General features: G+C 37.6%; 28 protein-coding genes across 28 annotated transcripts; 21 read left to right on the top strand and 7 right to left on the bottom strand.

Moving 5' to 3' along the window:
• Window positions 1–5,248: 5,248 nt before the first annotated feature.
• On the top strand, window positions 5,249–7,312 carry PCOAH_00011930 (KIR protein; the record flags this gene model as incomplete). The annotated part of the gene is made up of 4 exons (XM_020058002.1): window positions 5,249–5,884; window positions 6,033–6,788; window positions 6,976–7,146; window positions 7,187–7,312. 4 exons carry the CDS (start codon window positions 5,249–5,251, stop codon window positions 7,310–7,312), a joined length of 1,689 nt encoding a protein of 562 aa, XP_019913574.1.
• Window positions 7,313–9,877: 2,565 nt separating this feature from the next.
• On the top strand, window positions 9,878–10,576 carry PCOAH_00011920 (hypothetical protein; the record flags this gene model as incomplete). The annotated part of the gene is made up of 2 exons (XM_020058001.1): window positions 9,878–9,919; window positions 10,283–10,576. The coding sequence occupies 2 exons, from the start codon at window positions 9,878–9,880 to the stop codon at window positions 10,574–10,576; spliced, it is 336 nt and encodes a 111-aa protein (XP_019913453.1).
• Window positions 10,577–37,736: 27,160 nt separating this feature from the next.
• On the top strand, window positions 37,737–38,687 carry PCOAH_00011910 (Uncharacterized protein; the record flags this gene model as incomplete). The annotated part of the gene is made up of 2 exons (XM_020058000.1): window positions 37,737–37,826; window positions 38,073–38,687. 2 exons carry the CDS (start codon window positions 37,737–37,739, stop codon window positions 38,685–38,687), a joined length of 705 nt encoding a protein of 234 aa, XP_019913509.1.
• A 3,206-nt stretch (window positions 38,688–41,893) lies between these two features.
• PCOAH_00011900 (Uncharacterized protein) lies at window positions 41,894–42,808 on the top strand (the record flags this gene model as incomplete). Its single annotated transcript, XM_020057999.1, has 2 exons — window positions 41,894–41,980; window positions 42,173–42,808. 2 exons carry the CDS (start codon window positions 41,894–41,896, stop codon window positions 42,806–42,808), a joined length of 723 nt encoding a protein of 240 aa, XP_019913546.1.
• Window positions 42,809–44,281: 1,473 nt separating this feature from the next.
• On the top strand, window positions 44,282–45,468 carry PCOAH_00011890 (Uncharacterized protein; the record flags this gene model as incomplete). Its single annotated transcript, XM_020057998.1, has 2 exons — window positions 44,282–44,341; window positions 44,500–45,468. 2 exons carry the CDS (start codon window positions 44,282–44,284, stop codon window positions 45,466–45,468), a joined length of 1,029 nt encoding a protein of 342 aa, XP_019913607.1.
• A 7,489-nt stretch (window positions 45,469–52,957) lies between these two features.
• On the top strand, window positions 52,958–61,720 carry PCOAH_00011880 (SICA antigen; the record flags this gene model as incomplete). The annotated part of the gene is made up of 11 exons (XM_020057997.1): window positions 52,958–53,032; window positions 53,171–53,924; window positions 54,278–55,016; window positions 56,153–56,316; window positions 56,502–56,605; window positions 56,782–57,364; window positions 57,536–57,639; window positions 57,848–58,531; window positions 58,711–59,683; window positions 60,611–60,900; window positions 61,271–61,720. 11 exons carry the CDS (start codon window positions 52,958–52,960, stop codon window positions 61,718–61,720), a joined length of 4,920 nt encoding a protein of 1,639 aa, XP_019913431.1.
• Window positions 61,721–62,967: 1,247 nt separating this feature from the next.
• Window positions 62,968–65,049, top strand: PCOAH_00011870 (Uncharacterized protein; the record flags this gene model as incomplete). Its single annotated transcript, XM_020057996.1, has 1 exon — window positions 62,968–65,049. One exon carries the CDS (start codon window positions 62,968–62,970, stop codon window positions 65,047–65,049), a length of 2,082 nt encoding a protein of 693 aa, XP_019913466.1.
• Window positions 65,050–66,806: 1,757 nt separating this feature from the next.
• PCOAH_00011860 (Uncharacterized protein) lies at window positions 66,807–69,135 on the top strand (the record flags this gene model as incomplete). The annotated part of the gene is made up of 7 exons (XM_020057995.1): window positions 66,807–67,722; window positions 67,860–67,985; window positions 68,136–68,222; window positions 68,390–68,496; window positions 68,611–68,700; window positions 68,824–68,887; window positions 69,080–69,135. The coding sequence occupies 7 exons, from the start codon at window positions 66,807–66,809 to the stop codon at window positions 69,133–69,135; spliced, it is 1,446 nt and encodes a 481-aa protein (XP_019913427.1).
• Window positions 69,136–72,857: 3,722 nt separating this feature from the next.
• PCOAH_00011850 (Ribosomal protein L15) lies at window positions 72,858–74,161 on the top strand (the record flags this gene model as incomplete). The annotated part of the gene is made up of 2 exons (XM_020057994.1): window positions 72,858–73,257; window positions 73,498–74,161. The coding sequence occupies 2 exons, from the start codon at window positions 73,166–73,168 to the stop codon at window positions 74,021–74,023; spliced, it is 618 nt and encodes a 205-aa protein (XP_019913605.1).
• Window positions 74,162–75,126: 965 nt separating this feature from the next.
• Window positions 75,127–77,277, bottom strand: PCOAH_00011840 (RING finger protein; the record flags this gene model as incomplete). Its single annotated transcript, XM_020057993.1, has 1 exon — window positions 75,127–77,277. One exon carries the CDS (start codon window positions 77,275–77,277, stop codon window positions 75,127–75,129), a length of 2,151 nt encoding a protein of 716 aa, XP_019913499.1.
• Window positions 77,278–78,123: 846 nt separating this feature from the next.
• PCOAH_00011830 (Uncharacterized protein) lies at window positions 78,124–79,536 on the top strand (the record flags this gene model as incomplete). Its single annotated transcript, XM_020057992.1, has 1 exon — window positions 78,124–79,536. The coding sequence occupies one exon, from the start codon at window positions 78,124–78,126 to the stop codon at window positions 79,534–79,536; it is 1,413 nt and encodes a 470-aa protein (XP_019913404.1).
• A 1,043-nt stretch (window positions 79,537–80,579) lies between these two features.
• On the top strand, window positions 80,580–81,278 carry PCOAH_00011820 (Adenylate kinase 1; the record flags this gene model as incomplete). The annotated part of the gene is made up of 1 exon (XM_020057991.1): window positions 80,580–81,278. One exon carries the CDS (start codon window positions 80,580–80,582, stop codon window positions 81,276–81,278), a length of 699 nt encoding a protein of 232 aa, XP_019913391.1.
• Window positions 81,279–81,572: 294 nt separating this feature from the next.
• PCOAH_00011810 (Nuclear cap-binding protein) lies at window positions 81,573–82,387 on the bottom strand (the record flags this gene model as incomplete). Its single annotated transcript, XM_020057990.1, has 2 exons — window positions 81,573–82,127; window positions 82,232–82,387. 2 exons carry the CDS (start codon window positions 82,385–82,387, stop codon window positions 81,573–81,575), a joined length of 711 nt encoding a protein of 236 aa, XP_019913457.1.
• Window positions 82,388–83,751: 1,364 nt separating this feature from the next.
• Window positions 83,752–84,381, top strand: PCOAH_00011800 (Uncharacterized protein; the record flags this gene model as incomplete). The annotated part of the gene is made up of 1 exon (XM_020057989.1): window positions 83,752–84,381. One exon carries the CDS (start codon window positions 83,752–83,754, stop codon window positions 84,379–84,381), a length of 630 nt encoding a protein of 209 aa, XP_019913418.1.
• A 578-nt stretch (window positions 84,382–84,959) lies between these two features.
• On the bottom strand, window positions 84,960–89,182 carry PCOAH_00011790 (Protein kinase domain containing protein; the record flags this gene model as incomplete). The annotated part of the gene is made up of 3 exons (XM_020057988.1): window positions 84,960–86,155; window positions 86,346–88,891; window positions 88,980–89,182. 3 exons carry the CDS (start codon window positions 89,180–89,182, stop codon window positions 84,960–84,962), a joined length of 3,945 nt encoding a protein of 1,314 aa, XP_019913569.1.
• A 2,811-nt stretch (window positions 89,183–91,993) lies between these two features.
• PCOAH_00011780 (Uncharacterized protein) lies at window positions 91,994–97,003 on the top strand (the record flags this gene model as incomplete). The annotated part of the gene is made up of 1 exon (XM_020057987.1): window positions 91,994–97,003. The coding sequence occupies one exon, from the start codon at window positions 91,994–91,996 to the stop codon at window positions 97,001–97,003; it is 5,010 nt and encodes a 1,669-aa protein (XP_019913522.1).
• A 48-nt stretch (window positions 97,004–97,051) lies between these two features.
• PCOAH_00011770 (Uncharacterized protein) lies at window positions 97,052–98,200 on the bottom strand (the record flags this gene model as incomplete). Its single annotated transcript, XM_020057986.1, has 1 exon — window positions 97,052–98,200. The coding sequence occupies one exon, from the start codon at window positions 98,198–98,200 to the stop codon at window positions 97,052–97,054; it is 1,149 nt and encodes a 382-aa protein (XP_019913514.1).
• A 960-nt stretch (window positions 98,201–99,160) lies between these two features.
• PCOAH_00011760 (ATPase ASNA1-like protein) lies at window positions 99,161–100,297 on the top strand (the record flags this gene model as incomplete). Its single annotated transcript, XM_020057985.1, has 1 exon — window positions 99,161–100,297. The coding sequence occupies one exon, from the start codon at window positions 99,161–99,163 to the stop codon at window positions 100,295–100,297; it is 1,137 nt and encodes a 378-aa protein (XP_019913549.1).
• Window positions 100,298–100,851: 554 nt separating this feature from the next.
• PCOAH_00011750 (Uncharacterized protein) lies at window positions 100,852–103,270 on the bottom strand (the record flags this gene model as incomplete). Its single annotated transcript, XM_020057984.1, has 11 exons — window positions 100,852–100,911; window positions 101,060–101,140; window positions 101,326–101,401; window positions 101,539–101,605; window positions 101,764–101,889; window positions 102,085–102,139; window positions 102,244–102,317; window positions 102,528–102,627; window positions 102,735–102,817; window positions 102,960–103,035; window positions 103,241–103,270. 11 exons carry the CDS (start codon window positions 103,268–103,270, stop codon window positions 100,852–100,854), a joined length of 828 nt encoding a protein of 275 aa, XP_019913580.1.
• Window positions 103,271–105,638: 2,368 nt separating this feature from the next.
• On the top strand, window positions 105,639–106,199 carry PCOAH_00011740 (Uncharacterized protein; the record flags this gene model as incomplete). The annotated part of the gene is made up of 1 exon (XM_020057983.1): window positions 105,639–106,199. The coding sequence occupies one exon, from the start codon at window positions 105,639–105,641 to the stop codon at window positions 106,197–106,199; it is 561 nt and encodes a 186-aa protein (XP_019913615.1).
• Window positions 106,200–106,854: 655 nt separating this feature from the next.
• On the bottom strand, window positions 106,855–108,696 carry PCOAH_00011730 (Uncharacterized protein; the record flags this gene model as incomplete). Its single annotated transcript, XM_020057982.1, has 1 exon — window positions 106,855–108,696. One exon carries the CDS (start codon window positions 108,694–108,696, stop codon window positions 106,855–106,857), a length of 1,842 nt encoding a protein of 613 aa, XP_019913359.1.
• A 1,295-nt stretch (window positions 108,697–109,991) lies between these two features.
• On the top strand, window positions 109,992–110,890 carry PCOAH_00011720 (Uncharacterized protein; the record flags this gene model as incomplete). The annotated part of the gene is made up of 2 exons (XM_020057981.1): window positions 109,992–110,078; window positions 110,189–110,890. 2 exons carry the CDS (start codon window positions 109,992–109,994, stop codon window positions 110,888–110,890), a joined length of 789 nt encoding a protein of 262 aa, XP_019913396.1.
• Window positions 110,891–111,780: 890 nt separating this feature from the next.
• Window positions 111,781–114,646, top strand: PCOAH_00011710 (Uncharacterized protein; the record flags this gene model as incomplete). The annotated part of the gene is made up of 8 exons (XM_020057980.1): window positions 111,781–112,307; window positions 112,573–112,683; window positions 112,815–112,912; window positions 113,082–113,216; window positions 113,387–113,514; window positions 113,698–113,839; window positions 113,967–114,040; window positions 114,187–114,646. The coding sequence occupies 8 exons, from the start codon at window positions 112,121–112,123 to the stop codon at window positions 114,395–114,397; spliced, it is 1,086 nt and encodes a 361-aa protein (XP_019913517.1).
• A 194-nt stretch (window positions 114,647–114,840) lies between these two features.
• On the bottom strand, window positions 114,841–116,657 carry PCOAH_00011700 (Uncharacterized protein; the record flags this gene model as incomplete). Its single annotated transcript, XM_020057979.1, has 3 exons — window positions 114,841–115,883; window positions 116,200–116,268; window positions 116,558–116,657. 3 exons carry the CDS (start codon window positions 116,655–116,657, stop codon window positions 114,841–114,843), a joined length of 1,212 nt encoding a protein of 403 aa, XP_019913436.1.
• Window positions 116,658–118,189: 1,532 nt separating this feature from the next.
• PCOAH_00011690 (Uncharacterized protein) lies at window positions 118,190–119,351 on the top strand (the record flags this gene model as incomplete). Its single annotated transcript, XM_020057978.1, has 5 exons — window positions 118,190–118,393; window positions 118,591–118,633; window positions 118,765–118,949; window positions 119,147–119,270; window positions 119,291–119,351. 4 exons carry the CDS (start codon window positions 118,325–118,327, stop codon window positions 119,180–119,182), a joined length of 333 nt encoding a protein of 110 aa, XP_019913610.1.
• Window positions 119,352–120,967: 1,616 nt separating this feature from the next.
• Window positions 120,968–121,802, top strand: PCOAH_00011680 (Uncharacterized protein; the record flags this gene model as incomplete). Its single annotated transcript, XM_020057977.1, has 4 exons — window positions 120,968–120,997; window positions 121,122–121,254; window positions 121,391–121,561; window positions 121,696–121,802. 4 exons carry the CDS (start codon window positions 120,968–120,970, stop codon window positions 121,800–121,802), a joined length of 441 nt encoding a protein of 146 aa, XP_019913554.1.
• A 7,815-nt stretch (window positions 121,803–129,617) lies between these two features.
• PCOAH_00011670 (Uncharacterized protein) lies at window positions 129,618–134,463 on the top strand (the record flags this gene model as incomplete). The annotated part of the gene is made up of 4 exons (XM_020057976.1): window positions 129,618–133,616; window positions 133,783–133,848; window positions 133,949–134,048; window positions 134,204–134,463. The coding sequence occupies 4 exons, from the start codon at window positions 129,618–129,620 to the stop codon at window positions 134,461–134,463; spliced, it is 4,425 nt and encodes a 1,474-aa protein (XP_019913408.1).
• A 677-nt stretch (window positions 134,464–135,140) lies between these two features.
• Window positions 135,141–141,885, top strand: PCOAH_00011660 (Structural maintenance of chromosomes protein; the record flags this gene model as incomplete). Its single annotated transcript, XM_020057975.1, has 21 exons — window positions 135,141–135,555; window positions 135,724–136,721; window positions 136,827–136,943; window positions 137,065–137,187; window positions 137,316–137,418; window positions 137,554–137,675; window positions 137,820–138,206; window positions 138,335–138,853; window positions 138,989–139,081; window positions 139,256–139,303; window positions 139,415–139,539; window positions 139,667–139,787; window positions 139,921–139,981; window positions 140,194–140,267; window positions 140,385–140,492; window positions 140,618–140,708; window positions 140,801–140,887; window positions 141,016–141,145; window positions 141,273–141,323; window positions 141,485–141,593; window positions 141,859–141,885. 21 exons carry the CDS (start codon window positions 135,468–135,470, stop codon window positions 141,883–141,885), a joined length of 3,582 nt encoding a protein of 1,193 aa, XP_019913454.1.
• Window positions 141,886–142,277: the final 392 nt, after the last annotated feature.

Here is a 142,277-nt window from a genome sequence, read left to right as displayed (position 1 = left end):
GAGGTCTGAGGAGAAGGAAAGGAAGGGGTCTGAGGAGAAGGAAGGGAATGAAGGTGGTCTAAGGAAGGAAAGAAACGAAGGGGTCTAAGAAGGAAAGGAAGGAACGTGGTCTAAGAAGGGGGCCTAAGGAAGGAAGGATTGTTAGGTGGTAGGTGGGTTGTTAGATGGTAGGGTGGTGATTGGTGGAAGAGAGTTATATTTTTAATATTTTAATTCTAACTATAATTGTAATTATAAGGAGCAATTATTACCTTATATAAAACGTAAGGGGCGCCTATTGTTGCTAAGGTGCCGATTATGGAAGAGATGGAAGAAGTGGTAGTAGCACCACGTACTGCTTGACTTACGGCTTCGTCTAATTTGGAGAGTGCTGTTTTTGCTTCAGACTCTATTCTTCCCTTTGCAGATGTTAATGCAGATTCCAATTCCTTCAGTGCCATCTCAATGGTGGTCCCATTTCCAAACCGAAAATTTTTACAGTAATTATCATTATTAGAATTGGCGATGCCATTGGTGCTGCCATTACAATGTGCTTTCACTTTGTCATATGCTGCATTTACGTCCTGGTAATAATTGTCACATTTATCAATACCCTCAGACCCAGTATATTTTAACAGAGTTATTATGGCACCATAGTCATATAAGAAATCAAACACTGATTTCATATTGGTGAACGTGGTTTGGTCAACTTTAGTGCATATACATTTACAACCATTTTTTCCAAATGTACTAGTCATTAGTGTTGAGCAAATCTGTTGTAGGTTATTTTTGAAGTCGCCACTTGAAGAGTCTTTAGATAATTGTTGCCCAATCCAAAAGTAGAGAAAATAGCAGGCTCCCTCTTGGAACAATTTTTCATTTGCATATTCGGTGTAAACGTAACATGCGGCGTTCAAAATGTCATCATAATGATTGCCCATCTTATTTTTTAAACCCTCGAGACCATTTAATTTTTCATTGCAGTCCCTCTCATGATTCATGTCGGCCTCCTTGAACATTTTGTAGAAATTTTGATGAGAAGGTAAGGTTTTTTCGAAAGTTTGTTCCTGTAGAAGGTGTAGTGAAACAAGTATATATACATATATATATACGTATATATATACATATATGTATATATATATATGTGTATATATATAGTTATATATATATATATGTTCATTTTTGAATAGGAAGGAAAATGGAATGTGTGGGGGCCATACCTCATCATCCACCCCGAAACCATCCAGTTCCGTCACCATTGTTTTTGCGTATATGTTTTTCTGTTGTGTATGTATGTATAATTTGGAACGTTTTATGATTGTAAGTTTGATATTTTTTTCTTTTTTTCAATAATGTATGTGTATATAAATTTTTCAAGTGGCAACAATGATAACACATTGTATACATATGTATCAGGAGCGTGTATGTTATTTATTATTATTTATATCACGTTCTTCCTTTTATTACGTATATAGGGAAGGGAGTGTGTAATTTTGCTCTTTGTGCAGAATAATTTCAATATGAATTCAATAGGTATGAATTGATTTAAAAGTTTTTTTTATATTAATATACCCCCCCCCAAAAAAAAAAAAAAAAAATTACTCCTAATTTTTTTTAATGCATATATATTGTATAGAGTTTATATATATGCAGAATACTTTTTTCACCTTTCCTGAATGTGTATATTCATTTATATGCTCAGCGAAAAAGGTATGTGTACTTCTCAATACAAGTATAGAGAGAAGAAGGGAATACATAAATGCACAAAGATATATGTGAACTATTAGGAAAAAAAAAAAAAAAGGAACACACATATATCTTCCCAATAAAGTTTTGTAGCACATAACCTCTCCCCATTTTTTTGTTTTATATTTATAATTGTTCAGTAATAATAATTTGTTGTTTCCCCCTTCCCTATTCCTTTTTTTTTTTTTTTAGTTCATTGGAATGTACTGTTTCATATGTAGAGTTTACACTTTATATACCATTTGAGCTATGTCCCTCCTTAAGTGCATATTAGATTCTGTATACTCATGTGCTCGTTTCCTCCTCTTCCTTTTTCCTTCATTTATATGATGCGGGAAGGTTCAGAGTGTTCAAGGGGTTCATGAATTCCCCCCCCTTTTCCCCGTATAAGGGGTACTATGTTATATGTATATATATAAAAGTGCTTTCATATTTATAATTTTTCTTTCCATTTGTGCATTTATATTTGTTATAGAACGTAATGTTGATAAATTATAATTAGATGGGGAAGGGATGTATGCAATGTACACAGAGTTCACAGTTTATTAGTGTTATATACATGCATATTCTTTTCTCTTTTTGACGAAGTGTGCTTTTTTGACCCAATTGAAATGTGTACAAAGGAATAAAGCAAAATAAAAAGGGGGTAAATGGAAGTACTCTTTACTGTCGTCATTTCCCCCTATATAGCATGTTACAAATGAAACCAGTTTAAATTATTTTTAGTTAATTGTATAATAATTATAATGTATTGCATAATATTATGCATCATCGCATAAAGAAAAATTCATTATATTGTATTTGGAAAAGGGGAACAATTAAATATACTGACTCCTATTAAAGTGTTCAAGGATGAGTTCCTCCCCTATATGTTGTGCTGTTTTATATATTTTAATACTTGTTCCCCTGAAAACAGCTTCCATTGTACACACTACGACTGATTCTACTGAATCCTGCACATTTACAGTACTTTCCACATGCACCACTGTATACATAAACCCTGTCCCCTTAGCATCACCAGAAAATTTTACCTTAGACGATCTCTGCAAGGTGAACCTTGAACACACCAAACGTACCAGTAGGAGCACTACTGTACATTTGAAACAGTTTTCATTAGCATTTTGGATTTAGCAGTTATGTGGTTAGCAGTTTGGATTAGGTAGCTGGTGCAGTGTTTATAACTATTAACAGTACGAATATGTATAGAATACTATGCTACTCCAGAGGGGGGAATTTTGTTCAAATGCACATAAGCACGGTGAGCGTCTAGGCCATTCCAGACTTCCCCCTCCTGTGCCATACGCATTCTTACCTTCATGGAAGAATGAGGCACAGAGCGTCCCCATTATTTAATATATAGTACCCCCCCCCCCCCCCTTAATACCCACTTTCTCCATATATGATGGCTTTTCCCCCCCTATATATATACATATACCCTATGTATATATATATGTCTACATATATATATACTTATATATATTAATGTTGACCACATAAAAAAAAAAAAAAGAGCGAGGGAAGGGAAAGGAACGACTACGACGACGACTACAGGGGGGAAGGAGCACTTACCGAAACGAATATAGATGTAGCAATAATGTACTATGTGGTGCTCCACGCATAATCTACATGAAGATTAAAAGTAAGTTGTTGAATTCCGTGACAAACACAGGGTTGTAATTCATATTTAAAGGAGAGGGGAATGGGGGTGAGAAGCACTCTATACATACCAACAAAGAATGGGCATTAAATTATGGATAGAGTACTTATATATATATATATATAGGAAAATAGAACTAATAAGTGGTTAGAAATTTGTATAACGGAGCGGGAAAATTGGGAGGAGGGCGTTCATTTCAAACCATTTACATAAAGTTCATATACGTGTGTACGCTCCGTTCTTATGGAACATTCTATAAGAGACTCCTTTCTCTGTGTATATAGTCCTACATATAACATTGCATGGTATTTGTATTTATTTGTATAAGTAGGTATGTACATATAAGCACTTTGCAATAATTTAAAAATATAGCGCATGGAAAGGAAAGTCGTCATATATAGAATAATTTTGTTCATTTTTTTCGCTCCTATATTTTTCACTATGTCCTCACCATATTACATATATATCATAGGGGAAAAACAAGGGTGTGCAGGTGTATGCGCTCAGTTACATACGTTCTGCACATTTTATTTCACGATTCATTACTATGCATTACAGTAAATAACTTCCTATAAAGGGGCAATGACGATAAGTATAAATGCGCAATCGTTCACTCACATATATAATCGTTCACATATATGTATGTGTGCATGTACGTGGAGGGGGTACGGCCGTGCTTAACGCTATTGAACCATATCGGAAGGGGAAGTGGCATCCACTTCTTTTCTATATATATATATGTTGGAAAGGATGATGATTATAATGATTCTCATATGGATGATTATATAATGATTCCCATATGGGGGATGATTACAATGAATTCTCCTATGGAATGGAATGTGAAAAGTGAATATATAAATACGTCTACATAAAAAATAATTAATGAGTAGAATATTGTACAATATTGTACAGTATTACAGAATGGGGGACCCCCATATGGTAGTTCTTTCTCCTCCTTCATTGAAAACTTCTTCTAAGGAACTTCCTCCTCATCTTATGACCATGAATAGCATTGTGTGTGGAAGGCGAAATGCGATAATTATTCATATAAAATAAAAGTAGAAATAAAAATGGAAAATAATAATTTAAAGGGTAAAAAAGTAAAAAAAATAAAGAGTAAAAAATTAAAAAAAAAAAAAAAGAAAGAAAGGGAATCATTATTTTTGAATGATCATAAACAATGGAAGGAGAAGCAAGGGGGAGGGAAGGAAAAGGGTGTATAGTGCAGGGAATGCTACATGTTATTATAGGAATGTATATGTGTACACATATTTCTTTTTTTTTTTTTTTTTTTTTTTGTATATAATGAATATATAATTCTTTGTATTGTATTATTTTTCATTTATTTCTTAAATGTGCACTCTCCTTCTACTAAATATGGTTTTATGTGCACATGTATGAAAGGAGGAAGAAAAGAAAAGAACACCTCCTATATATAAGTTGTGCACGTAGGAGCAATTTTTAACAATATTTTAACATGCTCCTTTAAATAACCATAAAACATGAATTAAGAGTGTATACTAAAATTTCAGCTTAAAGGAAGATGTTATGATCCCCTGTAACACAATAAATAAGGGAAGGTGCGAATAATAATATAATAGCTCAAAACAATGATGTACACACTTCAATAATGAAGTCATCCATGAACTTTACTATACATTATACACATTATACATCACACATATAGAAAAATAACAATAATAAAAGAAACCAATAAATGGCTCCTTTTTACTCAGGGAGGATACAAATATATTTTATTCATAATATTCTATCTACGCAAGAGTAAAAGTAGGAATGCACATATGTGCATTCATCGAATTAAATTTATAAGAATCAATTTTGGATTAATTATTAATTTCAGGAAATATGGGACAAGAATGTAAGGATAAGGGACTTTGTTGCGGTAGGCCGCGGAGAGCATTTGAAAGTTATAGGTCTCAGCTGAGGGAGAAGTTACCACAGACACATCAGGATGATGATAATTTCATGGATGATATTTCACGGGCCGCCTGTTGTGTGTCCGAAATGCAGGGTTCAGAACTTGATGAGCGCGAACTTTGCGATCTCCCATATTACCTACTGGGGAGCATGATATATGAAAAAATCAAGGACAAGAGTAAATTTAGAACAACTATGAATGGAGTAACGGGAGCATTAAAAGAGTACTTCGGTAAGCTGGAGTGTACAATAGAACAGAGTAAAAGTGGAATAAAATTATTCGCCAAAATGAAGGACCTGGGAATGGATCCCTTGCAGCCTGAGAATATACGGGAAGAGCAGGAGGAGCAGGAAGATTCATCTACGGTTAGTTTTGATAGGTATAAGAAGTATTTGTATGAAATTGCCGATAAATATGCAACTGTAGAAGGTTTATGTACCGCACAGACGAAAACTGATGACTGTGAAGGAGTTTCGGAGGAGTATAAGGAAAAAACTCCTCAGAAACTGTACGAGGCAATGTATGGGAAGGTGCAGCTCCAAAGACCTGAAGTATTGTCCACAGTACGGGCGAGGGCAGCAGCATTGCAGGTTATTTCCTTCATTCGGAGTAAATAATTACGTATTCTCTATGAATTCCTTCATCTTTAGCACGTCGAGCAGGTAAGGACATATATAAGTGACCTCCCCCCCTTTTCTTTACACTTTATAGGATGATTGCCAAGAGGAGGAAAAGCTACCCTCGGAAAAAGTATATTGTGAACTCAATCAGGCCAATGATAAGTGTAATGGTGCAGGTGGAACTGATGCAGGAGAAGTGAGTAAAGAGCTTAAGACCATAGTAAAGAAGTACGTGATGTCCATGGAGTATGAGGATCGAGTTGTGCAAGCTTATTGCTATGCACCTACAATGAAAGCGGACATTGTGCCTAAGGAGGAGGATCGCTGTAAATTCCTATACTACTGGATAGGGCATACGCTCTTTTTTACTTCTAACAAGAAGGACCAATTTTCTACTGCTATGAAAAGCGTCTACGACGAATTGGGGAAATTGAAAGGAGGAGGAATTAATCACCCATGCAATATTTTATATGATGGGAATGACAACATCAACTTGGACATTTTCACCAAAATGAAAACAATATTCGACTATTATCATGATTATACTACTATAAAAAAATGCGTAGATGATCCCCAGGCTCCCGACCCTAAGTGCACTACAGAGTATGCCAGTTATCTGGGAAGAGTTGTCTCAGCTTATAAGGATATGAATGCAGAATGTAAAGGGGAAAATAAGAATGGATGGTGTACAGATTTTAAGAGCATGACTGATGAACGTACTTATGAAGAATTATTACATTTAAAATGTTCTTTAAAATATACATCAGAATGTACAAATATTACCGCTGCTATATTGGGCACACTAACCTCGATAAGCCTACCCGCGGCTGCTTTGTTATTATATAAGGTATACAATTATAATTTTAGGGCATAGTAGATTATCATAGTGTATACATATATAGCATACATATATAAATATATATGTCTACATATATATATATATATATATACACACATATATATGTATATATAATATATATATATTATACATATTTTCACCCCTTCCTTTCACCTTCCCTTTTTCTTCTTCGTAGTACACTTCTTTATTCAATGGGATAAGTAACACCCTCTTTGGAGGAGGAGGAGGAAGCAGCAACAGAAGGAAGGCAAGATCTATTATCCACCACAAATTAAACACGTCCTTATCAGAGGACGACCGCTCGACATTAGACGATTCAACGTATGATTCTACCGACGTCTCCACAGTAGCTTCCACCACAATATCAGCTTTGTCCACAGCAACAGATGGAGTATCTACCATCTATAATGGTGGTAGATCACCAAGACGACCATCACCACCCAAACGACAAAGTCATAATAGCCAACAAAGACAACAAAAACAACAGCAACTTAGACAACGACAAAAAATAAACAACATACGTTATCATGTCATGTAAAACATCACATCATTAACTGTATAGAACACACATCATTAAATGCACATGGTGCTCCCCACGGAAGGAACAATAAATAAATGATCACCGCACACAGAGTTAACACAGTTCACACACAGAATTCATAGAGTGTGTATGGGAATGAAAGGATATAATTTTTTCTTTCCTATTTTGCACTATTTCGCCTTATTTTTTTTTTTTCGTTTGTTCCTTTTTTTTTTTTTTTTCTCTTTTTTCGCTTTTCCTCATATTTCCTTACTTTTTTACTTCTTACTACCTTCTTCCATTTGTGTGTGTTTTTGAATAACTCTCTGCATAAAAGGGAAGAGTACTTTCAACGAAGGGGGTGCGAAAGAAGAGAAAAAAAAGGAAAGTGTTTACCTCCTTTGAAAAAGTGTTTTTATATTTCAAGGAAAAAAGAGAAAAAAAAATAATAAAGGTAACATTCATATATGTAGAAAATGTAATTTGTACACTGGAAAGAAGGGGAGGGAATAAAAAATTATTATTATTCGTGAGCAATTATAAACAGGAGAAGGAAGGGTGCATCACAAAAATGTTACTATTATACAGATGCGTACACTTCCTTTTTACATTTACAATTAATGTAATTTCTTGCACCATATTATTTCCTCCTATCATTAATTTTATAAATATATATATGCTCTTCATTTATTACATATTAAGCAAATATATACAACTGAATGAAGAAAAGTACTCTGTGTATACATGAACTGTATACAATACATCTATATGTGTGCACGTTAACAAATATTTTTTTAATAACCACCACTTTCCACATAACAATGGAACATAAATTATTAATACATATTGGAATTTTCATCTGGAAAAACTTATGCTCACATGCACATAATAATTTGGAAAAGGAGAGGGGGTAAAGGTGAACAATTCCATATAATATTCCAAAAAAAAAAAAAAAAAAAAGAAGAGGGGAGTCCACTACAAAATGCCCCCCCAAAAAAAAAATATAATAGGGTAAATTAATGAGAGGAATGTACACGAATGAAAAAGGAAGAGAAGTAACACCACCACAACGAAGAAGAAAATTTTGGATTGCATACTCTCCTCCTCTTCCTTATTCTGCTACTTTTTGCTCCTGCGCTCATATTTTTATACTTCAATTATATACGGCACGATTTTGTTAAAAATGTGCATATAGGGTATGTTATTATTATGTAAAAAAAAAGATTGAATAATATATACTTATTAAGCGAAAAGAAGGAGTTAAAATGTTTCGTATTCACACATTCACATTCATAGAAAAACAAGCACAAAAAAATGATGTCACATATATATGTGCATTCATACTCTGTATATATATATCAACATTCCATTTTGTGAACAACACCCCATTTCCTTCTTAAAAAAGTAGATTGTGGGCAGAAGAAGAAAAGGGGAACAACACGTCCATAAACCATAACAAACAATAACAAACAATGAGAAACCACAACAAACAATGACATCAACATCGACAGGAATAATATTAGGGGTTAAATGTACTCCTTTAACATGAAAATATATACATACATTATATGTGTATATATGTATATGTACAGTATGGTACACGTACCATATGATGTATATGTGTACCATAGGATGTGTGTACACATTTTAACAATTTTTTTTACCATTTTACCCATTTAACTATTTGTAGGAGGAGCATTTAAGGAAGTTACCTTCGTATCTATTATACTATAGTCAATTCGAGCCAGACGATGGTGATGACGATTGGATGGAAGTTGACGGTGTAGAAGATTTATTGAGGGGAAAAATAGAAAATGAACAGGTTACTAAGCAAATTGCACGAGCACCATGTATTGTGGAGAGGATGAGAATATTGAATCAGGGGAAGGATAATGTACCCTGCTATTTTTTCTATTATTGGATAGGAGATAAACTGTGGAGAATTAAGGATAAGACCACATTCTGGGAGTTTATGGACAGAATCTACGGGAAATGGCATGCCAGGGCCTATGAGCAGGGTAAGTGTACAATTATATACGACAATATTGACCATGCCACTTTCAATAATAGAAAACTAGCATATGAATATTACTTTAACTATGGGGGTATGAAGGAACAAATAGAACAACAGGGGCCCAAGTGCGATAAGACCTATCACACCTACCTTACAGCAACTTCCGACGCCTGGGAGAATGTACGTGCAGAGTGCAATGGAAGCAACATTACTAGTGAAAATCAAGCATATTGTTCCAACTTTAATAAGAACTATAAGCAGCACCTAGGGGAACAGCTACAAAAGTTGGAATGTACTCTAGAACCTGGTATAGACAATGCGGAAAGGAAGGCACAAGTTCAGGTGGAATCTTCTACGGCAGCTGCTAGCAGCATCGTACCTGCTGTATCTGCTGCTGGTGGACTTGCTACCATAGGAATACCAACAGTTCTTTTTTTTTTATATAAGGTACAAACACAATTGTAATTATTACTTTAATTATAATTACAGTAACAATTATCATTACAATTATAATTGCCATTACAATTTTAATCATAATTACAAATGTGCACACATAAAAGTATAAATAATAGTATATTCATTACTGTATTTTTTTTTTTTTTGCTTGTTTCTGGGTTCTATATTATAAAAAAGTGTATGTATACATACAATACATACACACACAACCTTTCCTTCCACCCTACCACCCCCAACAACCTTCCTTCCAACACACCCCACCACCCTAACAACCTTTCCTTCCACCTACAAACAACCACCTAACAAAACCTCCCTTGAACCTACCACCAATCACATAACAACCCACCTACCACACAACCATCTCACACAAGCACCACGCGTACATACACATACATTAATTGAACTATGCTGTGCTGTATATATATATGTATGCATAATACATATTTTTATACCCCTTCCTTTGCCCCCTAACTTTTTCCTTTTTTTCTTCAGTACACTTCTTTATTCTCTGGGATAAAAAGCTCCTTTGGAGGAGGCAGAAACACCAACAGTAGGAGCAGAACGAAAAGGAGGTCCACTAGACATCACTTTGACGAGGACAATTACACAGAAGACACCTTAACAACATATTCCACAGAAGGTTCAAAAACAGTAGCTTCTACAATAGCAGATTCGACGGATATTTCTACTGTATATAAAAGACCACCACCACCACAATCACCATCTGCTCGAAGAGGAACAAATAATAGAGGACGGCAAAGAACCAATATACGTTACCATCCCTAGGTGAAAAAAAAAGGTTTCCCACCTCCCTTCCACCCTCGTTTAGGAAGCATAAATGGCCCTTCAGTTCATGGAGTGTGTAAAAGGGAAAGAAGCAAAATGACCTTTCCTTCTTTCCTACTTTGCTTTTTTTTTTTTTTTTTTTTTTCATTTGTTTCTTTTATTTCATTGTTTGTTTTATTTTCATTCCTTTCTTTCTTTTTTTCCTCTTTTCCTTTTTTCTTTTTTCTTTTTCCCCTTCCTTTTATATTCTTTATGAAAAAAGTAAGAGGAAAGAAAAATTAGAAATATTAAAAAAATAATAAAAAAAAAAAAAAATGAAGAAAATAAAGTAGAGAATAAGAACAAAAATAAAGGGAATACATTAATATACAAGTATGAAATATACTCTGTATTTCACCTAATGGAAGAGAGAAATTAACTCAAATGGTACATATGTACAATGCACATATATTCCACATGTAAGTGATTTATGTATATAATGTACTCATCGAAATGAAAAAGAAAAGAGGAGGGAAAAAAAAATTAATTAATAATGCGTGTGCTCAAAATTTCTGCTAGCAGAGAAAAATTACTTTCCTTTCCATTTTGAACAATAATTTGAGGAAGGATTGAATAATAATGTAATATTAGGAATGAACAGTTACAATTCAATAATATAATATAATAAATAAGGAATGTATATATGCAAGGAATTTGAATTATCGTCCCGTTATCCTCCCCCTTTCCATTGTTCTGTTATTTCTGCATTTAATATATATACATAATAATAATGTGATTCATGCATGCGATGAATTATCACCTTTTTGAATATTAAGAAATGTGTAATATTAAAAAATGCACAATGTGCAAAAAAGGAAAGGAAGAAGAAAGGAATAAAAGCTTAATATGTGCTTGTTTTTTCTATAATCATTATAAGGAAGGTGCATGAAAAATGTTCACCGGCATAAAAATGTTCCCACATGCATATATGTATATATTCCTTATAAATGAACAGGAAGCACGTTCCAAAGTAAAGTTCATTATATATAAAGGAGCAAATGTACACATATAAACAATGACAACCACACCACTAAAGGTTCGCTTCCTTATATACAATATATGCAGTTAACTTTAAGTGTGTGGGGGGGGGCATATATAGTATTTTATATATAATACAATGTACAGAAATGAGGAATACATAGGAATATATATACCTTATATATTTACTATATATATGTATGCTGTTCACATATATACATATACTACTTATATATATGGAAATATATATATGTCTACATATTCCATTCTTCCTTCTTTACCAATTATATATAGTTGAAGGATCTGAATGAGAGCAATTTACCTTCATGGACCAATTTCTATGAACAATTCGAGAATGCTTCTAGTGGTAGTTGTACCAAAGATAATGGCTGGGAAGACAAAATAAAAAGTGAATTAGACCCTAAATTAAATGATTACCCAAAAATTTCTTATATGACGACGACGATGAAAAAGGCTTACTGTGAAGTATGTAAGATAAAACAATCGGAGCCGCAGGATGATACACTTCGCCATTTCTCATATTACTGGTTAGGGGATATACTACCTCATGATGGCACTGCACAGTATCATTTCGGGAGCACGCTAAGTTTCCTTTGTAATTTAATAAATGAAGCAAATTGGACAAATGAGTGTAAAATTCTATTCACGGATAGTATTAACTATGACACCTTCAATCATAGAAAAACAATCCATGATTATTCCTACAATTTTAATGCCATAGAAAAAGATTTATTAAAAAATGGCCCTATTTGTGAAAACCAGTGGTTAACTCACCGGAGTGGTGTTCTTACAGCCTGTAAGGCTGTAAGTGCGAACTGCCCAGAGGAAGGTAGTAAAACTACTCCTGATTCATATTGTAAACATTTCAAAGACAAGTACAAGTTTTATTGTGGTACAGCACAAGCGTTAGACTCGTACTGCACAAAAAAAAAGACTTAGAATCACTACAATCAGACAAACTGCAAGCAGATCAAACAGAAAAATGCACACAACTCAAACTAGACGATGCACTACACCAAGCAGATAAAGCTTCTTCTCTTTCATCCGCATTCGGCACATTAGCAGCATTAGAATTACCTGCACTCCTTTTGCTTTTATATAGGGTAAAATTAAAATATTAAATTGCGAAAAATAAATAATAGTACCTAACCCTTCCTTTCCTTTCCTTCCTTCCTTAAACCCTCCTTTCCTTCCCTTCATAGACCCTATTTCCTTCCCTCCTTAGATCATCCTTTCTTTCCTTTCTCATTCTTAGAAGCTCCCTTCCTTCACTCCTTTTCTTCCATCATACCTTCATTCCTTCTTTCCTTCTTGTTCCTTCTTTCCTTTTCATTCCTTTTTTCCTTTCTTTCCTCCTCCTTAGACCAACTCCTTCCTTCCTCCTCCTTAGACCAACTCCTTCCTTCCTCCTCCTTAGAAGCTCCCTTCCTTCCTTGAATTCATTCCTTACTTCCTCCTCCTTAGACCTTCTCTTTCCTTCTTTAGACTCTCCTTCCTTCGAAGGAAGGTTACTTCCTACCATCTTCCACCTACCACCCTACCACCTAACAACCCCTAACACCACCTTCCTTCCACCAACCACCTAACACCACCTTCCTTCCACCAACCACCTAACACCACCTTCCTTCCACCAACCACCTAACACCACCTTCCTTCCACCCTACCACCTAACAACCCACCTACCACCCTACCACCTAGCAACCCACCAACCATCTAACAACCCACCAACCACCTAACAACCCACCAACCACCTAACAACTCACCAAGCACACTACCACCACCACAATAACACACTAGCATCTCTGCTTCTTTTTTTTTTTTCTTATAAATCACACGTCTTCTTTCAGAAGCATAACCATTCTGGAAGTGGAAGAAGTGGCAGAAAAAAAAGGTCCCTTAGGAGAGAATATTATGGGTTTGATGATGACGACGACGACTCTTCTACGGAATATTCAAGAACAAATTTAACAGCAACATTAACTAATTCGTCCGAATATTCTATTCCATATACATTATCCTCAAGATCATCATCATCTAGATGAAAGAACATCTAGATGATAAACATCTACGTGAACATCCACCTAAATGATCACCATCCATGTAGATGTTCATTCATTCAGATGAATCAACAGAACAACATCTTGCATGAACGAACACAACAACATCTTCTTCTCAGATGGTAACGAACAAACAGAAACAACAACAACAGAACATCTTGTTCAGATGATAACGAACAACAACAAACAACATCTTCTTCTTCTTCAGATGAATGAAGAACAACAACATCTTCTTAGATGAACAAACATCTACATAAACATCTGTAGATGAATGAAAAACAACATCATCTTCTCAGATGAACGAACATACAACAACATCTTCTTCTCAGATGAACGAACACACAACAACATCTTCTTCTCAGATGAATGAACGCACAAACAACAACAACAACACCATCTTCTTACTTAGACGATGAATGAACAACAATAACAACAGAGGCCACAAAGGCAAAGGAACGAAGGAAGGAGGAATATACGTTATCAAGGTATTTGATGTCCACCCCCCTTCCTCTTCCTCCTTCATTTCCTCTTCACACCTCACATGCAAAGAAACTATAATAACGTATGCAATGTATTCCTCCCACATATTAAAAAGGGAGGAAAAAAGGGGAGTTTTTTTTTTTTTTTTTTTTTGCGCAGAATATTATTTTTCTATGTGTGATGCATATATAATTTATGTTGTGATTTGGGGTAAGAGAGTACAAGTCCCCTTTCTACTTTATGTATTTTTTCCTTCTGCATTCTTTTTATAAATGTGCACTCTTCTTCCCTCACTAAATATAGATTAAATGTGCATATGAATGTGCACATGCATAGAAAATGAACAAAAAAAAAGAGAGCTCTTTCTATTTTTGAACTATATATGAGAACTGTGCACTACATATATATATATATATATATATATATATATATATATATATATGCAATAACTGAAGCGAACACATGTGAATAATATATAATAATAATAATATATAATAATATTAATAAATAATAATAATAATAACATACATGCTCGAATGTATACAATGTACATGTGTAATGATTCTGCTGTACATATATATGTATACAATATATATACATGTATATAGTTATAGTAGGTTATCATTACATGAAAGAATTAAACGAAATATATATTATTATTATTATTGAAAAAACAAGAAGTGAAAATTTCATTCATTCCACATATATAAGAAAATATATACAACACATCTTCTCTTTTAAAAGGAGAAGTTATATTATACATATATATAAAGGAATATACATCTGTGTACATAAACAATGTCAGAAACGGTAAGGAAAAAAAAAAAATAGGCAGAAAAAACACTAGGAAGTGGAAATATAGGTGGAAGGAAGGAATGTATGTGTGAGAGGAAGGAATGTGTATGAAGAATGTGTGTGAGAGGGGTATATACACATACCTATATATATATAACATATATGTACATATTTATATGTATACACACATATAGTTATATATACGTATATATACATATTCATACATTCCACTCTCCCTTCCCCCTCCTTCTTCCCTTCTTTGCTGAGTATATAGTTGAAGGACCTGAAGGAGAGCAATTTACCTTCATATAAAAATTTCTATAAGAAGTTTGATGATGCTGTTAGTGGCAATTGTATCTCAAAGAGTAACTGGGAGGACACAGTGAATGATACTTTAGAATCTGCGTTAAGTGAATACCTACAAATTAAACATATGAGGAAGACGATTGCATACGCATATTGTACCGCGTGCCAACTGAAGAAACAGTTAAATTCTGAGACCGATGTTGATGATACACCTTGCCGTTTTTTCTATCACTGGGTGAGAAAGGAGTTCCCCGTGGGCACATATAATTATGAGTGGTCTGACATCCTGCCTAAGGTGGACGATGCTCTAGGAGATATTACCGGCGAAAATAAATGTAACACTCCATATGACGATGCTAAAGACGACATTGCCAAGTATAGAAGAAAAGTATACGAATTTTACCACGATCATGAAAGTATAGAAAAGTACTTGGAGGGGGACAATCCCAAATGTGTAGAAGAATGGACACACTACGAGGGAGACGCTGAGGAGGCATGTGATGCTATAAAACAATATTGTGAAGGAGGGGATCGTGTAACGAAGGATGCGCAATATTGTGTGGAATTCACCAGTGCATATAAACAACTCTGTGAGAAACTTAAAACTTTAAAATGTGAAAAGAAGTTAGAAATAAAAGTTGAGGCAGATGTGCAGGCTGCACACCATGCTTTAGTTGGTTCTACATCTAGCACAGCAGATCCAACAATTCCTGTCGCCGCTATGTCTGGTGGACTTGCCGCAATAGGAATACCAACAGTTCTTTTTTTTTTATATAAAGTAAGTAATAATTATTACCACTATATATATATAATATATATATATATTTATATACAGATATATATATGTACTTACATATATACACATGTCTACGTATATATATACATATATATGTATGTATATATATAAGTACATATGGGCACATACATTTGTACACTTCCACTTCCCTTTTCACTCCTTTTCTTTTTTATTTTAGTATGATCTTCTACCTTCCTGGTTTGGTAACCATTTTAAAGGAAAAAGAAGGAACAGCATAAACAGAAGAGAAAAAAGAAGTTTTGTTAAGCGTGACTTTGACGATGACGACACATTAACAGATACCTCCACGGAGGTTTCAACAACTGTAGCTTTCGCAGCTGATCCATCAGATGAGTCTAGCACATTATATTCTTCTGCTCCATACATTACTAAATCTGTTAGGAGAGGGACTAATACTGCACCAAGTCATCATCACCGGAAGAATGTAGCTTATCAACGTATGTAATGATGTGCCAACCTTGTCCAGAACTACAATAATATGTATGTATTCCACATATATATAACAGATTCCACACATATATATATAAAAAAAAAAAAAATTGAACAAATGTGTTTTTCCAATTATGCATAAATTTTGTTCGTTCACATATGTTGTTCACTAATTTATGAATAGACATCATTCTTTACATATACATAAATGTATTTAATTTGAGGGGCAAGTTAAAAAAAAAAAAAAAAAGAAGGTAAAGTTTAAAAAAATGAAAAAAATTCACACATATTTCTACTATATGTGCATTATTTTTTTTATTTAATTCCTACAATAACATAAATTATTATTTAAAGTGCAAGAAAAAAGTTGGGCCAAAAATATATAATAGAAAAATGTATGGGGAAAAGACAACAAAAAGGGAAAAAGAGTTCATTACGAAATATTATTCACACATTATTCAAAAACATATATATCATATATATAGAACAGCACAGAAACACTTTCATTCTCTTTCCCAAAAGAAAGGAGAAACATTCACCCCCTTTCCCATCATATTTATGGATAATTAATATTTCAAATGAAAAGCTAAGTGTATTGACAAATAATGCTTCCTTCAGGAGGAAATAACTGATGTCATTAGTGAAAGTAAAATTTCAGTGTACACACTTCAATTATATGAATAAGCCTTATTATAACTATAGAACAGAACATTATGATAGTGTTTTGAAGAAATATGTGCAGAATTATGATTTAATATGACAATTGTGCACCAAAGTAGAATAAATATACTACGCTCCAATTATTGCATCCCTCATTCCTATGACTTCCTGTTACTTCTTTTCTAAGTTCTTTTCAATACAACGAATCCACGCTTTTGAATGATAGAATCGGAACAGTACTCCTAAGTAGATTAATCCTATAATTATGGAAAGTACTGCCATGACTGGAAGAGTCCATACTGGGGACAATCCATGAATTGCTGAACTGAAAGATAAGTAGGAAAAAAGGGGGAACATCCAAGACAAAGTTAATGCATACAGAACAGGAAGGACTAATACAAGGGGTATCCAGTCTTCATTACTCATCTTACAACATGTGAACTTACTGAAGGGTGCTTTAAATGCGCACCCTGCTTTTTCGTTCTGTGTTTTTTTCTTTGCGCATTGTGACGGTCCTGAATTAAACGTAGAATGTAATTTTTTACACATTCCACCTAACGGCAAGTTCTTAAGGGAACACCCATTACTGTTACTTGAGAATTTATTCCTTTGTCTTGTTCCCACACCCGATGCGCCTCCTACTGACTCTACTGATCCATCACTGCTTGTACTGCTTGAATCTGATGAGTCATATGGGCTGGTTGTTCCACCATACCGTGATGATGTTGTGCTTATTGCACGCACCTAAAAAAAAAAAGGTGATAGAGCGAAGGAACAAGTGTGTTCATAATTTGTGGAGTATGTAAGTATTATTATACAAAATGAAAGGAGGAAGGGGCGTGGGGGAAGGGAAGTTTTCTTTCCTTCCCCCACCCCCCTTGACTGAGCAAAAAAAAAAGGGAAAAAAGTTTTTCTTCCCTTTTTCTATTTTTATTATAGAAGTGCAAAAAAAAATATTCATTCATAATCATAATGAATGTATGTATATGTGTGTGTGTCAAATATATATATATATTTTTTTTTTTCTTTTTTTTTATTTAGATGTGTGTAAGAGTTGTTGTTCTTATCTTACGTAGTGATTGGGATATGGCCCCACTGGAAGTAGAGTATAAAACTAAAAATTAGGACTTTCGCAGAGAGTGCCATTTTTTTTTTCTCCTCTTTTCTTTTTTTCCTTTTATTTTTTATATATATTAGTAGACTATATGATTATTTTTTCTTTTTATATTATTAGTAAACATTAATAAAATAGTTTGCGTTCGCGGGATTCAACGTTATTTGCTTTTTTTAGTGTATATATATATTTTTTTAAAAGAAAAGGAACTTATTACAACATACAAAAAAGAAAATATATGTGGATGTGTTATAATAATTTAGAATAATGAAAAACTATTTCATTTTAGCGCATAATTCTACTATTTCAGAAGTAGCTGAAGTAGTTAGTATTTTCTGTAGAAAAAATAATGAGCACTTTTTCTCTCAATTGTATGTGTCCCACATCTAACGGTGCAATGAAAGAAGAGAGAATTACCCACATTTTGAGCACTTAAAAAAATTATAAATGCAGTTGTATATGTGTACAGCGTTGTTCATGTTTATGCTCAAAAAAAAAAAATTTTTTTTCTTTTTTTGGTTCTTGTATTGTTGTTTCTTCAAATTTTGAATGGGAAGGTGAATATAAAACTGTTCAAAAAAAGAGGAAGGAAATAGTTCAAAAGAAGAAAAAGGAACTTATCTAATATAGGGGACAGAATATAACGTAGAATGTTCTGTAGAATCATCATCATCCTCGTTCTCCTTCGTTAAGTCAGATTCTGAATCTACTGTTGTTGAGTTGTATGCTAAGGAAGAATCATATTCATTCTCCTTATTTAACTTGCGTACTAATGATCTTTTTTTTCTACTACTTTTATTGTTGCTCCTTCCTCCACCTCCAAAAGTATTACGTAAGTCGGAAAATATAGACGTATACTGAAAAAAAAAGAAAAGAAAACACAAGGATGGGAATGCGTTCGCAGAATATATATATGTAAACATTACAGCTCGTTCTATACTTTCATTTTTTTACATTCCATTTTTTTTTTCTACATTCATTTTAACGTTCATTTTTTTACACATTCCATTTTTTTTGTACATTTATTCTATGCACTCTTTTTTAAATAGACAGCAAATATTAATAAGTGTTATTATACATATTTCCTGTGTTACGTGTACTTACCTTATATAGATAGAAAGCAAGTGCTGGTAATCCTATTGTTGCTGCCCCAGCAGCAGCACCACCAATAGTGGTGGTGGTACTGTCCATTCCTTCAGGTGAGGAAGGAGCAGATGCAAGTATTCCCTGGGATAGTGCTGACATCTGGGAGTGGTTACCACCGTGTTGTGGTGGTGGACCTTGCGGTTTCCCTGGGGGAGGTGGACCTTGGGGTTTGTTACCACCCTGTTGTGGTGGTCCTTGTGGTTTCCCTGGTGGTGGTGGTCCCTGTGGTGCTGCAGCGCCGTGTCCAGAAGAACCTGGGTTAAAGGTTCCCGTAGAACCTGGTCTTGGACTACCGGTGTTTTGATTACCAGTGGAACCGGTACCAGAAGAACCTGGGTTCCAAGTTCCCGTGGAACCGGAACCGGAAGAACCTAAGAAGAAAGTAAGAAAAAAGGGGTGGTTTAAATAATATCGGGGGTCGCAGAAACTGAAATGTTGTGGGTGCACTTTCCCTTTTCTGTATATTTTTTTTTCTCTCTGTAATAACACTTTCGAATTATGCATATTTGTTATATGCCCTACCTCCCTTTTCTCCTTTATTTGTCTTACCTAATTCAGATCTTGAACCTGATGATTCATCTGCAGGGCAGTCTAATTTCTTCGGTGGCGCGAATTCCCCCCTCTCCCCAACCTTCCGAGAGTTCTCTTTAAATATTTTACAATATGGTTCTCCTTCAGTGGTTTTGCACTTTGAACTTAAGTCTGAATGTATTGATTGGGCTCTTTCCCAGGACCGCTGGTATTCTGCACTACCACAATGTGTAGTAAGTTCCGCACTGTCCTGCATTTTATTATAGTTATAGTAATAATCGAATAGTATTTTAGCCTGTGGGAACCTGTCTTTGCTAATATTAGGGTATATATTATTACACGTGCAACCGGACATGGAACCTTCGAGCTTAGGGTAAATTATGTTCATAACCATCGAGACAGAGGCATCTCCCTTATTTTTTTCATTATTTATTCTATCACCTAACCAATAATAGAAGAAATGGCAGGGTTTATAGTACTCTGGAATGCCCCCGTCCTGCTTCTCGGTACAAGCGTAACAGTAAGCTTCTACAATTTCCCTAGGTAAGTTCTCATCCTTAATATTGAGTGTTGTTAATGCACTTTTAACTTTCTCTATTAACTTTGCGATACACTGTGACCCACTCCCTCCCACGAAACACGCATTGGAATTCTCAAGTGCAGCGTATATTTGCTGTGAGGGTAATGTTATTGTGGCTCCTTTCCGCTAAACAAAATATAGAATTGAACAGGGGAGTAGGAAAATATATATATAAGTAAGTGCTTACCATACATGTGTACATTCCTTACATTTTTTTATTATTACATTGCGCATATAATATTGTATGCATAATATTCATACAATTTATAATATTTATAATATGCATAATATTCATAATATTGTGTATGCATCATATTTATTTTAAATGGAAAAATAATTTGTACTACCTGTGGTGATGATGATGCTGATCGTGCTGGTTGGGGAGGGGGTGTAGAGCACTTTAGTTCTGAGGGTTCCTTAAATTCGTCCTCCTTAGTGTTCACATTATATTTGTCACAATATGATTCTCCGGCAGTGGTATAGCAAGTTCCACTTAATGTTGTATATGTTGATTTAGCTGTGTTGTAGGCCTCGCCACATTTGTCCTTAGCGCAATATTTATTACAGTCCGGGTCACTTTGGACCTTCCTATAGTTATAATAGTAGTCGAATAATATTTTAGCGTTTTCGAAACGTATCTCCCTAATACCTTGGTACAGTTTTTCACGTTCACCTGCAGACCCGAAGCTCATCAGGTTATCGTAAATTGCCTTCATAATCATTGAGAACTGGTTTCCTGCGGTAAATTTATGCTTTATTTTTTTACCTAACCAAAAATAAAAGAAGCCATAGCGATCAGTATCTGACAGAGAACCGAACCCTTCATCCCCAGTTCCGTTATATGCTACACAGTAGTTCTTTACAATTGTACTGATCAGCTCCCAATCATTCCCATTGTACGGAGATAATGATGTTTTCAGTTTATTTTCCAGGTCACTGGGGTTCTTATGTCTTCCCCCTCGGAATGTACAACTTCTTCCTAGTCCTCCGTCCAACTCAGCATATATTTTTTGTGAGGGTAATTTACTTGTATCTGTGCCCTACAAAATATAGGATGTAAAATTAACCAAGGAAGTGAAGTACGTATAGATGTATGTTACCATGCATTCCTGCATATTACTATTATTATTTCAATGTGTGTGTGTACATATACAATATTGTATGCATAATATTTATCCATACCCTATGTAAGGGAATAACTAACCTGTAGTTTGCACGCCATTGTTTATGTGTACATATTCTTCATATATAATAAAGTCATTTCAGAATATTCCCTTCATATATATTCGTACAAAACACACGTTTGAGGATTATGCTTACTTTATAAGAATTGTAACTAATGAATTGGTATCAAATTTTTACTACTCCTCCCTCCTTTCTTAATAAAGATGCGTAATCCTTTAATTTCTTCAAAGTACGATAATATACACTATATATACACACATACACATCAAAGTCATTACATAATATGTGCACGTATATATAATTTAAGGTAAGAATATAAAGGAGCGTACGAATGAACGAACAAGCAAACAATAAGAAAATAATGGATCGAAGGAGTCAAACCCTTCATGTTCAATTTGCATCAATGTATTATATTTCTTTGTGCATTGTGCATGTTTGTTCATTTGGAGCATTCCATTATTATGTACACTTCTCTCTTGTTATGTATATAAGCACACCTTTTTTCTATTTGAAGAAAAATTTTTAACATGTACTACATACTTTTATGTTTTATTGCTATGTTTAAAGGGGAGAGTTAATTGAAAATTGTTAATACATGCACGTATTGCATAATTCAAACAAAAAAAAGGAGCACCCTCTCTCCCTCCCCTTCTTCCTTTTCGGAATGTGCACATTCGTCTATATGCTCAGGGAAGAGTGCACATTTACAGAATAAATAAGAGGAGTTCAGCATAAATATATATACTCATATTTCCTGTTCAAAAGAGAGAGAGTGAAAATTCGGTTTCTGTTTGTGTGTACGCACATCCCATGTAGTGATAGTGGTAGTTTATTGTGGGGAGGTGAAGCAGCTGCCCTTCTCTTCACCCTCCCTCCTATGTTAATGATCGGTTTGTTATGATAATTTTTACCAACCTTCCCCCCTCTTTTGTTCCTTATATCTTTTTCTAATAATTACACTATAAACAATTTAAACAGAATATATATTATACTATCTGAATTCCTCTTTATTCCCCTTAAGCTATACTACATTCCAGATTTCATTTCACATCTTCTATTCCCTTACATATGCAGTATAAATGTTACAATTAAAATGTAGAATACATAATAAGAAGGAGAATCGTTGTTATGGGTGGAAGGAATGTTGTTAGTGGTGGTAGTGTGGAAGGAAGCTTGTTTGGGGTGGAATAATGGAAGGGAAGATTGTTAGGGTGGTGGTAGGTGGTTATTGTTAGGTGGGTTCTTAGGATGGTGGTTGGTGGAAGCAAAGGCTGTTAGGGGTGGTAGGTGGAAGGAAGGGTTGTTTAGGGGTGATTAGTGGAAGGAAGATTGTTAGGGTTAGTTGGTGGAAGGAAGGTTGTTAGGGTTAGTTGGTGAAAGGAAGGTTGTTAGGGTTAGTTGGTGGAAGGAAGGTTGTTAGGGGTGGTAGGTGGCAGGTGGGTTGTTAGGGTGTAGTAGGTGGAAGGAAGGTTGTTAGGTGGGTGGTAGAATGGAAAGAAGGGTTGTTAGGGGTGATGCTTGGTGGAAGGAAGGAGTGTTAGGTGGTTGGTGAAAGGAAAGTTGTTAAGGGTGGTAGATGGAACGAAGGGTATATGGGGTGCAAATTTGTGTGTTAGGGGTGAGGTGAAGGTTGTTAACGGTGGTGATAGGTGGGTTGTTAGGGTGGTGCTAGGTGGGTTGTTAGGGTGGTGCTAGGTGGGTTGTTAGGGTGGTGGTAGGAAGGGGGTGTTAGGGGTGGAAGGAAACGTTGTTTGGGATGGTACGGTGGAAGGAAGGTTGTTAGGGTGATGGTTGGTGGTAGGTGGGTTGTGTTAGGGGTACTAGAATGAAGGTCGTTAGGGTTGTCAGAATGAAGGTTCAGGTTGTAGGAGTGGGGTTCAGGTTCAGGGTTTAGGGAGAAAGACTTTATTCCTAAGGAAAGTATTCCTCAGGAAGATATTCCTACGGAAGTTGTTCCTAAGGAGCAGGTTCCGAGTTCAGGTTCCATGCTCAGATTCCGGGTTTAGGGAGGAAGAGTGTGTTCCTATGGAAAAAGTTCCTAAGGAGGATGTTCTTAAGGCAGACATTGTTCCTAAGGAACAGGTTCCAAAGTTCAGATTGCAGTTTTAGGGTGTAGTAAATATTTTTCTTTTTTTCTTCTTCCTTCACTTCTGTGTGCGAGTGCGTGTGTAGTGCTGTTTGTGTTAGTTTTTTCCTTTTTTTTTTTTTTTTTTGTTTTTTTTTTTTTATAATCCTGATTTGCTTTCGCCCTTGCTTCGACCGCTTCGAGGGTGAGCGAGAAATATAGGGGGCTTCCATGGTCGCCAAGGTAGCTTAAAAAGTAGGAAATTTTTGTTCCCAGTGGGGTTGGCTTCCCTCCCTTTTTTGAGCTGGACGGTTACTTGTGAAGAGGCTCTGCGCGCTCTCAGGGACGGATCTTTCTATCTTTTCTTAACTTTTTTTTTTCACCTCTTCTTTTTTTTCCTCAATTTTGTCCTCTTTCTTTTATTTATTCTCAAACCACTTTTGAGGCATCGCAAACACGTTTCACTCATTATACACACAAAAAAAAGAAGAATTAAAAGAAAAAAAGGAAAAAAAAAAAAAAATTAATTATTTTCCCATCATATATGAGCGATCAATAAGTACGTGATAGAATTTTTTTCCGAAACTATCAAATAGGGTAGTGAACGTAATTTCTATTCATTCATATGTTTAATTTAGGCTATTTGCATAACGGTGCAAAATTTAATATTTAAATATGGTGGCCACTTATACAGACACAGATACTTCGTAGTTTCTTTACAAGTTATGCACACATTTCCTTCTTCATCACCAAGGACACAGTGGTAATATTTTATTCCACGCTCCCGTTCCCGTAACACTGACAAGGAAGCAGCGAATGTGTGCATCCACACATATGTACATGTACTCAAGGGTATGCGAAACTTGTCCCTTACGCTACATTCGTTTTAGCTAAATTGCTGTGGAGTTGTCTAGTAATTTAACATGTACTACAAGGGCGCTGAAATATCGTCCTTATAACTGTTCGTTCTTACAATACTATTAGGTATCAAGCTTTATACGTTTCTTTGTGATATGTAGATAATTCTGTACTTCAACTTCACATGTACCCACGAAACGGCTACAACATCGCATTTTCCATGTGCCACAGGGAAGGGAAACATATTTAAGGGGTGAAAGGAAAAAAAAAAGTGGCAAGATAATTTATGTATACACAAGGACATGTATGTATATAAACATATGTGCAGATATATTTAGGGAGATAACCCCCTCCCTTGGCATGTATACACTTCCTTCCAGCGCTAATTATCTGCCTACACTTTGATGGTAGCAAATTTCATACTAGGTTTACACAAGCAGGGGTGCGCAGGTGTCAGAGCCAATCGAAAATTTTTTCCTTCCTTTTTTCATTACATCATACGGAAAGTAATATGAATAAAAGAATGAATTTCATCCTTCCATACACATAAAATTTTGTTCCATATTACTTGGCCAAAGGGGAAGAAGAAGTATCCTGTGCAAAAATGCAAAGAGGGAAAATGCGATAATGCGCTGACTTAGTTTTGTCAATCCGCATGACCTCAAATGAGACAGTAGCCTATCGAAAGGGAACATAGTGTGTTCATTCAATGACCTATGCAACCTTTCTAAAATTAAAAGCAAAATTACAAAAGAGAAAAGAAAAAAAAAAGGAAAAAGTAAATATTTAATCATATCAATAAAAAAGGAATAATAAAAAAAGAAGGAAGCATTTTACCCTCTCTTTTTTTTATTCCTTTTTTATTGATATGATTAAATATTTTCTTTTTCCTTTTTTTTTTCTTTGTTCTTTTTTTTTTGTTTTCCTTCCATTTGTATGTATGAATAACTCTGTATTGAAAGGGAAAGAAATACTCTCCCGAACGGGAAGCGGAAAAAAAGAACGAAGTACTAACCTTTTCGGAAAATTATTTAGAAGAGAAAAAATACAAAGACAAAATTTTGTAAAAAAATAAATAATAAACACTTTGGATCTTAAGTAAGGAAGTTACGAACAGATAAGGATAAAGTCAAAAAAAAAAATTTTCCTTTTGAACTTATATTCATTACACATGAGCGTAGAAGCTGTCATACAATACAAAAAGGAAAAAATTAAAAAGGAAAAAAGTTAAAAAAGAAAAGAAAGAAAATATCAACCTATTTCTGGATTGTATGAACTGTGCGCAGTTTTTCATTGTTCCTTCCGTGGGGAGGACATCACATTCCAATCAATGTGTGTATGTTGTGTTACATTCTAATGTGTGTTCTACATACTACCGTAACCTATAGTGTTCGGACGACCTGTAATACTATTATTCGCTCCTGCTCTTCTTTCCCTTTCTCTGGTAGACGGCCTTGTTCTCCTTCCCCCGGTAGACGGTCTTGTATATGTGGCAGCAGAGGAACGTAGTGTGGTGGAATCTTCTGCTGTTAAGTCACCTATTGTGGAACCTTCATTTGCTGTGTATTCTGTGAAGGTGTCTTCTGTGGACGCATCAAAGTGATGTCCAATTGTTCTTTTTTTTCTTGTGTTTTTTCTTCCTCCATTTCCAGAAGTGTTGTTACCAAACCAAGAAGACCATGGTTTATACTAAAGGGAAGGAATGTGTTAAAAAGGAAAGGGTTAGAAGGAGGGTCTAAGGATGGAAAGTTGTTGGGTGGTAGGGTGGAAGGAAGGTTGTGTTAGGGTTCTTCTAGGTGGAAGGAAGTTTGTGTTAGGGGTGGTGGTAAGTGGGTTGTTAGGTGGTTGGGGTGGTAGGTGGAAGGTAAACTGTTAAATGATTCAATTTTTAATTTTAAAATTTTAAAATTTTTTTTATGCTTACTTTGTATAATAACAAAGGGGCACCAATTGTTGCTAAGGTGCCAAAAATAGAAGAGACGGAAGAGGTAGTGGTAGCAGAACGAACGGCTTGGTCTTTTTCTTTGGTGGCTGCTAATTTTACTTCCTGTGCTATTTTGTCTTTTGCAGTTGTTAATTGAGATTGCAATTCACATTTTTCTTTTGACAATGTAGCTGTATTACAATGCACATCGTATTTATTGTTAAATTCTTTACAATAATCACCACTTTTAATTTGGTTTTGTTTGCAGTAGTCACTTACTGCCTTGCATGCTGAGGAAACTTTATCTAAGTAAGTGGACCACTTCCCTTCACATCCGTCCTTGATCTTCAGTATGTTATCCTTTACGTCCTTATAGTCATGGTAGTAGTCGAATACTTCTTTCATTTGTGGGAGGAGGTTTTTATTAACATCAGGGTAATCAATTCTACATTTTTTGTCAGGATTAGTTCCCTTTAGCGTTTCGTGAATTGCACGGAGCAGGTGTGAAAATTTTTTATCACCTAATTCGTTCCAGTATGTGTCCCCCAACCAAAAATAAAAAAATTCACAGGGTGTGTTATGATCATCATCATCGGACTGCGATGTCCTGCCCTGTTTTATCTTGCATGCTTTACAGTAAGCATAGGCCATTTTCGTGGCGTTATTAGTAATTTTTGTACACCCTGAAAAGTCACTCTTTAATTTAGGCTCTAACTGTTCAGATTGGATATCAGTGCTAGTACAGTCGTTCTCATTAGCCGAATTGAATTTATCATAGTATTCCTCATGTGAAGCTAATTTGTTCCAATCAACTTCCTATAAATGTAATTAATATACATATATATATATATAGTGCACCCCTTGTATGTACTTCTGTTCATGTTGTAAAGAAAGAAAAGAAGGAGGAAGGAGGGGAAGAGGAAGGGAAGTTCTCTTCTCTTCCGCCCCTAATAACCTTCCTTCCTCCTTCTTTTCTTTCTTTGTTATTTCCTTATTGCTCCTTCCCAATGTAGTCCTTCCAATATTTGCCTTCCCTCTGGGCAATATTGTACCTTCTTTGCAATATTCTTTCTCTTACCGCTGGTGCTGTTTCTGACATGGTTTATGTGTGCAGATGTGTATATTTTCTTCATATGTGTATAATATAACTTCCTTCTTCCCTTCCTTTCTTTTTAAGAGAATAGTTGTGTTGTTGTTCATATATCTATGTATTTAGTATGTGGGGAAGTGTTGTATGTGCAAAAAATTTTGGGTTCCTTCTTATGATTGATGAATATTGAAAATTTTACTTATTTCAACAGTACACATTTGTTAATTCTTCCAAAAGTAACAGAAAACGGATTGTGCATGTACATATATATATATATCAAAGTCACTATATTCATATATATTTAATGGGGAACGGATAGGCGGAATTTTCTTTTCTTCCGTTCTCTTTTGAGCAGAAACAATTTCAATATGTACTACTATACTTATATTTCACTATGGCTTAAAAGGAATTCTTAAGAATTATTAACAAATGTTGTGTGCACAGTTCCTATATGCAGTATTTCATCTCCCCCTTCTTTAGAATGTGCACATATATTATGTATACTATGTAAGCTACCTTTTCCTTTTTTTTTTTTTTCTTCTTTCCTTTCTTCCTAACCTTCTCTTAAGAGCATATTATACGTTAAGCGTTAGCTTATCCTTCCCCCTCCTCCTTTTTTTTTTTTTTTTATTTTTTCCTTTTTTTTTAACTTCTTTCGTCTTAAAAAAAGAAACTTATTATAAATAAATCACCACCTACATATAATATGCATATTATATTATATGTATATATACCATTATTTTGAGCTAATCTGCGCATTCCTTCTTCCCTTATTCCAACACAGATTATATTTTATACATATATTAATGTTACGTTATTTTATTTTATTTTTTTTTTTTTAAAATTTTCTTTTATTATTTTTTTATTCCCTCTAGTATTGTACGGACGGTATTGACCTGTTCATGTGTGTATAGTCAATATATAAGTTCAGAAAGAACAAAAAAAAAAAAAAAGTGCTCCTACCCCCCTTTAAAAAGTGTGTGTGCAAACTCCACTTTATATTCTTCTTCTTCTTCATTTAAAATAACATATATTATTTGAAGTAAAAGTTCTTCTTATTAAGGAAAAAAAAGGAAGGAAAGGAAAAAGTGCCACATTTTACAACTTGTAACTTCGATTTATAACTTATAAGTTGGATTTACAACAAACAAACAACAACAACTACTACTACAACAGTCCTTGTACACAACTACAATACACAACAATCCCTGTACAACAAGAACAATATACATAACTTGTACACAATTACACACAACAATCCTTGTATAACAAAAAACAACAACAATTACACACAACAATCCTTGTAACAAACACAATTACACACAACAATCCTTGTAAACAACAACAAACAACTACTACAACAAGAACCTTGTACACAACAACAACAACAATACAACTACTAGAACAATGGAACGTAACCACTTTAACGACGACAACGATACATTCACAGAAGACGACACCTTAATAGTATTTGACTCTACCGCATATTCCACAGAAACAAATTCCACACTTGGTTCAGCAACAGACCATTCTACCATATATAATGATGAACGACGATCACGACCACCACCACGTCCACCAGCATCCAACAGAAGAGATGGAAGGGCAGCATATAATAATAATAGACCAAGGGGTCAAAGAACCAATATAGGTTACCAACGTATGTAACACATGGATTGAAGAAGGAAAGTGGGAATGTTTCCTTCCCTACTCCTTACGCATCCTACTATTATTGTGTGGTCCCAATTTTTCCATATGCGTACATTCATTATTATTCAAGTTTCTATGTAAATATGCCCACATACATATAAGTATCCTTATATTATCATTCACATATATTCATAATATTTTTATCATGCAATAGAAACCTGAGTTTGCGTGCACATTGTTCATTTTTTTATAAAATATATTATTTAATACTACATTAAACTTCTTCCCTTCCCAAATTAACCTTAACTTTTAACATTCCACAACTATGATCTGCTGAATATAATAAAAGGTGTGTTAAGAATTGAATTATAAGTACTTGATCTGCCCCTTATTTTCTTCCTTGTTGATGTTATTTCTTAATATTTTTATGCAAAAAACTTAAAAAGTCAGAATTCCATGATGAACTCTTTTTTTCTTGTTAACAAAAGCAACACACAAGCATCATACTGTTCCACTTTTCAATTCAAAGAGGTTCTCTATATCTACTTTACATTAATTGTACGCTCGACTTTTTTACCTAAATGGTATATTATTTCGAATGAGCATTTCTTTCATGAAAAATAGAAAAGGAAAGGAAAAAAAAAAAAAAAAAAAAAAAAAAAAGGAAGAAAGTATGTGCATGTACCCTTCCCCCTTTATAATAATAATGCTCCTTTCTGCGTTACACCCTATTTTCCCCATTTATGTTTTCATTTTTATATTTATGGTTGTTTCAGTAATAGTAACTTCTTTTTCCTTTTCATCCCTTTCCTTCTTATTCCTTCTTTCCTTCTTATTCCTTCTTTCCTTCTTATTCCTTCTTTTTTTCCTTCCTTATTTCTTATTCTTTTCTTTTTCTTCACCTTCCTTCTTTCCTTCCACCTAACAACCCACCTACCACCAGCTTCCTTCTAACACCCAGCGAAAAAAAGCAAAAAAGAAACTCTTCAATCTTAGTAAATGTGCGTCAAATTTCTAAAAAAAAAAATGTAACAACAGCAGCTACAGCTATTTCTATGTACATCTTACATGGTGGTGGTGGTTAGGGTATTTCCACAAGAACAAGAACAGGAGTACTAAGGTGAGTGTTAAATATTTTGTGAGAGGTGCCATTTTTTTTTTTGCTTCCTCCTTTGCTTGTTTTTTTTTTTTTTTTTTTTTTCTCTCTTTAATGTGGAAAATTTTTTAATTTAAGTCGTTTGTGAAGTTGTTCGTGAAGTTATTTGCGTGCGCGGCATTTGATTAACTGCTTTCTCTTATTAAGAATGTGTGTAAGTGTATTTTTCATTCTAAAATAAAAAAAAAAAATTAAATTTACAATAATATGCATACATATAAAAAAATATACACTAATTCAGTATAATCTTAATTAAAAAAAAAGAAGAGTAGTTCATTTTTTTTTAGTTGCACATATATAATTATAATATTCAAATGCAGTGGGAGTGGGAATTGTTCGTATTTTTTTCTTTTTTCTACAAAGAGAGAGAAAAAAAAAAAAAAAAAAAGGGGTTAAAAAATAAAAAGAAAAAAAGAGAACAAGAATAGAATTAATATAAAAAAAAAAAAAAGAAGGAACAAAAGGGATAGGTGCATAATTCCATTCGTTCCCTCCTTCCTCTTCTTTTTCAGAAGAAGAAACGTAGTGTATGTAAGGAAAGGAAGGGGTGAAAGGAAGATTGTATTTTCCCTCACGTTTTTTTTTTAAAGAAAATATATTAAAGAAAGAACTAAAAGAAAAGAAGGGAAAATTCAGAAAAGAAGGAAGATAAGAGAAGAAGGAGGTAGATAAATCTCCTTTTTTTTTTTTTTTTTTTTTTTTAAATGAATGCACTGTATAAGATGGGAAGGGGAAGTTTGCTTTCTCACTTCTCCCTTCTCTTTTTTTTTAAATAAAATTATGTAGAAAGGTACATAGGTGAGAAGCTGTATATAAAGGAAAGAAGGAAGGAAGTTTCTTTTGAGGGGAAAGGAAAAGAAAATTTAAGAAAAAAAAAAGGAGGTGGGTAATTCCTTCTCAGTTTTTGTTTTTTTTTGGAAGAAAAAAAAATAAAAGAAAGAAAGGAATAAAAGTATTAAGTATAAACAGAAGAGAATAAATGAATACAGAGTAAGGAATATGAGGAACGTCTTCGAAATATCCGCAGATAAGGGCGCACGATTTAAGTAAATATGCCGTATAAGGAGTTTTCGCGAATATTAAAACAGTGGTACGAAAGGAGACACATCAACAGTCAGGATGGATATGTAATATTTTCAGTTTAGAGTGAATCAATAAATTTTGAATAGACGAAAATCTCCATATGTGGCAGGAATTAGGGGAAGTCTAAATATAGGTAGACTGTATATATAAGTAATGTGTACTTTACCTTTTACCTTTATAGAATAAAATATGGACAGATTTAAGGAAGGTATGGGACGGGTTAATGGATAAACTGAAGTATGATAATGACCAAGTAATAAAGAGCCTGTGTGCACAAACCTTGTGGAATGATGCGGGAATCTATAGGGATCCAATAGAGGGAGGGTTGTGTAAAGCTATAATGAAAATATATTATTACATGAATGGAATGGAAACAACAAATAGGAAAGAAGTGAAGAGTACTGAAGAGGAGGAGGAAGAGTCTTTTTTTAGATGTATCGTTGGAACAGTAACCTTATTTGAAATATTCGGGCAGCATAAATGTTTTAATAAACATATGAAATATATGAATGTGGCAATGCAGCAGTTAAGGACAATGTATAATGTTCCGGATAGTAGCATAAAATGTAAAGGTATAAACTTCGATACAGGCAAAGTGGGGGGTCAATTTATTGGAGGAACAATAAAACAGTGGATAGAGGAAAAAAGGAAAGAGAAGGAAGAAGGGTGGAAGGGTAAAGTTGCTGACTGGGATAACATTGAGAGGGCAAAGCCTTACTGTAGACCAAAGAAAGTAAATGATAAGCCGGACGGTCAACAGACAGAAGGGGGAAAAAATGGACAGGGTTGGTTGAATGAGAAGGAAATAGAAGAACTAGGGGGAATAATAACAAAGCAGCAATACATACCAAAGGGGGACGTAGACAAAGTATTACACAAAGTGAAAGAAAAAATGGATGAACGAGAAAAAAAAATAGAAGGTGCTCAATACAAATGTCCCAAAAGTAAGAGCGAGGCAGGATTCAATGATGATGAAGAACGTAAGCAGAAATTATATTGAACATAATATGGACAACGTATGGACATGTCCTATACTCCTTAAGCATTTTTCTTATGGATATGAAATATGGGAAGCATATAGGAGTCTTATATTTAAATGGTACATCCAAGCTTCCTTCCACCAACCACCCGTAACAATCTTCCTTCCACCAACCACCCCTAACAACATTTCCTTCCACCAACCACCCCTAACAACATTTCCTTCCACCGTACCACCCCTAACACCACCTTACTTCCACCGTACTACCCCTAACAACCCTTCCTTCCACCAACCACCTAACAACCTTCCTTCCGCCAAACCACCCTAACAACAACCTTCCTTCCACCTACCAGCACCCTAACAACCTTTCATTCTACCACCCCGAACAACCTTCCTTCCACCAACCAACACTTAACAACTTTTCTTCCACCTCTAACAACCTTCCTTCCACCAAACCTTCCTAACAACTTTTGTTCCACCCTAATACGCTCTTTTCCAAAATGCTTCCCTTTCTTACAGTGACTATTGGGGAATGGTTCACACAGCTCTCGAACAATGTTTCTGTGGAGGACAAAGTTAATTATAAGGAACTTGGCGGCATGCTGTCACTGTGTGAAAATTTGGATGACCATTTGGGACATGACATGAACAAGTATAAAACTTTCTGTGAAATTATGATAAGGAATATATTATTAGTTACAGCTCCTGGAAATCAGTACCAAAACGAGAAAGGAAAGGGACCATGCGACAGGAAAGTGAAGGAGATTCCCCTGTGTGACCTGTTGAAAGTGTGGATGTCCTATATGCGAGTGTATTGTGCTCCATGGGAGGTAATAGAACACGCCTTTAACGCAATAGAAAATGTACGGGGAAGCATAGTATCCAATGGGGACTACGTTGAGTGTAATTATAAGGAACATACTAACATTTACAGGGGAGAAACAGACATGTTACCCAAATTATGGGACTTATTGCACAGGAGTATCATTTGGGGTAAGATGAATATGGTGACAAACAGAGACTGGTGTAAGGACAATCAGAAGGGAAATCGCATTAGGGCACCCACACGTCTGGGCCAGGCGCGCGCGGATACAGCAGTGCAGAATGGGACACCTAGCAGTGATGAGCAGTTGCAGAAATTAGGGGAACTATTAGAAAAAATTGATCCACCGTTGAAAGAAGAAAGGGAAAAGGAACTTCAGCAATTGCAACAAATCATTGAGGAATTTGTACCCAAACCTCCTCCGCCACCACCACCACCACCACCACCACCACCACCTCCCAAGGTAGTCCAACTTGCCAAATCCAGTTCATCATTACCCTCTTCTCCAGAAAACGATAAGACCACGCAAGAGGAAGAGAAAAGTAAGGTTAATCAGACGGAAGAAAGAAAAACTGAAGTTAAGGAAGAGGCAAAGAAGCCAGAAACAAAGCCGGAGAGGGAAGCATCACCCCAACCCGATGATAGTCAAAGAAAAGAAGGAACATCCTCCTCCACTGGTGAAGTTCTTTCAGAACCATCACCAGAACTACAACCAGCACCTCCAGCAGCAGTACCACAAGCACCCCCTTCCACACCAGGAACAACAATAACAACACCTACAACAGCGACATCGACACCGATAACATCCTTAACAGGAATAACAACAACATCGTCATCTGGAACAGGTGCTACAAATGCAAAGGAAGGTGAACAGGGGAAAGGTGGTGGAGCCATTCCCCTTCCTTCTCCTTCCCCAGTTGTTAGCAAGATTGACAACCTTCCTGATCTCCTTACCCCATACCTTCCTACAATTCCTTTTCTAATTGGTTTTTCTGCTATGAGCTACCTCCTTTGGAAGGTAAATGAAAAAGAAAGAAAAAGAAAAAAAAAAAAAAAGAAGAAGAAAAAACGAGTGAATAAGGAAAAGAATGAATAAATACATGAGTGCGTAAGGATGTAGGATTTCGCATTTTAGGGGTGTGTGTATAGGATTTTGCAATTGAGGGTTTGAAGTAGTAATTACTGTTGCGTGTGAACAGCATTCCATACTCCTATTAAGGAAACATTTTCTTCCTTTTTTTTTTTTTTTTTTTCAGTATTTTTTCCTCGGTAAGCGAAGAAAAAGTTACAGAAGAGCTCATCAAGTACGTGGTCCTCCAACTTTGGAAGAACAACCTCTTGATCATGTGGAACAGCAGGATGGTCCACATGAATATACCTTAGTAAAGGAACGTACACAACCAAGATCTGTTCCAGCGAGGAGGAAACAAGTTGGTCAACGTGCTGTTGGTCGCCGTGGTGGTGTACGTCGCCGCATGATTATTGATATTCATTTAGAAGTCTTAGACGAATATCAAAAAGTGGACCTGCATTCGACGAAGGAGGATTATTTCACCATTCTTGTTCAAGAGTTTTTGGGTTCCAATTTTATGAAAGAAGAAAATGTTCCAAAGTAATGTGTTCCTAAGGAAAAGTTTCAAAGTTCAGATTTCGGGTTTAGGGAGGAAGACTTTGTTCCTGAGGGAAGTCTTCCTAAGGTTGATGTTCCAAAGGAAGACTTTGTTCCTAAGGAAAGTGTTCCAAAGGAAGGCGTTCTTAAGGAACCTCTTCCTTATTAAGAAACAATTTGTAGCCAAATTGTTGTGGATGTTAATGTTTGGCATTGTTGTTGTTTGAGGAATGTTAAAGGGAAGAGAAAATATGTGCGTGTGTGATATAGGAGTTTTATTTAGATCATTTATTATGAAATGTTTGACATAAGTGTTATAATCATGTAAGTGAAAATAACATATGAAAATAATATTTCACCTTTTTTGTATTAAGCGATATTCTTAATATGCTACAATATTTGTACTACTTCCTATTTTTTTCTTTTATTTTTTTTTGTATTGTACTAAAGTGTTTACGTTCATGTGTGGTCAATATAAGTGGGAGAAAAAAATTTTCCCGACTTTGATTTTTTTGGTAAAATTTTTTTTATTGAGGAATTAAATTGCTTATTCATTTTGTTACAAAAATTTTGACTTCACAAGTTTTTTTTTTTTTTTTAAAATACATAAATATTTCTTTAAAGAATTCAGCACATTCTTTTTTTTTTTTTCTTTTCGCGCCTCGCTTGAAGTATTCTTTCCTTCATGCAGGTATTCATGCAAATGAAGGGAAAAAAAAAAAAAGAATTTGTCCAAAAAAGAAATGCCCTAATATAAATTTTGTCACAGAGAAAAAATTGCAAAACAAAAGTTGTCCAAAAAATTGTCCAAAAAAAAAGAAGAATGCCCTAATATAAATTTGTCACACAGAAAAAATTTCACAAAAAAAAAAAAAAAAATCGTCCAAAAAAGAAAAAAATGCCCTAACATAAAATTGGTAACACAGAAAAAATTAGCGAAAAAAAAAAAAAAAAATTACCCCAAAAAGAAAAAAAATTGCCCTAATATAAATTTGTCGCAGAGAGAATTAGCGAAAAAAAAAAATGAAAAAAGAAAAGAAAAGTCTACCCTCCTAAAAATTAAAAAAAAAAAAGAATGGCAAGCACAAATATGGGAAGAGTACACACAATAAAAAAGGGGCGGAGGCACAACAACAACCACCAAACAAGGAACAACCCAAATAAGGAGTAACCACCAAAAAAAAAAAAAAAGGAGGGGCTTGGCTTGCACTGGTTTTTTTTTTTTTGCGCGAAAATTGTCCATTTCTCTAGCCCCAACCAGCATCACATCACTCATGCGCTGCTTCTCCTCCTCCGCAAAAAAAAAAGAAGTGTCTTAAAAAAAAATGAGTGTTTCTTACAAAAAAAAAAAAAAAAAAAGAAAGAACTGTGTACACAATTACACAAATAATTTACCATGTCACACGTGTGTGTGTATACGAAAAAGAATCAAAATTTTAACGACAAACACTGGCACATTAAACAAAAAAAGAGAAAAAAATTTTAATTGAATGAATTCATAATATTGAAAAAAAAAAAAAGAAAAAAAAAAAAATAGAAAAGGTCGAACAAATAGTATGCGTGGGTATGCACAACGTTGCGCAGGGACACACATGTGGTTGCTCTCATAGGAGCAAACAAAGTCGTGCTGTTCCAAGTTTTTTTTGTTTTTTTTTTTTCTTTCTTTATTATACACTTTTTAAAGTCCTACATATTTAAAGATAACTTTAAACACAGTGTGTAGTTTTTACGAACTCAAAATATGAGAAATTTTAAAGGTGTACACACATTTTCTTCTTATGCAATTTTTTATTTGTTCTCAGAAGTGTAACTATTAGTCTATAGGCACAGGTTGCATAAATGCAGGGTTTTCCTTTAAAAGTTCCCGTATTAATTTCTCTAACAGATTTTTTTTTATGACGCAGACTTATTATTTATAATACTGTTAAAAATTATATGCGATCTTCTCGCTTCTTTTCTTTTTTTTTCATCTTTTTTCCTTTTTTTACATTGTGTAATGTGTTTGGACTTTTGTTGCCATAATTAGGGTAGTACATTTTGGGTCTAACATAAATGTATATTTCTTTGCCTTATTTGTAAACAATTTTTTGCCTTTTATTTGTAAAAAATTTTTTACCTCATTTGTAAAAAATTTTTTGTCTTGTAAAAAAAATTTCGGATTATTTTATATATAATTTTTTTGCCCCTCTTTTTGCGTATTTGTTCTTTGCACAACTATTGCGCCTATTTGTTCTTCGCGCGGCTATTTGCCTATTTATTCTTTGCGTGTTTATTCGCATATTTTTTTTTTTCTGCCTATTTTATATTTTCTTTTTGCACACTTTTTATGTTTTTTTTTTTTTTTGCACATTTCATTACCTTTATCTTCTTATTTTTTTTCAGTCTCCTTTAGATTTTTTATTCCGCGAGAAAATAAACTTATACACTTATTATACCAGCAATAACCAGCACTCAGATATATTTCCCTCAGCCCTTTTGCAGAGGGGGATATAAAAACTACAATAAGAAAAAAGAAAAAAATACCAATAACCAGTAGCAGTAGCAGAAGTAGCACATGTGTCAATCATCATACCTTCCAGTTTTCTTCTGTTCCTTTTACTTTCTCCTTATTTATTTAAAAGGCGAACTATGTATTTTTTCCCCGAATATATGGAACCCAAACATAACTTCTTAACCCATTTTTTTACATTTTGCTTTAAGCTATCTTTAATTTTAATCCACCATACTTTTACAAAATATATACATATTTTTCACATTTTACGATACCTTATTCGTTAAAAAAAAAATGAGAAAAAATGCAAATTCGAAAAGCCAATGTCCGGTAAGATACGTCATCCTGCTGTCCCTTATTTTCGTAATAACCTTCTTATCATTAGTAAGTGCGATTGATAAAAAATATAAAAAGAAATGTAATAAGTGTTTCCTCTTGAAAAACACAAAATAAAGTTACCTCCCGTAGATCATCATACGGTTTCACTCGTAACATGAGACCCACACGCACCAGAGTGTATTATAGTGTGCTCCCGTCTACAATTACCCATTACGTATACATATGTTAATATATAATTTGCACATGTTGTCCCATGTGGTGGTCCACTTTTTCTAATTACTTCCTTTTCAGAACCCTGTCTGCTTCACCAAATTATGCATACAATCAGAATTGCAATTACAAACGTGTCCAAGAAAGCTGGTCGAATTATCCCTTCACGTAAATGGAGATTTATCCAGAAGAATCAAAAATGATATTTTTTTTAATGAGCCAAATTTAAGGAGGAGAGTTTTGCCATTCGGATGTGAGGAGGAGGATATTTCAAAAAAGCTATCAAGGAGGAATATAGAAAAGATGTCCTACAATACTGGGTTTCTTTTTGCCGATAGGAAGAAGGCATATGTTGTTTACTACTACTTGAATGATTACTATAAGAGTAAATATCACAAGATGATAAATCGCTTATGGATATATTTTACCCAATTAGCAGGAAAAATTGGAATGCCTGATGGAGAACGTTTGAAATTTTTAATGAACTGTCATTCAGCTCTTACGAAAGATTTAGACACTTTAGACAAATCGTATGAAAATCGTTTTTTCTCCATGGCCAATAATAAATTAATGCTACAACTAAGTTTCCGAATTTTCCTTTCAAGATTTATATGGTCGTGTGACAAATTAACAAGAGCAAATAAGAGGAAGTGGAGGAAGGCTTTTTTGAATATTATTGAAAAGTACAAAGCGTAGTGAGAAATGGCTCCACGGATGGGTTCAGTAATGAGATCACAAGTGGGGTGACAAGTTGATTGACCTATGCGAGCGCAGAAAGGTCACGTTCATCTATAGGTTATCCCAACAGAGGAGTACACCCATGCGAGTATCAACCACCACTACAACGAACCCACCATCTAAAGCATAAATAGGTGTAACAAAAAAAATAGACACAAATGGAAGAGCGAATTGATGAGAAGTTCCCCAAAAAATGGGTGGTATATAATTTATTAAGCCTAACAAATAAAATAGCTAGGAATTTACTCAGTTATAGAGTATGGGGAGAAAAGACCAAAAAAAAAAAAAAAAAAAAAAAAATCCTAAGGTAAGCACAAAATATATTGTACATAATGATGCACTATTATGAGCATCAGTTACAGATATATGTGCTATCCTACCGCCTCCCCCAAGTTACCTGTCAAATAATTTAAACAAGAAAATACATTTGTAATACTACGTTTGAGAATAATTTAATACAACAATTTGTTTTGTCTACTAAGCACAAGAATATTATTTTTAAAGTTTGTTTGCTTACATTGAATTACAAAAATGAAAAAAAACAAAACATTGCATTTTTGTAAATTCTTGTTTGAATTATTTTATTTTATTTGTTAAATTTTGTGCCCTCTGCACAAGTAATAATTTGTATAACTGCGTACTTCTTGTCATATTTGCTCCTATAATATTTTTTTTGTTGTTATTTTTCCATCAAAGTATGGAAAAGCGTAAAAGCGCCTATTCGTGCTCTCCTTGCACCTTCAGTACAGTGCAAGTTTTATGAAATTCAGCTTGATGAAAATAGGAATTTTTCATCATGAAAATAAGCGAATTTCGATTTATACAGAATAGTAGGGTAAGTGATACCTACAAATTAGTTCATACGTGTGCGTGCACAATGGAGGGGCGCTTAAAATGCGTTCATGTTGTGTGCACGTAATATATACATGCATGTACGTATATGTGTATATATGTACCTGTACAGGCGTATGTACAAAAGTAGGGGATAGATACATCCTTGCCTTAACTTTTGGAGTTACTTAAAACTATCGACCTGTGTAACTGCAGAGACCACTATTCTAAAGTGAAACATTTTACTGTCAAAATTAATATTAGCTGATAATTGTTTTATTGTTAGTGTTTCCTTAATTTTTTAAGGTAACATTTAAAAAGTGAGACCATTAAGGAAAATGGTTTTTCACATTTACTAGTTACATATGCTCTATACACATGTAACGAGTTGCAATATAGACAGAATGGTAGCATCTGCAAATGCATACACATCACCTCATTTATAGTGACGCTAACGAATTGGGACTAAATAATACCCTTCTATATTTACCCAGGAATTATTATACAATAACCGTTTCGGTTTCCCGTCGAGGTGGAAAAAAAAATATATATATATAAATATAATATCGTGTTTGTGGACCCCTTTCTTGGGCTCCACACATTATATACGTTCTGTTTGTGTAAGAAGACTCAATTGGTGTCCGCTGAGGGGAATTAAATGAGTGACGGAAGTTAAAGCACACTTTGCACTTACTTCAAAGGTATAACAGAAAGCGAACCGCAAAAATGGCTAGCCGTACTCATAAACCTGCGCAGATTTACATACCCCCACGGGAGTAACGCAAAGTACATAGTATCATTCGAAAAAATTATGAAGTCATAAAAGTGCGGCATTAATATAAGTCAATACGCGTATATGTGTTGACCTTATTTTGAAGCCACAAACAATTCACATAAGAAAAAAAGGAACAGATATAAGACACCTCGAAATATTACACCATGGCATAAAGAAAAATTAGCTGGTTTTATTCTCAGTGAGAGGGGGGATAAGTTTCATATTTTATTAACACATATGCACAGAATAAATCACATATATATGCTTACATAGGTATATATTTTCTTCTTCCCCCATTTTTCTGCACCCCCTCAACTTAGCAGCAGTCACATTTTCTTTCCTGCTTGGTGCATTTGGCAATTTTATCCTCTTACCACTACACGTTGTAAAGTTCCCCGAATATATATTTCTATTGTGCAAAATTAAAGGAGGCAAGATGAAACTTATGTCTTTGGGAAAAGTTGACTCCAATATTTGCTCAGCTTTTTTTCATTTTTCAAAACGAAAATAAACATTATATATTTTATAACATGTACATAAATGAATACATGAAAATATTTAACCCTTTTTTCGTCGAGATAAGTAAAGGCGGGGTGGGGCGGATCCTCTAATTTAGGAGTCTAAGGGCAGGATAACGAACCAGGAAAAACCACAACATCGTAATGGAGGTAAAACCGACGAGTGACGAAACGGTTTAAGAAGTAAAAATGTAACTCGCTGCTGCTGAATAATTCATTCCATCCTTCTGATAAATGTCGTAAATGTTAGGTGGTCATTAGGCAGAAAATGGTAAGAAGTCACTGCAGGGTCAAATAAGCCGATAAATATAGGTATCTATAAACCTATATATATATTGGCGGGTACAGACTGATGACGCATTTTAAAAACAAATGAAGAACAGAACCTGCCTTGATAATAACAGTGAAAGGGGAAGAAATGTAACTGTACCAAAGTAAGAACGAATCAGGTGGGTTAGATCATCTATAGAGCGCTAGCATAATCTGATCGGTCCATACAAACTGTAATACATGTTCAAATGGTTAAGGAGGATGGCTTTTTTTTTTTTTTTTTTTTTTTTTTTTTCTTTTGGCACCATTCCTAATTTTTGAATATATTTGATTTTTTCTTTTTCTTTTCTTTTTTTTTTTTTGCTATCATATATTATGACTCAATTTAAGATTCTTTACAAAATAATTCTGTGGTTGCATAAAATTAGCTGCCTGCAGTTAGAAGCAGCTATTTTATTTTTGCGCCCGTACAGCAGATGTTAGAAGCCATTGTTTTTCGTTCTTTTTTTCGTAGATTATATTTTTTTTTTTTTTGTTCACTTTCTTTTGCATACTTTGTTTTGTTATAGATTTATACATATTTTACCTTTTCTTAAATATTACCGTTTTTTTTTATGCGCATTGCGTGTTAGGCATATTCTTCATTTATGAGTTTTTTTTTTTTTTTGAAAACAAATAAATTGTCCTGGAATGTACAACTTTACAGCACCGTGGTTGTAAAAGGTGTTCATTAAAAATTTTGAACACACTTCTTTACGCATCAAGTTAGCATGGCGAGGATGTACACTTGGAAAAAATTTCCCATGTTGTTGGGTTTGACCACTCTACTGTTTATTGTGTGGATCGGAATTTTATCGGTAAGGGAATATGATTATTTAAGAATTATGTAAAAAGGTTTCTTTTTTACCAGCCCAAGGGTGTGCTCGTCTGTCTGACTGTAGTAATTGTAATGAAATGCAAACAAATGGTGGCAATTTCCTAACTTCATTAAAAGGGTGCACGCACATATACGAACATATGTGCACATACCCATTTTACCATTTTTATAGATTCATAAAGGCAAATATGAGGACAACAGGTTGGACAAGTTACTAATGGGTTGCTACCCCAGAAGCCTTGCTTCTTCGTCTTCGTACAATTATGGTGAACCCCCCGAACAAGTACATGCAAGTTACTACGAAAATAATAATCATCTTTTTTATACACAGAAATATAACGATTTTTATTCCACGTTGAGTGATATAGACTTAGGTGACAGAGTATTAACGGGGCAAGAAATAAATAGCTTAATGGAATCCCTTGGTTTAATTTTAAGTAAAAAAAAGGCAAAGTTGGTGTTTTTTCATTACAATAATTATATGAAGAAATTGTTTAATGATATGATGGACAGACTGTGGGTAGAATTTGCCACAGCAGCAATGCGAAAAGGAATCCCACAAGAGTTTCAATTATTTGTTTGGAAAAAATGTGATGATGAAATACTGGATTATTTTATAGAAAGGGACGAACTTTTTCTAGATAAATTTCAAGCATTTTTCCCTAAAGGAAATGTAAAAATAACCGCAAAATTTTTTACATTTTTGGGTAATTACAACAAGTCGTGGATAGAGGATTTAAAACGTTATGAATTGAAGTGGTCAAAAATTCTAATGGACGGTGTAAATAAGTACTCTCCAAGGTGGTAAAGTAAGGGGAATTTAATTAAAAAATATGGTTTTTCGTAGTTCCTGCTTTGGGGGAAAACCAGGAATGAAGAATATTTTGACAATTTCTTTTTTGTTTTTTTTGTCCTGATTCAATAATGTATGTAATGGATTAGGGGGGCACACCACAGCCGTTACGCGCGCTACATTTTGTGCTCCCCAACAGCGTTATTTGCGTTGTAGCTAATTTTTTTTTTTTTTTGTAAAACAAAAGAATCTCACATTTGAATAATAATTATAATCCCGAAAGGGGGGGTCACTCCTTATTCGGATTAAACACGTATTGCAACACTCTCCCAATGTAGGGGAGTATGCAAGCTTTTAAAAGTTCAGCGCCCATGGGATATGAATCGTATCAACTTCGAATGAACAACGTAATTTTAATAATACACCGGAACAATTTTATGTTAGCGTGTAAGGCCCTTCACAAAGAGCGGTTGTATGCATCAAAGCTGCATCTTCCGCGCAATACACGTATCCGCATGGGAAGCAACAAAAATCCAATTTTGATTGAACCTTTTTCCCTTTAAACATCTTTATGTACGACGATGATACGACTTCGATGATAGGGTGGCGTTACTACGGAAAGGATCGAATACAATATTTATGTGTACTAATATATTTGTGCATATGTTTTTTTCTTTCCTTGCCGCGCGTTCGCCACCTTCCTATGATGAAAGAATCGTATACTACCCCTTCCACATGCTTGCGGGGTGGAACTCATTAAAAAAACAAACCCTTTAGGAGAAAACTGCCAAGTGCACCTTCACTTTGGAATTAATGGCCCTCCGTGCAGTTACTACTAAATTGGATATCTTCCTAATTTTTTCTAAAACTATTCCGCTCCAGCGGGACTCTGTTTATGTATAGAGAGGACTCTAACTTTGCGATACGGTATGAATAACTTGTATAAGCACAATTAGCAGTTGTAGTTAGCGCACATTTCCAATACCTAGTGATTTGTATGTAGTAGTATATATATTACCTTTGATTAGCTGTGTACTGGCAAGCTCTTCTTATCCTGTGTGGATGTATTTTATTCCTACCATGGGGAGTGAGGAGAAAGAAACCTTGCGCTGTTTTCGTTCGTTGCTATAAATTGCCTAAGAAAAAAAAAGCATTTCTTGTATGTTCTTTATATCTGCTCTTTTTGGTATTTTAACTATTTATAATTTTTTTTTTTTTTTTTCCTATTTTAAAATAAAAATGTAATTCTTAAATACTTCTTTTTTTCTACCTTTTGTTTACTTGAATTAGCAACTTGGCTTTAAATAATTTCCCTTTACCTGTTATATAGCGCACAAACTTATAGTATTTTTTTTTTATCTCTCATAAATAACACCAAGTTGATACTTTTTTCTTTTTAAGAACATATAAAAAAGCATAAGTTGTGTTAGCTTAGTACATTTGCCCCCCACGGCTGTTACACTTCCAACGCAACTGAGCTTGGCGAAGATGTTGAGCGCGCCTAGGGTAGTCTTCTCTGTGTTCACTCTGATGAACGTCGTGCTGCTGGTGAGGAGGAAAAAAAAATGAAAAAAGAAAAAGTCACTTTAATGTGACACATAAAGAAGGGACAAACCCCCCTCTTTTCTTCGCCACACATTGTACGGAGACTAAATCTCCTAACACATCACTCCTTTTTTTTACCACTTTGGTGATTATCTTCGCAGAATGGTGACCTCCCAAGCGAAAGTGCATTATCCCTAGGAGGTGCAGTACTGAAGGCGTCGAGACAGTTGTCCCAGGTTACGTCAGACTCAGATGCACGTGGCGGCCCAAATGATGTAAGCAACGAATGTGATGGCAATGATTGCAGTGAAGGGAAAGAGAGTGAAGCCCCCAGTGAAACTACTTGCAGTTCAATAAAAAAAGAACAACAGGAAAAGGCGCAACAGGAAGAGGAAGAAGAAGTGAAGGAAGTAAAGGAAGTTGAAGAAAAGGAGGAAGAAGAAGTAGAAAAAGAAGAAAAGGATGAAATAGAGAAGGAAGGCGAAAAAAAAGACGAAATAGGAGAAGACGATGATGAGAAAGATGGTGATGAGTTCATTGATGATAGTGATGATGACTATGACTATGATGATGATGAAGATGGAGGAATAGATATATCAGGCATATTAAAAGAGCATGTGTTTATTATACCAAAGGAGAAGGTAGAACTTTTATTAGACGAATGCAATCGGATACAGAATTTGGATTATGAAAGAGCACTAGATAATTTATTTGGGGAACTACACGACTTGTCCCTAAAATATGGATTACCCAAGGAAGAGAAAATGGCCTTGTGGTATGAATTCCTAAATGATATAACAGATGATTTAAAAGATGTAGATGACTATTTTAATAATATCTATGACTTCAACATGAATTCATCTACCGTCTTGACCGTTTCTTTTGTTTACTCTTTAATGAACTTTCTGAACACGTGGACAACTACCATAGAAGGAATCGAGAAGAAATGGTTTACCATTTTTGCAGAGAGGACTTTGGCTTATAAGAATGGCGTTCGAAAAGGTAAGTTGGACAAAGCAGAAACGGAGTCTACGGAGAAAGCAAAAGTGGGTAGTACCACCACCAGTGAAGTGGGAAAGACGGATGCAAAGAAGGAAGAAACGGATGCCAAAGAGTCGGGAGCACAATGAACAGGTAAACAGGTGAACAGGCAAATAGGTGGACAGAATTTTTTCAAGATGGCCCAACTCCATGTAGACCAATTGATTAACATTTTTTTCACACATGCGCACAGTGAAGTGCATTCACTGGTACGCTCAATTCCCTCTCACCCAGGGGGGGGGCCAATTTTTTTTTCATTTTTTTGCAAACAATGATAAGATGTTAAAAGTGGAACATAAAAAGTGATCCATATTTTTTTTTCTTCTGTGCGTAGGAACGAACTTTACTACCCCACAATTTTGAAAAAAAAAAAAAAAAATCCAATTAGTCTTTCCTTCGATTAGGAAATGTATGCTTGTTTTTCCGCACCACAACACATCCGCATCATGCGAGCGTGCTAGCCAGCACACCACAAGGGCCCTTGGAAACGACGTCACGCACCACATGGGGCCCTTTCGGAAGGGCGTCACACTACATGGGCTCTTCGAAACGGCGTCAATCTGCGCATCTAAACACGTAGACACATGCGTGGTGATGCATACTGCTCTGATGATCACGTGGTGTTGGAAATCGCGCATGTGTCTACGTGCTTAGATGCGCAGATGGACGACGCACTGATTTTTTTTTCTTCCTCCCTATGGGGAGGGACAACCTTTAACAACCCCATATTGCGACAACCACAAATTGAAGGAAATGATAAAATAAAATAACAAATAAAAATGAGAATAAGGAAAATTTTGAACCTCTCCCCCCGATAGGAACACCTATCATAGGAGCACTCCCCATCCTTATTCATAAGAACAATGCACCCACCACGCATCCTTCTCTCAGGTTCATCATTCGTCTGTCTCTAATTTCCTTCATCTATGTAACAGATAGCTAAGAACTGCGTCTTAATATATGGCTAAAAATGTATAAATGGAATGCGTAGGAAAGGGAGAGGTTATTCTTGTTCTTTACTTTTTCTCTTTCTTCTCCTTTCTTTCTTTTCTTTTTTTTAGTGGAAAGAAAAGGAAATTAAAAGAGGGGAAAAATTCCCCCCCCAAAAAAAGGTAAGGTTGATAATTCCTCCCTCTTTTTTTTTCAAAAAAAAGGGCGGGAAAAAATTTGAGAGAAAAAAGGGAAAGAAGGGTAAGCTTTTCTTTACTCTTTCTTTTTTAGGAAGAATACAGTGTATAAGGAAGGAGCAAGGAAGGGATCTAAGGAGGAGGGAAGGAAGAGGTCTAAGGAAAGTGGGAAGGAAGGGTCTGAGGAGGAGGAAGTTAGGGTGAAGGAAAGGAATGGGAAGGGAAGGACAAGGGGGAAGGAACCAAAGGGGGAAAAGTTTCGGGAGTGTATAGTGTGGGGGGGAGGGTCTAAAGGAAGGAAATGGGGTCTACGGAAGGAAATGGGATCTACGGAAGTAAGGGGTCTGAGGAAGGAAGGGAAAGGGTCTAAGGAAGGAGGATCTAAGGAAGGAGAGTCTAAGGAATGAGGGGTCTAAGGAGGGAAGGAAGGAAAGGAGGGTCTAAGGAAGGAAGTGTCTAAGGAGGAGAAAGGAAAGGGGGTCTAAGGAGAAGGGAGGAAGGATGGTCTAATGAAGGGGTCTATGGAAGGAAAGGAAAGGAAGGGTCTAAGGAAGGAGGAAGAAGGGAAGGAAGGGGTGTTAGGGGTGGTAGGTTGGAAGGAAGGTTGTTAGGTGGGTGGTTGGTGGAAGGAAGGTTGTTAGGGGTGGTAGAAAGGAAGGTTTTTAGGGTGGTGATAGGTGGAAGGGAAGGATGGTGGTGCTAGGGGTGGAGGGAAGGAAGGTTGTTATGGGTGTTAGAATGAAGATTATTAGGGGTAGATGGAAGGTTGTTAGGGGTGTTAGAATGAAGGGTTTAGGGGTGTAAGAATATGGGTTCGGGGTGTAAGAATATGGGTTCGTGGTGTAAGAATGAAAGGTTCAGAGTGTGTGACCTAAGGGTTTTTTTAGGTTATGGAACAACAATATGACCTGCTACTTTAACCGCCCCAAGGGGTGGAGTATGACCAGAGGGTGTATTAAAAAAAAAAAAAAAAAAAAAAAGGTTAGTGGAAGAAAAGGAAAGAGTCTAAGGAGGAGCAGCCAGAGCAAGGGGAGGGAGGTGGAAAAATGTAATTACACTCTCACTAATCAACCATAAGCGGAAAAAAGGAGTATGCACACCCGCCCCTACCATGTATTGAGAAAGCGTGACGGAAGCAAAGCACTACTATATAAAAAGGGGGGGTGCGCAATGCATGAGCAACTTTGTTCATATGTAATATTTAGTGCAGTTCCTTCCCTTTATGTCACACGGAGGGAGTTTATGTACACTATAAATTAAGCTTATTCCGATGAGTATGAATAATATGTGCACATTGCCCCGTATGGAGGAAGGAAGGAAAGGGATGATCTAAGGAGATAAGGAAGGAAGGTCTAAGGATGGAGGAAGGTAATAGGTCTAAGGAGGAAGGAAATGAGGGTCTAAGGAAAGGAATGAAAGAAGGGAGGTCTAAGGAGGAAAGGAAGGCGTCTAAGGAAGGAAGGACAGGAGGTCTAAGGAGGAAATGATGGGTCTAACGAAGGGAAGGAAAGTAAAGCGGTCTAAGGAAAGAAGGAAGGAAAGTGAAGGAAGGAACATTACCTTCCTTATGCACTTTTTGCATTTCTTCTAAAGGGAAGGAAAGGAAAAAAGAGAGGGAACCATATTATAGGGGACAATGAACAGTTCATAAGGTAAAAGGCATAAACCTAAGGTCTCTTGCATGTAGAATTAAGTATCTTTCCTGCATATGAAAAGGGGTAGGGGGAGCATGCTCTCCTCATCGTGCTACACACCTGACCCTTACCATCATCTTACTTCGCCCTCTATATGTGCGCACAAAAAATTAATACTTTACCTAGGAATAATATGAATAACACACGTTTACCGTGAATTATATTCTATGTAGGAAGGGAAAAAGTGGTAAATATTTTACATGTGTAAATAAGAATTTAGTGTATATATATAGTACTGAAGAGGAAGGAGGCAAAAAAAAAGGGGGGTGGGGTTTATAATAAACATTGCTGTTTAAATCACGTTCAGGAATAATAATAAAATATGGGCACTACTTATATATACAAGTACATAAATACTAAGGCGATGTGCATATGAAAAAAAGAATGAAAAAGTTATGTAATATATCTCGGGTGTGAGAGAGGGTGGGGGGGGGAATATATATATATTCTGTACCACTTCATATTTTTCCATCATGCGACTCCTGAATTTTTTTTTGGCGGGGAGGGGGTGGGCGGATTATTGCACCTAGGTAGTATTTATCGAAAGATAAATAAAGTATGTACATTTTAGAATAATTAAAAAATACGAAGTAACTGTTACAGATAGAATGAAAATTTTATTGTACAGTTATAATTAAATATTAATGCACAGAGAGGACGAATAGTGTGAAAAATATAAGCTTCCACGGGGAAAAACATGTATACACTGAAAAGTGTACACATATTAAAATGAAGTTCCCTTATAGAGCAGAAATATTACAACAGAATATTGCAAGGATAAAATATGTGAACAATGGCACCAGGGGTAGGTTCCTTTTATTTAGAATAAATACATTTTGTGCACATAATATTCTATGTATACACACACACTGAAATAATAATATGCATGTAAGGAAGGAAATGTACACATATATGTATGTGGGAAAGCACCCACATCCACATTTACACGCATACACATATTCCACTTCATTCTACCAATAACAATTTTAGGGTTCAAGTTCTGTTACATTACCTTCCGAAGAAGTGTATGGAGGCTTCAGTAACAATGCAGATAGTTATAACTGTAGAACCAGTGGAGAAGCAGGAATCGATTGGGGGTCATACACATTTTTTAACGAACATAAGAATAGAATTAAGAATGTCTTTTGTTACGCACGCGAAAAGGGAAAGAGCACTCTATTCGACATTGGACAATGTGGTTTCCTGTATTACTGGATTGGTGGTATTATGCAGCAGGATAATCTCTGGAGCAATTCCGCCGGGAGTATCACGGAGTCTATTTATAAATTACTGAAGGAACTTGGGTACAACTGTGACTGTAATGATATATACTATGGTGGCAATAGTACCCTTTTCGAAAGTAGAAAAGTGTTCGACTTTGCTTATAACTTTGAAACCTTACAACAGAGAGGGCCGGCAAGTAGTGCACCGCCCTGTTGGCCACAGTACGATGCATACTGGAGAATTGCTAAATCGGAATATGATAGTATGCGTACTATTTGTGGTTATTCTGGTAGTAAGGATACATGTTGTACACAATTTACGCAAAAATATGAAAAATATTTTAAAGACAATGGACCACCAGAATTGCCATGTAAAGAAGTGACTAAAGAGAAACCTCCACCACCAGTGACAGCACCACCAGCACAGGTAATACGGAATTTTTTTCCTTGGATAAAATAAATACATTACTATGCACATAATATATGCATACAATACTCCTTGTACATATATATGCACACATATATATATATATGTAGACATATATTCCACACTCCTACTCCTCCATTTCCTGCCAACATTTATTCACATTTATAGAAAGTGAATTTAAAGGAATTACCTTCCAAGACCGAGTACTATAATATGTTCAATAGTGTTGGGTATGATTATTGTCCTAGTGGAGTCGAACCCAAAGCGGAGGTGGGACTGTTGAAGAGTGAATTAAATGGTTATACCGGACTTAAGGATCGAGAAGGGTTTATCACGAAGGCTTATTGTTACGCATGTAAGATGAAACAGGACTATGTGTCCAACACGGGGAAACCACCGTCCTTGAAGGATGCACCTTGTCGTTTTTTCTATTATTGGATGGGAAATACATATCCTAGCCCTCTGGAGGAGGAAGTGTTCTCGGATCTCATGTATTACATATACAATATATTAAGAGGTTTATTCCGTAATAAAGATTGTGGCTTCAACTACGGAATAATTAAAAAAAACTTTTTCGAACATATGAAAAAAATATATGAACATTACTACGATTGCGATTACGTAAAGCAATATTTAGAGCAAAATAACCCCGAATATGACCCTACAAATGACCAACACTGGCTATCGTACCGAAGGGAAGTTGAGGAAGCATGTTCTGCTATGCTCATATACTGCACAACGGGGGAAGGTGCAACTAATAAGGATCTATATTGTGACGAATATAAAACCACGTACAAAAAATTCTGTGATGGAGTGAGCCAAACATCATTAACATGTTCTGAACCCCCTGCGGAAACTGTATCAGATGCTGCACACCCCACTGGAGATGTTGCGCAAGTTGCGTTGCCTGGGCGGCTCCATGAAGGTGATTTAAGTGATCAATCATCTAAGGAAGGTCTAGGGGCTACGCAGCCTACTGAGGGGCAGGAAGTGGTGCAACAAAATGTCGAAGGCCCTATGGTGACGACAGTAGTTACGGAAGATCCGGAGTCCTCAGTTGAGCAGCATTCTCTGGGGGGTGTTAAACCGCAGGATGGTGTCACTGATTTAAAGGCCACGCAACAACTTCTTGTACCCAGTACAGACAATACAGGAAATACACTTCCCGCTGCTACTATTTCCTCTGCACTAGGGACCGTAGGAGTAGCATTACCAACACTTACCTACTTTCTTTATAAAGTAAGTATACATAATTATTATTATAATTACAACAAATATAATGGGCAATTACAACTACCATTATAATTTACCATTATAAGGGGGGGTGTAAGGAAACCTAAGGGAGGGGGGTGGTCATGACTAGTACTCTACATTGAACAATCATAAATGAGAAAAAAAGGCAGGAAGGAAAGAAAGAAAAAGAAGCGTAAGCTGTACACGCTCTCTCTCTATATATATATACGGTACACGCGCGCGAACACCACTTCTACCCCTACACCTTTCTTTCCACCCTGCTTCCTACTTCAGTACACTTCATTCTTTTCTAACATTCGTAACACTTTTGGAGGAGGAAGCAATAGAAACAGTAGAAGCAACAGAAGAAAAAGATCCACTCTCAGGAATGAATTGAACACGTTCTCAAACCACGACGACGACGAATCTTCTACAGAAACATATTCCACAGGAACAATTTCCACCACGGGCGATTCTACTACGTTATATTCTGTTCCTTATATTAGATAAGTTCCTTTCCTCAGTTCCTTCTTCTTCCTTTCCTTTGCTCAGTTCCTTCTCTCTCACTTTTTTTAAAAGAAGAAACAAATAATAAAAAAAAGGAAAATTAAAAAAGAAGAAAAAAAAAAGGGAGAGGTGCTTAATTCCTCTATCTTCTTCTTTCTTTCTTCTTTAAGGAAAAATGCATTGTATAGAGGAAGGAGGAGTGGAAGATTGTTCTTCACTTTGAGAAAGAAGGAGAGGGCTTATAAAAAAAAAAAAAAGAAATAGTTTTAAAAAGGAAAAAAAATGGATTTTGTAGGGAAAAAAAGGTTTAAAAGAAAAAAGGGGTTAGGGGGAAAAAAGGTTTAAAACACAAAGAGGGTTAGGGGAAAAAAAAGAAGTAAGAAAAGGTAAAAAGAAAAGGGGCAGGTAGGTAATTCCTCCTCTTCCTCTTCTTTTTTTTTTTTCGAAGAATGTATTATATATAGAAAGGAGAGGAAGGTGAAAATTGTTTCTTTTGGGACAAAAAAAAAAAAAAGAAATAGAAAAAAAATTTCCTTAGATGAAAAAAAAAAAAGAAAAAAAAAAGAGGAGTGTAGGATGGTTATTTCTTTTAAGGAAAGGTAAGAAAAAAATTATAAAAAGGAAAGAAAGAAAAGAAAGTTTAAGGAAAAAAGTAGAATGAATGGAGTATAGGAGGGAGAAAGTAGAATGGTGCAGTAAAATGCATGCTGCCTATATGTTCAACTAGTAAAGAATAATGCTAGTGGGGGATCTACTCTTCTTTTTTTTTTTTTTAGTTCCATAGAAATTCCAGTAAAAGGAGAAAGGATGTAATAGTACAAAAGTGCGTGCTTACTCCTTTCTTACTTTTTTTTTTTCTTTTTTTTTGGGGGGGGGGAGGAGATTAGTTTTTATTTATAATTGCTGGGGGAAATACAAATTCGGGGGAAAAATAAAAAAGCAGGAAGTGGAAGAAAGTGCATGTGAAAGATTTTTCCCCCCTTTTTTCTTGGAAAAAGTGAGAGAAATGTACAGGGAAGGTTCCCTTTCTTTCTTTTTAAAAATCACGGACAAATTATGAAGAAGAGAAAGGGAAGAAGAAGAAGAAGAAGAAAAGGAAGTGAAAAAAAAAAAATTTACTTCTTTCTTCTTCTCCTTAAGAATATAGGAAAAATCTGCAGAATAGGAAAAAGAAGAAAAGATAGGGTTGAGGGGTAATGTATAAGGAATATGTGTATATACATAGTAGAAAAAAGGAAGTATGGTACCACTGTTCATTCATTAGTAGTAAGAGGGGACATACGGAAACGATAAGCAGGGGTACAACTTCTGCTGTGCCCACAGTTCTATAATATACGGGGGAATTTTATAATCAGAAGCATAGCACGATGACAGATATAGTAGGAAGATTATTAAATAAATGGTTAGGGGAAAGGAGGAAGCACAAGAGCGTCAATGTGGATGTAAGCAGTTATATTTAAAAGAAAGAACCATGAATGTGTCCAGTTACATATATACATGGGGAGGAATGAACTGCAGGAAGATGCAGATTAGGGTATGTGTACATATGTATGTGCTTCATTTTTACACACACCCTGTAGCAAAGAATATCGGATAACATACAGAGAATAGTAAAGGAGTTAATGAAGAAGTTGAATGATGGTACGGATGAAATATCAAAAAGATACTGTGAGAGTGATATTGAAGGAATAATTACAATTATTCCATATCACAAACCACTATGCAAGGCTCTAATGAGGACATTTCTCTATATGAACGGACTGAAAGTAGGGAAAAGAAGAAAAATAGAAGTTGAAGATGACACGGAGGAACAGTCTTTCCTGAAGTGTATAGTTGGAACAACAGTTATGCTAAAAATGTTAAAGAAGTATTGCTGGTTCGAGGATTACATGCAATATGCATTAAGAATAACAAAGGGGCGAGTAGAAGCTCAGGGAAGGGAAAGTAATTATGGTATATGTGGAGGGATGGACTTTGATCAATTAAAAATAGGGAGTACATTAATTGGGGAAAACGTGGCAAAGTTGATTAAGGGTAAGGATTCTGAAATTGCTGATTATGGGAATTTGCAGAATATGATAGGACCTTGGTGCGAACAGGAAGGTTGGAAGGTAAAAGAAATACCAGGAAAAGGGAAGGGAGGACATAAGAAGAAAGAGTGGATGGAAAAAGGAAAAATGGAAGAACTGGAAAAAATAGTAGAGGATAAAGGGAAGAAAGAAGAAGGGAAATTAGATAAAGTATTGGAAGAAATGGAAAAGAAGAGGAAAAGTCTAAGAGAGAAGGACCCATGTTATCAGAACACAACGGGAGCACTCGATGACGAAGAAGAACGTAAGCAGAAATTATATTGAACCTAATGTGGATAGCACATTCCTATGTCCTATACTGCTTAAGCATTTTTTCTTTTGGATATGAAATATGCGAAGCATATAGGACACTTATATTTACGTACTACATACAACCTTCCACCTTACCACCTAACAACCCACCTACCACCCACCTAACAACCCACCTACCACCCACCTAACAACCCACCTACCACCCACCTAACAACCCACCTACCACCCACCTAACAACCCACCTACCACCCACCTAACAACCCACCTACCACCCACCTAACAACCCACCTACCACCCACCTAACAACCCACCTACCACCCACCTAACAACGGTCCTTCCTTACAGTTACTATTACTGAATGGTTCACAAGATTTTTTAATAATCCCTCGGAAGATGATGATAAGGAAGATAATTTGTATGAGTGGAAGGTGTTTGAAGCAAATAGTGCTGTATGCGATCAGGATAGTGATGATGGTAAATATGACGCAAGTACATATAAGGACTTTTGCAAAATTATGTTAAAAAATGTAATGATGGTAGAAAACGGGAATAACCAGTATAAACTACCAGAGAATAGTAGTCTTAAATGTCAGAAGAAGCATATTCCTATATGTGATCTTCTAAAAATATGGATGATGGACATGGGTGCATTCTGTGTTCCGACAGATGTAATGAAGTATGTGTTCAAAGCACTCGAAGGAATAAGAACAGGGTGGAAGACGGAGAAGGATTATGTGGAATGTGAGTATGGTAAAATTTCAGATCTTTACAGAGGAAATGAGGATATGTTGCCCAAAGTACAGGAGTTATTACGCAGTAGTACTGTAAGTGAGAAATTAGGTGAACTAAATAAGAAGACTTGGTGTGATGCAAGTAAAGTGCAAGATAGAACACCTAACTCGAGAGCAGGCATAGAGCCACGTGCTGATGAGTCCGCACAGGGAGTACCAGACCCTAATAATGGAACACTGCAGGAATTAACAAATCTTGTTAAGGAGGTCCAAGAAAAAGTAAATGAGGAGGAAACTGAACTATCGGAAATTGTGGGCGAAGCCATTAAGGAAGTCCTATCACCACAAGGCAAGTAGAACATAACTTTAAAAGGACAAAAAAAAAAAAAAAAAAGAAAAAAAAAAAAAGGAAAAGAAATAAATAGATAAGAACAATTTTAGTATAAAGAGGGTGGATGTTCGATTTCGCATTTAGTGTTAGAAGAAAGGGTCGAAGTTAGGAGGCCTCAGGAAGGAAGGATGTCTGAGAAGGGAAGGGGTTTTAGGAAATGAAGTTTGTTAGGGTCTTATAATGATGTTGTAAGGGTGTAGGAATCATATTTCGGGTTTAATGTATAAGAAGTCGGATTTAGAGTTTAGGTTTAGGGTTTAGGTTATTTGAATTTGGTATTTCGGATTTTGGTTGTAGGTGTGGGATTTTGGGTTTTGGGCATAGGAATAGGATTTCGGGTTTAGGGTCTAAGGGTATAAGAATTGGATTTCGATTTTAGGTTTAGGGTTTAGGATTCCGAATTTAAGGTTTAATGTTTAGGTTATAGGTATCGGATTTCGGGGTTAGTTTTAGGGGTTAGTGTATAGGAATCGGTTTTCGCGTTTAGGATATAGAAATTGGATTTCGTTTTTAGGTTTAGGGTATAGGAATTGGATTTCGGGTTTAGGTTTTAGGGGGTATGAATATAGTGAATGTGGATTTGGTGTTTACTGTTGAGGCTTCAGTGTATAGTGAATGTGGATTTGGTGTTTAGTGTTGAGGCTTCAGTGTATAGTGAATGTGGATTTGGTGTTTAGTGTTGAGGCTTCAGTGTATAGTGAATGTGGATTTCGGTTTAAAGGTGAAAGTGGGTCCCGGATTAAGGTAATGTGGTATCCCGGTTAAGGATAACGTGGAAAATTGGAGAATAAGATTTCGGGTTTAGGATTTTAGGACTTAGGGTTAAGGGCTCCAGGGTTTAGGGTTTTGGGTTCATGGTGTAAGAGTAGGGTTAAGGATGTAGGAATAGGATTTAGGGTGCAGGAATGAAATTTAGGGTGTAGGAGTAGGATTTCGGGTTTAGGGTTCAGCAATATGACCAGGTGTTTTAGGAAAAAGATGGTTTGCGTGGTTAAGACTACTCGCAGACAAAGCAAGCTTGAACTAGTTAAAAGAGGCCCCTGCCTGTTAGGAAAATATCCTCGCAGACAGGACGTTACGTCCGATTGATTGTGGAAGGGCCTCTAGCGCCGCTTTAGGGAAGAAAAATCTACTCGCGGACAGGCGAACCCGAAACTGGGTGAACCGAACAAGGGGGAAAGAATCCGACAAGGGGGGCAAGCGGACAAAAGGGGGAAGGAAACCGGACAAGGGGGAACTGGACAAGGGGGAGAACGCTCGATGTTTACCCTGGAAAGGGTGCATCAAAAAAAGAAAAGAAAAAGAAAAAAGAAAAAAAAGAGAAAGAAAGAAGGAGAAAGGAAAGGAAAGAAAGGATGAAAGGAGGAAGGGTAGAAGGAAGGAATCTATCTTACTACTAATTATTCATACATACACTTTTCCGCTCTTTGCTTTTTTCCTTTCGCAGTTAAAGACTGCAGCGTTGAGAATGACTTATGTAAACGTGTAGACTGCGTAGGACATAATTGGTTTAAGGACAGAATAGGTAAAAGCGGGAGCAAGCAAAACTGGGTAAGGGAACAATATTTTGTTCACTGTATTCATCGTCACTTCAGTGAACCACGTATTTCCTACATATGACAAAAAAAGGTGGGGGAGAGACAACAATAAATCATGCACGTACTTAAAGTATATATATGTAGGTATATATATATATGTCCGGTTCTTTCTGCCTTCCATTTGCACAGTGTCAATTTTGGGACCCTGACGTCCAGAAGGAATTGGAGAAACTTTCTAAGGCTATGACCAATACAGAGACAGGAGAGGGCGGTGTATGCAAAGGCATTGTGGAAGAGAATGCGGGTACATCAAATAAAGAAGCAAATAGGAAGGCCTGTGAGTACATTGTTAAGGGTTTGGAACACATATATAAGATTAGACCAAATGGAGATTGGACGGAGGATGATGGTGACAAACAAAAGAAGATGGAACGTAACAAAATATTTGGTCAAACTATGTCGTGTGTCTTACTGAATATATACGCAGATCAACTGATTCAAAAATCGTCAGCTCAGGGATGCTCTGTTGATGAGAAAATAATAGGAGAAGCCTTTAGTAAAGGGAATTCGCACAAAGATAGTTCGTGTAAAGGAGGTAATAATAATTGTTTTGTATGTACCAGGCAGAAGAATATAGATTGCACATTAAACGTGACGAAATACCTATGGGAAGAAAAAAATAATTGCCAAACGGACTATAATAAAGTAAAAACCAAAGTGGAAGGGCTACTTAGTAAGGATGACAGAGTAAAACGAACTCTGAAAAGCATATGTAAGCGAAATCTTTTTTTTTTTTCTCGAACCTACCACCCTTCCACCTAACAACGACAACCCACCTACCATACCACTGAACCGGACCGGACATACAATAATTGACGAACGTATGTCTATACCATTATCATGCGCAAGACAATTCATTTCCTCCTTTCCTTCCTTCCCATAGGCAGGGATTGCACCAAGGAGACTGCTTTATGTGGACGTTTGAATTGCATAGCACATAATTGGTTCGAGGACAGAATAGATAACAAAGGGGCGAAGCGGAACTGGGTAAGTAAAAAATTCTATTCACGGTGGTCAACTTTTTATTTCAATTAATCATGTGTCTTATACGTAAAACAGCAGAAAGGGACAACTATAAATGTTATATATATATATATATGTATAGGTATATATGTATATATATATGTATGTAATCCGTCATTCATTATATGTTTTTTTCTCCTTTTTTCCTTCCTGCTGCCTTTTCTTTGTGCAGTGTACATTTTGGAATACTGATGCCAAAAGTAGACTGAACGAAATATCTGAAAAAATGATGACAGTGAGCGAAGACATTAATTCACTGTGCCAGAATACTGTTGGAAAGAACGTTACACTGAATGCAGCAGGGAAGAAAGCATGTCAATACATTTTTGCAGGTTTAAAGGGCATTTATAGCCCTGAAGAGAATACGGAAGTTCCAAACAAGAAGAAAGCAAGGAATAATAGACTAACAGATCAAACCATGTATTGCCTATTCCTGAATGCATATGCAGATCTTCTCATAGAGAAAACGAAGGGACAAGTCTGTCTTATTACAGAAGAAGAAATACAAAAAATGTTTGAAAAAGGGAATGAAAACAAGGATACTTGGTGTAAGGATAAGATTAATGGTAATGATTGTGTTAAATGCACAAGGGACCCAAACTATAAAAATTGCACACTAAACGTGAATGATGACCTATGGAAGAGTAATGGTGGATGCGACACTAACAAAGAGAATGTAAAGATTAAAGAGGAGGAGGTGTTCGACAAGGGGAAGAATGACCCGCAGAAGCCAGAAATAAAGAAAGCTTTGGATGCTCTAACTGCTATAAATAAGAACAATACCTTCTGTGATCGTGTGAAATGTATATACTATAGGTGGGGAGAAAACAGGAAAATAGGGGACTATGTAAACTGGGTAAGGGAACACTCTTTCGCACTGTATCTGAGGGAAAAGACCAATGTGTGGATAGTGTGCATATATTATATGCCCTTATATTGGGGAAGTACAACCATATGTTGTGACTATATATATATGTAATGTATATATATATATATGCATATATGTTCATCCTTTATTCTTGTGTGTATTTGTAGAACCAATTCTGGGAGCCCGACGTCAGGAAGAGATTGGAAGAACTGTCTGAAAAAATAACGAAGGGGGATTCAACCATCGATCCTCTTTGCAATAACGCTGATGGAGGAAGTACTACACTGAGTGGAGAACAGAAGAAGGCATGTACTTACATTGTTCGGGGTTTAGAACATATATATAAAATAGAAAGGGGGACTGACGGGACGGAACAGAAGAAAGATGATAACCTCATATTCCATCGAACTTTCTCTTGTATCCTACTCAATGCATACGCAGATAAATTGCTGGAAGCGGGTAACCCCCATTGTATCACAGAAGATACTATACAAAAGGCCTTTGTTGCTGGAAATACACAGAAAGACACTTGGTGTAAGGAGAAGGATAAGAATAATGAATGTGAAGTTTGTAAAAGGGAAGAATATAAAGATTGTAAAATTGGCGATAAAAAAGAAACAATAGGGCATAAAGTGGAGGAACTGTTCAGGAATGACAAAAAAAAAAAGGAAATAGACGATCTGAAGAAAACTCTCGAAACTATATGCCCCACAGTGTCAGTCAAACCAGCCACATCGGAAATAACACCTCAACCAGCCCAAAAAGTTACTGACCAAAGTGGAGGAGCATCCTCCTCCAATGAGGGTGCAGCCCGATCACTGGAACCACTGTCACCATCGCAGCCACCTCCTGCTGCACCATCAGGGGATCCAGGAAGATCTGCACTACAACCATTACCAGGTAAGACTCCACAAATAAAGGCTGATAAGGTTACTGATTGGATGATTGAATCTAAGGGTAAAGGTAGTGTTCAGGTCACTGATGCAACCGTTTCAGACCCAAATCATGGTATGGACAATACGCCTGACCCCTATGGAAATGGCCCTTTCATTTTAGGAACCAATGATGATCCTGCTTCAGGAGTATCCAAGGATAGTCCTACCCTTACGGATCCTACAGACTCCCAAACTCCAAGTACTGGTACGGACACTCAAACACCTGCAGGAGATTCTGTCGCCCCTGCTGCAGGATCCGCAGCTCATTCTCCACGTAATAATAATAATTAAAAAAAAAAGAACACATTCAAAGGAAATGTGCGCACCTATAAGATGCATCTAAAAATTAAAAAGTGAGAGAAGTAAAAAAAAAAGAAAAAAAAAAAAAAATAGAATAGAATAAAATAAAATAAAGGTGAATGAATAAATGGGAAGGATGTGTGGCATTTCGCATCTTAGGGGTTTGTGTGTAGGGTTTCGCATTTTAGGGGTGTGTGTGTAGGGTTTCGCATTTTAGGGGTGTGTGTGTAGGATTTCGCACTTAAGGTTAAGGTTTCAAGGTATAAGAACAACAATATGGCCTCGTGTTTAGCTGTTTATGGAAGGATATGCATTTAATGTGTGAATACATAAAAAGGAAAGAAAGGAAGTAAAAAAGAAAAAAGGAAGAAAAAGAGAAAAAAGAAAAAAAAGAAAAAAAAAAAAAAAAGAGAAAAAAAAAAGGTTTAGGGTTCCGGGTTTCAGGGTATAAGAACAAGAATGTGGCCTGATGCTTTAGCTTTTTTAGGGTTTAAGAACAAGAATGTGGCCTGTTGTTCAGCTGTTTTCGGGTGTATCACAACAGTGTGGCCTGGTGTTTAGCACCTTAGGGGTGTACTATGGTTTCAGGGTCTTAAGAACGAAAAAAAAGAAAAAAAAGTGCTAAAAAATTAAAAAGTACAGGAAGTGTAAAAGAAGTAAAACTATTGGGACGTAAATAATTAGAAAGTGAATGAAGTGTAAAAAAGTAAAAAAAATAAGAAATAAAATAAGGAAGTGTAGACACCAAGGTGCGCAGTGTAGGGGAAGGTCATATGTACCACAACTTTTAATCATGTAATAATCTATTCTTCCTTTCTTATTTACTTTTCAGGCGAGAATCCTCATTCCTCTGGTTCCGGTTCCACAGGAACCTGGAATCCAGGTTCTTCCGGCTCCGGTTCTACGAGAACGTGGAACCCAGGTTCTTCTGGTCATGGTAGTACTGGTAATCAAAACACTGGTAGTCCAAGATCAACACCACCACAAGCAGCAGGCGGAATTAAACCTCAGAAAGTAGTGAATGTAACGAAGGACGGAATTGACCTTTCCGATTTTATTCCATACCTTCCTACCATTCCTGTTCTAATTGGTATTTTTGCTATGAATTATTTCCTTTGGAAGGTAAAAGAAATAAAAAAAAAGAAGCAAGTAAAAAAAAAAAAAAAAAGGAAGCAAAAAAAAAAAAAAAAATAGAATAAAATAAAATAAAATAAAGGTGAATGAATTAATGGGGGTTGTGTAGGATTTCGCATTTTGGGGTGTGTGTAGGATTTCGCATTTTAGGGTGTAAGATGTAGGATTTCACACTTAGGGTGTATCATTTAATATTTATGATGTGGGGTTGCGCACTTCGGGGTGTTGTATTTGGCATTTTAGGGCGTGTGTAGGATTTAGCACTTAGATTAAGAGTAGTACTTATTGTTCTTAGAAACAACACTCACCTTTTAAAAAATCATTTTTTTTTTTTTTTCTTCCTCCCTTTTTTTTTTAGTATTTTACCATGGGTAAGCGAAGACGACGTCACAAAAGAGCTCATCGAGTACGTGGTCCTCCTTCCTTAGAAGAACAACCTCTTGATCATGTGGACGACGAGGCAGATGGTTCACATGAATACACTTTAGTTAAGGAACGACAACCTAGACGTTGGCCAAGAAGATCACCCGGAAAAAAACCAGTTAGCCGCCGCACTATTATTGATATTCATTTAGAAGTCTTAGATGAATGTCAAAGGGAAGATTTGCATTCGACGAAGGAAGACTTTTTTGAAATTTTGGTTCAGGCGTTTATGGGAAGCAATTTTATAAAGGAAGAAAAGGTCCCTAAGGAATATGTTCTTAAGGAACAGGTTCCAAGTTCAGTTTCCGAGTTTAGGGAGGAAGATTTTGTTCCTAAGGAAGATGTTCCTATGGAAGAAGTTCGAAGTTCAGAGTTCCGGGTTTAGGGAAGAAGACTTTGTTCCTAAGGAAGGATATTCCTAACGAACAGGTTCCAAGTTCAGATTCCGGGCTTAGGGAGGAAAGACTTTGTTCCTGAGGAAGGTGTTGCTAGGGAAGATGTTCCTAAGGAAGATGTTCCTAAGGAGGGTGTTCCAAAGGAAGGCGTTCTTAAGGAACCTCGTCCTTAGTAAGAAACAATTTGTAGCCAAATTGTGGATGCTAATTCCTTAGCATTGTTGTTGTTTGAGGAGTGTGAAATGGAAGAAAATGTGCATGGAAAAGAAATTTAATTGGATCAATTATTACAAAATGTTTGTGTAAGCAAAACGGTGTGGTATTATACTTCACATTTTACATTATGCTCAAAATTAATAATAGATAGGCATCCTTAGGAGTGTCCGCATTTTTGAACATTCCTGTATTTGTCAAATTTAATAAATCTCTTTTTTTGTAAACGTGTAACCAGGAGGTTTGTTTTTTTATTTTATTTATTTATTTATTTTTTTTTTTAGTGTAAGTTAACCAGCTTTTAATTTGTTTAATTAAAAAAAATTTGAGAAGTTCCTTTTTCAATTTTGTGGATGATGAGGAAATTATGCACGTGGGGGGGGTGCTTCCTCCTCCCCTTGGCGACCTCCCGCCCTTTTTTTTTTTTTTGTCCGCCTGTGCGCACATGATAGTACAATTGATAGAGGGAAAATTGTATCCACGAAATATTGCTAAGTGGTAGGTCGAAGTGACGATTTTAAAGGAAAAGAAAAGAAAAGGTAGCAGACAGAATCGCTCTGCCATGAGGATAAAATAAATGGGGAAAATTAAAAGTTTGTTCAGGCGCGCGCGCTGTGAGAGGCAAAAACACAAATTCGACATTTCGGTAAATTTTATCGAATTAAAAAATGACAGCAACAACATTCTCCAAATGGCATATGACTTGCTGGGAAACTCGAGAATCATAACTTCGAGTGAACAGACACATCTACGGAAAGGGTCGAGCGGATTTTCACAACCCACTGATTGTGGACCTTACCCTATATTGTAAAAAAAAAACAAACAAGAATTTGGGAAAAAAAAATTTTTTTTTTCATTTTTTACAAAATTTGTGGAAATAAAAAATTCGTCATAGGAAAGACTAAAACTGATTTCAGTCCATTTGTGTCTACTTCGAGTCAGCTTGTATAATGTCTCCTTTGTCATTTCAAAAAATATGCTCAACTGCGGAAGTGCTCACTTGAAGGTACGTTGTGGCAGCACCATGGGGGGAGGGGCACACGACATCACCGCAACGTCGGTAGACAGTGGGGCGATCATATTCCCCACCTTTGCCACTCACAGTTGTTCGCACCCGCCAGGTAGGGAAACCTCCAGTAGGGATACGAACGAGGCTAGTAAAAATGATAGTGATGATGGAGGCGGCAATGGAAACATGCATGGGAGCAGCTTCTCCAGCGAAGAAATGAATGTGGCGGCTTACATGTCGGATGACAGCACAACCAACTCAGAGAAGGCAAACAACTGGACTGGCAACGGTCAGGAATATGATCGTTCCATTTGCTCGCGCGATAACTCCATTGCTGCGTTAGAAAGGTCCATAAATAGTTCGCTACAAAAGTTGACGCAAATGAACGGCCCGCGTTGGCGCCATCGACCCAGTGGGGCCAATGTAAACGGTGTTCCTATGCAAGGGAAACCACCCAGGGGGGTCCCAATGGTACACACAAATGGGGAGAAAAAAACCACCGAGTGTGAAAACCCCCCCTGCTGCAGTAAGAAAAACACACAAACGTACCATCTGCAAAGAAAAATAAACAGAAGGAAAAACAAAAAAGAAGATAACCACCCAGCATTGGAAGTACAGTCAGTTATCCGAAATATGGAGAAGGCAATAAAAAACGCAGAAATGATACAACGTATGAATAGATCCGTTTTGCAACAAAACGGTGATGAAGAAGCAACTGAGGGAGGGAACACAACAAGGCATACACAAGTGCAGACGGCAACGCGGCGATATGACGCGGTTAACAAACTGAAGGAACGTCCAAACCGTAAGGGAATCAACTCTACGGAAGGGCAAGCGGAATGCCATCCACGAGAAGAACAAAATGATCAAAGCAGCCATCCCAGTAATTACAACATGCACGTCACCATGGAAAAAAAAAACTGTAAAATTGGGACGTCATCAATGGAAAATAATTTTAACGCTACATGTGGGACGTTAAACAACACGAACTGGACACTTGCACACAATCAAGTGCAACGCCTCGTTGAACGAGGTGAACTTTTCGAACCGTCCATGATGGCACTTCGACAGTTATTCCTCACCAGTGCACAATCGGCACACGAATGGGACGACTACCACCGCGTGGGAAGTTACCCCACGCCGTTGCGTCATGCACACGATGGTTGTACCGTTTCGCGAAGAAGGGAAGAGGTGTATACAAAGGGGCTCCTCCCCTCCTGGGGGGGCAGAAACTACAATCACATGGTACAAAAAAACGGGGTAGACCGAACTGACCAAATGAGCACACATTTGGAAAGAATGGAGTTTCCTATCGGAGGTCCCACCAATGTTGCATGTCCCCACTCGTACGCCATGCAAGAAGAGGAAAATATTTTGTTTCGCTTAGTAAATGGGAGAAGCCCCAAAGGAGGTGAAGTGGAAAACCTTCTATATCCAGTTGGTGCGAGCTCCTCCCATGGGTTAGATCGCAACTGGAGAGAAGACATACACACACGGGGCACCAACTTTCGCAGCGACTTCTCACCGAATGGACTACCCAATCGATTACAGCAGGAGCAATTCTCATCGCAACATGGCTGCCTTTTAAAAAAAACGTTAAATGGAGAAGGGGTAACAACACCACATGATGGTCACGCAGATGTGGACAACAAGGAAAGGACAAGTGTTCATTCGAAAATGAAAAAAATTTCAAGTAAGGAAAACAAAACAACGAATGAATTAGGCACCATGAATGGGTTAGGTACCATGAACGGGTTAGGCACGATTCACAAGTTGGTGGAGGACATGCAAAATGTACAGCTCGTTATTAAAGAATTAACCGGTAAAATGGTCAGTGGTTTCCACAAAAAGGTGAGCAACCGTGGGGATGCAAACACAACTGAACAGCCCCACTCCCAGGGGAAACCAAACAAAGAGCGCGCAACGCATGAGGTAAATGACTCAAATGACAATTTGTCCTCTGGCGACGTGGAAAAGTACGAAGAAAAAATTGCCAACCTTGTGCAGGAACTAATGAACACTAAACTGCTCTTGGCACAGAGTGAAACAAAACGGGAGGAGGACATTAACGAGATGAATCGTCGGTGTGGCAGTTAACCACACACGTTCGCAAATACAGAAATGACGTATCGCTTGGTGAAGCAGCACACATGTTCGTGGACGCGTTTTTGGGTGATGCTACCCTGACCTGCGGGCATAATAACAACTGAACAAAGTATGCCCATCCACCCCCTTAAGCACTTCCCCATCTATACGTAACATAAGGGAGTTCGCGCAATGTGGAACACCACTTTGTGAACTTGGGAAGCGACAAATGGGTAAAGACAAAGAGGGGGAGGAAAAGGGAAAAAAAAGAAAAAGTTCTTATAAGTACAACTCCCAGTACATATGTATCACGTGAACGGCGCGGAACGGTATGCATCGTGGCAGTTTGCTGCTCTCCTTGAAAAGTGTTGCTCCCGCCAAGCGGTCAACGAAGGAGCAAACAAGGATATATTTCTCCTCAATACTACACGAATGGTACAACTATATATGCATTTTTGCAAATGGTCCTACGTTGGCCATTTCCTGTAATGAGTCTCCTTCCTCCCTCCCGATGGTTTACCTTTGTTCCCCACACGCCTAAAGCGGTATGTGTGCCCAATGGGCATTTGGTGTACATGTACGCATTCTGCAAATCATTTTAAGTGTTCTTTTTTTTTTTTTTTTTTTTTTTTTTTTTTCGCATACAATAGAGGCCTCAACTTTGAACGTAGCGTGGGTTGAGAAACACACATATGTATTCAAATACGTATTCACATATGTTTTCACATATGCATGTGCAAGCAGGTGAAATTTTATATGTAACTCAGGTGAAGGCTACAATGGCCCCCCTCGCCTGTTTACACCCCATGGGTTATAATTTTCCAAGTGTTGACACTTCTTGTGCCAACTTTCTGCGCAAAAAAAAATTCTTTAAATAAAACCACGTGCAGAGGTAATGCTGGACGGATGATGTGAAAAAATTTTACATTTATATCGTTCCTTATTTTTGTTACATTCTTTATATATTTTTTTTTTCTTGGGGAATACCTGCATGCGCGCGCGTTTATGTGCCCTTGGGGCACCGCTGAGAATGGCACTTTGAAGAAGCAGCAAAAAAAAAAAAAAAAAATAAAGTACGGCCAAAATTTACCCCCACTCTGTACATATATATATTTTTCCTTTTGGATATTTGCGCCCTATCCTTCGGACGGAAAAATATATGCGCACAAGGATGAGAGGATTTAAATTGGAAAAAAAAAAAAAAACATGCAGAAAAGGAAGCAGTGACGAACCCACACTAAATTAACATGCATATTCTCCAGGCGTACATTTCGTGATTATCGGAATAGCAGACGTATGTGAGATGATATATGTATGTGCTTGTTGACCACAGCTCCTTCTCTGCACAAAAAAAGGACTAATTTTTACCAACCCATTTATACGCGAATGCTCATGAGAGAATGTACAAGGCAGCAAAAAAGATCGTTGACGAAGTATATGCATACCAATGCACATATACCAATTGAACCATACGTGCGTGAAGTTTAACATTTTTTTTTTTCCCCCCCACCGGCGTAGTAGTGTTACTTTGCCATCTTTTTGTTTCTTTAAAACACCTTTGCGCTGTGTAGCTCTCTTCCTGTAGCTTCACTTTTTTTAGCAGAAATTTATGGCGTCAGTTAATTTATCTTCCCACATTGAACGCTAAACCACCCACGCCTGGTTCACGGTTGACGCGTCCGCACTGCCAAGCGTATAATACATATATTTATACTTATAAATTTATCCTCACGAACGAACGGACGTACTTATGCGCGACCCCAGACAAAATGGATTCGCCGAAAGATGAGGCCCCCGAGAAAGTGGAGGCGGAAGCGGAAGCCACGAACAAGGAACAAAATGGGGGAACAGAAAATGAGAAAAAAAAGGGAAATGCAAAGAAAAACAGGAGGAAAAATTCTATGAGGAAATCCAAAAAAAAGGCATCCATATCTTCAAAAAATGGCCAAAAGAATTACAAAAAAATGCAAAAGAGCAATCCTGCTAGTACCCCCAATTCATTGCCCATTTGTCCTCCACCCCCCCCTCCTCCTCCACCACCTCCCCCTATAACGGGAGATGGAGGGGACAGCTATAAATTCAGAAACAGTTCCAACATGGGCTTATTCAATCAATGCCCAATTCCTGGAGGTTCTGCTGGTGGGATGCCCAACTCCATCCCCCCACCAAATCATCAAATGATGAACCCACCACCCAGTTACCATCACAATATGAACATGGGTCCCCCTACCACTGGACCCTTACCTCCCATGAACCCCAGAAATGTTCCACACAATCCGAACATAAAAACGGCAAACGTTAATATGAGCTGCATATCTAATTGCAATATGCAAATGAATCCTGCCAACCTTCAGTCAAACATGTACTATAACAATACGTCCAAAAAAAATTATAAAGGGAATAACGTAATGGAAAGTGAAACTTATGTGTCAACTCCTACGTTGAGACCAGCTCCTCATCTACAAAGCAACAATGCCATGAGCATGAATGTAGAAAAAAGGAACATGTTGGTGTCCAATAGTTATATGCACCAAAGTGGTGAATATACCTATATGGACATGCAACAACAGCAGAGTGGCAGCGCCAAAAAAGTCCTCCCCCCTCCGAGCATGAAGCAGAATTATGCGAATATGCCTCCCTCTGCCAATCCAAATTATTATGTGTACAAACCCCCGGGAGAACCGGGTACGAGGAGCGGCTTTCCTGTCGCAGCGTCAACTTGGCGTGCTTCTACACAGGCATATGTTTGCATACCCGTGTTGCCATGCTAAGTTAGCCAACTTCTACTAACTCTTGCTTGTTTTCCATGCCCCGTTTTGCAGCTCTATCCAAGCTTTCCACAAACGAATATGGGGACGATAAACAAATGTACGGGACTTATCCCAACTCCATTGAAGATAGCAGTATTCCCAAATATTATCAACCCAGGGCGTTTGGAAGTGATCCGAGTAAGGCAGCGATTGGATAACCCACCAGTTATTCGAACGAGACCCCCTTTTTTTTTTTTTATTCCTGTAGCAACAAATATGGGCAATGTTTGAAAGTAGTGTACCATCATTACAATGTTCATTTTTTTTTTTTTTTTCCCCCTCACGTAGACGTCAATATGTGGGGAGGCTCCATGGGCACGTCCATCCCCAATGCCCCATATGATAGCAGCTTAGCGAATATGAAGTACCCCATGTGTAATACATTTTTCTTTCCGCAGCGTGCATTAAAGTTGTGCCATTATAAGTGCGCCTGCGTAGGGTTTAACCCAGCGATTAGTAGATGATCGAGTAGTCATGTTTATACGTGCCGTTTACACTTTCTTTACCATTACATTACCCTTGTTCCTGTTTCCCCCTTTTAGATGACCAAGGTTCAGACAAAATGAAGTTCAACAAGTACAAGGACAAAATGGGGAGAATGCCCAACCAGCCCTTTGACAGCAAGCCGCACAACATAATCATCACGAATGTGAGTTTTTTGCGTTGTTTGCATTTAGTCCTCCATACCTCCTGTGGGTGCATATTTGTGTATACCCATGTAGTTTACGTGTTAACGCATGCCCATATTTTACCCACACCGCAGATCCCGAAAAACCTTAGTTCCAGGGAAATTATGGAAACCTTCAGGTTCATGGGGAACATTCTTCGAGCAGACATTATGTTAACCAGCAAGGTAGGAATATTTTGAGCCTTCACCAAATGGCTACAACATTTTTTTTTTTTTTTTTTTTTTTTGTGAAAGTGAAAAATTGGCTAGCTAGCTTTGCACACATGTTTTTTTTTTTTTTCCCTGCAGGGCGAGCACTCAGGCCGCGCATGCTTAACCTTTCCCGACTACGAATCGGCCGCCTTCGCAGCTAGTAAGAAATTAAGAACGAACGACTGTGTAGAAAAAAACCATTTGAGGGGAGCGATAATACGAAGGAAGTTGCATTTCTCCTTCGTGAGAGTGTATGAGTGTCTACCAGTTGCACACAAAGCATGTGTGCGGCTCGTACAATGTTTATGTGGAGTTCACCCGTTGAAATTGCCCCCTTTTTTTCCCCCTTAAGGCCGTTATGATGGTGGCATGTTGAACAACCAGAAAATAAAAATGTTTGTAGAGTAAGGTGTGACTTGCGGAAGTTTGCGTGTGCATGTGTGTGAATATGTGTATGTTCTTGTGTGCATGTGCATATACCTTCATGTGTCTGTGCAAGCGGCATGGGCACTGGAAAAAGCGCCGGCGGTGCATGTGATTGAAGCTGACTATCAATAAGGCGAAGTGCTCTTCCCCACAGCCCCGTGGAGGTAGTTTTTAGTTCTTCCCCTCTTGCGTGTGACTCGATACATTAGTGACGATGGTGTGCATGTGCGAATGTGGGTGCGTGTTCCCGAATATGTAGACATGTGCTCCCGTATAGGGGTAGACGCGTATGCCTTCATATTTACACGCCTATCGTTACGTATGCATGTTTGTGTATCCCCCCACGGGTGCGTGAGGAATGTGTACCTTCGCTCTGAGTCGCCGACCACAGTTAGTCCCTCAGCCGTGTCATGTCGAGTTCGTATTTTCTTCCTCATGTGTCTCCACGCATGAACATCTGCATGAACATCCGCATGTGCACACGTGAACTCGCCAGAACCAACGTGGAGAAGCATCTCCCTGGGTATAGGCCAGCCACATTTCGATTCACTTACACGTGTATGTAGCATGGTGCATATGTTTATGCGTTTATATACATAACTGTACCAAGGACAGAATTGTGCATGTCCTTATATTTTTGTTTTTTTTCGTACCTTTGAAGAATTAAAGAATTATCCATTTATAAGCCATGGAGTCCCTACCCATCCATTCACCCAAATTACACTCATGTCTTTAAAAGATGTCTTTGTTAATTGCGAATCGAATTAATACATATTCCTTTCCTTGGGCCTTTTTGAATTTTGCCACTTTAAATTATTTGATGCTTTTTAATTTTCCCCCTTTTTTTTTTGTGCATGCATTGGTGGGAAGTGATGGTGGTAGTGGTAGTCGAGCTTTGTCGACGTTTGTTGCGGTTAGCCGATTTGGCGAATAGTCCTGGTGAGAAATGCACCTACAACTGATGGTGAGGAGAGAAGAGGTGCCAGCATGTGTGAACTCACCTGTGTATTTGATCCCCTGTCATGGGTGCATACTTACACGTGTTGGCTTTTTCTTTTTCCTCCTACCACTGAGTGTCGAATGGGCATTATCACATATGGATTAGGTGAGCGCAGTTGGGAACGCAGGTATGTGTATGTATGCATATATGTATGCGTATGTATATATCTACTTCGTGCGCCTGCCTTGCGCCTGTTTGAAGGGAAGTCCAGTAGAGAATCGATAACCTGCTCCCCCCTCATTTTTTTATTCTACGAATTCGACACTTTTAAAAGGTGAATTCTTCTTATTTATTTATTTTTTTTTCTCGCCCCCATTGCTGCTGTTCATCTTTTGCACTTGTCCAATGTTCCCATTCGAATGGAAAGATAAGAGGAAGGCATGGTATCCTTGCAACCACATACAGAGGAATGAGGGCATTCCTTTTTTTTGGCAATTTTCAATGCAATGAGTGTGGTCAGGAGAAAAAAAGGAGGCAAAACAGGGGGGAAACAAAAAAGAACACGAAAAAGTGGTATCCATGTGCCAATACCCCATATCATGATTTTTACTTTCACTTGTGCTTATTTGTTACCTACTGTTAATGATGAACACACATGTCTGTATTAGCAACTTTTTTTTTTTTTTTTTTTTCCCAATGTATTTGTTCTTAATTTAATAAGCTTCTCTAATTTGTTGATCCAACCGTGGGGATGGGAAGATACCTCTTGCATGTGGTACACGTCTCCTTTAGCGAGACTTTCTTTCCCTTTGGACGCTCCCCCGTTTTTTTTTTTTTTCTTAAAATTTGCTAACCAGGGCAATTGTCCTTACGCACCTGTTTCAATTTTCCCTCGCAGAAACTGCACAAGTGTGTTTGTTCGTGCGTGCTGCTTGTTTGAGGGCCTTTTTTTTATGAAGGGGTAGGTACAATTTCAGTGCGCACTATTGCATAAGCCATAATTGTTTACAAAGTTTGTAAAGGAGGGCACCTCATATGGGGGGGTATATCCCTTTTGTCACGCAGCGCGATAATGATGGGCAGACCCACATCGCTGCATTGCCACTTTAGGGGAGGCCCTCCTAAGAATAAACATATACCCGTATAGGCATATGTGTACATTTATACGTGTGTGTGCGCACAAACTTATTCGTCGTGACCCCTTCCGAGGTGATTTCTCTCAGTGGCAACACTGTTTAGAGGTTATTGGCGGTGGTCAGCGTGACTGATTGCATGCTCCACTGCCATCTTGCACAGGTTTTTTTTTCCTCCAATTTGTTCCCCCGTCGATGGTTGTTGGAAAGTGCTGCATTTTCGTAAGCCGTAAAAAGGGCCCATCGAGTGCATGCATTCGCGTTTGCACAGACGTTAAATATCCTTACTACTGCATTTTTTCGTTTTTTTTCGTTTTTTTTTTTATTTTTCTTTTTTTTTGTAAATGTAACAACCTCGGCGCATTTGTTGCAAAATGGTAAGCCGCTAACAACCCCATTTGTTTAAGTCCTGTTAATGTATTCGTTATGAGCGACATTCAGGAAAAAAAAAAAAAAAAAAAAAAAAATATACCAACGCCATCGTTTTAGTTGTTATGCGAAAATGCCACCTTATGAACATAATTTGAAAATGTAAAAAAGATAGATTAAAAAAAAAAGAAAGAAAAAAGGGAACCCTCTCACACAAATCAGTGAGATGGGCGGCTAAAACATAACTAAATATAAAATGTTCTTTAAACTCTGCTGGCGGGGGGAGGTACCGCCCAAGGCGCAAAGGTTATTCTAGGTGCGAAGAAATGGATTCGTGCTCCCTCATGAAAGGCCACAGGTATACATAAAACGCAAAACAAACGTAAATAAAATATCATCAGGAAAAGAGGAAAAAATATGTGAAGAGGGGTTAAAAAGAGTTTACGCGGGTGTCACCTTTTTTCTTTTTTTTTTTTTCCCTATAACTGTTTCGCGCCACACGGGGCGGATTACAACTATATACATTCATATATGTACAGGTCGGTCACCCCTGCCACCTTCCGCGGGGAAAAAAAGCAATTTACCCCCCCATAAGAAAGTATGCATATAGGGGAGAACATGCCGTATATAGTTGTTACGCAGAAAAAAAAAAAAAAAAAAAAAAAAAAAGCAACAGCAGTGAAAACGTACAATGCAGAGGGCGTGATATATTTTTTTTTTTTTTAAATATACCTTACCCCGAAAGGTGAATGCGCACCGAGCATGCTTACTTTCCCATGAAGGGGTTGTTATCCATAATATGTATTGTTATGCACAGCATCCTCCTACCGTAGCAAAATGTCACGCGCCCCCCGGGATAGGAAAATCCACCCCCGTGCTGCAGTTATTTTTAAAAATTTTTCACAATATGCACAAGCATACATAAATATATGGTGGGGAAAGAAAATGCATTTTTAACTGCACAGTATTATACGGTACATATATATACCTGTAAAACGCGTAACAGCTGTTGATCCAAGCAGGGCATTTTCATTATATACATATCCACCCCACATTTTGGTAGTGCCAACAGGCGGCGCAAAAAATAAACAAAAAAAAGTTTCCAGCGTTTTATTTGCGCAAAGCAGATGTAGTAAAAAAAGAGCAAAAAAAAAAAAAAAATAATAAATTATAAAAAAAGGAATTTTTTTTTTTTTTTAAAAACCAAACAACACTCCGCATGGCAGAGCAAGCCATTTGTCATATCATGTCAGCGTTTGTCGAAAGGTGAAAAGTAAATTTGCTAGCGAAAGGAACATTTTCCTAAGGGGCCCGCGTATTTTTGCATACATATATACAACATAGCACAGTAAGCACGAAACAATATTTGTTATACGTGTGGTTGATACGCGCAGCGTATGTATTCCCAGCCCATCTGGTTCCCTATTGCTGTTTAGCATATTCACTTCGTATTTTGCGAGCCGCGAAACGAACCAAGTAGGATCCCTGCAAAGTTATCCCCCATTCGTACAGTGTACCAAGCAGAGGTGAAAGAATAAAAAAAAAAAAAAAAAAAGAGAGAATATCAAAAATGGGAGCGTACAAGTATATTCAAGAAATATGGAAGAAGAAGCAGTCGGATGCGATGCATTTCTTGCTCCGAGTTAGAACTTGGGAGTACAGGTAAGAGCTTCCCCCGTAGAGGATGGGCACGCCGTAAAGGCGCACATGTATCAAACTGTTATGTGGTCCTCATTCTTTACATGCATAAATGCTCATTTGCCTGTTAAGGGCATCCCCTTGGGCAATGCTTAATGCGGCGTATCGAGCAATTCTGCGGAAAAAGAAAAAAAAGGCACCGCCCTGAATCTACCCCGAATCTGCCCCTTAACCTGCTTTTTTGTTCATTTCTCATCCCCACAGGCAACTACCAGTAGTGCACCGAGTGTCGAGACCGAGCAGGCCCGACAAAGCCAGACGACTAGGCTATAAGGCCCTGCAAGGATTCGTCATCTACAGAGTGCGTGTCAGAAGAGGAGATAGAAAAAAGAGAGTGAGAAAAGGTGTTGTGCACGGAAAGCCAAAACATCAAGGTGTACATAAACAAAAGTCCACAAGAAACTTAAAAAGTGTTGCAGAAGGAAAAGTAGGAAAAAGTATCTGTGGGAACCTAAGGGTTCTAAATAGCTACTGGGTAGGACAGGATGCTGTGTACAAATATTACGAGGTTATTTTGGTCGATCCTATGCATAATGCTGTGCGAAATAATCCAAAGATTAATTGGATTTGTAACGCTGTACATAAGCATAGAGAACTGAGAGGACTGACGTCGGCCGGTAAGAAATACAGAGGACTCCGTGTTAAGGGACACTTATCCGCCAAGAGCAGACCATCCATCAGGGCTAACTGGAAGAGAAGGCAATTAATTAAGTTGCGAAAATGTAGATGAACGGGGGGTGAGTAGGTATTGTGTGAGGCGTAAACAGGGGTAAGGGAAGCAGCCAGGAAAGGAATGAAACTGAAACGAGAACCATCCGAAAGGTATCCTGGACAGACGCGTGGCGAAAATGCCAATGGGCATGGAAAGAAAAATCTCCCCCCATACCCCCTCCCTTATCATTAATTAAACGTTTTTTCAATTTTATCCCATACGAGAAGATGGGGCGTGTTGCGGTAAGCCGACTGACCCCTGCACACGAGGACGTGCGCACTGTGCATGTATATATATGTGTGCAAATATATGAGCATGCATAGGCACATGAACCTGTGCATGTAATATGTGTGTACATATCTACTTATCTGTGTAAAGACCCTTCCAGCTGTGTAACCCCCTCCGCACACGTGTGCGCTGTGGTGTCAGAAAGGCTACCTCCTTTTTGTTACGTGTGCACAAACACTTGCATGAACCAAAGACCTTTTACCAATGCCCCCGCTCGAAAAATAAAAAAATATATTTTTTAAAAACACCAACATGGGGTGGTGCGAAGGGACACACCCGTTGCGGCAATTTTGCGGCGATTTTGCGCCAAATAGTACGTCCCCAAGGGAGTCAGTCGCACAAAAATGGCAATCCACAATTGGGGACTTCTTCTTCTGTTTTGCCAAGAATGGTTAGTCTAACCACGCCAATGTAAATAATAGAGCACGCATCCATCATAGTATCTTAACCGCTTAGCCAATGGAATGCTACCCTTAAGTGGTGTAAGCGGGGTCAGGCAGGATGGCTTCATAAAGCACCCCAGCTGGTCGATCCGGCTGACCATCGTAACGGAGTAGTCACCTCGACTTGTTCACAAAAAAAAAAAAAAAAAAAAAAAAAAAATGTGACCCAAAGGGGGAGAATAAGGGAGTTAATTCGGTTGGGTAGTCAGGTGGGCAGTGCAATGCACAGCAGGATGGACTCAACAAACGGTTTGGTGGGCACCCCAAAACAGCTACACCAAATTAACACACATATGAAGCATTGGTAGGTAGGTTTGCAATATTGGACACTAAGCGTGAGCACTGATAGGGGCACCCTCCCTTTGGGTCATATCGCTGTGCCTACCCACCTCAGTCGGCGCAGAAGTGCAAAAGGTACTGCAACAGGTGGGCGGAGTTCCAAAATAAGGGGCTGTATTTCTTCCTTCGCACGTTGAAAAGGCAAAGTATCAATTTGTCCATACTAAAAAGAACGTTTATCTCCTTGTAAGGAATACTTTTTTTCGTTTTTGAAAAGTCTAGGGATTCATTTACGTCCCACTGGAACCCCATGTCAGAGAAGCAGAGCAGGAGGTAACATAAATCCGTGACGTCATCATAATTCTGCAAATTTCTGCTGGGTTGTTCCTTCACTTGATGGTGGGCTGCGCCTGCCCCTACACCTGCCTGTTGGTCTTCACATGCAGTTGGCTTCCCCCGTCTCACGCGGAGCACAAAGTGAATGTTCACGTCTGCCTTTCTTAAAGAGACGCTGGAAAGGGCAGCAAGCGAATTCGACTTATTTGTTTGTCCCCCCCCGGGACGGTGCTTCCCCCGAGTTATTGCATCACTTCTATATGTGTATACATCCGTCACGAACACAGCTTGGTTTGTTTCTTTTGCGGAGCTCATCACTTTGTTTAAAAAAGTTGCACAGGAGTACATCGCACCGTAGTCCACATTTTCCGGCATTGTACATTCGTATTTCAAGTAAAAGAGCAGAAGCATGAGTTCTAGATCTTCCAGTTGGTTCTTTCTAAAATGGGTTCTTTTTACAGCAATTTTTGTGTCGCTCTGCTCTATGCTGCTGTACCAATTTAAAAACTCATGAAATAAATGAACGGCATTGTAAAGGTACTTGTGGTAGGTTCTGGATTTTATTTTTTCATTCATCTTCACTAGGATGTCAATTAACTGTTCGTCCTGGCTGGAGGTGTCTTCCCTTTTACCCTCCCTCATATTATGCTTATCCCACCGCTTGTCTCCACCCCTATAAATGACACTCCTCTCCATGTTCATGTCTTTAAACACGGGAATGTTTTTCATGGGGGTGAAAAACAACCCCTTTGCGTTGTACTCGAGGAGAACATAAAAGTACTTGTTCGTTTTATTTTTTTTCAATTTCCTCTTTTGGTAAGCTTCAAAATTGTCTAATGTGTATAGGATATTCCTCCTGCTATGGTCAGTAGGTTGATCCTTCTTGTAGGAGAGGGAGTCATCCATGTTCTCCCCCCCTTTCAGGTCACCAGTTGAAGAGGGTAACATAGAACTGTATACTTTGTCGTCGTCTCCCGCGTCAGATTTATATATTTGCTTTTTTTTCTCCCATTTTATTTGCACAAGGATGAACGCGTCCCAAGTTATGTCATCCATGTTGATCATTTCGCCGTGTTGTTCAGGTGGGTTCGTACTTGGACACAAGTTAGGGTTCCCACTTTGGCTTCCATGTGAAATGCCCAGCTTGGCTTCCCTCCCATTTGGGGTTTCCTTTTCGACCCTTTTCCCAAACAAGAGGTGCACACTGTGTATGTCCGTGTTTAGTTGGTTCTCCCTCACGGCTTTAACAAATTCGTCTCTATTTGCTACGTTTATTCGTTTATTGAAGAATGGGCTTAGAGCTCTAATGAGCGTTTCTGTTGGATCAGCTTGTGGGGCTTTCCCTATACATGACACCCTTCCCAGGGTCGTGTCGGTGACGAGGCATGTAGGGACGCCACTCCCCCTCCAGCAGCCATATCCCCCCTCATCTCCGTCATCCACGTGACTTTCCAGATGGGCCTCATAATGCTCTATATCAGTAATTTCCCTGCACTTCCAGCATCTGATTTTTATATCCGTGTACTCCTTGCCCAGGAGGCTATTTTGCACAGGTTCCAATTTAAACTCCTTTATATTTTCCCTGCACATGGGGCAGTAGTCGAACTTTTTTAAAACGTGCTCTATGCATTCCTTGCAAAACATGTGGCCACATTTTGTCTTCACTGGCTTGTACAGTATCAGCATGCATATTGGGCATCGGAAATTATCATAATTTTTATTTTTTTCGATTATTACTATAAATCTTTTTTCTTCTTTTTTTCTCGTTATGGGGAATAATTTGCTCATTAAAATATCCACCTTGGTCTTTATGTTCCATCTGAGTTGCTGAATGTAATCTGCGTCAATTTGCATTTCACTTAATGTGGCGATTAGGTTGTTGCTTTGGCTGCTGTTGCCATTGCGCCTGGGGTAGGGCCCTGCCATCTCCCTCTTTGTTTGGCGTGTAGCGGACAGTGCGCGGTTTGGTGACTGCCTCGTTGGAGGGCTGCTCAGCTGTTGGGCCGTTTCGTCTACCGTTGGGTTAGCTGCTTATTCGTGGTTACACAAAACGAATCCTACTTTACCCGCGCGGAAATGCAACGGAGCGATTGCTCACCGGGGGAAAATCGCCCTCTTAGGAGGCACACATATAGGTGTGAAAAAATGTGTGCAACATATATGTATACATATATATGTACGCACGTGAGTTAAGCAACGGAGAGACAAAAAAAAAATTAAGGAGAAAAGCACAGGTGCCAGTCTGAATGGAGCAACTTCGCCAAACGGTACAATTTAGAGGACCTCAAAAGGAGTAGCAACCTGCGGTAGGAAAAGGCGCGGGAAACCAAAAAAAAAAAAAAAAAAAAAAAAAATTATTCACATATTAACATATAAAAAAAAAATATATGAACAGATTTAAAAAAAAAAAAAAAAAGAACAAATATAAAAAAAAAATATGAACAGGTCATAAGAAAAAAAAAAAACTATTAAGGAAAAGAACCAAACCCGGTGAACGGCCAAGTGAACAAAGAAAGTACACTACACAACATGAGAAACTCGCGATTTCGCAATTTTACCAGTTCGCCCTGCGACCACTTCTCAACCTTGTAGCGTTTTTTTTCTTTTCTTTTCCGCGTGCTCCTTCACAGTCCGTTTCTCCTTGGGGGCCCTCGAAATGTTGGGCGCTGAAGGGGCAACCTCTGCGGTGAAGCAACACCGTGTGGGTGTGGTAGGATGTGTTCTGGTCCGCTCGCACACACACACCATAGAAGCTGATCCGCGCGCAGTAAAATGCATCTTCCACCATTGAACAGTCTCCTACTGAGATGTTTAATTATTTTCCTTTACCTAAGTGGGTCACCAAATCGGGGGGTGCAACTGGAAGGTAGAAAAATAGTAGCCCCCAGGAGGCAATCGCCTGTTCATGTAATCAATCCGATAAAGGGCCAGATCACACACCACTCGGGAAATTTCAAATTTTTAAGAAAACTGAATTTTATTTTTTTTAAAAAGAAAGAAAACAAATATGAAATGAAAAATTTGGAAAACGTGCCCCTGTTTGTTGTAACCAACGAATTCGATGACGCAATTTTGTCCTTCAGCGTGGACTACAACAGGGGCGAGAAGGCCGGACCAACAACGGGGAGACAAGCAGAGGAAGAGATAGAGAAGCATGTAGGGAAGGAAAAAAGTGGGGACGCACCCCACAATGGTGACGCACTTCCTAGTGACATTGCTAATTCACGGGAGGAACACCCACCCACCCACGGGGACAACCAAAGCGACGATCTAACGGTCGAAAAAAGTGGCCGCGAAGGGGAGGAGCTGTTTCCCCTGTTAAAAGTTAACCAAAAGAAAAGGAGAGAAATCAATTTAAAAAACATACACAACAATAACGCCGTTGGAATTTTTTTCTTCGATGTGAAAACTGCAGAAGCGTACAGAGATGACATATTACACTTATTTAATAAAAATTTAAAGGAAAAAAAAAACAATAAATTGTTCTTTGGGTCAAAGATCAAATTAACCAATTTGAAATATTTTCTGGAGCTTAAAGACTCCCACAGGAATACAATCGATTTTGTCCTAGTCCCGCATTACGACCAACTCCAACACATACTAAAGAATAAAAAAGTTTTTTATGGCACCCCGGTGTACTACATTAATAAGGTACCTCTACATAAATCAGCTATTAAAAAGCGTTTTTATGAGCTGTTTTTTTTCCAGAGTTTGAAAAAGGATATCCGGGTGGAGTTATATCCAAATGTGTTTCTCACTTACACACTGGATAGATCGAGTGACGATCGTACCTCCCTCATCATACAGCTAGAAACGCCAGACAAGAAAAAGTACGTACCCATCTTCTTCTCCTACGAGCAAGCTAACCAATTTTACAAAATATTTTTGGACAAATTTAAAGGCCATTTTTATGAATACTGTCTTCCCAGTCCGCGCATCAATTTGAACTCCTTTGAAAATTTATTAGTTCTATTAAAAATGGCCAACGAAGGAAAGGTGCATCCTTTTTACAATATTTTTTTTGTGCCCATGGGCAGCTCCCCTTATGAAGAAAAATTGTCTGCACAGACGACCAATGTTTTCTCCTTTTACGCGAAGAAACTTTTCCAGAGAATAAATTATGACTTGTTCAGGTCGTTTAGGAAAAACTTGAATTATTTAATTTCGGATTATTTGTACGATTAGGGGGTACAGGTGGGGGGTGAGGAAGATGTACCAAATGAAGTTGGTGTGAACATAGACTCCTCCTCGGCTATAGTGCCAAAAAGGCATAGCCCATGATGCGCTCATACAAATTATTGTGTGCATTTTTATCTTCCCAAAGGGGAAGCGATCAGCGGAAAAAAAAGAATAATATGTTTTGCAGCTTACCCTCCTTGACCGCCCTCTCCCCCATTGCTGTACACCACTCTATGAGCATTACATTTGCGAACCGTGCTGAAGCTCTTCTTGCTCCTTCACGAACACACGTCAAGGTGCTTCCCTGTTTGGAGTTCCGCCTCCAAATTATTTATTTCTTTTTATTTTTTTTTTTTTTTTCCTTTTGCATCTAATTTTTGGCCGTTTTGATGGAACCCACGTTGAGCCAAATGGATCCACTTTGAACCCATTTAATTTTTCCTTTGTGTCGTATTTATTGTGAGCACGGCGAAGTGGGCGAATCCGAAATAGGTGCAGTTACTTCGCTAGAGCAATAGTGTGAAGTATGATTATAGTATTCCACTCTGAACCCACTAAACAATTCGCGGAGAAAACATCCACCCTTCGGGAAGGGGTCACATTTGTTTTCACTTTAATAATGTGGTTCTACTGACTGAAGTTCCCTCCATTTCGCACCGCAGAGAGCGACGAATGGGTTCTAAACCCCTACCCCCCCCTTGATGAAGGGTCCCCCTATTTTTAAACAACACAAGTGTGAAGCGGCCCAAGTAGGTGCACTGATGATTGCGATGTAGGAGTGATTGATTTGTGCATTACTGGAAAGGATTTCCAACTGTTCTAACCGTTGGTGTAACTACCGATACGGGGGGTGACGTAATTCATAAGCGCATGCACATATGAGCAGCGAAACAGACGGAAAAGATGCACCAAAACAGAGAAGCATCCCCCAACATAGTCAGGTGCGTGAGGATAAATCTGCTCACGTAAAAAAAAAGTGTAAATATATGTACACCTATAAGGAAGAGTTACTAACAAAAGAGGAATAACCCCCAGTGATCAGATAAACTATGAATGTAAAGGGCCCAATCAAAATTGTACTGTTCGGCGCGCCCGGGGTGGGGAAGGGCACCTTCGCGGAAATCCTGTCCAAGAAAGAAAAGCTAAAGCACATAAACATGGGGAACATACTTAGAGAAGAAATAAAAAAAAAAACTACCATAGGGAAAGAAATAGATAAAGTAGTAAAAAGTGGAAACCTAGTGGCGGATGACCTGATCATAGGAATAGTGAAGGACGAAATAGCCAAGGTAACATTACAGAAGGAGAGCTACTTTAAGGGGTTCATTTTGGATGGCTTCCCACGTAACTTATTTCAGTGTAAAGAGCTAGCCAAAATTACAAGCATTGATCTGTTCATAAATATACACATGCCTAGGCATATCCTCATTAAAAAAATTATGGGGAGGAGAATTTGCAATGAATGCAACAGAAATTTTAACGTTGTTCATATTCAAGAGGACTCCTATGAAATGCTTCCTATTTTGCCGCCCCAGGATTGTGAGATTTGTAAGGGTAACCCTACGCTACAGACGAGGAGTGACGACAGTGAGGAAATTGTTGCCCACCGGTTGAAGACGTACGAGTTAACCAACTCCCCTCTCATTAATTTTTTTAAAAATTCGAATTGTAACTTCGTCGACTTTGAGATAAAGCGGGGGCTGCAGGACTTCGACAGTTTTTACCGCATGGTTGGGCAGCACCTTTAGCTCACCCGTGTGGCAGATCCCTGCTTTTGTTAGTGCCAACCGCAGGGGACCTTTTCCCCCCGTGCAGTGCGCAACAACAAAGACGACATAGTATGATAATTTTGATTTTCTCTTTTGAATTATTTCCCACTTTGTGAAGTTTTAAAAAAAAATATATTTCAGGTGTGTGCCACCTTCACGCGTTTTTGAAACACTAAAAAAAAAAAAGAAAGGCTGACGTGTGTGCGTCGGGGGGAAACATTCCATGCACAGCTGTACAAATCAGCCTCCACTAGAACAAAAGGGTGGGTAATGTCACGTTCGCCTCTTCCCGCCCCTCTTCGAATGAAAGTTATACAAGCCACTAGTATTTTTATTTCTGTTGTATTCCATCATGTGCTGCACATTGGGGTAGAGAGTAACGGTGGGCTTGAGCTGGACGAATCTGTTCACCCTGAACCCGCCCGGCTGCTCAAAATTGTTATACAGGGTGGTCCTCTGCTTCACATTCCTCTCATAATAAGGAGGAGCATTCACATCCACATTGTTAAGTTTTCTTTTTTTTGAAATAAAATTGTTATCCGCTAAATGGTCTAGGACTTGGGGTCGATCCTCGTCATAGTATTTAATTCTCTCGTCTCTTTTTTGAACTCCTGATTTTCCACGTCCGTATTTTCTCCTTCCGATAATTCCCAAATCCTCATCCACCCGTATGATTCTTCCGTCGAGGATGGAGTTGTTTAGAAAGTTCACTGCCTGCGTGTATCCCTCTTTGCTTCTGTAGACGACGAAGCAGAACCCGCAGGGCGACTTCTCCGTACGGTGCAGCCCCATGATTATGTTTTCCACGTTTCCTGCCTGGCGCATGTGCTAAGGGGAACAAGGGGGTGACAGAAATGAGTATGACCTGCAGGTGTGACGATGCAGACGTGACGACGCTGGTGTGACGCTCGTGTGACGCGCCCCCTACTTACCTCATAAATCTGCTGCTCCGTTGTATAAATGGACAAATTTCCAATGTACACCGTTTTGGAAAATTGAATTTTGTTCAGCCAGTCCTCATAGTCGCTGCAAAGGGCCCTATCGTAATACTTCCTCTTCTTGTAGACCTCTTCGTACAAGTGTGACATGGTTTTTTCTCTTTTTTATATTTCGCCTTAGAAATGGGCAGCTCGACCGAAATGGTTGCCTTGGGGAGGGTGCAGCACCTGCAAAGGAGCAGACGAGAATATGCCTACGCCTGTTACACGTGTCTCCCCAAATGGTTTGTTTTTTTTTACTAACCACTCGATAGGGTACGTTCGAGGGCTCTCACTACGGTGTCCGTTTGGCCAAATAACAGCGCAAAATGGGTGGGTAAACAAAAAGGCCCACTTGCTGATCTGCCAAGCAGGGATTTTATGCAGACTTAAGAGTAAAAACGCATATGTAATCGTTCTTTTTTATATACATATGTATGTCACACGAAATGGAGCAAAAAAAGCAATATGAGCAAGTACGTCACTTCAAAAAAAAAAACGACTGCATTGGTTCAGGCGCGGAAGTTCCTGCGAAGAGGCAGTTCGTTTTCGTTTTATTGGGTTTTTTTTTTTTTTAAAAAAAAATTATTTCCAATGAAAAGGTGACCCCAAACGGGTAAGGCAAATCCCTAAGTGCAGTAAAAAAAAAAAAAAAAAAAAAAGGCCCTCCACTGGAATAACGCTTATACTACATGTAGTTGTACCTGCTTGTGCCAACTGGGGGAAACAACAAACAGCTATTCGGGCATACGTATTAACTGTAATTTTTCCCCCTCCACATGAGTGAGGTTTGCCCCGTTATAGTCATACAACCGAAGGAGGAAAAGAAACGCCAAAGTTGAGACCCCCACTCGAAACTGTTCGCACGTTCAGTAAGCGAGGTGAAGAACGCAAAGTGGACGACGAATTTGTTTTGTTCGTAAATTGGGCCCTGCAGCTACGAAAATATGCCACGGGGAAGTGGTTAACAATGTGGGGAGAAGAAAAACGGGAAAACAAAAAATAAAAATAAATAAAAATAAAATAAAAAATAAATTGAAAATAAAGCAAAAGTAACGAAGAGGGGAGAAAAATCTTTTCAGCCCCCTGGCCATTCCGCGCTCCACTTAGCGGCATAGGACTTCCCAATACAGCAGTTCGAACGTATAAGCATTTATTTATTTTCGCGAGAGGGAGGATCGTATCCCATATATTGGGGAGAGTACACCTGAAGCTGTTCATAGAGAACGAAAGGGAAGTACTTTGCCTGTTTGTGAACAGGAACTGGTGAGGCCACCCACCGGACAGCGCACAAGGGATGAACAACATAACCTGTGCCCCCCCGTGTCCACTTCACTATCGAACAAATTACCTAACGGGAAGGGAATTCCAAGCCGAGCAAGTTTGAGACCACCCCAATTTGGTCAACACAGAGTAGTTCCCATTTGGCCAGTTCAGAAGTGACCAGCTTTTGGGGGGAAAGCCCCGCTGAAAAGATGAAGGCCGTATCGATAAGGCAGCTAAGCGCCATAATAATTTTGGATAACTGTGGAAAGCGAATTGCAGTAAAGTATTACAACGATCAGTTCCCACCGAAGGGAGAAAACAAATTAGTCTACAAGAGCAGCTCAAGCAAAGATGGGATAAGCGCCCCGTTCGAAAACACGTATAATAATTTACGCACAGTGGAGGACCAAAAATTATTTGAAAATGATATAACGGAGAAAGCTAGGAAGTTGGGTGGGGATTCCAGCGAAACGGAAGTGTTAGTCCTGAATAAATTTACCATCCTCTATCTGCTAATAAATGACGTAAGCATCTACATCGTAGGAGACGAAAGTGACAACGAAATTATTCTTCATGAAGTTATGCAGACGGTGCAGCAGTGCCTAGACAATGTTACAAATAATCAGATCGGGAAGAAGCAACTCCTCGACAAGCTGGATTCTATCTATTTAATTCTGGACGAAATTGCCGATAGCGGCATTATTATGGAGACCAACCCAAACGTTATTATAAACCGGTTGTATATGCACGAGAGCGACTTGCAGGAACATACGCCACTTAACCAGGCCATCTCCTCGGCGAAAGAGAACATAATTCGCAGTTTGCTCAGCGGCACGTAGGGCTGGTCCAGTAGCTGCAATAAGAGAGCACACACACACGCTCTCCTTTTTTTTAAGTGACAAAATTTTTTAAGCGTTACTCTCCCCCCAACTTCTCCCATTTTTGACGCGCCGTCATGCGGCACCGCGATGTTTTCTACTTGTGGCGATGTTAAAAGGGGAGAATGCACAATGAAACCACGAAAAAATGTTATAAAAAAAAAAAAAAAAAAAAAAGTGGGAGGAAGCCACAAAGCGAAGCTACCTTTTCCATGCGGGGCTAATTAGCTTGCTAGTCCCTCCTATAAATGACCCAACAGAAAGGAACGCGCTTATGGCAAGCACATTGTATGGCCGCCCATTTTCCAACTGCACCTTGATCATCCTTTTTACACCGCTTACCAAACGGACCATTTAATTTCTCTCATGTGAATTTCCTCCTCCATATTGTGCCTATGTGGCACCGTTACAACATTTCGTGGTTGTAGGTAAGCGCCACCCACATCTGTCCTTTCGCCAAATGAAGCATTGGGCGCAAAACCTATTCACACGCGAACCACCCAACCGATTGGGTGCGGTGCGTTATTTTCACCCCACGTTTATAACTTTCTTTTTCGTTCCCGCTTGGCATCCTCTGCATCCAGCTTGTGTTTTTTCTGTTCCTTCAGTTGGTGCTCTTCGCTTCTGCTTGGGTGGTCTCTGCTTCTCCGTTTATGCGGCTCCCTTTCTCTATGTCGGTCTCGTTCTCGATCCCTTTCTTCGTCTCGATATCTTTTTCGGTCTCGTTCCCTTTCTCGTTCTTTTTTTCTTTCTCTTTCTCTTTCTCGGTTCCGTTCTCTTTCTTCTTCCCTGTCTCTCTCTCTAGCTCTCTCCCGCTCCTTTTCCCTGTCCCTTTCTCTATATCGCTCCCTCTCTCGTTCTCTTTCCTTTTCTCGCTCTCTTTCCCTTTCTCGATCCCGTTCCCTATCCCTGTCTCTATCTCGATCGTGTTCCCTTTCCCACTCTCGTTCCCTCTCTCGTTCTCTTTCCCTTTCTCGATCCCTTTCCCTTCCCGTGTCCCTGCGCTTGTCCCTCTCCCACTCTCTTTCCTTTTCTCGTTCCCTGTCTCTTTTCCTGTCCCTCTCTCTACCCACTTCTCTGTCCCTTTCGGCGTGCTCTCTCTTGTACCACTCCCTTTCCCTACTTCTATCGTGTATGCTCCTCTCCACTCTACTTGTGCTGTCATCCCTGATTCTGTCCACCCTTCCACGGTATCTGTGAGTATGGTACCCACCCTCCCGGATGGACGAGTGCCTGCTCCTTTCAGAGCTCTCCTCGCGTCTCCACCGGATATCTCCACGGAAGCTACCATCCCGCTTCGTTCCATATTTATCATATCGTCCAAGATCCTCTTCCATGTGCTGTTCCTTCATTTTATAATTGTTCCCTTTTTTCTCCTTCGCATCTGCTACCCTTTCGCGATCCTTTAAGGGCTGTTTTTCTCTCTCTACATCTGCGTGGCGATGATCAGATTTTTTAGAAGCGTCACCTGGAGGAGCCCGTCCACTTAGCTCAGTCCTACTTGAACGTGTTAGCTCATCATGGTTATGTCTGTGGGGGGGCGTTCCCTCCCGTCTGTGTCTTTCCTTTCCATTGGCATGATGCTCTGTCTGTTCGTTTGTCTTCATCACAGTTTGCACCTTTTCTGCGTTTCTTCCGTTGGGCGGTGCTTGGTTTTCCTGGTTCTCTTCATTCCCCTCTTTTTCTTCATTCTCTTGCTTCTCTTGGTTGTCCTGATTTTCCTGCTTCTCCTCCTCTGCGAGGGAAAAGAAAAATGAGGGAATTAGACGTGGCGCAGATAAATGGAAATTCGCTAGTGCAGTTAATAATACATGTGATTCTGCACAACTAGGCAGATGCACCCACTTGACCAGCGAAACCATCTTTGCGCGAAGTAAACCTACCCGTTGGGGGTACCGGGGGGAGGCACCGTCCAGCTGACGCACCAGCTGACGTAGGAGCCGACGCAGCAGCTGACTGCATGAGGACCTTGCCATATCGACTGTAAAAAACAGCCCTCCTATAAGTCCCTACATTAACGAATCTAAAATTTTCTTGAATTTTTCTAAAGTTCAATTTAGATGTATCTCTTTTTTTAAAATTTTTTGTCATAAAACTATGGGCAGCTTTTATGTTATTTCGTTCGCCTATTTTTTCTGGTAAAGGGTTGCTGCTAAACCAGGGGTGTTGCAATGCCTGGAGGGCAGAATATCTTTCAAAGGGATTCCATTTTAAGAGATTCTTTATGAGGTCTAGTCCTACGTCTCCTACTCCTGGTATGCTTCTAATGGCATTTTCTACTTCGCTCTTTTTATTCTGATTTATTTTGTTTAAGCTATTTGGGTGGACGGGGTTTAAGATTGGGTTATTCCAGTTGGGTAGATGTTTTAGGAATTTTATTTCCTTGTTGGAGGGGGGTCCTATTTTATTTAGAATAATTCTAAGAATATCCGTTTCGTTGTCTGCTGAGAAGAGGGGGTTACTGGTGAGCAGTTCCGCTAATATGCATCCACAGCTCCACATATCGACAGATGCCGTGTAGTAATTCGATCCAAGTAACAATTCTGGTGGTCTGTACCAAAGGGTAATTACTCTGTTGGTCATATTTGAGGGGGGTAGATCTGCGTGGAATCTGGCTAGCCCAAAATCGGCTAATTTTAAGACTCCATTTTTATCCATTAGCAAATTAGCTATTTTGACATCCCGATGGATTATATTATTTTTGTGACAATAATTTAATGCCCTGAGTAACTGCAGGAAAATGTTCTTCACCTCTCCTATGGTGAAGAGACTTCCGTTTTTGTATCTTTCCTTCTGGCCCCGCTCGTCCCTCAGAAGTTCGCTATACCCTGATAGGTCGAACGGCACGTATTCGAACACCATCCAGATGGAGGCGTTTGCTTCACCCTTCTTAAGGAATGATGACAATGACGAACCAGAGGAGGACGACGTGCTGGACGATGATGACAATCCGCTGGACGACGGGGAAAGTGACCTCGTGCAAGACCTGCGGGACGAGGACCGCCGCTGCGTTCGCTTCAATTTCTGCAGCTGTTGTAACCGCTCTGACGTGATCGATACACAGGGTGACTGCGGCAAGTCCTCAATGGGGGGTACTTTAGTATAAACCACCCCCATCAATTCTACAATATTTTTATGCTTTAAGGAATTCAAAATGGAGATTTCTCTTATGTACGTTTTGGCTAGTCCTTCTTTGCTTCCATTTATTTTTAATTTTTTCAAAGCCACTCTTTTATTATTTGTAATGTCTTCCGCCATCCACACATCTCCGTAAGCTCCCTGTCCTACTTGGTGTACTTTCACAAAATTTTTTATTTTCATTTTTATCTCTCCTTTAAGTGAGTTGACTAATATTTCGTGAATGCCTTTTTCACCTTGCCCACCTTGTCCACATTTCTTCGTTTCGACTTTGGCACTCCTTAGCTTTGCCTTATTATAAATTTCTTTCCTGATTCGAATAATGCTGTCCCGGGAGAGCTTCGTAACGGTACCCTCCTTCGTGTCCGAGCTGTACAGGCCGCTTACCCTCTTCGTGCTACACATACTATACACACCGTCACTTATGTTGTTGACGTGGTGGGCCTTATCGGCGCTGTTCGTCTCTGTCAGATCCTGCGGGTTCAGGATATACGACGCCAGGGAGGAGGTAGGCGTGTGAGCGGTATCCGAAGTGCGGGGGTTCCTAAGCGGTACGGAGTTGGTCAAGCTCGTATCCATAGGAATGGAACACTTGGTACTTTCCCTTCGGTTGGCCTGGTCAGCATTCGTTTCATCCCCACGTGGGGTCCCCCTTCCTTCCGATTCGTCACCAGCATTAGTTTGATCCCCTCGTGTGCCACCAGTTCTGTCCCCACGCTTGTTGCTTATCCCCTTCTTCCTCAACATGGTGGTAATTTTCCCCATGGGAACCCTCCCGGAGCCTTCCAAAAAATCTATTTCCTCACGCCCCTTTTGTACAATCTGTTGCAAAATCTCTGTCATTACATCTTCATGTTGACCCATTTGCCAACTTCGAAATCCTCTCGTCATATATATATCCCACACATCGTTTAACCTTTTACTAATTTTTTTAACATTTTTTTGTCCCTCCTTATTTGCATGAATTATTTTGGCGAGTATATTATGTGGGTCCACATTAGGTGGTCCTCCCAATGGTGCTTCTTCACCTTCCTCTAGGACATCACATTTCGTTCCACCTCTTCCTGCGCAGTTACACTTGCAGCAGGGAGGGGTAGACGTTCCCGCCTGGTCAGGTGAAGTCGCCAAGGAAGAGTGTTCCTTCTTCCTACTCCCCTTTGCGCGTCCCTTTGTGTGTCTCTTTGTGCGTCCCCTCAGGGTAACCTTCCCACCCTCGTGCAAATACCGCAGGAACAATTCTTCATTGTCCCTTTCCCTTGACGTAAATTCCTGTATCCCGTTAAACACTTCCCTCACGTCTTCATCCCTTAAATTGTCTATGACCTCCTCGTAACTTTCCCATAAGCGTTTTTTTAATTTCCTCCTTTTTTAAAATAAAAAAATCGTTAAGAAATTTTTTCTTAAAAAGAGAAATTCTGGACAGAAAGGAGGATGAGCTATCCACATTTTTTAGGAACTCCTTTTTTATGTCTACCTCTAGGGTATTCGTTTCTAGGAAGACATTCTTTTTGCCGGAACAGAAGTGCGTTCCTGGTCCTCCCCTGAAAATGTCAAGGAACAAATCCCTCCTTCGGTCTCGGCTTCTTCCCTTCCGACCTGCGTCCTCATCGCTCTGTTTTTTCATCGTTTGGGTGGTCACGATATTATGGCCATGGGAAGGTGAATCTTGCGCGCACGGTGATGTGAGAACAAATCGTTTACCCCTCTTGCGGTACCGTTATCATAATGGCCAAGGGGGGGAAAGGCAAAATTGTACAGGCAAATTTGCACGGTCAAACTAGTATAGGCAAACTGACAACGGAAGTTTTACCCTCACTGGCCATGCACAAACGTGTATGTGCTCCCCCTGCAGAGCACACGCACAGCCAATTTGTGAAGCAACGCACATGGACGGATTGGGCCCCCCCTGACTGTTCGCGGTAACGCCAAGGAAGACCCCACTAATGGAGACTGCAAAAAGGGTGAAAACAAAATGGGTTACAAATCGACTGGGGAAAATGCCAATCGGGGTGGCTTCCCCTCTCGGAAGGTCAGATGTGAGGACAGTATAGCAACGGGGTGAAGCAACGGAAAGGATTAGCGTATTGTAGCAAATGGAAGAAGCAACTGGACGAAGCACGCACAAATGACAATCGAGCCATTACTCCGCTGCAAATGACACGCAGGGGGAAAAGAAGCCAATCGCGCGTTCCCGGCTGCGCGCAGCCTAACAAAGCCGGAATGATAAAAAAAAAAAAAAAAAAAAAACTAAAAAAATTAATAAATAATGAAGGAAAGGAAATTAACAAAAGAAACCATTTCGAATGTGTCACTTTACCACCCTACTATGCTTAACGGAGAAAATGCAAAGTATCGCCATTCAACAAAGAAAAAAAAAAAATAAATAAAAAAAAAAAAAAAAAAAAACGGAGAGAACAACATTACGTGGCGGCATATCTCCTGCACAGGAATGACCGAATCATTTTGAAAAAAAAAAAAAAAAATGTCTCCTATAATTACCCAACTGGCAAAAGCTACGTAGAAGATTCGCGAACTGAACTTCATCTCACCTGTTACGTTGCAATTTGACCCATTACACTCGGGGAAGGTGATCAACATAAAAGCTCACACAAGAGTGTCGTTTTTTAGTCGAGTATTCACCCAGCGCCACCGTGTATATACGACTGCGTATACTTTTCCATTTCTTCTGAATATATCTACATTAGGAGCGTGACATGGGTTGAAGAATCCACCCATTTAGTGAGGACGCGTCCATCGAATTGAACCCATGGGGGGAGGAAGTGAGTCGGTTGGTCAGCGCACCAGTAGATGATCAGCCATCGTAACAGAACCTGATAGGGCAATGCATCGTCGTCTGATCGAACAGCCCACCACCGGTTCGTCGTCCCCAAACGTTCGCGTAACCCCTAATGGGAACCCTCCCAGTTGTTCGTTACAACGGGGGCACAAAAATGTAGTCGAGAAGGAGAGACGCCCCTGCTTGTGTGCAATCAAACCGATAAAGAAGAGACCCCTAGTATGGCGCACTCATTCTAAATTGAACCCGCCTGGAAACCTCGAAAGAATTATCCTGTAGGTGTAGAGTGTCTCTTACTAGATATGTACCATTTATTTTCCCCTTCTCTTGTGGGGTGCTGTCATTTACCCTAATGGACCAGTTAAGCCCCCTTCAAAAGGATAACTCGCACTGTAGAAATGAAGCAAGTCCACATAACTTCTTCTCCTCTCTCCCGAATCAGGGACGTCCATCAAGGGGTGACGATACATCCGTGTAGAAAACACTAAAATGTTCATATCTTTATGATTGAAATAAATTATAAAAAAAAAATGACCCCAGGGAAAGACGCCAAATGGGTAGATAACGAAGAGAAAGGAGGGTGTACCGTCTGGTAGGGCTAATTCGAAATACATTTTAAGCGAATGGGCTTCTCCTTTTGGAAATATTAACATTTAGAAAAATTGAAACATTCGTTTTTCCTGGGTCCTCATTGAGGTCCAAAAAATGTGTAAAAGGGTGAGGCAGAGACAAAACTGGCACTACACTACGCATTGGGAATGTAAACTTTGGAAAAAAAAAAAAAAAAAAAAATATTCTCTGTACACATTTTAAAGGCTTCATTTTGTTTCCTTCCTGCGGGGGAGAATTCATTTGTCTTCATTTTTTTTTTCTTTTTTTTTGTGTATTCTCCTTCGCGCGTTTGTCGGACCTCCATTGTTAGTGTAATGGTGTGGTGCATCAATCATGCAGAAAGACTCCCCTGCATGTGCGTGAGCCTACCCTGGGGGCACTCTCCTTCGATGCTTTCCACGTGCTCTCGCACAATGCATTTTTTTTTTTTTTTTTTTTGGCTCTCCCCCTTGCAGTAACTCTCTGTATGCTCAGGAGGGAAAACGACCATGTCCACACAACCTTTCCCCCCACAGAGGACCTGTTATTTTCCTCCAATTAACTGTCTTCTGCAGGGAGAAAGGACTTGCAAAAGGACTGGCCCGAAGGTGCCACACAGGCGAAATGCGCGTAAAGGAAAAAGAGAAGGATACGTGCAAATATGCATTTGGTATGCACTAAATTGGGGGAAATTAAAAAAAATAAATATATACATCCAGGATGTGCAATGATTTTTTTTTTTGTATGCTCATCCCAAACAGTGTGTTCTCCGAAATTTTCTCCAAAAAGAAAAAAAAAAAAAAAATACACAAAATTAGCGCATAATTTGAATACTATAGGTTATACCCCTGGGAGCAGTTCGAAGTGCTCATTCGTTAGTTTCCTTATCGAAAATGTAAATTTTATTGTTCATCATCATTTGTTTTTTTTTTTTTTTTAAAGCAGCCCATGAGGTATCACTCTCTTTTCATATCCTGACGTACCGTTCAGCTAAAACGAGTGGGTGGGAAAAGCATGCCAAAAAATATTTACACACCCGCTGCACGGATGGAGATGCAGGATATCAAGGGAGAATCCATGAGGAGTGAACCCCCCAGGGGAGATGTCCCCACGAAGACAAACAACGATAGGAGGAGGAAAAAAAAAGAAGAAATATGCACAAACAAAATTACTAACTTCTTTAAAATTGTGAAGAGTGGCGAAGCGGCCAAAATGCTTCAGACACCGAACCCCCCCAACGGTGAGAACAACCCACATGCCGACGGACGTCCATCGGGCATACCTACAACCATAAGTATAACATCCCTACCAGGAATTTCCCAAGTGAAGGAAAAGATGCACCAGACTTGGGACAAAAATGTGTTACTCACTGGTGTAGATGCAGGAGGAGAGGGGACAAGCCAAATGGAATATCCCCCAAAGAAGGGGAACCCATTTTGTGCTTCACCAGGAGTAGAAAATGAAGTGACAAACAAGATGAACCGCACGAATATTAAGCCGTCTGCGAAGATTTGTGGAATTGCCAATGTGAAGTCCACTTTGTCGAGGGACGTGAGTAGGGTGCCCACCGTTGGCACGACGTTAAGGAGGAAGGAGGGGGAGAACGTGAAAACTGAGGGTGAAGAAAAGCGGCGTGACGAAATTACCCCTGATTGGAAACACCCCCATGGAGAATCCCAAGACGAGGGGAACAAAACAAAAAGGGGACTCAAAAGAAAGAAAAATGAATCGGATGACCAGCATAACGCGGATGTTGCGGGTGCTGTGGATGCTGTGGATTCTGTTCCTGGGCGGGATCAGTCGAAGGGACCCCGCGTAGACCTTCCTTCCATATCACCCACAGAAGGGAATAACATTGAAAATGTTTCCTCAGAGCCAAATGGGGGAGATGGAAAAGAGGAAAATATTCTGCGCTCCTCCTTCCCCCCTGAAAAATGCGCAAAGTTAGTGAAGTCGAGGAAAATCTCCCTCGTCAATTTTTTCGGCAATAACATTGAAATAACTGTGAATGGGAATGTGAATGAGGACAGTGCTTCCGAGGGTAGGTTCAGCAGTGCGGATAGCGATGGGAGTGCGTCTAACTTTGGCTGCACCGGGAGATCCAATGGCAGGTGTGGTGCGAAAGGGGAAACTGGTGGTGGTATACTTAAACGTGACACTGGTGAAGGTACACCCAAACGCGGCGCCGGCGTAGACGAAGGAGACACCCTCAGTGCAATGAACCGATCGTACAAGAGAAATTCCATTTCGGATGGAGAAAGGTACAGCAAAAATGATGGTGCACTCTATGGGGAGAGAAAAAAAAGGGAAAGGTATAGCCCCGATGGGGGTGACGGAGGGGAAGAAGGGGATCAAACCTGTGATGACTTATCCCAAAAGGAACATACGAACAGCCCCGTAACGCCAGGAAGGAGAAATTATGTAAAGGAAAACAAACGAGTGTTAAAATCAGACAATGAATTCGAAATGGAACGAGCCAAAACGAAAAGGGTTCGGATTGGGAGAGTCAGTTGTGTAGGAGTAGGTGCACACACGAGCATTGGCATTGACATGGACACAGACGCCGAATCGGATGCCAACACAGAGGGGGGACGTAAGAACTCTTCCAACAGGGCTGGCAGAAAGACGTGTCTGAACGTTGGCTTCTTTAGTGGGTTTTCCAGAAAGGCAAGTAAAAGCTGCGTAGTGGGTGTAAGTGGCGGGGACAATGACGAAAACAATAAGGATGATGATGATGATGGCAACGATAATGACAATGACGATGAGGAGGATAACCATGACGATTGCGATGACCCCTCTGGCGAATCGGACTTCCCCCCCACGGTGCACCCGGATGGCGCGTGGGCGAACCACGCAAAGGAGGCACAAAAAAGGACGGGAAAAGACCACCCATTTGGGAACCCCTTCCAAACGAACCTCCACCAACTGAAAAATAACGTTCAAGATAAATTAACCTCCATAAAAAATAACTTCATGATAAATGATGACGTAAGTGATATCTTAAATGAGAAGAGGAGGATTAAAATTCTTCGAGTTTTAAACAAGTACTATTTTGACAGGGAGTACAACAACCACGTGGAGGTTCAGGAGGGAAGGGAAGGTCCCCAGAGGGACGTCACACAGAAGGACGTCACGCAGAAGGGTGCCACGGGAAAATGTTCCACCGCAAATTGCTCCTTCGAGAAAGGCATCTCCCCATGCAAGCTGTTGAGAGACCACTCGAACAAACCGTTTACCTTTTTCATCTCTGGGAAGTTCACCCTCTTTAGTAACTTCGCACTGGTGAATAAGGTGAAAGATGCAGGATACGGGATCACGAACAACCTACGGAGAAGCAACGCATTAATCATTGGACACGGTTTAAGTGAGGACTTTGTAAAAAAAATGGCCAACTTTAAAGGTCCCATTTTTGACGAAGAGGCTATTCTAGAGCACCTAAATGTAGACGTAAAGAAACGCATTGATCTGTTTGCCCCGATAAATAGAAATAACGCAAAACGGTACAAGTTTCTAATTAACCAGACTAATATAGATAGTGCACCGACCAAGTCGATTGAGAGAAAGGTGCTTCAGTTTTGCAGAGTCATACGGAAGAGCTTGTCTGAAATGTTGGAGGCTTCTCATTCTCAGTATAAGAGTGTGTTAAATTCCAATTTGACGAAACGGTTAAGTGACTTTTTTTTGTTTTTGCATTTATCCAGGGGGAAGTTCCACCCCGACGTAAACTCCCTGCTGTATTGCTACAGAAGGAGGTACCACGAGTTGATGCTCTCACTGCGCAAAGACGGGGAGACTTCAGAATTTGTGCTCTTCGTTAGAAACCTCTGCGAAGTTTTCTCCTCCTGCCACATCAGTAACGACTTGCTCACGTGCGATGCACGGGGGGAGTGCGTTTCTGGCGAAGAAACCATGTCCAAGAACCACCTGGACAGTGAAGCCAAGACCTCCCCGAGGGGCAGCCCCCACGCGGTGATGGATCCATCTGACAGTAGTAATTCAAAGGAAGACAGCCCAGAACGGAAGAAAAACGAAACTCACATTGAGGAGAAAACACTCCCCCCAGGAGACAATCACGATGATGATGATGCGTCCTCCCTGGAGTGCATTTCCGCGGAGGAGTACTTCGAGCAGACAGACCAGTCAGGCGAAATGTCCAATGAGGAAAAGGAACTGAACAATAATGACAGTGCGAATATATTAGATAGAAGCATAACGCGTAATATGAAAAAAAGTGAGAAGCTAAAAGAGGTGACCAATTTATGGAGAGTGTTCTTTCGGCCTAACAGTCTCTACGAAATTGCAGGGCATAAAAACGAAGCTTTAAAATTGTACAAAATTTTGAGGAAGTTCTTTCCAGAAGAGGGCGTAGAGAAACCCTCCAATGGGAAGTCAACCCCCAGGGGAAGATCAACCCCTAAGGGAAGGTCAACCCCGAAGGGTGGTGGTAACCAACGAAAGGATCCATTAGACATGTATCTAGAAAAGAGTAACATTATATTCCTAGTCTACCCCCCCAACTGTGGAGTAAGGAGATTGGTTGAACTCATCTGCTACGCCTGCGATTTATGCCCAATATATGAAAGCAAAGTGCAGAAGTATAAAAATATCAACTACTTTTTTAAATACACACATGGGTTAAAACCCATCTCTATTTATAACGCTAATAAGTTAGACAAGAACTCCCTTCAAGAATTGAGTGCTCGAAATGACGTGAACATTTGCATGTATGAAGACAAGAATTACGTCATGAATAGCTTATCCAGTTTTTCCTTTCCTCTGCTAGACAACATAAACCATGTGCTCATTAACTTTGGCGTTCCTTCTAGGGATGCTTTATTTTATAGATGCTTTGCTGTCTCTTCCTGTGTTATAAGAAATTTGAACAAAAAACTGTTTAGCGTACTTTTTGAGACGTGCAGGTTGAAGGACTTTTCCTACTCGATCGAGAGCGTCTACAGTAAGATGCACCTCCTAGCTTCCTACGTGAATTACGTGCAGCGGTGGGGAGATGCACCATCCCTTAGTGGTCAGAAGGCAGAGGAGAGGATAGCTGACCAAGCCCCCTTGAACTTCCCCAATGATGCGCTGCAGGAGTATATATCGGACCATCTCATGAATCGCTTCTTTATGAGCAACTATGACGAGGTGGAGCAGGCACTGAGGTCTGAACTTGGTGGCAAGTCAGATATCGCGTTAGGCGTCGCGTTAGGCATCACGTCAGGCGGTGCGTCTAACGCTGCGTTATGTACCCCCTCCTCTGGTGAACCCGCCGACCGACGCAGCCAGAACAGCACAATCCGCCTGAAGAAGGCAAAGATTATGAAGAGGCTAAACGAAGACTACTACTTCTTCCGAGAATTTGACGTGGAGGAAATACGTACTCTCGTCCTCGACTGTTATGACAAAATGCACATACAAAACGAAAAATTAAATTTCGACTTAACGGTAAAAAAAAATAGCAACCAACTAAATGAGAGGAGCGATTACTTATATATGGACGACAGGGCCAAGCGGCACAGACAGCGCATTCTCATAAAAGTCTTGGAGCTTTTTTTATACGCTTGCATTTTGGTAAAGTCAGATGACGTCAACATAAATTTGATTGCCGTCGATATGACGGTGTACTGGCGGAAGTACCTCTTCATGAGTCCGCCCTTCCGGCTGGCCTGGCGCCGCAGCGAAGGCGGAGGCAACGGTAGGGGGGATATACGAGACGGCAAGGGGGATGACAAAGGCGATGGTAAAGGGGATGGTAGACGAGGCAACCGTGTGGGCGAAAAAAACCTAGCGGAACGGCAAAAGAGCGAATGCATCATCCCCCAAACAGGCGGAAACAACATCGACTTCATTAACGAGACCAAGGTGAAGGACCACATGAAGGGGAAGATGGAAAAGTGCAACAAAATATTTTGCGAAAAGGTGAAGAAGTACCGGAGCCTGATGACCCACTTCGGGTGCCCCTTCAACTTCTCTTCCGCCAGCGTGGTGTACGACCTCCTTCATAACAGCAAGGTGGCCAACTTGGCCCCCCGCAGGCGTGGAGACGCCAAGTCGTAAAACCAATCTGTTAAACCAGTCTGTTATGCCAATCTGTTTTGCAAACCGCTATCCGTAGCTATCGTCACTTCCGCCACTAGCATCGTTTACGTCCGTTTGGTTGCTCGCCCCCTTCTGAAAGACCAGCGTGCACGTGTGGCCCATCTTGAAGCTCCTGAAGACCTTCCCCTTTGGGGTGAACATAACGTTTTTTGTCCAGCTCGGAGGACCCTTCGAGGAGGAAGACCCACAGGAGGAATTATTCATCATGCTAGGGACATACCTCAGTGACTTATAAATGAAATAGGAAGAAGAGAAGTCAATCTTCTCTACAAGGGATAAAGAAAACGTGTTGGAAAAGTCGCACGTTAAGTACTTATCGTTGAGGCGAAGGTGTAGGAAGCCACTCTCCTTAAGTAGGAGGGACCCATTTTTAAAAAGCCAATAAAGTATCCTGTTGAGTAAGAGGTATTCGGCCTTTTTGTAATACTTCAGAAAGATGTTCCTGTCGCTGTGGAGCTTCTCTCTTTGTATGTTCCATTTGGTTTGTATGAAGTCATCTGATGGGAGAACAAATGGGAAGTTAAAAATTATCACGTCAAATGTGTTGTGCAGAAAATGCTCTCCAATTTTTTCTACATCAACTTCGGGAACATAGATACCTCCACACGATTCTAAAATTTTTAAATTCTTCGAAAAAATGCTACCACAGTTTTTTAGCAACACATTTGGGCTCTCCATAGAAGTGGCTACTACTTGACATGGACGCAACTCCCTCTGCAGTAAAGTACTAAAAGATAGGTTCCCTTCTCCCACACATAAAATTTTTTTCTCCTTTTCGTAAATGACGTCTGCAATGATTAAATCGGAGTAGTCATTATTCTGTATGCAGTCGAACAGATACTCTTGGTACTTTCCTTTGATGTAATTTTCCTTCCCAATCGCTAACTCCTTTTTCAACCTGTTGTAATCTGCTTTTATAGACTCTATATATTTGTTTAAAATTTGCCTACTCACCAATTTGGTATGTAACCCGTCTTTTTCTTCCTTCTCAATGTGGTACTTGCCTATGTGTATTAATTTTTCAAACATCCCCGACTGCTTCTCCTGCTGGTGTATTTTGTGGGACACTCCCGTAAAATGGGATTTTCCTACCTTGGGGAGGAGTACTTTACGATTGCCCCTACTAATACACGTGGGGGAAAAGCGACTCATCATTTTTGGCACGTCCGTCACCGGGGGGATACATGCAAACGAGTTGGGGGTGCCCGGCGTAGCGGCCAAGGGGGCAACTCCTTAATGCATAACATATGGAAATCGTCGCCATTTTTATAGGAAACTGCGCTTCTACCCCCAGTATATTACAACTGACATTGCCAACAGGTAAGTATAACCGCTTCAAAGAGGTGGGGCAATTGCCTACCTGTTGATGGGGCCATTCACAAACGTGGGGTAGAGTTATTGCGTACCATTTTAATGTTCCGAGTGCGTGATCCGCCTTGCCGCATTTTTACCGCTTGTCACATTTCCGCTGCTATGAGCCCCCAATTGTGCGCAAAGAAGGAAAAAAAAAAAAAAAAAAATTCCCCACAGTGGTAATAATAAGATATGCACTGTTCGAGCGCGCCACGCGGAAAATAGCTATTCCTGTTCACCCCCTCACAATTTCAAAGAATGCCAATATGATGATGTCACACGAGACGACAACGTGAGCATACCTTTTGTAATAACGTACACTGAACCGCACATTGGGGATCTCCCAACGCGACGGAGATAGCGAGTGCAGCAAAATATGTCCATTCGAGGGGGCTTAAATTTAGCATCCATGCATGGGAAGCAACACGGAACAGTACATTCGTTGACTTGGTCCGTCCCTCCCCATTTGTTTTATGAATTTTATTTTACGTTACGTTATTTTATTATTTTTTTTTTGAATTATTTATTATTTCTTTGTGAGTTATTTTTGAATTTTTTTTTGATTTTTTTTAAAATTTCCCCTTTTTACCGCCACACTACTTTTGCATCTCCCCCCGTTTGGCAAGGAAGAAAGTCCCCCGGACCAGCGCCTGTCCTTGCGTTGTATTCCAGCAACCGTCACATCGGTTTAACGAGTTAACAAGGCAACACTGCCAGCACGGTGACAAGCCTCCCCACTTACAATATATACAACCTACCACGATGAGCGACGCGGACTCGCTGTCGTGTTCGCTGACCCTGGAGAGTGACGAATATGACGAGGAGGAGTATGACACGAATTTGAGCAAGTTGCTGGAAAATAAGACCCTGAACTGGATCTTCGTGGGGGGAAAGGGAGGGGTAGGAAAAACCACTACATCCTGCTCAATAGCGGTACAGCTAGCCAAAAGGAGGGAGTCCGTTCTGCTCCTCTCCACAGACCCAGCACACAACACAAGTGATGCCTTCAATCAGAAGTTTACCAATCAACCAACGCTTATCAACTCCTTCGATAATTTATACTGCATGGAAATAGACACCACCTACTCAGAAAACACAGCATTCAAGTTAAACAAAACGGAATTCTTCGACAGTATAATTCCGGAGTTGTTGCAAAGCTTTCCAGGAATTGATGAAGCGTTATGTTTCGCCGAGTTAATGCAATCCATAAAAAATATGAAGTATTCAGTTATCGTTTTTGATACTGCCCCGACGGGACATACTTTACGACTGTTGGCCTTTCCAGAGTTATTAAAAAAAGCATTAGGTTACCTGATCAGCTTGAGAGAAAAACTGAAAGGCACTTTAAATATGCTGAAAAGTTTTACAAATAATGAAGTGGAACTGGAAGGAATTTACGAAAAAATTAATCACCTGAATGCCATGTCCATTAGTATTCAGTCAAATTTTCAAAATCCATTAAAGACGACTTTTGTATGTGTCTGCATCCCTGAGTTTTTAAGTGTATACGAAACGGAACGGCTGATACAGGAACTGACTAAGAAAAATATTTCTTGTTACAACATTGTGGTGAACCAGGTGGTGTTTCCTCTAGACTGCATGGCGGTGAATGTGTCCCATTGTGAAAGTTTGCTTAAACAGATTAAGGATAAAAAAGTACAGGAATCATTTACTAGCCTTGTACAGAAAACCAAGGAACTCGAAGACGTTTATATATCGAGAAGAAAACTCCAGTCAAAATATCTCACGCAGATAAAAAATCTCTACGGGAATGACTTTCACATTGTCTGCATGCCCCAACTGAAGAGCGAAATACGGGGACTAGAAAACATCTCCAATTTTTCGGAAATGCTTTTGGAGTCGAAGGAGATTCCCATATACCGTTCAGAGGGGTCCTGAGCTACGGGGGGGAACACACACACCACCCTCATTCGTCAACTTGAGAGGTGTCACGATGGTTAAGAAGGGTTCCTCAACATTGCCAAGCAAAAATGGAAGAGGGAAGAAGTAAACCATGCAGGCCATTCGGTTAGCTTAAAAAATTAAAGATCCTGCGGTACACTGCAATCGTTATGTAATGATTAAAGTTGATAAGTCCGCCGCGCGCGTGCACATGTGCATATGTACGTACACACAACGTTGTATGGGAATACGTGCACTTATATAAATATATACGCTTACGTGAGTGCAGCTGCACTTGCACATGCTTGTGTGAAAGTTCTTTTTTTTTTTTTTTTGTGATGAAGGCGAAGCAGGTACAAAACTTCTTCGAATTCTCAGACACGTGAACACTTCACGAAAGCATCACTCTTTTACAAATACGAAAGAAATGACAAAAAAAAAAGTAGCAGCGTGGGGGTCAAGGACGTGCATACATACACGTTTGCGGTTTGAACAGATAAATGCCAATGTACGCCACATGTGTGTGAAAAAAATTAGACAACGGGGGAAACTTAGTCTGTGAGTCTCAGTAGGAGAACATTCGAGGCTTCAGCCACGTCTTGCTCGGGGCACTGCGAGAGGGGAAACGGTGGGGACACAACACAAAGTGTGCACATGTTGTCTACATGGTATACACATAGTGTTATGTAGTTGCATATGTACACATTTGTGTGCTCCTTCGGGGGAGTCCAAAAAAGAAATAACTCCGTCTCGTCTTACCTGTTGCAGATTTTTCAAACTTTTAATCGCGTTGGAGTTTTTAACGGCCTCCAAAAATTCGGGCACTTCGTCTCCATCATTCTGCTCAGGGGTGAGGAGGGAAAAAAGAGAAAAATTAGAATGGGCACATTTTATGAGTTTTTTTTTTTTTTTTTTTTTTTTGGCGTGCTCTTCCCACGCGCCCTATCTACGTGGAACCATCACAACCGCGAAATAAAAGTATAAATTTATATATATGTATATGGGTGTGCGCAGCCTGGCCCTACCAGTATAAAATCCTCCAAGTGGTAAATGGCCTCCAGTTGTGTGTACAACGGCTGGCTATCGTCGTACTTGCGGGGCCTGAGCGGGGAGGGGGAAAAGGGGAAAAAAAGGAATGAATGTATGGGTAAGCAAACATATGGATGTCGAGGCAGACGCTGCGTGTGTTGAACTGAACTGAAGACACCATTTGTCCCCTCGCTTCTCTCAGTCATTACATCTCAAGCAAATTCACGAGCTGGGTAATTCCTCCCAATTTTAAGAATTCTTTTTTATACTTCTTGTCTGCAAAAAGGGGGAATGAGGAGGAAATAGACAACTTTGCAGTGGAGCATTGGTACGGGGGAGTACATCCGAGGCAATTCCCTTGCGGTGCAGTTGGCCTCTCCGGGGAAATACCTACACCCACACACACACACACACACATGTTCAGTTGCACTCACCCAGAACGAAAATATTTCTACACGTCTGGGCGCAGGCCGCCTTCATGCCGTCAATGTTTGACTTCATCCCGCTGATCAGGTAAGGCAGGGCTCCATTCTCAAACATCGAAATGCAATTTTTCACATCTGCGGAGAGGGGGGGAAGTGTGAATGTGGAGAGTGAGAAACTAAGGGGGTGCGTAAAAATTCGTCGACGTGGGAATTAACCCTGCTGAGCCTTGTATATGGGACTTCTTCATGGCCGCCTTTTATTTTTCGGTCCCCAAGGGTTCACTCTCTACACTATGTATGTATATATATCTTTTTTTCCTGGCTTCTTACTGTCGACGGACAAAAAGGATAACGCCACGACGGCCGCGTGCACTCTGTCCAGTTCCTGTGTTGCAGAAAAAGAGAAGCAAAATGAAAGAAAAACGCCCAAATTGTATCTTTTGTTTACTTAAAAGGACGCAGCTTTTTCGACCCCTAAAATGTTATTACGTGAGATTTTAGCAGATTTATAAAAACGGGTATTCCGTCGGCTTCACGAATGGCGTCTTTGTAATGGGGTTCATCTTGGGAGGAGGGGCACAAAGGATAAGATGAATAGATGAAGAGGAGAGACAATCATGCGAAGGGTCTCGAATGAATCCAATTGGAACAACGTCTACGCGTGCTCCGCTCAAACTCATTATCACACACGTGCGCACAGATAATGTATCCATTTGGAAGTACAAAAAAAGGGGATACTTTGTAAATGTATTTTTCTCATTTATTTCTCGTACTTTCTTTACTAGCCAATATGGCCAACTGCGTCGCGGACAGTGCGCCTATCGTTTTAGGGTCAGCCGCCCAGGGGTGCATTCTATCTTCTAACTTTTCAATCTGCAGGGAAGGGGGGGGAGAAATATGTACTTAGATACGGACTTATATACGCGGAATTGCGCAATATGTGCACGCAGTGGTCCTTTCCCTTTTGGTGTTGCCCTCACCTCGCATGTGGATGAACACAAATTCACGAATTCTTGCACGTCATTCTCGTCATATGCCTTGTCGAACCGTAGAATGTCATTACCTAAAAAATTAGCGATATTTTTTTTGTTTTTTTTATTATGCGTAATGAAGGGCAAGTAATACGCCTACAGTGGACTTTCACGTGATGGAGTCCAAATAGAACAATTCTTGTAGATGAGCAACGCTCAAAAGGAAGAACTTACTTGTAAAGGATAACAATTTTCTTATTGTCTTTGACCCCTCTATTCCAAATTCTTGCAGCTTATTTTTGTAGAGCAGCTTAGGTGGGAAAAACGCGCACGTGTGTATGGATATGTAGATGAGTGTATATTCTCATGAATGTACGTTTATGCTCACGTATGTGTGCACTTGCACATTCGTGCGTACACCGCTGGTGAACGCGCTCTCAACACACTTGGGGGCAACCGTTCGAAGCGCCTTCATACAATTTAAATTGAGCAATTTTTATTTTTATTTTCCTTACATCTCTTCCTGCACAGCAATGATTTCCCATAATTTCTTTGGGGTTGTTAAAGGGCAAAATAATGTTTTAATTAAACCTAAAACATAATCACGTGTGCTGCTGCTACCTGACAATGGGTATGTTTTTTTTTTTTTTCCCCTTTTATTGGGTGTGTGTGTGGGAAGTGTCTATGTTCCCTTGGGTAATAAATTCAATTAAAAAAAAAAAACTCGAATTAAAAAATTTATATCACATTTAATTATAATTTTATGAGTAAATTCATTCTTTAGGGGTAAACATAAGAACTGTATATGTGTCAACTGTTGTTGCGTACATATATACGTAACATTTTTTTTCGTTTTTTTTTTTTTTTTTTTTTTGCGGTTTGGTAACGTTCACTGTAGATGTTTAAACAACATCCCCCTACGTGTAACAACAACTATTTTTTTTTCTTATTTTTGTGATTTCCAAAGCCCCCAAATTAAATTAAGTAAAATTAAGTAAAATTGGGCAAACTTGAACAATGTCCGCGCGAGGAGTGCCTGTTTTGTTAATTTATTTTTGAACAATTAACACAGTGGCCAACTTTGCACACTCCTAACACTTTCTGTGTTTTAGCCTTTTTCCTTTCGCAAAATTTTTTCCCGTTGTCGTGCAACTCTTGCGCAATTTTTCGGCAGTTTTCCAACAGTTTTCCCGCATTTTTTCAGAAGTTGTTTTCAATTTTTTTCAACTTTTCCTACAAAAATTCCCACAACCGTTGCCGCAGTTGACCCCGCAGTTGTGGGGGAACAACTGCGAAAACACTTTTTTCCGCGGGTGGGGTGCCACTTGCTTAACATGAATGTGCTCAGCGTACTTTTTTTCAAAGTACGCGGGGTGTGCCACGCAGCAAATTAAGTTTCGCAAAATAATCTAATTTTGCGCTGGTGGGGAGGGCGCGCGAGAACCATTTGCACACTCTTATGCTCTCAACTGGAAACTAACAATTTTGGCGCAGCACACGCGTGGTACATATATATATATATATGGGCACTCGAACTTAGGAACATTCGCGTATAAGTGCAAACGTAACTATACGTAACATAGCAACATCGTTTACACCTTTTTCCCTTCACTTCCCGACTGCGAAATGCTTGCAAAGTACACGCAATTTGTTGCTTATTTATCATGCGCCAACATGTTCTCTTGAAAATGTTTCCTCCCCTTCCCCTTTTTTTGCTTATACAATGTTGTGCAGCAGCAGTTTAGTTTAGCAAATTTCCTCTTTTCCGTTCGTGGAAAAGTTCGCTAAAATGAGTGCTACGATGTGTAAATATGAAGGTGGTCCTTTCCCAAGAGTGGGTCAATTTTCCAATTTCGCGCAAATATTTTGATCAAGTAGAAAAGCAGCTCTTTTTAGCTAGCTCGATACCAATTTTTTTTTTTTTTTTTTTCTCACATTTAACCAGCCGTGTTAATGCTTTTTTTTTTTTTTCTAAATAGCAATGTCAATGGGTGACTCACGTTCCATTTGGTCATCTGGCCATCGGGTCATCTGACCATTCGACCAATTTGTGCACCCCCCGTTAGAATTAAACCTTAACTATGATTCACAAAATAAATAAAAATCCTGAGAAAAAACAAAAGGACAGTGGGAAGCGTTAAATTGCTTTCCCTAACTTGGAAAAAACCACGACAAACTTGTAGACATTATGAACACGCTCAAACAGCGCAGAGGGCAAAAAACAGACAATTCGAAGGAGCTACAGTTTGACCGCGTCGTGTAGCAAAAATTAAGACGTAATAATGGTTAGCCAACAACGCATTTGCATAAAATGTATGAATGAAGAGGATTAAGCTATTTTCCCATCTCGAAAGAGTAGCTGAAATGTTGGTTGTTCAGGAAAAAATAACAAAATTGTTACCTAACCGTAAAAAAAAAAAAAAAAAAATCTAGCTATTTTCAAAAAAAGCCACCAACCTGTGTGCACACATATAAAAGCATACACCTTAGCTATTTTATTTAAGATTTAGGCTAAAAAAAAATATCACGTTCTATGCATAATTGCTTTACTCGCAAGCGAGTTCCCCTTTTTAACGTCATAACAAAACTATTCTTAACGATTAAAAAGCTTCTTTAAACGTTTTTCTTTTTTTCACTCTCTCACCATGTACGAAAAAAGGGCCCCTTTCAACGTAAGACACATTTACACTTATTTCATGGAGGGGAATCCAAACAAGGAGCGCCACGCAAAGACCACTTTGAATAAATAACCTTTTTAGTCTTTAAAGTGTGCACGTACATTTAAGGCTCAACAAAACTGCACCGTGTCGAAGGGGTGTTCTTCTGGTTGAAGCATGATATTTTCTCTCCCAGTTGGCCCCTCCCGTTTGCCTCCCCCGTTTTTTTCTCCAATTCACTTCCACCATTCTCACCATGCGATCTGTCCTGTTAAGTGGCCCATTCATCCCTGAAATTAACGTCGGGTACAACGTGAAGGCGAATGGGGTCAGCATTAACTTCTTAAAAGACCCCTTTTGCTTCAGGGACAAGACGATCCAAATCGTAAATTCTAAACGGAGTGAAAGGGTTCCCAGTGTAGGGGAACTTCCAAATGGTGAAAATGAAGAAACGGTGAACCCTGTGATATCCGTGGAAGCGACAGAATTGCATGGATGCGTTTATCAGGGTGGCCGAATAATTGGGGAAGCTGCGCCATATGAAGATGGCTTAGCATATGAGGATGACTTAACATATGAAGATGGCTTAAAATATGAAGGTAGATTGTCATATGAAGATGGTATATATGCGGATGGCTTACCACGCAAGAGCGATCGTTTCCCGCATGACGAATCTACCAACAAACCACAGGAAGTGGAGAAGGCCTCCCTCCATGACAACAAAATGAAGTATACTCTGAAAAGCGCAGAAAGGGAAAGGATCTTCCAAATGCCAAAGCTAGATATAAAAAAAAAATACACAGTCCAGACGAATTAATACACCTGCATAGATATAGCAGTTGAAAAATTAAATTACGTTTGTGGGGGGAGTGTCCCCTTTGATTGAAAAAATTGCCTTGTCTGCAAGCAAACGAAGTGACCAATTGTCTCATGTGCACAGGTACACACGAGAATGCATGGACACAGCCGTGATTAAAAAAAATTGGCGCACATTTGGGGAGGGAGGTACCTCAGCGTTTAAGAAATGGCACAACAAATTTTCATGCATGCTGTTAATACCCTTTTTTTTGGGAGAACAAAAAAAAAAAAAAAAAAAATGAGTGTACAGACAAACGAATAACGCGCCACGTTCGCGCTTCCCACACTTTGAACTCTCGTCAAAAAGGAAAGCGAGAACGTGGCAGTTTAGGGGGAATTAAAAATAGTTGTTTAATGGCTGAACAAAAAAAAGGGGGGTCACCCTGTTGGGAGGTAGTCCCACCCACCCATTTGCGCTTCCGAGGGGCTCATCATTTTTGCCTTTTTCGAAATGCGCGCTGCGTGTGCGTTTACCCATATAAGAATACGCCTTTGCGCAGCCTTCACCTGCTAAGCAGGTAAACAGATAAGCAGCTAAACAAACACCTGGTTGTGGAGATAGCTACCCTTTGCAATTTTGTCGATTCTCAAGGGGGGGTGTGCACCCTGATCGATCATGGCTCCATCGTATGCTTCGCCAAAAAGTCGGTTAACTTAAATGTCACTTCGTTGATTCTCTGCCGAAGGGGGAGAAGCGAATTTGTATCTTCCGTTGATATGAACAGAGCATTTTCTTTAATATCTTTCGGTAGGTTAATTTCATCCCAGGTAATTAAGTCCGCCTTTGTGACAACATCAATCCAAGGTCTGAAGGGGAACAACCCCCTGAGGTAGTAGCGAATGTCTACCTGTGATTTCATGGAAGAGAATTTATGGTCATCCTTTTTCAGAGGATCAAAAATATACATAACTGCTGATGGAATATTTTTTAATGAGGAAAGGGAGAGTTTTTCCATAAGGTTTCTTTTCTCTTCAGGTCGATTAATTAATCCAGGTAGGTCCATAATTTGGGTTGTAAATACATCATTTTCGTTGGTAAAGGAATAGTGACCTAAATTAAATTCCTTGGTGGTGAAATTATAATCAGCTACTTTAGACTTTGCATTGGTGACAGAATTGAGGATACTGCTCTTCCCTACATTTGTGCACCCTATGATGGAAATAGCTGGTTTGGTAATGTCTATATATTTAATTTTTCTAACACGTTTAATATACGAATTGTAAATATCTAGCCATTTCCTTCCTGACTGTAGGATGATATTCAGGTCTACAATAGCTTCATTCAATTTTGAGAAAATTTCTCTGCAAGTTTTTAGGTACTTCATTTGTCCTGCGTATGTTTTTCCCGTGAGAGTTATCAATTTTCGAACTTGTAAAATATTATTAAGGACGTCACTTAAAGAGTTAGATGCTTCTCCATCTTTGTAATAATTTGTTATTGCATTTTCATACAGGCTATACTGAAACGGGTGTAAATATTTCTTTAAATTTTTATGCACATTGTAGATGTTGTTTAATGGCCGGGAGAGCATCTTTGTGTATAGGTCCACCTTAATGCAGCATTCTTTGCAGATTCTTTTTTTCATGTGTTTTTCTTTATTTATATTGTTGTAAATGCTGGTGAGTTCTAACTTAATTTTGTCCTTTTTGGTGCCCTTATTAGACCTTGCATTTTTGGGCCTGCCTTCCTTATCCAAATCGACGTACGGTTCTGCGTTCACAGTTTTTTTGTCCACGTTTTTAATTAAATATAGGTTTCCCTTTTCGATAAACTTTAGGTACAACAGTGCGTCTTTAATTACCTTTATATTGTCCTTAAATTTGGGCAATTTCTGAAAGATGTTCGCAACATACGTTTTGACGTGAGCCTTTTTTTCCTTCTCTTTGAATATGCTGCTGTAATCTTGCGTGTCTTCGAATTTCATTCTTTGGATTCGATTCGGGTCATCTTTGACTAGCAGGTTGTTGTTTTGTTCCTTCACGTTGTCACTGCTGGGTTGGGGGGCCTCCCCATTGCCACTGTTAGCAACGTTTTCAGCGATGTTGTCATCCACGCTTTTGGCAGTGCTACTGGCAGCCTCGCTGGACGGATGTGTGTCCCCCCCACCAACACCTGACTCACTTTTATTCAATTTGAAATGCTCATAAATGCGGGAAAAACCGTAAAATTTTACGCTCTCCGTGGGGGTACTTTTGTCCGTTTTATTTTTATCGCTTTCTTTTTCTTCTTTCTCGTTCGTCATGCGCAAGGGGGCGTTCCATTTTTTCCTCCCCCCGCTTATTCCTTTTACACATTTTACGCGTTTTTCCTTTTTGAAATTGTGAGAAAACGAAGGGGCGTACTCCTTAACATAAAGCAGAGCGTTTCTATCGATTCGGTTTTGTCTGACAAGGGAAAAGGCTACGTGGTAACAAATGGTTGCTGCTATTAAGATGGCCTTGCATACGATTATCATCTTTTTTTTCTTTTTAAAATTATACACCCTTTTTCCGTTCCCTCACCAACGGTTTTTAATGCGATAAACTTTGCATTGGCCTCTGCCTCCCCCTTCCTGTTCACTCGTCCCCATAGCAGTAGATCCGTGAGCACGTCCGAAAATTCATGCGTGTGTATTCACACACAGCAGTGTATATCACATGTTAAGGGAAAACCGGATGTTACATTATGCGGTCTTAACGGTCACCCTTTTTGAATTTCCCATTTTTTTTTTTTCTTTTCGCCCCACCCTTTTCCCCGCTGATTTACATAACTACACTGCCAAAGTGTAGTGAGAGATTTACATGCATATATGTATAACTTCGGGGGGGAAGAAAGAAAAACATGCTGGACGACTTTTCATTCGAGCGAAGAAATACATCTCCTTACGGCAGCAGTGAAAAGCATCTAATTAACTGCGCCAATCACATGTGGTTCCTCACGCGTCGTGGTTTCTCCATTTGGAGAGGTAAACCTGAGGATGGCAATTTGGAGGTATAGCAAATATGGAACTATCAACATGGAGATATCAATTTGGAGATAGCAATTTAAGAATTGCCGCTTGTCGGTTGGGCCTGCTGGAAAAAGCGCATACCGTTGCGTACGTACACGCCAATTTTTCGCGCAGATTTTTTTTTTTTTTTTTTTTTTATGCATTCATATGATCTGAAAAATGGACCAACAATTTTGCATTCGTCTGAGTATTTTTTGTCGCGCGTCCGTTTGTTAATTAACCCACTTGTTCGTTCATTCGTTTGTTTGTTTTTTTTCTCCTTTTTCAGGTTTTTTGCGTTTTTCGTTCTTTTCATCTTTTTTCCTTTTTTTCGCCTTTTTTTTTTTTTTTTTTTTTTGCGCCTTTCCCCCTTTGGTCACCTCGCAAGGCACAATTGTGTGTAAAACAGAAACCCCCAATTGAACATTTGGACGCCAAATTTAATTACAACTTTGAGGGGGCGGAACAAGCGAAGGGAAGCAATAAAATGGACCCTCAAGTGTACTAACGTTTGAGGGATTAACATGGTACATGAGTACACCCACCGTGTGTTCGAACTATTTCCGTGACTTTGAGCCATCCTGGGGTGTGAAAATATTCCATTTGAGCAAGAAAAATTACGTAAAATAATGCCAAGCAGGGCAATCTGGGGAAATAGACCAAACAGAGGGAAAATCCCAGACAAGCCAGCAAGATAGCAAACCAGTAAACCATAACAATTTTCCTTTTTCTGTTTTACGTTTTCCTCCCCCACTGCCCCCTTCCCGCGTCACCCAAACAGCATGGGAAACACCGTTCCGTATAACTGCTACGAGCGGTGGGGGAAGAGAACCCCGGATGGGCCCCTCTTAAACTATGATCCGCAGACGGTAAGCAGGCGCACGCACGGTTCTGTGCTCCCCCTATTGGTTCATGTTACGCGGAATGTTCCTACTAATTTTGTGTCCATTGTGTCACTTTTTTTTTTTTTTTTTGCTAGGCAAACAACGGATCGCTAGCAACTTTGCTGGAAAACTTTAACTACGAATCGATCGAAGAGGCATACAACGGAAGTGGCAAAAAGGGTCACGCATCCAACCAGGGTTACCACGGAGGGGGAAACCCCAACAGCAACTTCAACATGAATAATAGAAGCTACAACAATAGCTCGAACATTAACAATAATGGGAACTATAACAACACAAATCACATAAACCCCAAGGGAATGAGAAATGCGAGGAGGAGACCGACGTATTCACCAACGGCGAGGAAAATAAAACTGGAAACAGAAGAAGAGGAAGAGGAGGAGAAATTATCAACAGAAAATTCAGATGAAAACATTTCAGCCAAAGATATAAAAGAAGAAAAAATAAAACAGTACAGAAAAACGTTAACAAAAGTTGTAAAAATAAAGACAGCGATTTTTCACGAAACTGTTAAAGTTACTTGCTCAAAGGATGGAAAGATGTTGGAGTGGTACAAGGGAAAGGCAGAAGGAGATGAGAAGAAAAAACCGATTGGATCATTTTCTCTAAATAAAATAACTTCAGTACGAACCAAAGTAGACAACCTCAAGTCGCTAGAAATAGCAGTGAGTAGCGTTAATATAAGTACTTATTTGTTTATTTTCAAAACCAGAGAAGAGAGGGAAAGCTGGCAGAATAACTTAGAGTCCTTTAGGAAAATTATGAGCATGAAGTAAAGCACGCGGAGCAGTGGCGCTCTCGGCGGCGCATCCAAGAGGGGGGGACCATCAAAGTGGAAACACTCTCACAAGGGTAAAAATAAGGAACTAGAAATAGCTAGCTAGATGGATAACTCCCCCCAATTTGGTTTTAACTCCTTTTTTCATTTTAATTAGAATAATTTTGCTTTCATACAATATATGGGGAAAAAAAAAAAAATGTGTGGTAAAGAGAAGGAAAAATTTGCGGAGAATCCTTCCATCCCATTTTTTTTTTTTTTTTTTTGAATAAGCGTTTGCCTCAACACGGCACGGCACCTGTACTTTTCTTTACTTTTCTTTATTTCTTTTTATGCCTTTTTCCTTTTTTTTGTTTCCTAGTCCGCGTAATTTTTTAGTCCCCGACTCTCCCACACCCGCCGGTGTTATTTCCGCGCGTTTCCTACTGTACGCGAAATTGCATGCACGTACTCATGTACGTAAATGTGGATATGCACACATTTAGTCGACTCTCTCATATTTTGCACGGCACATTTTTCTCTTCTACTTTTCCGAATTTCTGCATGAGGAGGGTTATAAAAATGTAAAAAAAGAATCACCGCTGTGTAATGCATCCGCTTTTTTTTTTCTGCGTATCTATTTTGTAATCTAAATAAAAGGTGCTTTTCTTAAATTGCTAACAAAACACAAAGGAGGGTGCGTAAAAATAACAGCATCGCTTCTAACAGGTGGGTAATGAAATAGGAATGTGAAGCAATTCTTTCCTTTTTTTTTTTTTCTCTCTCCTACATGTAAAGATAGGTGTACACAGTTAAGCGGCATGTCTATTTTACATTACCGCATATCTTACTGTGGGCTTCTATTTTATTTTTTATTTTATTTATTTTTCTACTTACTGAAATGTAGGCAGCGTGTTCAGATTTACATCTTGAGTAGCGCAGGGAGGAGGGTCAATCTGTAAGCCAAGGCTCCGAGCGAAGGATGCCTAGCGAAATAAGCTAATTGAAAAATAACTTAATAAAAAAAACAGCGAAGGGAACGGCTCCCTTGTGCATATTCCACTTCCTATACCCCACCCGTCAATCCTCTCACGCTCTACGCATGTGCATATGTGTACGTGTACACACGAACGTATGTCCCAATTAACATTATATAAAAAAAAATATAGAAAGTGCAAATCTGCATGTGAAGGAAAACTGTACGACGATATAATTCTTCTCTGATAGATAAAAAGAATTCTCTGCAAAAATGACTCTCAATGACCATGCGAGTGAATCAAGTGACGTTGATACATCTTCTAAAACGAAGGAATCCCAAAATGAGGAAAATGAGAAAAAGAACATAGACTGTGCTTCCAAAGGTAATGAGGTGGAGGACAATTGTGAGCGAAGAGAAAAACGGGATAGAAGTTCATCTTGTGAATCGTACAGACCAGGTAAAGCGCGCTCTGAAGTATTGCACACGCATCTTCGTTTGCATCTACCTACGTGCATATGTACACACGCGTATTAGGCATTCTCTTTTGCCATATAAATGAGCACACCTAACTTGTTGTCATGCTTAAATGATTCACCAGTTGTGTGTGTACCTATCTGTTTTTTTTTCTGTCGCGCATTCGGTTAAATTTTATTTTGCCCATTACCTCCTTGAATCTACATTTCCTTTTTCATCAAAAAAAAAATTATTCCTGACCTGTTCAGAAAAAAAGAAGCTGTGCTGTTGTCACGAAAAAGACACCTCCAAGTGTTCCAGCAAATCTGGAAAAAGTGGCTCAACCCCTAAGGTGAAGAATTCGGACACGCTAAGCACAGGTAGGAGTGAACATGTTACCCTTTTTGTGATCGCTATTGTGTACGTCTGTGTGCGCGTTTGTTCTCCCCCCAAACATACACTTGTGCGCACACAGACGTACACGAACCCATGTATTTCTCTGCACATGCAGCCTCCACAGGAATCAACGAATGTGCAAACAGCGCGGAGAACATAAATGAACCCTTTAAATTTTTTATCGGTGGTATTCCACAGAACATCTCAAATAAGGTAACAACGGGCGCCCCGTTTCGATAAGGCATATCACGCTTGCTCTTCGATTCAACAAAATGCACCATTGCATCACTGCGTCATAGTTTGTCTGTATATTATGTTGCTGCCTGTTACCTTTCCCTCATTCAAACCTTCGCGGTGTAACTTTCCCCCCATATCCTTGCAGTACCTAATAGAATACTTCGAAAAATACGGACCCGTGCAAAATGTGGTCATCGCACAAGACCACGAAACGAAGAGAAACAGGGGATTTGCGTTCGTTACAATGTCATCTCAAATAAATAGAGATAAAATCCTAATAGTATATAGAAATATAGAATAGTTGCTAAAATGAATAGGCGTAGATTACGCAGCGTGGCGACGTGTATTCATGCACCCACGGGGGGAAGTGTTCACATGCATATATGTATGTGTGTGTTTTCTTTTCTTTTATTTCATTTTTTTTTTTTTTTTTTTTTGGTTCCCCTTCAGGACACGCATGAATTCAACGGGAAGAGAGTGGACGTTCGTGAGGAGAATAACACGACTCCCTCAGATATTCAGCGTAAAATATTCGTAGGAGGACTGAACTACTACTGGACTAAGGATACTCTAGAGAGGTATGAATTGCGTTAAAAGAGGGGAGGGATAACCTTTTCAAACATAGCACCTCGTTACGCGTAACGATAAGGATGTGTGCCTGCATAGGTACGCATGAACAAACGCACAGAGGGGGGCATAAAGGGATGTATATCCCTTGGACACCTTTTTATTTTCCCTCTTATTTTTTCACCCTTGCGCAGCTACTTTTCCGCCTTCGGCGAAATCGATGTAGTTCAAATTGTGTTGGATTCTTCGGGTAGATCCCGATGTTTTGGCTTTGTGGTCTTTGCAAATGAATCATCCGTGGCGAAAGTTCTGAAGCATAGGAGACACAAAATTTACGTAAGCGCAGGGGAAAATAATAATTCCCGGAGAGGACCAAATAAGTGTGCATGTGCTAAGCAGTCCCATTCGGTTTTTGATCAGCGATTCTATCAAACCGCGTTTTCGTTTTCGTTTCCCTTCTTAGGACAAGATGGTCGAGGTTAGAAAAGCGGAGCCTAAGAAGCCCAAGATGGCCATGAAACGACAACACAGCAAAAGGTAAGCATGAAAATGAATAGTGGATTTTTCCTGCTCCCCTACGGAGGACACGTGCAATGAAAAGGGTAAACGTTTCGTTCTTGTACACACACGCGTGAATACGCTTGTACACACTATCACTTGTCCCCACTTCATCCCTGGTATAGCCGCTCCAAGTTCGCGCAACCCCCGCCATTCATGGCGCCCTTCCCGTGCAACAAAGAAACGATGGCACAATGGGCTAATTTTATGTACAACGCTTGTAGAATGCCCTTTTTATTTAATAACAGATTTCAAAACATGCCGGATTTTTATCCAAACTACGGCTTCTATCCCAACTCGATGGAAAACTCCCATCCGCCAGATTATAACAACTAGCTTCCGCGATGTTGTAACGTTGCTGTGATACTTGCGGAGTTCTACTTTTTTTTTTTTTTTGCGCACCTTCAGTGATAATTCTTCAGTGATGATTGTAATGTCTCTTTGGTGGTTCCCTAATTTTAACGTTATAATACCCATTGTGATGGTGATGATAATTTTTTTTTTTTTCCTCACTAAAAGGAACCAATTAATATACATTGTTGGCGATGCATTGTTCTTTGCAAAGTGTCTTAACATTTTACATAAATGACAAATAAATGGTATTGTAAAAATGGCTAAAAAAAAGGGGTAACATTTTTCTTACTAACAAATGGGTAGACAAAAAATGGACGCGCGCAGGGGGAAACAAAAAAATAAAACCAACTCAAACGCGCACTTAAAGTACAAAATAGGAGGATCTCCTATTTCAAGTCTTCAAAAGGGTGGGAGCGAAAAATACTTCACTTAACACAAAAAAAGGATTTTATGCTTTTTTTACTTGGATGAGAAGAACTTGAAGACTTCTCTCTATCTGAACTAGGGCACTTCATTTCCTCCTGTTCCTTAGAAGTGTTTTTCATTTTTTTGTCATTTTCGGCCTGAAGGTCATTTTTTCTTTTATTATACCTTTTTTTGAAGTTTAAAAAATTAAAAAAAGAATTGATTTTCCTTTTTTTGTCTTTCGCTTTGTTCTCGTCACTTGGTGACGGCTTTGCACTTTTTCGGCTTCTAAAGAACCGGTAAGAACGTGTATTCTTATACGTAGGGGAATCATTTTTGCTTTTTTTTAATTCTTTCCTTTTGGACTTATTGCCCTGGTTGTATGCAGGGTGAGAGCTGGGAGTACTGTCCTCGTGGTCACGGGTGCGGTTGTCATCACTGTCCCTATTCTCCCCATTGCTCATGTCCTCATTAAGATTACAATAACTCCCATCGTCCAGGTCGTCACCACTCTGGTCAGCAGCGTCCCTGTTAGTATGACCACTGCCTAACGTTTGCATTAATGATATGCCCCTCCTTCCGGCATCTAGTTCCTCCCCTGATTTTTGCGAATTCAAGGAAACTATTCTATCCGCAGAATAGCTTTTCTTGGATAAACCACTTAACTTTTTTTGCGCAAAAAAAATACTTTTTGAGGAATATGCACAACTTTTCATTAGAAGAAATTCTTTCAGGTTCTCCTTGTGACTTTCACTCACTTTATTACTAATGGTCGAATCTTCTTTACGCGCATGTGAATTTCTGTAGTTGCTTAATAAAGACAATTTTTCCCCACTTTTGCTTTTGTAGCTACAAGATCGATTCTTACTGTTCCAGTTAGAACGATTGCCAAATAATTTTTTGTTCAGAATGTCGGCTATCGATGCGTTGGATATGCTAAATTTTTTTGTTTGTTCTATATCGTCCTTTTCGTCGGTCTCTTCTTTCTTGTCTGGCGGGAGGAAGTTAACATTTTTTGTCTCCACACTGTCCTTTTTCCTGTAAAGCATTAACTCAGCAATTTCTACGCGGGGAAATTGGAGAAAATGAACGAAAAAAAAAGCAGTTAAAATGAAGAAAAAGAAATTTTTTTTTTTTTCGGGGCTCCGTGAAACTTTGTCGAAATTTCCTTCACCTCGTATGCACTTATATGTGGATACATTCGTGTGCGTATATTTTCCACGCACATGTAGGTGTATACATGCACCCGCTTAAAAGCGTGCATTCTTGTGTATATGCATATATTATGCGCAAAAAAAAAAAAAAAGAACGCGCTAAATGCAGCCTGGACAACGCATAAACTCAGTTTCGCATATATGCGTGGTAATTTTTTCCTTTACTTAGTTGCTTTTCCCTTATGGACGCGTGGATCTTGGGGTTTTGCGTAATTGCCTTTTCATTATTAAACCCTGAAAAATTGTAAAAAGGTGTTTTTTTTTTTAGAAGGTGAGGATGCACAGTAAGCATTCAAAAGATGCCACCCAGCTGGCACATGTATACTGATAAGACAATAAAAGTACAGCGTTGGTAACTCTATGAAGACATCGAGAGGGTGAAAATCCGTCCCTTTCTTTTGCAAAGAAGGGGAACGAGTTTATCCAGACAACGCGTAGACATATATGAAGCATTTGCACAGCATGGGCGTAACATTCTAGTAGGAAACGTTTGTAGCTACGCGTTGTAACGCATTTTGCATACCCGTGAAGGGGGATCTTTTTAATGGCGCATTCTTGGGGTAATTCATTTTCGTACGTGCGATTATGCGCTTGCGTTTGGAATTCCTGTACTCGCGCAACATTTGTTAAAATTATTTATTTACTTGGGGGCATTTAGTGAAAGGGGTAAGGTACTATTGACCTTATTTTGCTATTTATTTTTTTTACGTGCAAAAAAAATAAATAGCAAAATATGTAACGGAAAAAAGTGTGCACTTGCACAAATGGGGGACTGGTGTGGCAGGAATAAAATAGAAGAATTAAGCTTCCGCAAAAGAACACGCACGTAGGAATTATTTTGCACAAATTTACAAGTTACGGTTGTGCATAAAATTTTCCTCTTTTTTTCCCGTGTAATATTTTAAAAAATGGAACTACTATGTTAACAAAAAAAAAAAAAATGCGAAGGAATAGACAAACATAATGTGAAACAACCTTATTTCTACAAATTGCGAAAAGGCAGGTGTCCTCTTTGTGTGTGGGCTTCCATTTGTGCTGGAAACATGTGTCATGCGAAAATTCAAATGTTTACATCTCAATATGACCTTAACATCTTTTGTCTTTTCTTTCTGAAAAGGTGAAAAACGCCGAAGGGTTTTTTTCCTTTCAGACTTTTATTTTATGCGTGAATTTATTTCCAAATGTTGACCAACAGGTTGTAAAAAAAAAAAAAAAAAAAAAAAAAAAAAAAAACTCAGTTTTCCTCCATAAATTAGGGTCAACTTTTACGAGTGAAAAACAAATTATATTATGACACACGTTTCTCCTTATTGCCAGTTCACAACGCAGAATGTGCATTTTTCTTCCATTTTTTCGAAATTTTGGGTTAAAATGAAAGTAAATTTGTTCGCTATCTGATTTGATGCAATTTGGCTTGATTTTTTTTTTTTTTTTTGAACCTGTTGTCCAAGTGACAGTTGTTAAGTAGATCGAACGCCGCCAAAGCCCTTTTGAACTTTGGGCATTCTGGCTCTAGAACCTTTTTTCCCCTTTTTTTTTTTTAAAGACGTATTGTACACTGTTTTAATACTTACGATGGAGTGAACTTTCAGAAAAGACTTGCAAAAAAAATTTCCTCCATTTTTAACATGTCAGTATAAATTTTTTCATTTCCTTCATTATGACTAGTAAAATGTGAAATTACCACTTTTCCAACTACAATGGCCATTCTTCTTTCCACAGAAAGCAGGAGTGTATGTATGGGGAGGTGTCCCCCTTACGCAAAATTCAGCATCACATATATAGCGGAATGTTTGTTTATAAATTTTATGACAATGTTGACGACGAGGCCTTACTTTTCCTGAACCCCTTAACATGAAGTAGTTTCACCTTTGAACTGAGAGCAGGGGCACTCACAGGTTTTTTTTACTATTTTCAAAAGTGAAAAAAATTTTTGAGGATTTTTTTTTTTTTTTTTTTCTCTTTATTTTTCACTTTAAAAATTTGGGATATTAATAAGCATAAGAAAATGCATAGTAGCCCATTTTGTCATTACCATTTTGTTACCATTTAGTTGGCCTTTTTTTTTTTTTTTTTTTTTTTTTTTGGGTCCTTTTTCCCCTCATGTTTTCCTAACACGAATAACATTTTTTAAAGCCTTCTTTTCCAAAATTTTACGAATGCGTAATAGATGAAGGTTGTCAAGTCACACGCATTCTTTCTCTTAAAATGATAAAAAAACAGTGCCTGGGGGATGAAACCAAATAAAACATCACTAGATGAACATTTTTAAGTTTACCATTTTTTAAAGATGACAAAACCAAATGAAAAAAATGACAGCAGATTATTTAGGAAGCTGCTCCACGAGAAATTGACAAAGGTTAACCAAAATGAATTTTCCTTATTTTCGCAATAACATAACTGATTAAAGGAAAATGCAATTATATGCCTATCACACGCAACGTACAAACACGCGTGCTTCAATTTTGAGTCCCTACTCATGCGTCTGTGCATACACATTTGACAAAGAAAAAACCTTTTTTTATACGAACCCCAATTTTGTTTTTTCTTCCACAGAAGGAAATGGATGACGTTTTTTTTTATTCTAAGCAAGTGATGGGTAAGGGGGAAATATTCAGCTCGCATAGAAAGTGGAAACGTGAACCCCCCATATATACATAAAAAATCATGTGCATATGTATATGTGTTCCTCGTTTTTATTCTCCTTTGACAATATTTTTCACGACGTAGGCATCGCAGCGGGGATACTATCTGGATTTTTGCGCATTAAAGGGATTTTGGGATTTCTCTTTTTTTTCATTTTCCAGTTTCTCACGTCTTTCGCCCTGTACAACAAAAAAATAGATGAAAATCATTTTATGGACAATTATAGCATCGCAACGAGCAACGTATTTGTTGGACTTTCTGCATTTCTGGTATGTGAAGAGGGGCACAAAAGTGTGTGCATGTTCACATGTGTACATATATTTTTTGTGTATATATTACTTATTCATTTCATTAGATAAGCAGAATGCTGAATCTGCTGTTGGGGATAAAAACGCATCCCCCTTGTGCGGAATTGCAGATAAAGTAAACATTATATGGGTTTCATTTTTTATTTTTTTTACCGAAGGTATCATGGATAACAGTCAACACGTTATTAATTTAAGCGAGTTGCATGAGCGGAGAAGTGAAAAGAAACGGCAATGCGAAGTGGAAAATAAATTTTTGCAACAAAGAAAAACAACATGCAAAAAGAAAAGAGCTTCATTAACCGGTCGAACACAAGTGGTAGATTTTACGAAAGCGTTTCACAGTAGCAAAATTGGGAGCAATTTTACATCATAAAAATTATACTTTTTAAGCATATCGTCTAACGTACACAAAGCAAGAGTATAGAACTACGTTTTTTGATCGAACTCCCCATTTGAACATCTTCCCATTTTGCTTGAATGGCGAATAAAATAATTCAGCTCAACATACTGCGGTGTTTTGTTTCCCCGAAGTAACATCTCCCCTTTAACATTGTAGCAATTTTTTTTGTCACATTTTTAGTATAAATTTTAAAAGAAATGTAACTGATACATTTTTACAGAATAAAGACAGTGAAGGCGTGCGTCTTTCATTTTACCAAAAAGTATAACTTAACCAAGTGGTACAACACAATGTTACTTCGTTAGAACGCACAAACATTTTTAGTCATAACAAAATCGCTCTAGATATGTTAGTAAACTACAGTTCATCGTGCTGCAAAAGCCAAATTATTTTGTGCTCTCAAGGAAGAACCCAAACTCAGTATGATTAACATTTGAAGTTTTGCCAAGCAGAAACTACAATGTTTAGCAATCTCTAAAATATAAAATGAAGGTATTTAACATATTTAAGGCAACCGTTTGTTCTTTTCCAGTCTTCACATTTTGAATTCTTACATCCCATTTGGTAAAATCTAGACAAAACAAAAGTTCTGTGTTCACTCAAAAGAGATATAAACTTATAACGTACACGTAAACATGTGTATCCGTGAAAAAGTTTATATGCATCACTACGAATCGTTATTCAACTTATGCGAAATATGCACGAACGAAGGATAATTTTTTTAGTATATACAGAATTTTTCGTGCGAAACGTTAATGAACGAATTCTTTCTCAAACATGATATGAGAAGTGACTCTCTGAACATATCAAAAAAGCTAATTTGAATTTTTTTTTTTTTTTAATAACGCAACAGTATTTACAATTTAATGACTAATTAAAAAATTAACACCTTTTCGAAGTACACCCCATCGCATATTTATAAAAATTACACTGCATAAAATGTCAGAGTGAATAAAGCCTGCACGCACACGACAATTCAACCTGTTTGATGAAAACGTAAATTTATATTGCGTACATGTGAACATATTTTTGTCGCGTTGCATACCAGGTATGTGCATATGTATACTCAATTTCATATTTGCAAAAGACAACAATTCATGATAGTTCAATGAATTCCATTTGCACGTAATTTCCGAAACAGCCACGCGAAATTTACTTCCATAGCTGGTAAAAGGAATTACTCACATTGTTAACAGGCAAATGGCTATTACTCGATTACATATGTACGCAATTTTTTATATGTACATAAGCAAAGTTTAAAAGATTCGACATTTTTGCTATTTTAACTTTTTTCTTTTCAAGCTGTCACCGTACACAATTATTACAACTATTCCGCAAATACATGCGCTTCAAAATAAGCCAGAGAAGGGCAACACAATTTTGTAAAGCATTTTTAGTATTATTCATTGTTAAAAAATACAGAATTTCTGTTTAAGGAGTTGCGCTGTGTACCCATTTTTTCTTCGAAATATCATTTAATTTTTTACAAGCGCGTTTATTTTTACACATCTTTATAAAAGTCGTAGCGCTGTTTAGCCTTTTTCATTAAAATTTAAATTTTTACCTCTAGCTACCATAAATGAATAAGTACATTTTGTCCAAAGAAAGGGTAATTTTAAAAGATATACATGTATACTTGAACTTATGCGTGTACCTTTTGTTATTTTAGCACCCCAAATTACTTCATGCGCTGTCTACACTCATATTTTTACCTTTTTAATCTCGCCATTAAGAGGTCGGAAATAGAGTCCATATTTAACGAATTTGATAAGAATAAAAATGGATTAGATGGCAAGCAGCTAATATATTTACTAAAATCGATTGGAATATACCTGAACAAAGACGAATCCGAGGCTTTATTGGACGGTGAAACAAACATTTCCTATATTTTTATTACCCTTATTTGCTCTTTTTTTATGTATTTTTAATAGTTCATACTGTACATTATATTGTTTAACATTACATTAATGTTGTAATTTATTTTTGCTCTTACGAAATGTAGAATGTAGGATACACGGTAACCTAAATTTAAATAATTTCTACGCCATTATGCAAGAATTTTACTATGATGAAAATATTGGAAAATTGCTATTAACGTCACTGCAAGCTCATACAAGGGAAAGCGCTAAAACGATTACCATTGCGAAGCTAAAAAATTTGTTGATGACCTTGGGTAAGAGTCTAAAAGTGTCTATTTGTGACCACATACATAAATGCGGTTTAATGCAACTCCTTGGTTGCAAACATGTTATGTCTTACATTTCCAATTAAAGAAAAAGGAAACAAAAAAAATTCATTCCAATACAGGCACCGGTGTGAGGCTGACAGAAGATGAAGTAGATGCCTTTTTGAATGTAGAATTCAATGCGAATAAAAACAAGGACATATCATTTGATGATTTTATATACAAGTAAACGGAAAAGCAAGTCCGTTATGTATTCATTCACATATTTGTCTTACGTACAATGTAGTTGTAACATTTCATTTAAGCACAACTGAATACCTTTATTTAACAACTTAGGGTATTGAAAGAGTGAAATAAAGAAATAAAACAGAGGAAAGCACTTCTTTTCACACCTTAATTTGTATATAACTGTTTTCTGGACTAAAATGATGAAAAATATTCCTAGAGGTAAATAAATGTAATATACATTATATTCTACAAAGTTAGTAAATATCTTGAATACATTATGTATACTTTTCTATTTTCCTCCCTTTTAGAATTGTGAATCAAGCCATAGGAACTAAATATAACATCCATTCAACAGATGAAAATAGACAACGTCCAATATACGCTTGTTTTGACATAATTTTTTTTAAAGTTATAATTAAGATGAATTCGTCTTCATAAAATTGGTACATATGCGTTTCGAAAATCCAATTTTATGATATATTTACATGTACGTTTGTTTGTTTCTTTTAATGATGTTTATACATAAAATGCTACGTACTTCACATTTATCTTTATTTTCTCATAGTACAAATTTCTCAAACTAATAATAAGAATAACATTGTAATTTTTGTTCTATATCAACATATCAGTATAGTCTTTCTAAAAAATTGGAAACGCTTATTCTTGTTTTCATGGCATCAAATAAACATCTGAAACATGTTAGCATTTAGGAAGTGAAATTTCTCATTGTGTATTCAAAATAGGATTTAAGTTATGTTTGTTATTATTTTTATCCTTCTCTCTCACATTTTTTACATATTCATAAAAATTTTTTATTATGGCACGTTTTAAAAATGTAATTATATAGGGAAACTCACGTGACAAATTTGTCTCCATAGGTTCGTTTCCACTTTAAAATCTGATATGTATATTCTGTTATATAGAATATACGATGTTACCATTTGATATACGTGACACAACTTCTAAATTTTCTTTTTTAGCTGTCCATTCTTCATTGAGACTTTATATTTTCTAAAAAGTGAATTACGTAAAATTCGATTAATCAAAAAATCTAAATGAAAAGGTACATCTTTAACAGGGGTTAATAAGTTAGTAATAGTGTGTGGGTCTTAGGGCAAATAAATACATTATTGAAAGACGAAATAAAGTTATATCACCTATTTGCCACTTACACTTCAGTATTGTACACAGGTAGTAATCAGTTCCTTCCCTAAATGCCGTGAAAAATGAAAGAATAGGACAAATATTCTTAATCATGCAAGCACACAAAAGTCTCTTTAAACTTTGCAAATAAGAGAAAATGACATTTATGCAATTTATATTTCTAGTTGTTGCACCGGTAATAGACTGTATATTGTATTTGCCTAATTATAATAGATTATCTCTTTTAAATTTTACCCATAAAATTTTCTGCACACCGAACAATCTAAAACTTTTACGTTCTTAATGAGCAGCAAAAATATAATTAGCAAAAGAGCTCTCGTGTCTGACTCTTGTTTTTTCTTATTGGGGAAATATAATAATATCTCTCAAAGAAGGAAAGTTGGTATATATAAACAGCCTACATGTTCTTCTAACTCTACCTGTGATGAGCATTACAATTTTATAGAAAACATATTTATCACGATCTTATTTCAGGTGGAACTAAATATAAAATTTTCAGGACTTCAGCAACTATTTATGCAATGGTATAACATAACAGAAGTTAATGTAAACTAAATAGACAATATTTTACTAATGAATTTTATAGAATATATATCATTCATTAGAGCAAACAATGGATCTCGGTCCTGAACAAGTATATGTTAACATTATAATTTAAACAAAAAGCAAAAATAATCTTTGATTAATGCTCCAGGAAAATTTTCAGTTGGACTAATTTCAAAGACTTCCTTTAATGCTCGGAGAACATGCCAAATGAATTCTATATATAATGTTTTTTAATTCTACATTCATTTTTTTACATAAGTCAAAATAGACAATGAATAAAAAATATGAATCTAAAGAATTTTAACGCAGATATTTCATCTCTTAACTATTACACATTAGCCTCTGCGCACTTGCTGTTTCTTAGTTTGCAGCTTTTTAAAAGAAAGGGGGGAGTTATCTTCTATATGAACAAGGAAAAACGTATTTTAACTTCCTACAGAAAACATGCTAACTTCTTAATAAACATATGTAAATTTATAAATAGAAGGTTTATTAATTTTTTCTTACTATAGTTATGTTTTCTTATTAGTCAAAGGGTCACATAAACTAAAATAAATTTTATATGAGTTTATTCAAAAGCATAAATATGAAAACATCAACATGTAATTCTTTGTGTTCGGGGTAATCCCTGTTATATGAATATGTCTAAATATTTGTAGAGTGCAAAACGTCTTCTTTAAGCAACAATTTTACTAAATATATATTTTGTATAGAAAGTAATAACAAATGATGCCTTCAAATTATTCGTTTTCTTCCTTTTACATATATTTCACATTCATATCGGTTATTTATATTAAAAAAATGGTAACACAAAAAAACTTTAAAATACTGTATTACAATGTCCATTCTTCAAGTAAACTAATTATGGGACATTTAGCATGGAAATAAAAATGAAAGTGTATACTTAGACAAGGTTTTTCAAATGAAAATAAGCTTCATTCCTTACTACACACTACATACATAACGAACATAAAGCTTATTATTTAGTATAAATTTAACTTAATGCTTTTATCAGTCTTGTTGGAGTTATATACATAGTATGAAAATAATTTTACATAAAATATTCATTATATTACAATTATAAAAGTCACTAAATAATAAAAAATAGTATAAAAGTAAGCATTTAATAAACTCATAAATGATTGATATTTCACCTTACAGAATTTAATGAAGAAAATGTAATTCTTAAAGAGTTATAGGAAGTAAAATGGTAAAAAATATGTGCCAATACTATTTTAATAAATAGAATAAATTAAATATAATTAAATTAAAATTATAACTTAATTAAAATAAATTAATGAAAAAAGGAATTTAGATATATATAATTTAAAGAAATAAAACATATAAATTTGTTTATATGCTTGACTTTTTCTTTATAAGTCATATTTATATTATATTTTATATAATAAATAAATTAAATTAATTATAAATAATATATTTTAATTCGTGTATTTAATTTTTATTATCATATTAATTTTATTATAATAATATAAAAGATATTTATTTTATATTAATTATTTAATATTTTTATTTAATTTTAAAATAAAATTATTTAATTCTTGTTTATTCAATAGAATATTAATACAATTAGCTAAATAATAATATAAAAATGATTTATTAATATAATATATTATTTAACTTAATTTGCAAAAATTAATTAAATTATTAAAATTAATTATTATTTCTAAATTACAATTAATATATTATTTAATTTTCAATAATAAATATAATTTATTTATTAAAATTAATTATTATATTATTTAAATAATTAGTATTATTAATTGGAAAATGTTGATTGGGGGTTAATAATTTATTAATTATAATGTTATTATCATTTAATAGTTAAATTATTTATTTTTATTTTAATATAAATTAACCAATATATATTATTTATTTTAATATTATTATTAATTTAATGTGTAAACAATATTTTTAAATAATTAATTAAATAATAATATATAATTAATTATACGTTATATATATTATATTAATTTAATTATTTTAATCTTTTAATTTGTGTATTTCTTTTTTTTAATATTATATATAATTTGCCTTTAATTATTTATTTAATATTAAATTAGTTAATACACTAATTAATTATTATATTATATATTAATATCTTTATTTTTTTTAAATTTTATTTAATTAAAATAATTAATTATTAAATGTATATTTAATAAATATATACACATTAATTTATTTTAATAATCATATATTTATATTATAAAATTATTTATTATTTAATTGTCCAAATATATATAATTGAAAATTTTAATAATTATATTATTTATTTTTATAATATATAAATAAATATATTTATTAATTAAATAACAATTAGTATTGTTTTATTATTTTATTTTTATTAATACATTTGTTATAGCTATAACAATAAAAAAATTAATTTAAATTAATTAATGTAATAAGTAATATATTTTATAAATTCCTATTTAATAATAATATATTAGTTAAAATATTTAATATATTAATTTATTTATTAATTAATTTAATACACTAATATAACTATTTATTAAATTAATTCATTTGTTATATATATTCATTTAGTTTTTGCGCATATTATTATACACATATTAATTAAATTTCAATACAATTATATATTAAATTTCAGAAATTATAAAAAATTACTTATACTTTAATTTATAATATATTTTTAATTATATTTTACCATAATTTATTTAGTTGAAAAATTATTTTAATAATAAATTTATATATTTATTTTAATTATAAATTATTATATGTATTTTTACATTTATTTAAATATATATAAAAAAAATAATAAAAATGACAATAATTAAATATATATATATTTTTTTGTTATTTATATATATTTTTTATTAATTTTAATAAATTAATTTATGTTATTATTTAATTTAGTTATAATTTAATATATTTATTATTATTTATTTTATTAATAATAAATATATTTGTTAATTAATATGTCTATTTTATTTTTATTTAATATATTTATTTTATTAATTTATTTAATTAAATATTATTATTATTTACATTATGATTCATTATATAATTTTTATTTTTCATTATTATATTTATTTATTCCATTAATTCAAATATATTTTATTATTATTTATTATTTTAATTTTATGTAGTATATTTATATTTTATTATTATTTTATTTACTATTTTAATTTTATATAATTTAATAATTTATATAAGTATATTTTTTATTAAATTAATTTACGGGGCTCCAATTATTATTTTAATTTATTAGACAGTTATTAAAATATATTAATATAATTCAATTAATTATATATTTAATTTAATTAATTTGGATACTATATTAATATTAATTATTTGTATAAAATTATATTATGTATTTTTAATTCGTAATATTTCGCATACACATATTTATTTGTTTAAAAAAATATATATTTTGCCTCTTGTTTTTAATTATTATATTAAAAGTCTTTATCTAATATAATTTTTTTAAGCATATTTATAAAGCAATAATTAATTGTTTAAACCATTTTTTAATTATTAACCATTCCACTATTAATATAATGAACAGAGTATGTTTGAAAATACACATGTTTAAGAAAACTTCCGGAAGGCATTATTTCATAACTTTTACGTAGTAAATAAAATAATGGAATACATTATTTAATATATGTAAAGTTGAACTTACATTTACATTAGCATACGCCAACTTGATACATATAATAGATGTTATTGGAATAATAAGATTATTCCTTTTATGGAACCATGTCTTTTGTTTTAACGGTTATATGAAGTGAACACATAACAGATATTATATTTGATTACACATCAAATTCATTGCGCAGTGTGAATGTCCTTAGTGTCATCATAAACAAAGTGGGTATTTTAAGTTATAATTTCTCACTTAAGGAAATTCTTTATCCTATTGGAATATGAATAGACAATTCATTAGAGAAAAACCTCACAGAATTTTTTGTGTACTTACATGTTTGGAACAGTGTTATATATGCTGAAATGAAGAAAATGCATATTTTATATCCTTTTTAATATATTATTTTTCTAAAAGTACATAATGCTAATTTCAAATGTTCCTTACCATGATAGATGGAAATTGTCCAAATTGCTAAATTTAAACTTTTGCCTTTTATCAAATTTTACTAATAATTAAGCTTTGTGTGTCATTCGTTGTCCAAATACATCATTTACGATAAGCGCAGCTCTGGTACTCGAAACCCCCTATTTTACAACAGTTTGAATTAAGCTATAGTGCTTTATTTCTAATTTTTGTGTACCATATAATTTTAACATGAAAGCTTAATTTGTTCTTTTTCTACATTTTTTTTTTTTTGCAACAGACAAAATGCATTAACTAAGTGTGTATTTCATAATTTGCCTTTACACATCAATACAAACATATGAAGAAACGTAAAAGAAAACTTTAGTATATGTACTTATATAAAATAGTAAGCGTTAAGTCAATTTACGTGTATCATTACAAGAATAAAAAGACGCACAATCGGAGGTCAGAAATATTTCGGTTACCCGTATAATTTGTTAATTCATTTTTTTTTTTGCGTTTTCACGTAAAAGACATGTCCTTGAAACTTTTAAATATTTTATAAAGAAAAGACAAAACTCCGCTGATATTTCGTAAAAGAAAGCAAATGTTTATTTTGCTTTTCCCCTTGTTCACGAATTTAATAATCTATTGTTCTTTTCTAAGATAACACTAATTTTAGTAAATAACAACTGACGAGACAATCCGTTTACAACTTATTGATTCGTTATCCCGCTACTTTTTATAAAATGTAGACAAAAGCATATTCATCATTTTTTATCTTATTAGCATCTTTTTTCATTTTATTTTGCCGCAGAAGTTTTAATGACCTTGAATGCTCCACATAACTGCAGATTAAATGGACGGGAAAATAAAGCACACGTTTATAATAAAACGTACATTTTACTTTAAAGCATATATAACATTGTATGTGCGTAAAAAATGACCATTCTTTTTCTTAAATATGCATATGCATTTATATATATATATATAAATAAGCTCATAGATAAGTTTGGATCCTTCCGTTTGTTTTATATATATGACAAGAAAAATTTTTATATAATTTCAAAAAGAAAACACAGACTTAGAAAAAGTCATTTCTTTATGGCAGGTAGTAGTGTGTGAGTGGAGAACAATATTGTATAACTGTCAAATAGTACAACACACTTTAAATCCAATTGTGCGCTATTATCCTAAACACATTTCATTATAATCTATACACTTTGCTAGGTTTCGTATCTTTGTAGAAAATAATGAAGAAATGGAAAGTTACGCTTTTGTAGACAAAAAAACAGGCACACATTTGTAAAAACTATGCTTCTATATATTTATTTTGACCTCTTTAAAGATGTAACCTCCAAGAAATTAGACCAATTTATTAAATAATTTTTATGTTTCTTTTAATTTTTTACTACTATTTAATAATGACATCCTTGTTGCAACATTTTGTTAGCTCTTTCGATATTCATTTCATTTTTGTGTCAAAATTGTAAGAAATATAAATCCACGATTCAGAATCAGCAACAGTACAAAATGGTAATTAAAGTATTGCACATTTTATTGCGTACATTTTTCGTTCTGGAACATTGATGAATCAATTAGAAAATATTAATTCCTCTACCTTTTCAAAGTGAAATGATAAAAAGATTGCTATTTTATAACAGAAACGTACAACTAAAATTCCTTTTTCTATTTTATTTTAAGGAATTTTATATTTTTGTTTATAACGGTTGATGTGTTTTTTTTTCCGTGCGCGTATTTTTTTCTACATTTTTTTGGATCTTTGCTTTCGTACAATTTTGTTAAAAACGCGAATTTTGTTTTGGTGAATTTATTTATATACAGTATTAAAAAATATTTTTATATATGAGCTTTATCATTTTTTTTTAACATCAATATGGAATTATTAAGAGGTGAAATTAACTTTGATTTATGCGTACAGATACATATACTTGCATATGTACCTACATACGCGTATCGGAATAATATACTGGGCACAGAACACACACAAAATAAAAAAAAGGAAAAGGCTTATTTTGAGAGTACCTTATTTTGAAGAGACAAAATGAACATAACATGAAACATGCTTTCCTTCCAATTTTATTTTTCCTTTTGTTGCTCATAGAAGAACATGATATTACAACATGTTTCCAATTAAAAACTACACCTTTCTTTCTTAATAACCCAAAATTTACGTCATACACACAAAAGGCCAACAATAAAAGGGCAATCCTTAGATTAGAAAAATCGTTTTCTGCCCATGGAGAATCCTTAAAAAGGTCAAACGTCGATAAGAGCGATGTGTATGAAAATATAGACAAATTTGTTAGAAATAGTCCCTTCTCTAACAGAAGTGAAAATGATAGTGCCAATACCAAGAACCTAGATAGATTCACATCTAGTTTTGCGTCAAGTCCAGATGTGTGGAATGAAGTAGCGATAGACGATATGAGCAGCAAAGATGTTACACACTTAACAAAATTTTTGTATGCAGAATATAAAAGAGCATTTGCGTCCATTGATGAAAAGGGAAACAATGCAGACAAGACCTTCAATTCTGAAAAAATAAAATCGTTGTTTCTTTCCCTTGGGTCCGTTGCAATTGATAACATGAATACAGATGAATTTTTTAAGCATTTAGAAAGTTATTCTCTTTTACTAAAATGTTGCAAAGATAATTATGTCTCTTTCAGTTTTATTAAAAATGAAATCGGAAATATAATGAATACAATCATAAAGCACTCCCAGAATTATCTACATGACAAGCACATATGTGACAGGATGAAAAATGAATTTGTAAATATGCACAATCTCATAAAAGATATAAAAAAGAATGATGCGATCAAAATGAATATTAAAAGTTTCTTTTCTGTGTTAAGCACCAACGTCGTTTTAAATAACAATTATGTATTTCATTTCCTAACAGAAATATTCTCAGCGTTGAATTTGCTGATTAGAGATAACCCAGATTTAATTCAACACTATGAGTACATAATAAATCCCCATTTCTTTTTTATAAGTATTTTTTCCCTGTATTCTTATAATTTAAGCAAAGCTCGCTTTTACTACGTAATGCTATTAATTCATAATCAAATAAATTTGGAGAATCTAAAGGAAAATGTTGCGAAATATGATGATACCTTAAATTATAGTGAGTACAAGACTTATATACTTAACACAATTTTTGAGAAAGAAAAAAAGGAATGTGAATATATTAAAGGGGTTATTGCAAATAGCAAAAAAGGTGGTAGCATTATTGTGGAAAAGAAAAACGAGATGCATAATGAAAGCTTAAATAATGACCCCAGCGATGAGAAGGAAGGAAAAGACGCTATATTAAATGAAGAGGAGTCGTTAGTCAAGGGGCGCAAACATGTACAATTTAAAGAACTATATGACAATGTCTTGATAAAACTTTTATTATTTTATGTTTTCTTTTTTTTCAGTGATCACTATTTTTGTACTATTATTTTATTAAATCTTAAGAATTCTATAAAAGACCGAAAGGAGGATGATCACTTGTTGCAAATTGTTAATTATTTATTTTCTGTGTTGCTAGATAGTTTATACCCAGTACGAGATTATTCTAATATAGTCTTGCTTTTAAGTTTATATAAAAACAATTTTAACGCACTTGATGATAAAAGTTTAAGTGTTGTGAAGAAAATTTTTAATGCAGTTGTAGATGACAATATGCGGGAAGAAACTTCCGGCGACATGTCTAAATTACTCTTAGATATTAGCGAATCGATTAAAAGTGTGGAGAATGAAAAGAATCACATGAATAAAAAGATTACAAGCAATTCTAATGAGAGCAAAAATGTCGGGGGGCAGTTATACACGAATGGCATAATTTTGAAGGAGGGCGACAGTAAGGAAGAAATTGCCAAATGCGACGGCGATCGGATCACTGAGCAAAATACGGAATCAGACACTCAGAACGTAGAAAATAAAGACGCAACTGCAAACGATTCGAATAGCATGAAAGACAAGTTTAACAAATATCTGCTGCGTCTACTGAAAAACAAAGAGTATGACAAAATTGAACGCTTAGAAAAAAGAGATAATTTATATGTAAATAACAAAACATATAGTTTGTTTATTCAGTCCTTTTTGAGCAATCATAAATATGATCGAGTGTACAAGGTTTACAAAAAGATGAAATTGAAGAAGAATATTCCTATAAAATATTTGAATGCAAAAAATTTGATACACAGTTTTAAGAATTGTGATATAGACAAAGGGCACGTTCTGAATGAATTACAACTAATCAGTAAATCTTACTTAAATTTATATTTTTCTAAAGACTGCTATTTCGTACTGACGAAAACGATGCTGTACAAGCATATGTGTGATTACTTAAAAAAAAAATGTGACATGAAATTAATGATCGATATTTTTAACTTTAATGAACTTTTAAAATATTTCATAAAATTTAAAAGCTTCATTAATATAAAAAAGTTATATTTCCTTCTACTCAAGTATTCGTACATTAAAACGTACAAAACGTATGTGATATTAATAAGATTTTTCAACAACCTGAATTATGAATCTGAGAAGGGAATCACGCAGGAAGAGGCAAAGCCGGTGAGCGAAGGCGCAGCGGAGGAGGGATCTTCACTAGAATGTGTAAAAGAAGACGCAAGCGCAGTGAAGGACTTGAAATGCCCGTTCGAGAAAAACATCGAAATTTACAACCATATAGTAAATCTAAGAAAAAACAAGCTGTCTTATTACATTTTTCAAGGGATCAATTCGAATGAGGATTTTAACTTATATAATAAAGTTTACGAAATTGCGAAGAAAGATAAATATGACATGAGTTTGTTTATCTTAAGCAATTTTATCACGGAGTATATTTTTATGGATTATGGTTCGGACGACATAATAGAAAGTGAATTGACCAACGTGAATAACATACTGAACATATTTTTCGAGGCCATAAACCTATTTTTTTACAAAGAGAACTACAGAATAACAGTAAATATATTTTTTTTCCTTCTACTATTTTTAAATTATTATGTGACAAGATACACAAAAAAGGATTTAAAATATTCAACCTTTTTGAAAAAAAACATCTTAAACTTTTTTTTGTCCAGCAATTATGAAGTAATTAAAGTAAATAGAGATGATGTCTATTCTTATGTTCCACACTTTATATTACGTACTGTATCCATGTCTGTAAATCATTTGAAAAATGCTCACAATTTGAAAGAAATAATTTCATCCGAATGGCATTTCAATTCAAGTGATTTTAATAAAAATGTAATTCTTGCTCCGACAGTGAACTGCAAAAATATAATGTCCATATTTCTACTTTTGAAGAACAATTTAATTATGTGTGATAAAACGATGGAGAAGGATCTGTATGATAAGCAAAAAAGCAACAACAATAAAGTTACGCAAAATGTGAATGTTCATGCAAAAGGAAAAAACTACTTATACAGAGACGTAATTGAAAAAAATTACAGTGAACAGAACGGGAGCACTGAACAGAGCGCTCCACCTTCTTCCACATTTAGTAACGTTGCTAATGTATTTGTGAAGCTAAAATATACAATTGGTTCAGACAGCGTCAGCGAAGATTCCTTGAAAGGTTTTTTATTCAACAAGCTGAGAATCCACGTAAATAGTAAAAACGTAGATGCGTTAATCACCACACTGAGGGATATATTTTTCACCTACAACAATATAATATATTTAAATTCGAGAGACTATCTTAACGTTTATGAAAAGCTCAGTTTGGTTTACGACAGCGCGTTAGCATTCCTAACCATTATATTTTTCCTCGAAAGTGGGAGAGACATTAAAGAGGGTACTGCTCCTACTACTACGGATATTAGTGCATTACCAGATGGGCACCCAGCGGGTGGTGGCACAAAAGAAGTGAACTTTGACGAATACATTAGTATGTTGAGGGCCATGGACAAGGAATACTTTAAAGACCTCCTAAATGGTCCTACTGTATGCAAACTTTTAAAGAAGTACGAAAATTTTATCCATATGTGCCTATATTTTGATTTAAATAAAAAGAAAGTGGGCAACGTTATAACTCTGTTGGACCTGTCGAGGAAGGTACGAACAAATAAAAAATGGCTGTGCTAGCCATTTATCTGCTACGAAGGGGATGCCTCTGTACGGTGTGGCATAGTGCTATATGTACACACCGTATTATGTCTACTAATTCCCGATGGTGCCATTTACAAACGAGTGCATATTTCCATCCCCCCCCTCTTTTCAGTGTGACATTCTCGTAAGCACAGAAACGCTGATAGACGTTTTTTCCCTGTACTTTGAGAGAAAAATGGTAGAGAAATTTCGCAAAAAAAGGAATTATATCTCCATTGTACTAATACTATGTCTTCACTGTGCTGCTATTATGTCCCCTTTTTCTTCTCCCTTTTCAGAACGATTTAATATTCAAAGAGTTCGAATCATTTTCCCGATCTGGGGGGACAACAAATTTCGAACTGTATTACACTGTCATGAAGGCAGCGTTCTTCGAGGGTACGTATAGTAGGAAGCAGAGGGCGCGTACGCATACCTGCAACCGCAATTGCAACTGTGCATGTTTCTTTATTATGCTCATGTTGGTTACACACGCATGTGTAGCACTTCCCTCACCCCCAATTTCACCCCCTTTTTATGCCTCACATTCGTAGAAAACGCTAAAGTAGCCCTGAACGTCCTGAACGCTGTGCTAAAATCATTTGACATAAAACGAGTTCCCTTAAACTTCTTTGAAGGCATTTTATTAATTTTGAAAAAAAAAGGGAAATACAAAGATTTATATCAGTCCATTGACAGGCTACACAGGGAGCTAATCAATTTTGAAAAGAATGAAAAATTTGCTGATTTGGAAAAATTGGCAGCTGATGTGAGAAGCGATTTGCACAAGTGTAAAACGGAAAGGCAGTTTTAAGCGGAAAATGGGGAAGTTACATGTTTATAGCTTTTACGCTATGCAGTTTTGCTGGGTTTTTTGTGTATAATATTTTATATTTTACTTTATTACTTTTTTTTTTTTGTGTGTTTTCTTCCATTTAATATATTTGCACATCACCCCTTATGTGTACCTCTTTTCCAATTTGTAGTCACAATTATGCTTTGCACGAAATATACATTTTTTTCGTTTGTTTTTAATTTTATCCCATTCAACTTTAAGAATTTGTTTGAAAGCAAGCAACAGGTGCGATATATGTGTATGTATACTGCGCCAAAAAAAAAAAAAAAAAAAAAAAAAGGCAAAACATTTACTTAACCATTTATGTTCCCTTAAACGTAACCGTAAACTGCGAGATGCAACAAAGAATAAGGTGCGCAGTAGGCTAAACATATGACTAAATTGGGGTCGTAAAAAGGGGCACACCCAATGGAGCATCAGAAGCGTAAGGGGCAAAAATTGCCATTTGGATCATGTCCTTGAATGCGTATTCGGTAAATGTACGCGTCCTTTTCCCTTCCCGTACAGGGGCCCTTTTTTTTTTTTTTTTACATACGTAAAAATACATGTATAAAAAATGTTCAAAGGGGTGTGAAGCGAGCATATTTGGGGTCAAATAAAAAAGCGCAAAACGCATTTCATCTTTGTTTTCGTGTAACGAAAAGGATGAAAAATTAGGAAATTGTAAAATGCGCACGAGTGGTTATTTTTTTCCACATTTCCATTTGTGTACTTGTGCACTTGTGCATTTGTGTACTTTTTGCTCATGCCTTTATCGATCATGAACTTTACAGTTGCACACTTTCTGGTTTGCACTGCTTCTCCTCCCCCTGCTCTGTTTTATCGAGTTTGCACTTTTCATAAATGTTTTTCTAAACAAGGAGGACACGCATAAACAGCTCCCGTGTGGTTCCCCTTTCGCTGACGCCAAGGTGTGGAGAACAAGACACAGGTGAAATTCTCAGTACCCCCGATATGCAACCATGTATATAAAACAGATAAAACTTAAAGGGTTCCGGACATACAAAAATGAAACGACCATTGATTTTACCAAGGGGATAAATTGTATAGGTATGGTATATCGGCCACGGCCACTGTTATTATAATTTCGCGCAGCTCCATTTTGTTCGTTCTGCAAGGAGGGTGGAGCGGCATGGACCAGAACAGGAGGCACATGCATATATGTGAGGCCCATTTTTTGCCACTCCTTGCATATGTATTTCTTTTTTTCCTTCACAGTGGGGTTTAATGGGTCCGGAAAGAGTAACATCCTGCTGGCGATCGAGTTCATCCTGAGTGACATGTGTGAATACAAACAGGTTTTTTTACACGAAGGAATAGGAAATGCAGTTCGGAGCTGTTACGTAGAAATAATTTTTGACAACTCGGAAAAATATTTTAGCATGTTTAAAGAAAATGAAGTTAAAATAAAAAAAGTTATGGAAAATATGAAATGTGAAATTTACGTGAATGAAAAAAATATCAGTAAAAATCAATACGTAGAATTACTCGAAAGTTGTGGATTATGTGTTAACAATTTATACAACATAATTAAGCAAGGTCAAATAATAAAATTAAGTAACATGAAAGATGAGGAAATTTTAAATTACTTAAAGAGTATATTAGGGGCAAAAATATTTGAAGAGAAAAAAAAAGACGCTCTATCAATGCTGAAAGAATGTGATGCAAAAAAAGGAACCATCGAAAAGGAGTTTCAAGAAATGAATACAAAGTTGGAAAGTCTACAAGCAGAGTTTGAACATTTCTTAGAATATAAAAAATTGGAAAAAGAAAAAGTTCATTTAGAATATCATTTGAACGAAATAAATTACAAAAATGTATATAAAGAAACACAAACACTGAAATCGAAGTTGCAAGAATTGAAGAATAAAACACAGGACGAAGACAACAACTTAAGCTTAAGCAATAATACCAAGTCGGAGTACACGGAACAGCTAAACAAAATGAAGTTAGAAATTGTTTCCTACCAAAATGAGCTGGACAAATCCGTGTCGGAAGAAATACAAAACAAAAGAAATATCATACATCTAGAAATTCTAATTGATGAAAAAAGGAAGGAGAAAAAATTCAAGGAATCCAAAAATAAAAGCAAAATTGAAAACCTCAACCAGATTAACGATTTCATTTTGCGCGTTAATGAGAAGCTGCAGAGTTTGAAAAGCGTTATGAATTCGAAGGAGAGGGAGATAGAGGAAAAGAACAACGAGATAAATATGGTACCTGCGCATTTAGAATCGCGTGTCACACACACACAAACATGTTCACCAACGTAAAATTAACCATTAAATGTTTGTACCTTCCTTTCTCCCACTTTCTCTTAGTTACTTTCGGCGAACCAGACAAAAAACGCCAAGGACGGGAATTACTCCCATAATGTGAAAAAAATTGAGAAGATGATAGGCGATATTAATACGGAGTTATCCGTCCTGGAGAAGGAGGTAACAGGAAAAATGACTCAAAAGGGTGGTACAAATGGAACGGGAATGTGGCAAAAAAGAGCCCCTCCCCCTAGTATGTGCTTCATTCCTTGGTCACCCCTTTCTGCACTGCATCTTGTAGGCAATAAAAAACGAGAAATACTTAAAAGAGCTGGAAGAGGAGTCCAAACTTTTAAAAAACAGCGTTAAGGAAAACAAGACCCTATCGGAGAAATGCGCCAATGAAATAAGCCAACTGAACAGTGTAAGTCTACTGATTGAAAAAAAAAAAATGGGGCAACACATATAAATATACTTTCGTGGTTTCTTCCCCCATTACTTATGTGCACCTCCTCCTTTAACCATCCCGAACTTTCGCGCAACTTTTCGCAGAAATCGGAGAGCTGCGTCGAGCAGAAGAGGCAATACCAACAGAAAATCTCCGAAGGAACGGCAAACCTGAATGTCGTAAAAAGTCAACTGATTGAAGTGAATGGTGAGGGCGAGTTCACGGGGAAATGTATCTCTGCGGAGTGATGTGCCTTGCGTGTGCAGATAGGCACATGTAATTGTATGTAGTTACACCGGTATACATGTGCCTATGCCCCACCTTCCATCCACCGCTGCTTAGACAAGTACGAAGAAATGATAAAGAGCTCGAACAAAGAAATTGTCAAGATGGTGGAGTTGATCTTGGAGGACTCCAGCATACACAAGGAAAACGTTTTGGGCTTCCTCATAGACAACATAAACGTAAAGAAGGGAAAACAGAAAAGCGCGTCTGCAGAGTGTGGCCAGTGCACACAAGCACACACATGTGTATATGTATGCATGTATGTATTTGTTTATGTATGTGTGTATGCATATAAACGCGTGCTTCAACAACCCCCCTCGCAGGTGGACAAAACGTACGTAAAAGCCGTGGACACCGTTCTGGAAAACCACTACTTCACGCTCATCGTTGAAGACATGAAGACGGCGAAAAAAATAGTCGAATTTATAGAAAAAAAAAGAGAAGAAAAAAAAAAAAATGAATTCGAGTTTAAGGATTTCTTCTTTGGAAAACTAACCATCGTTCCACTGTTGAATATAAGAAAGTACAGCGAGTTCACGTACCCGAATGACAAAAATATGGTGCCCTTAATAAACTGCGTAAATTACAACAGCAAGATATACGAGTTTTTAAAGAGCATTTTATTTAAAACGGTTATCGTGAAGTCCTTGGAGTGTTGTCAGAATTACCTGGAGGAGAACTACAACTGCGTCAACATCGACGGGGACTACGTAAGGGGCGAAGCGGGCATCTCACCGTTGCATATGCTCATGTGCGTACCTATGGTTGCTTGCATGCTCTTCCTACGCGCCGTCTTTTATGACCCTTTAGCAATCACATTACACCCCTCACCCCGCAGCTGAGCAAGCAGGGTTTTATGTACGGAGGGTACAGCAAAAAGAAGTACGGCGTTTACACCATATATAGTAAGCTCAAAGAGTTAAAGGAAAAGGAGAAAAAGGAAAAGAGCGCCATCGAAGAAATGTCCAACAGTATTGAAAAAATAGATGAGGAGCTAAGAATCATCTACGATAAAAAATCCAACACCGTAGCTCAAAAAAATGGCTGTCTAACCACGCTGAATTCAATTACAAATAATATTCACGCAAACGAGGAAAACATACGAATAACTAGCGAAAAAATAAAACAGATTAAGGAGAAGAAAGAGCACCTGGAGGATTATAAAGACAAGCTAAAGGTGCAGATACTGCAGCTGCGAAATAATAATGTAAACCCAGATGAGTTGGCTAAAGGATCTGTAGATATCAACGCCCTGAATGAGCAAGTCAAAAAACTCAAGGAGGAACTTAATAAAGTTACAAACGAGTACGATGATTTTAAAAACAAGTTGGAGCTTCTGTATCAGAAGAGGAGCGAGGTAACTCATAAAAGCGTAAAAACGTGAATGTGTAAAATGACAAATTGGAAAATTGGTGCCCGTTCAGCGGGGTGCACCTACTTGGGGGTGCTTCCTCATCGTGCATATTTTTTCCTTCTTCCCCCCCGTTTGCAGAATGACTCCAACATCTACATGGAAGAGTACGAAGACGTCGATATAGACGAGTACACCAAAGAACTGAGGGAGAAGAAGAACAACATCGAAAAGGTGGGCGAACTGTGGAACAGAAAAATCGTCTCACTTATGAGATGCACAGATCAGCCTTTCTCATCGCTTCGCAGTACATACCTGCACACACGCACCAATTTGTGATGGATTCGCATCCCCTTCTAACACATTTCTTCGTATCCCACTTTGGCACACTTTATCCCCCGTTTTCAGATCGAAAAGGAAAAGATGCTCTACGAAAAGAAGATAAAACAGATCAACGTAATGAGCAAAAGAGGGGCTAACAAAATATGAGTCGAATTAACCAACCGGGGACGTTCTATTTTTTTCCATCTTCTTTGTCACCATTTGCCCCCTTCCTCCCTTTTGCAGGAAGACATGGAAAGCGTAAAGTCGAGCTTAGACAAAATATACATAAACGAAAAGAAACACAAAAAGAAAATTCTGGATCTGTGTCATCAGATGAATCAGATAAATGAGGAGCTTCGCATTTTGGAGTAAAATTTCTCTCACGCGGGGAAGAAGCATTATAGCGTGTTGCCTACACAATATGTTGCATTCCGCGAAATAAAAAAAAAAACGACTTGACTTACCTTTAACTTACCCATTTTTGCACCTTCGCAGAGGAAAGGAAGAAAACATACGAAAAAAAAAAATAATTTTGCCTCAAGGCATAAAAGACCCAAATGAATATAAAAATTACGATAAGCAAGAATTGTCTGCGAAGCTTAAATCCATAACACTGGTAAAAAAGGGGGGCGGTGGCACACATGCGTCTGGCCAGTTTGATGTCATTTCTTGTGTCCAATGCAGCCGTGTTGCATTTGTCTCCCCCTTTTCATTCTCACTTTTTTTTTTTTTTTTTCACTCCCTCACAGGAACTAAAAAAATATTCCAATGTGAATGAAAAGGCTGGAGACAGACTAAATCTACTAATGAGTAAGTTTTTACTACACGTGGGGGTGTTTACCAAAATTGCACTTTAGCATAGATGCGTGCATAGCGTGACTGTCCATTTGACATCGTTCTCCTGGAAGTTCCTTTTTTTATTAAACAATTTTGCGTAGATCTTCCCTTTCTCCTTTACCACTCTTTTTTACGCCATTCTGTTCCATTTTGCTAATTTTGTTCCAATTTTTTTTTCGGTTTAGGCGATTTTAATGAGCTGAAGAAGAGAAACGAGGAGATAAGCACGTCATATAAAAACATTAAGGACATGATACAGGTGCCGTTTTTTTCTTTTCGCTCCACTGCTTTGCTTGTTTGTCCAGGTTGCGGATCCACTTTTACGTATATAAACTGTATACATTCCCCTGGCATGTGCCTCCCCCCTCCCTTACAGCACATTGGAAAGAAGAAGGACGAAGCGTTAGAGGCTACGTACTTAAAAATCAGTAAATATTTCTCCGAGTATTTCTCATTGCTTTTTAAGAATCGCAAGGCTACCCTGGTAGGGAAGATACAAAAACGTGCACACTTGTTTTGACACCTTCATTTGAAAACGTCCCGTTGTTTGGCTCACCAGACAGGATGCGGCACGGCTACATGTGCATTCGAATGGTACCCCTTTCGCAGGTGCTTAAAAAAATGAGCGAACAGGAGTACAAGGATATCTTAAGGGAGGCCAGTGAGAAAAGGGCACGAAAAAAAATGATTGACGATGAAGGTGAGCAGACATGCACACGCGCTTCCCTCCCAACGTGTACTTCCCTCACGCATGCACCCGTCCATTTTTATGCACCTCCCCCCCCTTAATAGCCTACGTTGACAAAATCACGGGCATTTCGATCAACATAACCTCGAACGAAGATGAGAAAATGAGTTATACGATTCAGGAGTTGTCTGGTAAGGGAACAAAAGTGCACCCTATTGGGGCATTCCCACTTAGCTGCGTTTGTGCACTCTGGCGTGCATTTCTTCGATAGCTGCACGCGAACACTTAGTTCACGTTGTCACCATTTTTACCCACTCAGGAGGAGAGCGCAGCATTGTAGCCATTTGCTTATTCCTATGCCTGAACAAAATCGACAACTTTTCCTTTTTCTTTTTCGACGAAATTGACGCGGCCCTGGACACAATCCACCGGGACAACCTCTCACTCCTGTACGATCAAACGGAAAAATGGCAACTCACATTTCTGTTCACGTGTGCGATTATGGCAGCGTTTACACCTGTATTTATTTATTTATTTATTTATTTATTTTTATTTTATTTTTTTTTTTTGCGACAGCCTGCGGGAGCTTGCCCAAAGAGGAACCCAGTTCATAATCACGACATTCAGGTGGGACAAAAGGGGACTCAGAAAAAAGGAAAAACAAATCACTCACATGAATTACACGAATGACTCAGCCAAACGTCGGGCGAACCGTGCCGCGCCGTTAAACACACCCCCTGAAGGAATTGCTCCTCCCAATACACCCATTTCCTTTTTCCTTTTTTTAGGAAGGAACTCCTGGAGTACTGCGAAAATATGTACATCGTCAGGATAGTGGATCGCGAAAGTTACATTGCCAGGGGGTCGAAGAAGGAGGCCTACGAAATAATCAGCATAGTAAGGCCATGCCACACCGCGCGAAAAAATAATTAAAGCGCGCACATAAAAAAGGAAAAAAAAAAGAACAAAAAAGAACAAAAAACGCCACTGCTATATGCTGGCAAAATGAGCTAAGCATTTGGCACATCGGCCCTCCGTTTTCAAATAAAGCCATTAACGGAGCACGCGCGCCCCGAATACACAATTGGGGAAAACTCCAAATAAACACATTGCCATACGGAATGTACGACAAGCCCACTTCATTCATTTTACTCTTTTTCAGGAGGAAAAGAACGCTATAGAAAATTAAAGCATTCCTTGTGGACTAAGAAGAAGAACTTCCCCCCCCTTTTTTTTTTTTTTTTTTTTTTTTCTTTTTCAACGTCCACTTGGGCGTACACGTATAAACGTATGTATATATTTTACATGCACATTTGTTATGTACCTTTTATGTGTCCCTTCATTTGCGAGGATTTAAGAAGGGTCTCCTTTTCCTAATTTTTTCCCTCTGTGCATGTCCACTTGTTTTCTTAACTTGAAAAACGCAAAGGCACAATTTCGACCACATGTGGCATGTACGCCCACGTATGTGCATAATCGGCCTGCAAGTGTTGCGGCAATGCGGCAGGAGTGCAATCACAGGCGACCAACTCATTGTTATACTACCAGTGTGCAAGAATTGCTTTCTCAAAATTTTACCTC

This window comes from Plasmodium coatneyi, chromosome 5 (assembly GCF_001680005.1).
Source record: "Plasmodium coatneyi strain Hackeri chromosome 5, complete sequence".
In the NCBI taxonomy this organism is placed as follows: Eukaryota; Apicomplexa; class Aconoidasida; order Haemosporida; family Plasmodiidae; genus Plasmodium; species Plasmodium coatneyi.
Note: the sequence above shows the minus strand (reverse complement) of the source record. Positions and strands in the feature narration are given on the sequence as shown.